A 121896-nucleotide genomic window follows, 5' to 3' on the forward strand; every position below is an offset into this window, starting at 1 on the left:
TCATCTGAATGGGTCACTGGCATCACCTTTCAAACGTTCCCTCTGGCAAATGCCAGGTGTCATTCTGACCCGCTGTGGCTGTCAACATTTTGACACAGCTCTGAGTTCCTTGTATTTTGTTGATTTCATTAATAGTAGAATACCTATTGAGAAAACAAAAATGAAAACAAAGCAAGTAATGGAGCAAAATCTAATGTGTGCGACGACTGATGAGTGTCCCAGGAGCTGTTGAGGCTTTACCACATTCCACACAATGCCAGGGGCCACCACATCTCTCATAAGAGGAGGGTGTCTTCCAATTCATAGGATTAATTCCTCTCACTCCTGATCAGAACCCCCATCTACCCTGAATGTCTCAGGGCACCCATGTGCCAGAGGATGGGGCTTACTGGCCTTCCCATTTTGAGATAGTAGAGTGTGGTATGGTGCCCCTTGAACACCCAATGGCCAAAGACCACCTCCTTAAAGGATCTGGCGGGCCTTAACTTATAACAGGTTCACCATGCTTTAAAGGGGCAGAAATCACTTTTATATTACATGAGGTAACAGAACACAGCAATTATGAAAGCAACAGATTTATGGATATCATAAAAATATCCAATAAATATTAATTTATTTATATAGTCTTACTGCCCTTAAACTTATGATAAGTTTTTTTCTTTCTTTTTTGCAGTGCTGGGGATCAAATCTAGGGCCTCAGACATACAAGACAAGTGCTTTACCAACAAGCTACATCCCAGACTGAACTTTAATTTGAATTATATGATTCAAAATAAAAATGATCAAAAAAAAAGACTGCAAATGACTGCAAATGCAGCTTTAACACAGTCTCCTACACACTACAAATATTCCATTATTGACACATCTTGCATTCCACAAATTCTGTGCCATTAATGGCCTTTTTTTTCATCCTTTTCTCTCTAGGTTTTCTAGCCCATGTCAAGAGCTGGGAGGGAGAGTCATTCATATTTCCACACTGTTTTCATGGAAAAAATTCTTCAGGATGTCCTGGGCACATTTTGGCTTCGTATGTTTTTCCAAGAAAATTACTAGCTGACACAATTAGCTGAGCACTATGAGTACCATCATCAAAATCCATCTGGATAATAAGAATTTTACATCTGACTGTCTTCATTAAGCTTCCTCTGAAAGAAAAAGGGAATCACCCAAGTGAGTCCTCTGTCCAAAAACATGGGCAGCCAAAGATCAGGAAGCTAAGGTAGGAGGCTCACAAGTTCCAGGCTAGCATCAGCAACTCAGCAAGACTCTATCTCAAAATTAATAATAATAAAAATTAGCACTGGGGATGTGGCTCAGAGGTAGGGCAGCCCTGAGTTCAATCCCAAACACAAGTGAAACAAAACAAAACAAAAAACATTGATCAAAACACTCCACAAAATGAAGGGAATCACAGGCCATGCAGAACCCAGCATCCAGGTGGGGTCTCCCTCCACAAGGTGAGGATGCAATCCACTGGAGAAGGAAAGGGCCACACAATGCTCAGGAGACAGATGGACATGGCTGTCTTATAACTGGGGCCAGAGGGGCATACCAGGAGGGTGAGCAATGACCATCTCATAGTACTCAGAGTTCCTTACTGGTGGTTACCACACTCTGGCATGCAACACCACATTCCCAGGGCAGGGGCAAAAGGTAATGGGCAGGTATGACATCTCACCAAATTTCCTTGAGGAATGAGTACTCAGTGTCAAACTGCTGTAGTGACAAGATCACAGATTTCAGGGCCAGGCCCTTCACTTCTACTCATAGGGCCTAGCAGTCATGGTTCATCAGCAGTCTAGAGAAGGCCAGCTCAGGAGGTGTCTTTTAAGGAGAACCAAGTATGATCCATGTCCCCACCTGGCTGCACAGTTTTCACCTATGACACTAAGGGCATCTGGACATGGGCATGCAACATAGGCACACGAGTCATCAGCTGGAATTCAAGCAAGGGCACAGAGCACCAGATCAGAACCCAGGGCCAGTGGGCACTCAGTCAGAAAGAAGCCCAACCAAGAGCAGTTTTTATATACAAGAAGTGGCTGAGGCAAGCAGGACCTCCAGGGTCAATAGATGGCAGAAAGAAGACTTGCCCTGACTAAAAGAAGCCTTTATCTCCTTCTGAGATTCCAATGTCTCTCTTCCAGCTTTGGAGCCTACCTGAGAGCCTTCTGACCCTTTAGGGCCCAGCACAATGCCATTATATCTTGTAATCTGACTTCATGCTATCAAATGGAGTTAGCCACTGGCTACTCTCCTTCCCCTCCATAGTTTTCCATTCTCTGCCATGGACCATATCCCATGGTGAAAATCCAGACATTCCCAGGCACATAGGACCTCAGCTATCCAGACCCCATTTTTTTTGGTACCAGGGAACAATGCAGGGGTTTAACCACTGAGCAATAACTCAGCACTTCTTTTTAATTTTTATTTTGAGATAGGGTCTTGCTAAGTTACTTAGGGCCTCCATAAGTTTTGAGGATGGATTTGAACTCTCAATCCTCTTGCATCAACCTCCCAAACCACTGGGATTACAGGTATGTGCCACTCCACCTGGCTCCAGACCCCTTCTCTGGACCTGTCCTTACTGACAAGCTTCATATTCCTACATCAAACCACACAGCAGACATCCAAACCTACCCAAAACAGATGTTACCACTGGCTCCCAAACCCATTGCTCTTTTTTGGGGTCTCCATGATGATTGCATAAAGCTGCAATGAGCTCAGGAAGTCTGTCCTCCACCTCCTGCCACCCCTCCGTGGAATTGATGATTAGCCTAGCCACACTTCCTGCTAACCATTTGCAGTTTGCACCATGCCAGAAGCTTCCTGACAGATCTATCCTCTCAATGTCACTCTCTTACTCCACTGTCTTTCTATCACACAGCCATTAGGGCATGTCTAAATACAGTTTCCTTCATAGCTCCTCTCTGTGAAGTCAAGACCAAGCCCAAGGCTGTCCACAAGCCCCTCCACATGTCTCTCCACCTATCCCATCTCCACAACCCAGCACTCACAGCCTGAATTTCAAACTCTGTCAGCGGTCCCTTCCTAGAGTCCTGCACAGATGCAGATTTGGACTCAACACCTGTGCCTCAAGGAGGCCTCTGCCTCTGACATCTACCCAGCCAGCCCTCATGGCAAGCCCAGGAGATGTCTTTCAAGGAGAACCAACTATGATTCATTCCCCCACCTAGCTGCACAAGTTTCACCTATGAGACTAAGGGCATCTGAATGGGAGGCATCATCATCCTTTACTCTTAGGCTGTCCAATAATGAGAAGCAGACCAATCACTTATATCCCAGGTGGGCCCAGTATTCTGGGAACTGAACGTTGTGCTCAGTGCTGCTCTCAGAATAGAGCTCTGCTGACAAACAGGTGAGAGAGGCCAAAATGGACTTATCCTCATTGGGCCTAACATGGAGGAACACATGGGTTTCCCAAACTGAACAGTGCCTTAAACAGAGTTGAGACTGGAGATAGAGGGCTCATGGATGAAAGAGAAACAGGAAAGGCTATAGGGGCAGTCACCTCTGCGAAGATGGCATGGTGCTCCAGGTCCACATTGTGAAGTTGAGCCTGGAGGAAATCTGCAAAGGAGTGGTGCTGCTGCTTGCTCCAGTATTTGTGTGACAGCGCCTGCCCCACAAATGAGCCCAGAGTGGAGGTGCTCAGCTGCACCACAGCATCTGGTGTGGCACAGTACAATAGGATCAGCTTGGCCTCCTCAGACACCCTGTGGTACATCTCCTCCATCAGGTCCCCAGGGCCCTGCCTCTTCACAGCCTGCAGTACCACGCAGGCACAGACATTGGAATGGAAGCTGATAAAGACATCAGCAGGGCTGTACTTGTGCCCAGCAAGGAATTGATGGGCCTTCACATCAGCAAACTGCTCTTCCTACTGCATGAGCTCCTGCACGATGTTCTTCTGCCACACCTGCAGCACTGAGCTGAGTTCCAGGTAGTGCTAGTTAATGAGGGGCATGGAGAACTGATCGTACACCATATTTTTCTCCTCAATGACAAGCAGGTGGAAGTCAGGGTGGACCCGACCCTTGACATGATGGGTGCCAAGCCCAAGGTCAACATACTTCTTATCCCCAAGGTAGATGTAGTACTGGTTGAGTGTATCGTACAGGCTCTCATAGAGGAGCTGCAGGTTCAGCAGCACCACCATCTTTCTTGTCTTCTTGCAGATCTTCACCTGGTTGATGTTTCTGCAGATCTGGGTGTATTCCTGATCCTGGGGAAAACTGGAACCAAAGATGATCTCGGGCTACTGGTCCTTACTGAAGAATGATTACTGCAGGATCTGCAGGGCCATGTAGTTTTTGGTCAGTATGAGCAAGTAGCAGGATTCAGCTTCTTCCAGTTCCCCAACTCTGCTTGATGAGTTCCAGGGTGCTGACTGACCTCTCCCATGCACCTGGCCTCAGGTAAACTGGCCATGAAGATGTCCAAAGCAGGGATGTCATCTTTGCCCCTGAAGTTCTGAAGGACTGCCTGTGCAATATCCTGTGGAGAAGGCTTCTTGTTAGATGCTCTGGCAGTGGCAAAGACCATCTTGATGAGGCTATAGTAGTTGTGAAGCCCAAAGAATTCCTTGTTATGCCTGCTGCACACTGTTTCATAGGCTTTGGCAAAAGGAGCGAAGTACCCTTGGACCCTGTCCTGCACCAGGCTGTCTGAAGAGCAGATCCCTCTGGCACTCTCTATGAGCTCCTTCTCACTGGGGCTGCCGTGGGACACAAAATACCCTGGTTCATCTTGGCAGGGTCAAGAGCCCAGTTGGAAATACCTATGAAGCCAACTTTTTGGTGGGGGGCAGGATCACCTTCAATGCACCCATCTTCCAGCAGTGGGTGCACAGCCTTCAGGGAAATTTTCGGGGAATCTTCTGCCAAGCCAACCTCATCCAACACCACCATAGGCACATACTGCTGCAGGTCCTTACCCTACTGAAAGTGAGCACACTTCTTGAATGTGTTCATGATTCCATGTGGGGGTTCAGTGGGGGCTACACTGGAATGACACCAGTTGGACCTGCTTCAGGCTGCGGAATAGATTGGAGTGTGAGGCCTGGCCCTGTATGGCATCTGCCATGATGGTCTTGGCAAGAGATTTGGAGCTTCCAGGCTTTCCCGCCAGGAAGAGGGGTATCTTTAGCTCAGTGCAGATGATCATCATGAAGAAGTTTTCCTTCAGAGCCAGGTTCCTGGCTATGGTTTTTCTCAGAGGCATCTCACTCAGGAAAAGATCCTGTGCATGCATGATCTCATCTAGGATGACCCTGCCGTCATCATATGGTTGTGGAAAATACCTGCAAATGGCTCTGCAGTAGGATTCCTTCTCCTTTAGGGATTCATGGTAACAGACCCCCACATCCAGCACCAGAGACCAGAAGATGGGGTCTCTTCTGAAGTTATTTTTGCTGACACTGATCTCACAGAGAAAGGTGTTCAGCTTCACCAATAGTACTTTGCTGTGGCCATGAAACCAAGTGAACACCTTCACACAGCACTCCAATCCCAGAGGCTGACAAAACTGCACTTACTTTCAGCATTGCTCATGAACCTCTGAGAGGCAGAGAGCACTTCTGTGATCACATGAGTCTCATCCTCACTGATCCTGATGTAGTCCAGCAGTATCTGCACCATCTGCTGGATGTAGAGCTTTTCAGCAGTATTGTTCAGCTGCCCTAAATTTCACACTAGAGGAATTAGCCTCAGGGACAGGGCATGGACAGGGTACACCAGCTGCCTAAGGGGAATAGAGCACAGTCTGTCTGCTGTCTTCTCTGCACTGACCCTGTATCCCAAACCACCTGACTCCAAATGGCAGATGGTCTCCTGGGAGTGCTTCCTATAAGAATTGCAGGCAGCTATGATGTATGTGCAAGCCTAAGTCCTCCTCCAGGGACTGGCCTTCCACAGTCTAGTCACACAAGACTTCCTTAATACAGCTTATGGCTTCTGTTGTGTTGGCTTTGTCAAAAAACAAGATGGTGTCTAACTGGTGTTGGTTCTTATTGGATAAGGCAGTTTTCTCAGCCTCTAAGTCTTTGGAGTGAATCATGGCTGCAGTTGTTCCTCCATGGACCTTGACTGGTTTTATGGTCTTAGCCCAGGCATTAGCATGCTGCAGATCATTAAGGAGTTTAATGAGCCTGGCTTTCCCACAGCCGGTTTCTCCCATGGTGATAACCGGGATGCCACACCAGAACCGCATTTAAATTGCCAGAATCTTGAGCATGTTGTCTATTGTAAGATCATATATTTCATCAGAGATAAGGGCCTGAGGAATTCTTAGTAGCTGGCAGAAGTCTCAAGAGTTTCTCATGTCTGAGAAGGTTATCAAAGTCAACATTGAAGGAAACCCCCTGAAGTAACAACCCCCTGTACAGTTCTTCTGTCATGGCATCTTTCCTAATTATCTCCCCATTGAGATGGTTGATAGCATCAATGCTGCCATTCTCATTGTGTCAGAGATGGTACCTATGAATGTCATGGTCTCATGGTCACCAATGAAGAACACATATGGGTGAGGCTCTGACTACCACCTCCTCCAGAGAGTGAATGGGGCAAGTTCTTCTTCATCAACCCCATCCATGGTGACTGTGTGCTTCCCTTGGCTTTGGATAGAAGTATGAAGTGTTGGTGTAGCAATGTCTCTTGCCATGACAATCATAAAGGTAACCACAAAGTTCTTGAAGCCCTGTAGTATATCTCCAGTAAAGTCTGCATTGCAGAACAAAGAGGCCTCACAGTCCTTGAGCTGAAAGTTGAGGAACAAAACAAAGTTCTGAAGCTCAGAATAGGAGGGGTTTATGACCCCACAATATATTAGAAGGTGCTGGATGCACTCTCATGAGTCTTCTTGATATTGAAATGTGTCTAGGTTTTGTTTTGATGGAATCTTTTTAAATATTGGAAAGGTCATTGGAAAGTAGCACTGCAGAACTCTCTCTCATCTATTCCAGCCTCTATGAAGCTCCTCTCAGGGCTCAGCTCCATAGCTGTCACTTCTTTGGGAGGTTTGCAGGTGACTCTGGGAAGATGTCAAAAAACTGAACTGAGGGACATGTGGATTCTGCAAAGAAGAGACATAAATAGAAGTTAGAATTTATTTTCCTGAAAGACACCCATATGTGTTAACCCTCCATGTGGTCTCCTTTGGATAGGCCTTTATGAAAACACTCACTTGAATACATGTGGCTTTCTGCAGCCTCTTGTTCACATAGGCTGGCATCTGCATTTTAGAGCATTACAGAAGCTCAACTACGGCAGCTGCATTATGAGCCAGAAAGCTATTTCCAATCCTGTGGCTTGATCTCTCCACCATGCATGAACACATGTGCAACAAAAGGCACATTTTCACAGCTGACCTATTTTTTTTCAGGTTTTCATGCAGTCTCAGCTAACAGATTTCCATAAATGAAGTCTCAATGCCATCTTCACTAGCAGTAAGGGAGACAGTGGCCATCAACAGAGGAATCTCCCACACTCAGAATGCCTGGGATTCAACCCATACATAGGACCAATCTGACATATCCAGACAAATCCAAGATACTATCAATCAACACGAGAGTATCATCATTATAGATATCATTAAGATTTAAGTCCAAGCACGCAGTTTCCCTTACATGTACTCATAGCTCCCCTAAGGTGAAAGTGGAAAACAATTAAGATGTGTCAACCCAGGCTACAGGCCACAGAATCAAAGATGTGCCATGACCACCTGCAAATGCCCTGTGTAAATACCAGCTTTGTAGACCTTTTTGGCAGTACTGAGTTTCCTTTGGGAATTTCAATGATATATAAATGGAATGGGTTCCAAAGCCACATTTTCCCACTTATATCCATTAGGTATTGTAAAATGAGGATTTTGAAAAGAAAGACCCAAGTTCCAGTCTGTTCCTAAAGACATAGAAGCATGGGTTTGAAAATACACAATTGCCAACCATTCTTCCCAAACCCCTGCACCCTCCTGTCTTCTTCCTTGAGATAAGGGTACTGACTACAGGCAAGTGAAGAAGGAAGGGACTCTTCATACAAGGAGAAGCAGATGGGGCCCCGGGAATGTGAGACTTCTGATGTAGCCATTCAGTTGCCATGTGGGCACTTACCAAAGCAGTCACATCAAATTGGGTGTATTCCAATACTGAGCATCCAAGAAAGAAAGCAGGGAGCCCAGGACCTGGCCCTCATCCACCTGAGAGTCAGTCAACTGAACAATCTTTAAAGACACCTTTTCACTGATAAATTTCTTTTTCATTTTTTCATGCAGTCACTTCACATAGAGAGATTTCTGTGTAATGTTAAAACAAGGAAATTAGATCCTAAGCCTCTGGATCCAAGAAGAACAGATTCAGATATATCAGAAGTTACTTCTCTGCCAAGAGCAGTAGCACATGCCTATAATCCCAGGAGCTTGGGATGCCAAGATAGGATGATTATACGTTCAAGGCCAGTCTCAGTAACCTAGTAAGGCCCCAAACAACTTAGTGAGACCATATCTCAAAATATAAAATGAAAAAGGCTGGGGTAGGGCACCCCTGGGGTAAATCCCCAGTTAAAAATTTTTAAAAAGTTACTTCTCCGTATAAAATTCAAAACTGATACAACAGAACATCATATTAGAGAACAATTCCACCATGAAACCAGAGTCCTGAGCTGTCACCAACCCAGCATCCTCACATTCTCCATGATGACAGTGATGGAAGTGTAATAAAGTAAAAGCATAGGCATTTTCCTTGGGGGAGGAGAGAGCCGGTTGTGTCTGGAAAGGGCACAGTGATTCTCACAGGTTGAAGTCAACAGAATGGAATTCACCACCTCTTTCCAAGGAAACATAACAGTGACTAAAAGGAAGGTACAAAGGCACTCTTCTCCTGGAGCCAGAGCAGCTGTGCCTCTTCTGCTCACACCAACACTGTTATACTCGAATTCAGGACCCCCCCAAAACCACCAGAGACCAAGATCTATGTAAACAGCAAAGAGGTGTTTATTGTGAGCTAGCTCGGTCCTCCGCACGTACACAGCAACTGGTGACACTGAAAGGCCCCGAGCCCAGGGATTGCAGCAGTTTTATACATTCTTTGGAGAAGGCAGGGACCCCCACATACATCATAGCATCTCTTAGCAAATCATCACACACCTCGAGAAAATCAAATAACAACTCTAAAACAGGATTAGCACATTCACTGGTGGGAACAAGTTGGGTAGGGGTGATTGGTTACTACAAAAGGGGGATTCATTTGAACTCATTGGTTTAAGCCAAGAGGGGTGTTCATGCTGAATTACATGGTTTCCCAACACCATAAACTACTGGGAGGGTCATCTGGTACCCCGGGTATTTCCCTGTCTCATGCTGATTGGTGGCTGCTAGGAGGTTACTATGGGTCTCCACCTAGCTGACTGAGTCAGGGACACCTGGCACAGCAGATCTCTCCTGTTATTTGTAGACAAGCCACTTAGCAGGGTGGGAATGTGCCTAGGAGCACTCTGTGGGTCTTTCCAAAAACAAAGGTCATGTCCCTTGTTTGGATGGGCTTTACTCTGAGATAGAGGCTAGTTTTTCAACACAACCTGGAAAAGGTCAAAGGAGGTTATGCAGGAAAAAAATGTGTAGAGAAGTCCACACGAGGAGAGGAGCAGGGCTCCCAGGAATTGCAACCTGGGTGGAAAAAATCTAGGGGATGCACTGATTGCAGGGAGTCAGACCCTCCTGAGACTCACTTTCCCACCTGCAGAGGGGTGTCATCTGAGGTGTCCACTGCTACAGAAGCAAGGGTCACTGGGAAGCCCTGAGAAACTGCCTGCCCACCCCAGGGCTCTCATTACTTCTGCTCTCTCCAAGGCCACGATCCCCACACACATCTGGTCTCTGAACACAACTGCCACTAACAAGGTCTGTACTGGGACCCGGTAGTGATATGCCAAGTAGGCCTGGATGGCATGGAGGGGTGCTTGGGGGATGAGGTGGACTTTGTGCTGGCTGAAAGCTGAGGGCAGGGAACAGCACTCCTGTGATGTCACATACCACCACCAGCTGGTAGTTCTCCCAGGGACACTGTGTGCACAGGCTATGGAAGAGGGCCTTTGCCTGGCAGGCCACCTTGTAGCTAAGCTAGTCTGTGAACAGCAGGCTGTAGACCTTTTGCCCCCGGGAAACTGGGGCCAGGCCATGGTGCAAGAGCAGGGCCACCTCCTCAAACATGGTCCCTGGGGTACAGAGTAGCACCTCATTGAATGTGGGCAAGGGATGGCCTGGGGCCTGCATGTAGATGGCCAGGGCGGCCAACAGCACCTCAGAGTGGCCACACATGACCAGGTTGGGCTGGCCAGCCTGCAGGCTCTCAAGGAGAGACTGCTCCACAGGAGGCCAACCCATCCTGGCCAGGTGAGCCAGACAATAGCCAAGGGCCTCCAGGTCCAGGTAGCCAGGTACTCATGCTTTCCAGGGACTGTTCCATGATAGCTTGGTCACCAGGCTGATCTTAGAGGATTGCAATGGTGGTAATTCTTCCATCACTGTCCTCACACAGTGTCTGGCGGCCTCCTTGAACCCCTCGATGGCCCTTATGATGTCAGCTTGGGCGTAGTTGTCTTTGATGAAGGACAGAATCATGAGGGCAGCTTTGCTGGGACTCTGCTTCCTGAGCTCAGTGGTCAGGTGGACCAGCTGCTCAGCCATGTAGAAGTTGAGGTAGAATTGCTCCCTGTAATTCCTGCTAACTAGCTCCTTCCAGTCTTCCAGGAAGTGCTCCATCTGCCTACAGAGGGCTTCCAGCAGCTGGGTGACATCCCCACTCTCTGTCAGCTGGCTTACCAACTCCAAGTGGAAGTTCATACAGATGGAGAAGCCATTCCTGGGGCAGCAGTAGACCTTGGCAGTCCAGGTTTGGAACAGCAAGTTTCTCACAGAATATAGGTTCAGGAAGGCTTGCAAAAGCCACTGCACAGGCAGAATAACTGGGGGAAACAGAGGCATGAGGCAGATGTCACAGTAAGCTACTGCAGGGGGACATACCAATCTAGACACACACGAGTTCTACTTCAAGTGGCTTGGGTTCACTCCTCCCATAGGGTCACTAGGAAACATGATCAGCCTAGGGAGAGAGCAGCCACCTTCTGGAAGAGATCAGGTGGCAGATAAGAATGCAGACTGTGGGCTGGGCTGTGCTCAGTGGTAGAGCACTTGCTTATTATGTGCTAGGCCCTGGCTTTCTATCCAGCACTGGAGAAAAAATGTCAATTGTAAAGTGCAAATAAACTGTAAGAAAAGAACCTTTACACGAGAGAGAGACTATTATATAAATCAATAACCTGTGTCAACAATTACTTCAGGTTTTTTCAGTACTGGGGATTGAATCCAGGGTAGTCTACCACTGAGCTATGTCTCCAGCCCTTTTTATTTTGAGACAAGATCTCACTAAGTTGCTGAGGCTGGCCTTTAACTTACAATCCTCCTGTGTCAACCTCCTGAGTTGCTGGAGTTACATGCATTGTGCCACCACACCTGGCTTGGTTACTTTAGTTTTGATGAAGAATGCCCATTATAATCTTGAGATGTCTGATTTTACCAATTTACAGAGCAAATGAAGCCATTCATACTTCTTCTTAAGGACTATCTACCTGATCACCTCCTGTTAAATGCAGTGGATTAACCAACAGTAGTGACAGATCATTCTGATGCTGTTAAGGAGGAGCTTATGCCTCCAGGGGCTGTCCCATTTCAGATGTGGCTCCAGGCAAGGTGAACCCTGCAGACCCACGAGCTACACTCTCTGGAGCCACTCTGTCCACCAGAGGCCAACCCCGGCCTGTTTCCTTTTGCAGGCAGCGGGGCAGTGAACATGCCCAGCCTGAGGCAACAGGGGCACCTGCTCACCTCAGAAAATCTCTTCACTTCCATACTCTTGTGGTCTTTCTTGCCAGACATCAGCATCAGCTTGTTTAAAAAATCCTTCAGGTCTTCCAATGTATAGGAGTGATCTGGCTCCAGGCCACTGTGACCCCCAGGGAGGATCAGGTGCAGGATGGCATCTGGGGAGATCTAGGATGCAAAACATGTTTAGAAGCAATTTTCTGGTGGCTGAAACCCTGACTCTGCAGCAGGCCAGTGCGCGCCACCAACACCATACCTAGAATCTGGGAGGGCTCACCTTCTGGTTGCCTGTGGATGCCCTGATCTCATAGATGCTTCTGCTGTTGATTGCTGAGGCCAGGGACAGGGAAGAGAGCTTGATGGACCCATGGCTTTCCTTCACTGTCTTCAGCCAATCCAAGTTTCTGGCAGAATCTCACTGTTGGGACAAAAGCAGAGAACATGGACCAAAGTTTGAATGACTGTCTTCCTTCCTGTCCTCCTCATGCCTGTGCTCTTGCTGGGCAAACTCCAGCCACTCTCCTCCAGGGCTCCAGGCATAACTTTTTGCCCATTTCCTGAGGTTGCCTCAGGTATCGCTTCCTGGTACCCCAGGACACTGACCACTCACTGTGGCTGCAAAGGTGCCAGGTTCCTAGCTGACACTTGGAGTGCACATGGCCTGTACTTATGGATGATTGGTTAGATGACTACAGGCTGTGCCCTCTGGTGGCAGGCCACCATCCTCCTGGGTTCCCAGAACAAAGGCCCTCTGAGGACAAATGCCTGACTGAACAGGATCCCTAAGTTCTTAATGTCCTGCCATGGTCCCTGAGTATGACCAAAAAAAATTAGAAAAATTTTAAGAGAATGTGAGCTTCTAGCAGGCAAACTGCAAACTGCTCTCTCTGTTCATCTCCCTACCCTTCAACCACATGAAGGACCAGCTATCCCAAGGCTGGTGCAGGCCTCTGGACATCTCTGCTCTTTGGGTGAGTTACGTAGTGAAGATTAACTCAGACTCTGGTACAGACATTTTACTTAAATGTTTATATTTTTCTGATAAAAAATTAATCAATATCAATTGTTAAAAGTACCTAAAAGTAATAAAATAAAAGACAATTACTACCATTCAGAGAAAACCACTGTACACCCTCTTTTAAAATTCCTACTGTGCTGTTTTCACACTTGCCTTGCAGGGTGGAGACTGCTCTTGATATGCAGTTCCATAGCTCTCTTCCAACCCAAGACAAAGATAGCATTTCCATTCATGAAGAAAAGCTGGTTTTCAACATCAGTTTAAATGGCTGCCTGTGTGGCCTCAAAGCACAGAAGTTCCCAGGGTTGCAAGATCACCATGTCTTGGAACAAGGAACAAGACTCACTTGCTTACTGGGAAGGTGAGGCTCTTTTTGCAGAGCCTTCCAGAGTTCTTTCAGCAGTTCCATGAACTCGCCGAAGCTTGCCTTCTTGTCCAGCTTATACAGCAGGGATGCATAGCCCTGCACAGCATCATAGAAGCAGATCACCCAGTCCACACCAATGTCATTTTCTTCAGCCAAGATGAAGGCAAGGTCCACAAACACCTGGAGCTCGATGATGCCTGGCACAGAAAGGGGACTTGCAGAGGACCACTCCAGGATGTTGCACAACTCATACCTGGGGCATGATCCTTAGTGAGGCCATCAATAGACACTAAGTAAATATCTAGTGTCTACTCCCACTTCCTGCCTTCAGTTAGGACTCCAGGATACCTTGTTTTTTGCAGGATATGATGATGCCACTGACCAACATCTAACCTTTACCAAATAATTCCCAGGCACTGTACTAGGCTCGTGTGTACCTTATTTCCTTTAATTCACAAACATCATCACTTAAACAAAAACAGGTTCAGTTGGTAAATAATATGTGTATAATTAATTATTTTTTAAAAAATGAGATAATTCTTCTGAGTTAATTACCAAACAAAGATTATACATCAAAGCAGACTCAGGAGTACAAGCAGCACAGATCTGGATGAGAGCTGCAGCCAGCACAGCCTCAGTGCTAGCAGCAGGTATCCTGCCAGGCCTCTGTGCTGCATCAGTGCTGCTCCTGCTCCATCTGTTTGGCCTTTCTTACCTCCCCTCCCCCACCCTCTATCTAATCTATACAACCACATAGGCTGCCCAGCCCTAGACTGGGAGAGAAATGCACAGATTCTGCAAGCTTGCTGCAGCAACATTCCGCTGTGTTCAAGAGCTTGCCTAGTCTTCTAGAAGAATGAGTTGGAAGGCAGAAAAGGATTCAAGATACTGAAGAAAATGATGCCAGCATCCAAAGATGGAGAGAGTAGCAAAGAAAAGAGTCTCTAAATAAAATACAAGGAGCAGATGACAGTGACTTCAGCCTTCCTGCCACACAGAAGGAGGTGGACCAGACAATAGCAATTCCAGCCCACTCCACGATAGGAGGAGAGTGACCATGCTATGGCCCCATCTACTGATCCATGGGGTGGCTTTCCCCTGGCTTCCATTTAGTGACAACAGTCAGGACCAACAAGACCATCTTCCAGGTTCCTACAGGCAAGGTATTGGTAATATGCAGGGTCACTACATGATTATAAGTTGGAAACTATGATACCTCAAATCCACACTGCTAGAGAGGAAGACACATGGATGACATGAAGAAACAAGGGAGAAAAGTGCTTGAAATACACCAAGCTGATACAATAATAGATTCCATTGACCTTCCATTCCAAACGTACATAATTAAAATGATCAGCAGAACAAATAATGAATTAAAAGAGCAAATACAGGCAACAATTGACCATTCCACCAAAGAGACATGAGAGGAAATAAAGGTAACAAAAGGTTACTTCAAGAAAAACATAGACTGTGAAAAAAACAAACAAACAGAAATCCTTGAAATGAAGGAAACAATAAACCAAATACAAAAATTAATAGAAAGCACCAACAGTAGACTAGATACTTGGAAAACAGAACCTTAGGCAATGAAGACAAAATATATAATCTTGAAAATAAAGTTGACAACACAGTGAAGATGGTGAGAAACTATAAACAGAACCTTCACAAATTATGGGAAAAACATGAAAAGACCAAATATAAGAATTACTGGGATAGGGGAACGCACTGAGATACAAACCAAATGAATGCACAATCTCTTCAATGAAGTAATAATAGGAAATCTCCCAAGCATGAAGAATGAATTGTAAAATTAAAAACAAAAGGCTTTTAGGAAAGCAAATATACAAAATTACAACAAATCCACAACAAAGCACATTATAATGTGAAAATGCCTAGCATATAGAAAAAGGATAGAATTTTAAAACCACAAGATTAAATTTTCAGATTACATATAGGGAGAGACCAATTCGGATCTTAGTAGATTTCTCAGCTGAGACCTTCAAATCTAGGAGATCCTGGAACAATATATATCAAGCTCTGAAAGAAAAAGGATGCCAACCAAGAAGCTTGTACCCACCAAAATTAAGCCTCAGATTTGATGACAGAATAAAAATCTTCCATGATAAAAATTAAAAGAATTTACAATGAAAAAGCCTGCACTACAGAATATTCTTGACAAAATGTTCCATGAGGAGGAAATAAAAAATAACAATGAAAATCAGTAAAAGGAGGAACAACACTAAAGGAAAATCCACTCAAAGGAGAAATCAAGTCAAGTTAAAAACCAAAAATAAACCAAAATGACTGGGAATACAAACAATGTCTCAATAATAATCCTGAGTGTGAATGGTCTAAACTCATCATTCAAAAGATGTAGATTTACAGATTGGATTTTAAAAAAATCCAAAAATATGCTGCTCTCAAGAGACTCATCTCATAGCAAAAGACATTCACATACTGAAGGTGAAAGTGAAAAGATGGGGGAAAAACATACCACTCACATAGGCCATGTAAACAAGCAGGAGTTTCTATCTACTAATGGATAAAATGGACATCAAACCAAAGTTAGTAAGAAGAGGTAAAGAAGGACATTTGATATAGCTTAAGGGAATCATACATCAACAAAACATAACAATCATAAATATCTATGCCCCAAACAATGGAGATTCTATGTATATCAAAAAAACCCTTCTCAATTTCAAGAAGAAATTGATCACAACACAATCATACTGCATGACTTTAGCACACCTGTCTCACCAACAAAAACTAAACAAAGAAACTATAGAACTCATTAATATAATTAATGATTTATATGTAACAGACATATATCGAGTATTTCATCTATCATCAAGTAAATACATATTCTTCTCAGGATCACATGGATCCTTCTCTAAAATAGACCATATGTTAGGCCACAAAGCAACTCTTAGCAAATACAAAAAATAGAGATACTACCCTGTATTCTATCATAGCATAAGGAAATGAAAGTAGAAATCAATGATAAAATAAAAAATAAAAGCTTCTCCAATACCTGGAGACTAAATAATATGATATTAGAAGAGAAATGGGTAGCAGAAGACATCAAGGAGCATTTAAAAGAATTCTTAGAGGTAAATGAGAATATTAACACATCATATCAAAATCTCTGGAACACTATGAAGCCAGTGCTAAGAGGAAAGTTGCAGTAAGCTCATTCATTAAAAGAATAAAAAGTCAACAAATAAATGACCTCACATTACATCTCAAGCCATTAAAAAACAAGAACGAATCAACACCAAAAGTAGTAGAAGACATGAAATAATTAAAATCAGAGTGGAAAACAATAAAATTAAAACAAAAGAGACAATTCAGAGAGTTGACAAAATATTTATATTTTTTTGAAAATATAAATAAAATTAATAAACCCTTAGCCAGGCTAACAAAGAGAAGGAGTAAGAAAATTCAAATTACTAAAATTCATGATGAAAAAGGAAATATCTTGATGGATATTACTAAAATACAGAAGATTATTAGAAACTGTTTTGAAATTTATACTCCAATAAAATAGAAGATCTCGATGACATCAATAAATTTCTAGAAACATATGATCTATTCTATCTGAATCAGGAGGAGTGACACAATTTAAATCAATTTCAATCAAGGAAATAAAAGACATCATCAAAAGCCTACCAACAAAGAAAAGCCCAGGACCAGATGAATTTTCAGTCGAGTTCTACAATACTTTCTAAGAAGAACTAATACTAGTACTCTTCAAATTATTCAGAAAGAGACGAAACCCTTCCAAACTCATTCTATGAGGCTATCATCACCCTAATACCAAAACCAGACAAAGACACATTAAGGAAAGAAAACTTCAGACCAATATCCCTAATGAACAGACACAAAAATTCTCAATAAAATCCTGCCCAATCACATACAAAAACATACTAAAAAGAGTACACCACGATCAAATGGGGTTCACCCCAGGGATGTAAGGTTGGTTCAACATTATGGAATCAGTAAATGTAATACATCACATCAATAGACTTAAAGACAAGAATCATATGATCATCTCAATAGATGCAGAAAAAGCATTTGACAAAATACAACACACCTTCATGTTCAAAACACTAGAATATTGGGAATATTAGGATTAGACCTCAACATTGTAAAAGCTATGTATGTTAATCCCAAGGCCAGCATCATTTTAAATGAAAAAAAAATTCAAAGCATTACCTCTAAATACTGGAACAGGACAGGGATGCCCTCTTTTACCACTTCTATTCAACATAGTCCTCAAAATTCTAGCCAGAACAATCAGAAAAACAGGAAATTAAAGGGATATGCACAAGAAAAGAAGAACGTAAACTATCACTAGTTGCTGACAACATGATTCTATATATACAAGATCCAAAAATTCCACCAGAAAACTTCTTGAGCTAATAAATTAATTCAGCAAAGTATCAGGATATAAAATCAATACCCATAAATCAAATGCATTTCTATACATAAGTGATTAATCCACTTAAAGAGAAATTAGAAAAACTACCCCATTCAAAATAGCCTCAAAAATATAAAATATTTGGGAATTGACCTAACAAGAGAGGTGAAAGACCTGAAAACTACAGATCACTAAAGAAGGAAATTGGAAAAAACCTTAGAAGATGGATAGATTTCCCATGCTCTTGGATAGGCAGAGTTAATATTATCAAAAGGGCATACTTATCAAATAGTTACACAGTTTTAATGAAATTTCTATTAAAACCCCAATAAAATTCTTCATAGAACTAAAAAAAATCATAAAATTCATTTGAAAAAATAAGAGACCCAGAATAGCCAAAGCAATCCTTAACAAGAAAAGTGAAACAGGGGGCATCACTATACCAGACCTTAAACTATACTGCAGAACAATAATAACAAAAACAGTTTAGTATTGGCATTCAAAATAGATATGTAGACCAATGGTATAGAATAGAAGATACAGAGACCAACCCACATAAATACAGGTTTTTCATACTAGAAAAAGGTGCCAAAAACATACACTGGAGAAATGTAGCCTCTTCAACAAATGATGCTGGGAAAGCTGGAAATCTTCTGTAGCAAATGAAATTAAACTTCTGTTTCTTACCATGCACAAAACTCAACTCATAGTGGATAAAGAACCTAGAAATTATACCAGAGACATTGTACCTAACAGAATAAAAAGTAGGTCCAAATCTTCATCATGTCAGATTAGGCCCCAAATTTCTTAACAAGACTCTTAAGGTTTGAGAAATAAAATCAAGAATCAATGAATGAAATGGACTCAAGCTCAAAAGCTTGTTCTCAGCAAAAGAAACAATCAGTGAGCTATGGGAGCAAAATTTTCCCACACATGTCAGATAGAGTGCTAATTTCCAGGATATAGAAAGAATTAAAAAACCTCAACAACAAAAAAAGAAAAAAAAAAACCTAAACAACCCAGTCAATAAATGGGGTAAGGAACTGAACAGACACTTCTCAGAAGAAGATATACAATAAATCAACAAATATATATATATATGTATATATATATATATATATATATATATATATATATATATATATATATATATATATCTGTTCAACATCTTTAGTAATTAGAAAAATGCAAATCAAAAGTACTCTAAGATTTCATCTTACCCCAATCAGAATGACAGCTATCAAGAATACAAGCAATAATGAGTGATGGTGAGGATGTGGGGAAAAAGTACACTCATACATTGCTGGTGGGACTGCAAATTGGTGTGTCAACTTTGAAAAGCAGTAAGGAGATTTCTTTGAAAATTTGGAATGTAACCACCATTTGACCCAGCTATTCTATTCCTCAATCTATACCAAAGGACTTAGAATCAGCATAGTATAGTGACATATCCACACAAATGTTTATAGCAGCTGAAGTCACAATAGCTAAACTGTGGAACCAACCTAGAGGTCAATCAAAAGATGAGTGAATAAAGAAGCTGTGGTATACATGGATACACACACACACACACACACACACACACACACATACACATACACATACACAATGGAATATTACTCAACATTAAATGAGAGTAAAATTGTAACATTTGTAGGTAAATGGATGGAGTTTAAGAATATAATGCTAAGCAAAGTAAGCCAATCCCAAAACCTAAAGGTGAAATGTTTTCTCCCTTTAGTGGATTCTGATCTATGATGGGGGGAGGATGGGAAGAATGAAGGATCTTTGGATTGGGCAAAGGGGAGATTGGGTAGGGGTTATGAGGGTAGAAAAGATGGTGGAATGAGATGGACATCATTACCCTAGGTACATATGTGATTGCACAAATAATGCGTCTCTACACAATGTACAACCAGAGAATTGAAATGTTGTGCTCCAGTTGTGTATGATAAATTGAAATGAATTCTGCCATCATGTACAACTAAGTAGAATAAATAAAAAATAAATATAATAATAAAAAAGAAATTACTCAGTCCATCAAAAAAGATATAATCCATGCTTATACAATTACATCAAAGTGAATTCTACTGTCATTTGTAACTAAAAAGAACCAAAAAAATGCAATCTCAAAAAATTCAGCATATCACCGTGATTCAACCACATCAATGTTTATAGCAGCTCAATTCACAATAGATAAGCAATGGAGCTAACTTCAGTGCCTTAGGACAAAGGAATAAAGAAAATGTGGTAAATGTACACAATGGACTGTTACAATTACTCAGTTATAATTAAAAAATATTTTATGGTTCTTTTTTGGTTAATGGATGGAAATGGAGATTATCATAAGTTAAATAAGCCACAGCCCAAAAGTTAAAGGTTGAATGTTATGTCTGACATGTGGATACTAATTCAAAATTAGGGGGTAATTAAAAATAATCAAAGTAAGATCAGAAGAGTAGATTAAATTGAATGAATATAAGGGGGGGAGGGAAGGGATAGGAAAAGTCAGTGTAATGAATGCAACTTAACTTTCCTATATACCTGTATGAATATACCATGAATGTACCACACTGAATCTCACCATCCTGCATATCCACATAATACTAATTTTAAAAAACTCTTAAGTAAATAGCAAAATGATCAGTAGAGTAGAGGGAAAGGAACAGGGAGTGGAAGGAAATTAAGGTAAAGAAAAATACTGGGGACTGAATTAGAACAAATTATTTTCCATGCTTTTATAATTATGCCAGCATATTCTGTTTCTATGTATAACTAAAAAGAACCAATAAAAAAGAAATATTTTATTTCTTTTATTTTTTTATTTCTTTATTTCTAAATAAATAAAATATAAAATAGAGCTGGGGATGTGGCTCGGTGTTTAAGTGCACTTGAGTTCAGAGTTCAGAGGGTTTTGGTATCAATACCTGTTACAAAAAAGAAGGAGAAGGATAAGGAGAAGGAGAAGGAAAAGGAAAAAAAAGAGAAAAAGGTGTGCCTTCAAATTAAATATATGTGAGAGCTGAAATGAAGAGTTCAATTCCCAGGCTGCACAAGAAGTTTGAGGAGAAGGCTCAGAAAGCAGAGCCTAAACAGGAGAGATGTTATGAGAATCAGACAACCATTTCAGGAGGCCTAGCAGCTGCTGATGTGAACCCATCAAGAAGGAAACCACAATAAACCAATTCATAAGAACTCCCTAGAGCTCAAAGACTAGATCTCCAGCTGACAGAGATCTGCCATGCCCAGTCCTGGAGATGGAAAACAGATCAGCAGTCAAGTACAGTTGAGAAGAATGGACCCATGAGCAGAGCCCTTCCAGAGAACCCTGAGCCAGGGTGACATGCAAACTCCTGGCACCCTCTCTTCAGGGATGTGGCCTGAAAGCCAGCCAGTCCTCTTCCCTTGGCAACTCTGTGCAAACAGCCACTTTCTCTACTCCTCTCCTCCATCACCACACAAAAGAACCACCCCCTTTGGGGTCTCAAGGCCTCTGGTGACCTGACCCTCCCTCAGCCCCTCTTTGCACTCCAGAGGTATCTGCCAGGGACCACATGTAACTCCAGTTCAGGCGCCTCTTTAGAGAGGCCTCTCCTGAGCCCCTGAGGGCTGCACAGCTTGTGCTTTTACAGAACCCACAAAACCTGGGTGTGTCAATTCCTGGCCCCCTTGAGGCTCACAGAACCACCCTGGGGCCTCCATCTGGGCAAACTGATGAGGTGACCAAGCGGATGCCATTCCTGCAGTAAGGAACCAACCAGAGTGGAAGAGATGACCCATTCAGACAGCAGGAAGAGCATGGTCCTCAGCCACAGTAAGCGCCAAGATGGAGAAACACAAGGAGCTCAGGAGACATACCAACAACAAGGCTCCAGGCAGAGTAACTAGAACACAGGGCACAGGGGAGAGCAGGTCAGGAGAGCACTGATGGGTCCCAAGAGAAACCCAAACAAAGGCCCTTGCACAATGTCATTGAACAGCACAGCACCTTCCAGGACAATCTGGATGCCTCAGTGGGGCATGCATTTCCCTTTTGCTAGGCCTCAGGCATTCCACCAACTCCAAAAGTGGCCCTAGTCCCATACTGACCCATCCTGGTATCATCCAGGGCTGTACAGAGGTGGTCAATAAATGAACTGCAGGAACAACCCTGAGGCTGAACAAGCAGCAGGGCCCTGAACTGTGCTCTGATCCTCATGGCAGCCGCCCAGATGACCACCCGACCCAACAAGAGGCTCCCACATGTCCTAGCATGTTTCTGTTTTGGTCAATTTTAGTACTGCAAATTTTGTTTTTATAGCCCAAGGAGAGCATTTGAGACCACAGATCTGGGACCCCAACCAACAAATGAGGACATTTCCTTCTGCAGAAAAGTAAACCCTAAATAACTGACAAAGTTCCAAAGCACCATCTATTGGAAACTGGCACCAACCTGGGATGAATAAAATAGTACCACCTGGAGAAAGCAGACACCTTATCAACAATCATTCTTAATGCCTATACTCCCAGTCTCTCAGAAGGCCAAGGCAGGAGGATCCTAAGTTCAAAGCTAGCCTCAGAAACTTAGTATGGCTCTAAGCAACTCAATAAGACCTTGTCTCTAAATCAAATACAAAAAAAAAAAATGGCTGGGAAGGTGGCCAGTGGTTAAGCACCCCAGGGTTCAACCCTGACATAAAAACATAGAGTTTATGGGTGGTATTTTAAAGAATAAAGGCTCAAAGGAATAAGGTGAAAACATAGACTTAACCATCTCTACTCCTATGTCACAGTTCTGAAGTGGAAAAAGTTTAAAAAGAGAGTCACCTCAAAATGCCACTCTGCATCACTCACAGCAGAAACTCAGTACCCACAGTGGAGAAGCTCCAGAGCAACATAGAGCCCTCCCCTCAGCAGCAGGAATGCTTCCCTAAACACAGCTGAGAGAAACGAGTGTGAAGGCCAAGGGCAATGAATCTTCCGAGGCAGAAATCAAGTCAGGTTCCCTCTGGGGCACAAGGGCGAGGATGACTGCAGGCTGAGGGGCACAGGGGCCTGAGCAGTGCAGCAGGATGCGGGCTCTGCTGCCATGTTGTGTTGTCACATGAAGAGAAAGGTTCTGGTGGGGAAGATGAGGCATAGATATGTGCTTTTTTAGGGGGAAACAGGCCCTAGTTTTCTGTGAACAATATAATTAAGGACAGGGAATGGGTCATGTTTTTCATGAGGCTAAGAGTGAAGTGTGTAGTCTGTACAAAACAGAACCCAGCATCTAGGAGGTGCCAAATAAATACATGACAGCTGACTTGACCACTCTGTCTCATCCAGGCTTCCCCAAATACCCCAAGTTCCCTTCCAAATCAGGCTGCGTGGAATCTCAGACCTCTCCTGGGTATAACATTTGGTCCATAAATCCCACTCACCACTGGAGGTCTAAGTCCAATGATTCTGCCAATGACCTCAGCAGATGAGGCAGGGATCTCATAAAACCTCAGGTGTTTGGTGATCCTGCAGACAGCTTCATGGAGCTTCAAGCCCACAGTCAAGAGGACTCTCATGAGGTCTTCTGAAGAATCTTACCACCACCAGGAGTCCAGAGAGATCATTGAAGTCATTGAGAAATGAGAAAACAATACCAATTATCAATTACCAGTCCCTTCTCCTTTTTAAGTTGTACAAGTATACCTGTACTCACAGCTCCTCAGGAGGCTGAGGCAGGAGAATGGCCCAATTCAAGGTTAGCCTCAGCAAATTAGCAAGACCTTATCTCAAAATAAGAAACAAAAAGGGCTGGAGTGTGATTCAATGGTAGAGAGCCTCTGGGTTCAATCCCCAGTACTGCAAATAAATTAATTATTTAAAATAAAATAAATGATCACAAGTAAGGCATTTACTTTATCTCCTCCAGGCTATCATTACAATAAGCCTTAAAGCTGTGACTGTGATAAGAAGGGAACACAGTCCTTTTGACTTAGCTCAGCAGTTGGAACTCTATAAAAACCAAGTTAAAATATGCTCAAATACATTCCCTTATTCAAAAAAATAGTAAAGAGTGGCTGTTTCTAATAATTTAAACATAACTTAAGAAAAAAAATCATAGAGATACAGGAGGGAGGGAGGGAGGGTGCTAGAAGAAGAGTGTGCACTGTGTATGGAATTCTTTCCACCTGGTGTGAATGGGTATTACATTTACTAACTGACAGCCTGGTGATACAAGAAAGAACCCTGCAAAGTCACAATGACTTGTCATGCAGGGAGACCCTGTGCTGTGCCCCATGTCCAGACATCCCAGGGGCTCAGAGGAAGGAGACCAGCAGTGCTGAGAGGCTCCATGGACACCTGAGCCCTTGGTGCACATTCCTGTTCTGTGTCTCCTGTGCTGTTTCTCCAGGTAGCAAATGTCATGCACAGGTGCGGGAGTAAATGATTCTGCAAGGCAACCTTTGATTTTTGTTTTAAACTCACCCAACTTACAAAAACCATAGAAGCAAACATTTTAAAAAATGAAGGACACATACATTTTCATTCTGAAAATGATCATTTAAAAATAAGTGAAAACACAAAGGCCAAAATGTTGGGTGGGAATTAAGCAAAATCTCAGCACCCAAGAGCTATGATTGGGTTTTTTGTTTGTTTGTTTTTAGTCCTGGAGACTGCACCCAGGCCTTGCACATGCTAGGCAAGCGCTCAACCCCTGAGCTGCATCCAAAGCCCGATTCATTTCCTTTAAGAAAAAGAAGAAATTAAAACCTGGATGTCTGGATTCACAACTGCAGAGTACACTGGGGCACTTGCTGGTGTGCCACCTTCCCCCTTTGACAGGAGGTGGCTCACACAACATAGGAGCCTTGTAGCAATTGGCTGCTCTATTTACATGTCCTTATAGATGTTCACGAGGTAAATGAGCATTTTGAAAACCTTCCCAACATGCTAAGGCAAGGAAGAAAAAAGGAAATATGAAAGTTTCAACCAGGAAACAGATCTTCATGCTTAGAAGAGAGTAGGGCACGGGGATTTGTCTTGTTCTCCCTGCCCATTAGACTTCAAGGGCTCAAGGGCCAATCTTCATTTTCCACTGGTAAAATTTGTACCATTTTCATTTTTTTTTGGTTGGCATTCTTTTTATTGTCTTTTGTTTTTGGGGGGCTGGGGATCAATCCCAGGGCTTTGCCACTGAGCTGCATCCCAGTCCGTATACTATTTTCTTTACCCCAAAAAGCATAAAGGGAAAAACACCAACTATGACACATGTGATGTTCACAGAGCTTTCTAAGACTCATAATTAACAAGCGGCGATGTTCCTTTGTGCTCTGTATACTAAACCAGAATCAACTCTGGGAAGTCAATCTTTAACACTAAGAAATAATGACTTATTTCAGCAATTCTTAGCACTTCCCCCAATCTGTATTTCAGGACAGAAGACCCACAAGCATTCAATGTTCAGCATGTTACCTGCTTTTGCTAAGCAAGGACCTGACAATCTACTTCCAACCACAAACCTCCAAGACATCTTCTGAATCTTCGAGATCTTCTGAAGCCATTGCAACCTGTTGTGAGCCCCTAGAAAACAGTCCAGGACCCAAGCAGGCATGAGACTCAAGTATTCTGTGGAGTTTTCCATATAGGGAACGAGGCTTCCCAGAGGCAGCAAACTTAACCAGTATGGAAAGACATACTCATCCACACACAGCAACTACTTCCTGCTCTCCATAAAGTCAAGAAACTGGTTCTTGAAGGAAGAAACTGGGACAGAGACCAGGGCAGCAGTGAGAGCACTGAATAGACTCAAGACAAGAAAAAGCAAGGCTGGGAAGGTCCAGAATTCTGAGATTTTAAAGTAGATATCAATGCATCGTGGAAACAGACATACGGAGTGAATCAAATGAAAACTGAACAAAATAGCCAAATGCATGGCACACCTGTGATCCCAGCAACTCAGAAGGCTGAGACAGGGGGATCAAAAGTTCAAGGCCACCCTCAGCAATTTAGTGAGGCCCTGTCTCAAACAAACAAACAAAAAAAAAAAAAACAAAAAACAAATAAAATCATTAAAAATGGACTAAGGATATGGCTCCATGTTTGAGCACCCCTGGTTTCAATCCCTGACACTAAAAAAAGTGAGTTAAAAAATATTTCTATTTGGCTTTCATTTCAAAAGGTTTCAAAACTAGATGAGAGATGGGAACAATTGAGCTCACTACCTTTATGCTAATGATGACACTGACTCCCAGTGGATGGAGTGGGCAAGGGGACAGGTTATTCCACACATGGAAATTATCTGTGTGTGAATAAAGTGATGTTTTCATGTTTAATTCAGGTTTATTTTAAGTTTTGTACTTAAATTGGATTTAAAAAGTTTTTTTATGGTGTTGGGGAAACAACCCAGGGCCTCGCCCATGCCAGGCAGACCTCTGTCACTGAGCACAGCCCAGCTCCCTTCGATTTTTTTTTATGTATTTGTGCTTTCCAAGTCTTCTCTGAAGAATCTTTCCTCACTCCAAGATGACCTTATTTAGAAGCATGCTGTTAACACAATCAAGGCATGTAAGGAGTTTTCATAGAGCCTTCTGCTCAGCTGTGGTTAGGGACCTGCACTCTTGGACAGCAGCACCTTCAGGGTACTGAGAGTGGTTCAGCTCAGAATTCAGCCTGTCTTGTTGCATGTGCTCACGGGCACACCTAAGAAGGGTATGTGTCCTGGCATGCAGGGTGCCAGAGCCCCTGGGTGCCATCTGGGCCTCCAGCTTTCTTCCCAACATCTGTACCATATTCATTCTCCTGCCAATTGTTTTACAGTCACTGAAGAGGAGGCACAGAGTTCCACAGAGCTATAGATCTGGATCTGCTGGCTCCTTCTCTCAGGCTCTTGTGTGGGATTGGATTGGATTCTCTACCCTGGGGTTTAGTCCTTCTTGGTCCCTTTGTTCTCTAGTCCTCTGTGACTCTTGCTCTGACTTTTTTTCTTTTTGGTGGTGCTGGGGATGGAACCCATTGCCTCGGCCAAGCTAAGTAAGTTCTCTATCACTAAGCCCCAGCCCCAGCCCTGGCCTTATTCTGGCTTTTTAAATTGGTGGAATGCATATTGCTTAGTATTTAGTTTGGAGTTTTGCATCTGGGAGTCCCATTTCTCCTGCGGAAGCACAGTTCTCAGTGGGAGCAGTGGTGTTCAAGCCCACCCTCTATCCCACCCAAGGGGCCCTAGCAATAGCTGGATACACTTGTGCCTTTAAGACCTGGGGTGGGGGCAAGACATTGTCTCTGTACCCTTGCCCACCCAAGACATCCAATCCAGGAGGCCTGAGCTTCCCACCTATGGGACACTGCAATGCCTTCACAATCAGAGAGCAGAGAGTGTGGAAGTCCTCTGCTTTTCCTGGCCAGTTCTATGGCCTGGGCTTTATGGCTAGCAGAAGGAGAAGCTTGCTCCAGCCCTACCAAATGCACTCATCACCCACCACTTCAGCTAAAAGGCAAGGTCATAGATCAGAAACTGAGATTTGTAATACTCGGGGCTGAGTCTTGGGATATACAGAGTTGCTAAGTGTCACACAAATGAGTAAACACACATTAATATAGTCATAAGAGGAAAACTGCATAGCACTTTGGCCATGTTAGTGATCCCAGTTGTTTCAGAGATAGGAAGATCATGAGTTAAGCCCAGGCCAGGCAACTTAGCAAGACCCATCTCAAAAATTAAATATTTTTTCCTTGGTGGGGAGTGGTTCTGGGGATTGAACTCAGGGGCACTCATCTACTGAGCCACATCCCTAGTCCTATTTTTATTATATTATAGTTAGGGTCTCACTGAGTTGCCTGGTGCCTTGTTTTTGCTGAGGCTGGCTTTGAACTCTGGCGTCAACCTCTGAGTACCTGGGATTACAGGCATGTGCAACCATGCCCAGCTTCAAAAATTAAAAATTTAAAGAACTGGTGATGTAGCTTCATGGCAAAGTGCTGACATATCATTCCAATATGCATTTACATTAATGCAGCTTTACAACTTACTCATTTAGCAATTCTTCCTGAAACAAAGAGAAGGAGGTTCCCTTGAAGGCAGCTCAGATGTTCTCACACTGGCTCACAGAGTCCTTTCTTGGAGGGGCCAGCTGCATATAGTAGTTCAGGGAGGATGCCAAGCCAGCCGAAGACCCTTGCAACAATGCATCTTTGGCACTGTTTGTCAAGTACACTTGCCATCTGGAAGGAAACCAAGACCTACTGTGAGCTATGGATTGCTGTGTCCAAACTGCCTTTTGGCCTGATGTCCCAGGAGGGAAGGAACAGCCACTTGCACCCAGCAGAGGGAGCATAATACACACCTGGACTGAGTCCAGACCAGGAGGCACAAGGTGGCAAGGGGGACAAGTTCCTGGCCCCCAACCCTTTGCACCAGGATACCATAAATGCCAACAGACACCCACTGGAGTCATTTCCACCCACACCACACAGCTGAGGTATTGAGGTGCTTGGTTTCTGACCAAGGAATTCACATAGGGCCTAGGGTTTGAACCAGGCAGTCTGGTGATGGTGGACCTAAACACAAAACAAATGTTTTTTTGTTTTTAAACTAGAATTAAACCCAGAAACCTTATACCACTAAGCTATATCTCCAACCTTTTTTTATTTTGAGATAGGGCCTCCCAAAATTGCTGAAGCTCAAACTTATAATCTTCCTGCCTCAATCTCCTGAGTCGCTGGAATTATAGGCATGTATCACCATGCCCAGCTACAAAGTCACATTCAAAAGGAATGGCACATGATGTGTGTTCCATGGGCACAGAAATTGATGCTTCTTTCTTCTCTCACACCCTTACACAGCTGTTGGTAGACACCACTGTCTCTCTTTCATACAGGGCACAGCAACTACCTGTGTCTTTAAACATAGGAAACCTACAGGTGCTAAGAGTTCAGGAGAGGCCACCTGATGTTACCCAAGCTCAAACCAAACAGAAGCAGAAGAGACCATGATTCTCCAAGCACAGCAGCTCAGAAGAGGACTCCCCTACCACATTAAAGGCCATGGCTGAAACAGCAGGGGCAGTGTGCTTCCACCAGCACAGGTGGGCCAGCAAGAACAGCATCCCTGTGGGTTCTGCAGCTGACCTAGGTGACACCTGCAGGCAGGCCTGGGCCCCAGTGCTAAGGCATGCTGAGTGTGAAGAGGAAGGTCCTCTCAGGAGCACTTCTATCATGTACTTTATATTATTCATTTATTTTTCCAGATGGGGTTCCACTAAGTTGCCCAGGCTGGCCTTAAGCTCTTGAGCTCAAGCAACTCTCCTGCCTCAGCCTCCCAAGTAGCTGGGATGACAGTGCTGCTGTGGTGCCTGGTCCTGTGAAGATTTTTGAAGTCAGCATATTCAGGAGAACACAGAATTTAACAACACTAGCAATGACATACGTGCCAGCAAAGTGACAGGAGCAAGTGGTGACATGACTGTGGTTTTATTTTTCCCCAGTGTGCACTCAGCCTTTCTCTGACTAGCACTTATCTCTATAATCAGATAAAAATCATGATAAATGCCTACAAAATCTCTGACAAAACAAAACAAAACCAAAAAACATGGGATACCTCTCAGATGTTACCAGGATATGGTGGGGGTCGCTGTGCAGGGCATCTGGTGAGCAGGAACTGGGGCAGAGAATGGAGCACCGTGAGGTCAGGTCACACTCCAGTAAGCAGAGTTTGGTATCTTCCCCAAGGAAGAGACTGATCAGACCCATTCTCAATCTGCTTCACATAGGGCAGCCATCACGCAGGACGTCCCCACATTTTTCTTCTAGAAATGGTCTTATCTGCTTTTTAAAATACTCCCACAAGTGTTTCTTCACCAGAGGCAGGGGGAAAAGAAGAGGCATGACCATGGAGTGCATGCCCTGGAGGCTGGAAGGCCCCTTGGGCAGGGGATCAATGTCCTGAGGACAGAGAGCTCTGGGGAGGGCCCCATCTGCCCTACCTCCCCACCTTCCCAGCACATGGGCTTTTGGAGCAGCAGGAGCACATGGATGCTCATTCCCAAAACGTGTAGTGAGGGGGTCTGGGAGGCCCCAGGATGCTCAAGATACCTCAATGTCAATCTGAGAGAGAGTGCCAGCTCTGTCTCCAAGTTACAGTGTGGCTGAAGGGGAAAGGATGGGCTCCACCTTTTCTTTCAACTCTGCTTAAGCCCAGAAAGAATGCAAGATTGGTGCTGGGAATGAGGCTTATGGGTGCAATAAGGAGGAGAGATAAGGAGAGAATTTCCAAGAGGTGGTGCAGAAACGAAGGGATGGAAAGGCCCTCCTGACCCCTCTACACCTGCCCTACTTGGTCACAGGGTCTCTATATGCCTCTAATAGGTCAGGGGACCCTGACCACCCACACCAGAGCTACTGATGATTGGGAGAAAACTGATACCTCTTCCTCTCTGAGGCCCAGGCTATGCCAGGGCTGTGCTTTCCCTGCATAAATCATAGGCACCTGGACAACAGAGTAAAACTGCTGGAACTGGGTAAAGAAGTTCCTCAGGTTGATGGGGTTCCAGGTCTGGGGATGTTGAAGATGTGGCTCAGCATGATGTTGGCTGCCATCTTCTTCCCCTTCACCACCTCCTTCTTTATGTTATTAGTGAAGAGGTTGTGGAATTTTCCAGTGTTCCAGGAGGCCTCATGCAAATTGTGTCATTATAATGATGCCAGTCTATGGGTTATAGCAAGAAAAATGTCACACTTAAGATTTCAAATCCCACCAGCCCAAGGCACCACTCCAGAAGACAGAAATACAGTGGAGCAGCAGCCAGGCACAGTGGCACATGTTTATAATGCCAGTGATGCTAATGCAGGAGAGTCACAGGATGGAAGTCAACCTTAGCAACTTAGAGACCCCTTCTAAAAAATAATTAGAAACAGGGGAGTACAGTCAGGATGAAAGGAAGGAAGGAAAACAAGAGGACTCTGGTAAACTGAGGTGACCAGAACTCACTGCATCAGCTACCATAAGCAGGTTATGCCTCTACTGAGAGAAATCCTAGACAATCCACAGTGATGAGCTTCAAACCAAGTCTCTGCTTAGCCATGCAGTTCAGCAAGCCTGGTAAAAGCTTTCAACATTACCACATGTAGGTTAAATATTTTATACCAAAACTCCATCCCTCATTAGCAACTGAGTCCTGTTCTGATAAATGAGCAGGGTACATAGTGGAACACCCACCTCAAAGAGAATGGTGAAGATTACACAGCAGACACAGAGCCTCTAGCAGGTGCCCAGTATAGGGCAAGGGCTGAATTTATGGCTACTCTGAGGACAAACTGTAAGAGACACAATTATAGACCAAGAAAACCCAGTGACATTAATTGTAAAATAATTAGAAAAAAAAGTGGTTAGCCAAGCACCATGGTTGAATGCCTGTACTCCAGGCAATTTAGGAGGCTGAAACATGGGGATCCAAAATTTGCAGGCAGCCTTGGTAACTTAGGAAAACATGACCCAAAATTTAAAAAATGAATAAAAGAGCTAGGGATCTGGCTCAGAGGTAGATCAGAGGTAGAGCACTTATCTAGCATGAACAAGGCCCTAGGTTCCATCTACAGCACTGTCAAGAAAAGAAAGCAAATTTAAAAAGAGAGAAAACCTATACAAGGGCTGAGAGCTGGGCATGATGGTACATGCCTGTAATCCTAGAACTCCAGAGGTTGAAGCAGGAAAACTACAAGTTGGAGATTAGACTCATCAACTTAGGAGGCCTTAAGCTACTGCACACTACTGCCACATTGGTAGGCCCTGCCATCCCAGCTTTACCTTGTCCTTGCCTACACTGTCCCTGCCAGGTGACAGTTGGCCAGGGTTCATGTGCTGATTGGAACCTGGCCTCCTCAGAGCTTCTCCCTCACCCCACTGTAGCCCCTCCCTTTGTGGGAATTTTCAGAGCAGAAGTTTCATCTCTCCTTGTGGAATCATCTGATGAAGTCCAGTTTTGCCTCAAAGCTGAAGTCCTCGAAGTACACTATTGTTATTAAAAATTACGTGTACAGGGGCTGTGGTTGTGGCTCAGCCATAGAGTGCTTACCTAGCATGTGCAAGGCCATGGATTTTATCCTCAGTACCACATAAAAATAAATAAATAAAATAAAGATGATATTGTGCCCAAACAAAAAAACAATATATATATATATATATATATATATATATATATATATATATATATATATGTATGTATGTATTTTAAATTACGTGTACAGCCATGTATCATGGTGTACATAAAGCCACTCTAGAGGATGAGACAGGAGGGCTTCTTTTCTAGTTGGAGCCCAGATACTTGAGGACAGCTCAGAAAACATATTTTTAAAATCCTGGGTCCTGGAGGTCGCTCAGGACAGGGCTAGGTGCTCAGGCAGGCCAGGACTGCCAATATCTTCAGAGAGGGTCACCGAGGAAGAGCTGCTGAGGGACTGAAGAGGTGCAGAGAGTTCTTTCCAAAGATTCAACAGATTGAATGTAGAAGCCACCCAAGTGCCACTAGCAAAATGTGATGAGGACAAATAACAGAGGCCCATAGGGAGGCTCTCCACACATTATCCTGCTTCTGGTCACCACCTGGCCCCCTCCAGGAAGGGCCAGCCAGCAGCTCCCTGTTCCTTGCTTTGTCCCAGAGTCTGTCCCGGTAGTCGGGCCCACCCTGCCCACATCCCCAGACCTTTCTGTGGCTCCATCCTCATTCCTTCCCATTTCCTCTCACATGAGTCAAACCACAGCAGGGGCAGCGTGCAGCAGAGAACCCATGCAGACCAGGCAGTCTACTCCGCACGGCAGCACCCAGGCCAGGACACAGGCACCACAGGAGAGGCCCTTTACCTCTGGATCACAGGAGTGAGGACTTGACACACAGGCAGTGGTTCACATGCCCCCCTGCCTTCTGTGGCTGCTTGTACATGTACTCAAACTCCACAGTGCATTTGGAGCCTTGGTTGCAGGGAAGAACGGACTTGTAAGGAACGGCTCTATACAGGCTCTGCCTTGGAATGACAATGCTGTCCTCAGTGAGAGACCCATACTCATGTAAGTCCCTGCAAACCAACAGACACTGGCCAGTGATCTAGAAGTCTTATTTCAGAAGATTTTTTTTTTCTCAAACACACCAAGAACACAGACCCAATAATGGACACTGACCAAAATGGCATGTCTAGAACAGGACAGGTCTTACTTTCTAGTTAGAACAGAAAAAAGAGCCATGGTGAAGGGAGACAAAGAATGCATGCTGGGAGTGTTAAACACACTCACCCAGGGAACAGGGTCACCCCAAGGACTCACTGATCACCTCTAACAAACACCAGAGGGACTGGGGGCCCCAGGACTCACTCAGTGTAGTACATCTCACAAGCATCACTCCACTCAGGCTGTCCAAGCTCTTCTCCTCCCCTGATGAACACAGTGTAGAGCTTGGGGTACAAGGTGACATGTGTGGGGATGATGGTGTGGAAGTACATGGTGATCCCCTCCTCGGGGTTCAGCCAGCTGGAAGAGGGAAGGAAGCACTTCAGTCACTAACTGCTCCTGGCCCAGCCCCCCCTCCTCTTTCTCCACTGGTCATTTTCACCCCTGGCCACTGCCCACCATGAGTGGCCAAGAAGAGGAAAAGAGAGTGTGAAGCCCCAGCCTGGCTAGCCCACCTCCCCTGCTGACCCCACAGCTGAACTGTCCCAGGGGCCCTCAATAGGTGCAGACAGCATCCCTGGGCCCTGGGCCTGGGCAGGGCAGCCTGGTACCTTGAGGGGAAGGCCTGACTGCTGGCCTTCTGGTTCTTCTGCTCCTTCCCCTTTGTCACAACAGCTGTGTCATTTTTGTCACTCCCTTCTGGCTTTCTCAGGTCTTTGGGCTCTGAGCTGTTTTCACCTGGTTTTTCTCCAGGAACAGCCAACCTGTCCTTGGTCTCACCCTCCTGAAACAAGCAACAAGCCCCAGCCTGAAAGGCTGCCCCTCAGCTATGAATCTTACAGCAGCCCAGATGGACTGTCCAGTCCTTCCAGTTCACTCACATGGCTTCTGAGGACCTTCCCCAATCTTGACTGGGCCCTCTTCCCTGTCTCACTTCTGGGCACACTAGTTTCTTCCACTGAGAACAGGCTGCCACAAGATACCCCCAGGCCTTAGCACACCAATCCTTTCATCTGAATGTGTCCCCAAAGACCCCAATGCTCAACCCTAACTCCATCTAGCCTCTGCTTCCCCAGAACCTCCCTGGAAGCCTAACCCAGCCTCCTTGGCTGAGGGACCACCTTCCCTCATGGCACCAACCATCTCATTCCTGGGGACCCTCCTGGTGCCAACCATGCTCTTTTTCCCAGCTCACTTCCTGTTGCCTGGCTTGGCCTCAGTCTTCCCCCATCAAGAATGAGAGCTCCTTAAAGGAAGGCTTTGTCTCCTGTGCACTGTCCCTAGCTCTCCACAAACATGCCACAGAATCAGACTGAAGATGGGCTAGTGACTGACTGCAGGAGAAGGAGCTGGGAAGGCCAAGCAGTGTAGCCCAGGCCAGCCTGGAGAGAAACTTGTACCTAGCACTGTTCCTTGGAAGCAGGGAGACTTGCTGGCAGCCCATTTGCTGACTGAACATTATCTTTCATTTGTTTCCCAGCCATGTTAACTGGAATATCTGGTTCAGCTGTAGCATAAACTCCCTAGACTCATGGGGTCTAAGCCACAGAGAAAAATGGAAGCGCTGCTCTGCCCCAAAGGCTTAAGATCAGCATTGGCCTAAATGCTGAGTGTGGGGTTAACTGTCCATCCCCACCTCTCCAGCTGCCCTCCCAGAAAGGGAAGCAACCTCTCACACACATGGCACACCAAAGGTGCTAGGGCAAGTCCCATGCCCCTGACCACCACTCACCCCAGAGGCTGGGACTTCCAGGTGCTGCCTGGCCCTCTGTGCTTCTTTCTGAGGCTCAGAATCCCCTTTGGACTCAGGCAGTGGGAGCCCCTGGGCAGAATCTTTGCAGGTAGATGTTGGTGGCCCAGACACCTCCTGAGAGAGGCTCGTGTCCCCAGAGGGCATGGAGGTGTGAAGATCTTTTTCTTCCATGTGTTCCTGTGGTGCTGGCCTGCTCTGAGCCATATCTCCTGTGGCTGCACCCCTGCACTGGCCAGCTGGACCAGCCTGCTGGGCTTTGCTTTGGTCCAGGGCTGTATCCTGGGACCAGGGCTGTGAAGGTGAATTTGGACACTGGGGAATGGAAGGCAATGGGGCCAAGATACCTTGCTCTGAGGAAGCAGTAGTGTCCTGAGTCTTTCTCCATTTCTTCCTTTTGTTCTAAACAGGAGAGATATACCAATTTTACTTCTTAGGTTTACTAAAACTTGCTTCACATTTCCCTCCCATTTTTTTTGTCCCAACTCTCTGGTACAGCAGGCTTAGCTCTGGTGAACCACTTACATTTGTCACTCTGCCACTTCTTTATCATGGGTGGACCTGAATTAAGCAACCAAGAGTGGGGTTGGGGGAACCAAGGAGCAAGAGGCCAGGCAGAGCATTGCAAAAAGGGGCTGGGGGTGTCACTGCAAGATTGTTCTTGGACATTACAAAACTCATGGACTGTCCATGTGATACCCTTTGTGTTATGTGTCACAAGCAGAAAAACTAGAATTAAGAAGAGGAGGAGACTGCAGAGTGTGGAGGAGAAGTGAGGCTGCTCCTGGGCTCTGGAAGTCTTGGGCAGCTCCCAGCCAAAGCTGGCACCTTGGAAACCAGGAATACAGCTTGTGAGGAACAGGCTTCTGGGATCCTGGCCCCAATGGCTATGATGCTCTAGAGGAGGAGTCTGTGGGCCACTGAAAGCAAGTTGTTGATATATCCTGAGTCCTGGCCGTATGTGGGGAGACCCTGCCACGCCAGACAGCTGGGGGTGAACCTGCACTTGCCCTAGACCCCCACTCCTTGAGTTATGCCATCAAGAAAAGGGAAGAACTTGGGTAGATCTGTGCCTAGGGGGTACAGCCTTCTTGTGAGTCAGTATGCAGCTTCCCCAAGAATCTTAGCTGACCTTCCTGCAGAACTTCCAAGATGCCCACAAAGTCAATCCCTCCAGGCACCCTGAGCACTCCTAGCCTGAGTCATGCTCATGGCTGGGCTCCTGAGAGTCAGCGCCCAGTGTGTGCAGTAGAAAGACAGGGCTTAAGAGACTTTTTTATTTTATGGTTCTGAGCATAGGACCCAGGACTTTTCACAAGAAAAATAATTTAAGACAGAAACTTCTCCATCTTCCAAGGGCAACCAAATCACCCAAGATACTGTTAACATGGGCAGTGACTCAACAGTCTGGGTGGGTCCCAGGGTACTCATTTCCACAGGCTCTCTGGAGGCACGTGCTGCCTGCTCAGGCCCAGTCATGAACATGAGATAGTGCAGCAACTGGTGGTCCTCTCCATGGCACCCCAGGGTCACCAGGAAACCTCTGAGACTGCTGGATAGGTCTGGGGTCTCCTGACCTTAATGGTGTCCATAAGCATTCTGATGGCTCCAAGTAATTGCTGAAAAATACCACGTCAAAACAGTGTAGGCTCTGGGAGGGACACACTCCCTAAGCCCTTCCCAGAGACCCTGAAATGTCAGTGCTTAATCCAAGTGGTGTTGCCTCCACACTGAGCCACTGAGTGATGTGGGTCTCTGTGAGGCACAAGGACCATGAGGGCATAAGGGCAAAACAGGGTCCGATCCCACGATGCTGGACACATTATGAGACATGCCAAGGACAAATCCAGCCAGGAGGGCATGGTGGGAAGTCAGAGGCCACCCTGACTCATAGGCTTTCTAGAGACGGTGGCAAGTGGCTGAGTCTGAAAGATGCAGAAGCTCTAACTCAGCCTGCTCTCCTTGGCAAGGACTCACAGGTCTTTGGGCACAAAGACCCTGCCAACCAAGGCCTCCTGCTTACCCAAAATTAAAGCCAAAATCCAGCACACACAGACCCCATGAGGCTCAGGCTGCGCTCTGCCCTCACCCAGTGTAAGTAGCAGCTCTGGAGTGAGTGAAGCCTGGGCACAGGGAGTGACTCCAGTAGCACCTGGGGACAGCACTGAGTGCAGAACTGATATATATATATATATATATATATATATATATATATATATATATATATATATATATATATGTGTGTGTGTGTGTGTGTGTGTGTGTGTGTGTGTGTGTGTGTGTGTATGTGTGTGTGTGAGAGAGAGAGAGAGAGAGTGTGTGTGTGTGTGTGTGTGCGTGTGTGTGTGTGTATATATATATATAAAATGAAAAAATGGCTGGGATGTGATTTAGAAGTAAAAACACCTCTGGGTTTAATTCCTGGTACCAAAAAATAAAAACAAATAAATAAAAAATTTTAAAAATCAATGATTGGAACTAGCCCCTAAGTATAGATGGGCCAACTGCCAAAGGAGTTGGTCAGGGAGCCAAGGGATGGGATGCTGAACCTACTTTTTGCAGGTGTCATGGCTGCTGTGCTGCACTGAGCCCTGGAGAGCATCCTACTGCCCTGGATTTTCAGCTGCCTCCACCCACAGACTGTAGCACAGCCACACCCAGCCTCACCACACGCCACACTAGCCAGGAGATCCAGTGGACTTATTAAGCCACCAGGTGCCCTAATTTCCTCATCTGTTAAATGGAGCAGATGTCCCTACATAACATGGTCACCATAAGGATGACCTGCAGTGAAAAAGCATGTCTAAAGTCATGGAAAGCTCTCTAGCTCAGCAGGGGACTGAGGCTATGTCATCATGCACAAAGGGTCTTCAGGGCCACCTGCTGACAATGCAGGGTGGCACAGGGTGGGTGTGGGACCCATGTGGTCAACGCCCCACCTCTCCATTGTACTGGGAAAGGTCCCTGCAGCTCGCTGTTCTCACCATGCACCCTGAAAGGATAGTGGCATCAGCTCTGCTCCAGCATCAGGGTCAGCCCTTGTGGGCTCCTTCAACCACTGATTTACACCTCACGGCCACAGCAAATGGAGGGCCAGGCTGGAGAGTCTGTTAGAACCAATGGGGCTTTGGGGGAAAGCTTTCCCTCTTTCTTCTTCTTCTTCTTCTTTTTGTTCTGAATAGTTATACATGATAGCAGAATGCATTTTAATTCATTATACACAAAAGGAGCACAACTTTTCCTTTCTCCAGTTGTACACTATGCAGCGTCACACCACATGCACAGTCATACATGTACCTAGGGTAATGATGTTATTCTCATTCCACCATCATTCCTTCCCCTATTGCCCTCTTCTCCCCTCCCTCCTCTTTGCCCAAAGTTCCTCCATTCTCCCCCTGCACCCCACTCTCATTATAGATCAGCATCCACTTATCAGAAAGAAAATTTAGTCTTTGTTTTTTTGTGATTTGCTGACTTAGCTTACATGATATTCTCCAACTCCATCTATTTTCCTGCAAATACCTAATTTTATTCTCTTTTAATGCTGAGTAATATTCCAGTGTGTATATGTACCACCATTTCTTTCTCCATTTATATGTTGAAGGGCATCAAGTTTGGTTCCACAGTTTAGCTATTGTGAATTGAGCTTCTATGAACATTGATGTAGCTGTGTCACTATAGTATGCTGATTTTAAGTCCTTTGGATATAGACCAAGGAGTGGGATAACTGGGTCATTTTCCTCTGTCCTGAAGGAGGATCCTTTGTTCCCTGGATGAAGCAATGAGGCAGGGAGCTGGAGATTCCATGTGACCAAGGGATGGGATGGTCTGTAGCACAAGAGACAGTCGCCAGGAGGGAAAGGAGGCAGTGCAGACTGGTAGAGCCACACCTGCTCTTCAGGGCTACCAGCCAGGTGCCTAGAATGATCTCGCCTACAGCCTTAGGATTGATCAGTGATATGAGCAATAAATTCCACTTAACCAATCTGAGTTGAATTTTTGGTAATTTGCAAACAAAAGTTTTCTGATGGTTCAAATAATCAAACCTCAGATTCAGTTATTTTTTCCTTACAGAAGTGAAAACTAAGTATAGGTAACCAATGTCCCAATTTCCAGGATGAAATGGATGCCAGGGTCTTGTAGATACCTGAAGGTCACCACATGGCACAGAGGATCCTCCAGGCCCATCAGAGCACACACCTTGCTTCAACCTTAGAACAGCTGCTAGCTGCCCTCTAGGAGGTGTGTGGTCAGCAGGGAGGCACTCAGCAGCAGGATTTGAGAGCGCAGGCACCCTGGGGTGGGGCTTGAAGGTGCCCTGATGAGGGTCTGGCTATACCCTCCATGACACAGTGGTGAAGAGACTGCAGGAAATGCAAGAATGGCCCAGGGAAGACCCTTGGAAAGACCCCAGTCAGTTCCTTGAGGACAACTGCCAGGGAAGGGTTAGTGACAGGTCAGTGACAGCCCCCTGTGGACCCATACCCTTTTGGCTATACCTGGGCAGCAGCAGGCCACTCATTTCCCATATAAGCACAGCCCAAATCCCTGATGGACAGAACTGCAGTGACTCAGGTGGACCACAAAAGTTGGCCCTGGAGGAAGGTCCATACCAGGATTCCAAACTCACCAGGGCACAGCCCAACTCATGTGGGAAACAATGTGTGACCATGGTACTCAGGATGATCCACAGCCCTCTGTGAGTGACAGCTCCCCCTGCAGGGTGAAGCAGCTCTGCTTTCCTCCTGTGCATAGCACCTTTATTACACAAGCAAGCTTCTCTTCTTGTGTTATAGTGAACCTGGAACACACCCAACCAATGCTCTGGAAAATTACAGGGCAGGATCTGAAACCCAAGGAACAGACATCAAGCTCTGTAGGGCACCCACCATACCACTGGTGTCTCAAGCACAGCTTGCTGATGGGCAAATGCCCAAATTGGACACCACCTGGCTGGTAAGTAGAACTCTGGGTGGCCTATGGATGACAACGGAGAAACTTTCACAAGAAATAGAAGCTAGGAGTGATGGTGGGCAGGTAGGATGTGCAGCACAGAACAGAAAGATGGCACCCCCAAAATTACCTGCCACAAGTGCCAAAACCTGAGTGGGTGCTGCTGCCTCACAAACAGCTCAGTTCCCAGCTCAGTTTTCTCAGTGGAGATGTGAGGGTTACCAGCTATTCCAGGGCTGGCGGGAGGCTCTGCAGCCAGAAACACTAACTACCTGCTCATCATCCACAGTGAAGGTGTCCAAGACGTCGCACAGAGCAGCCTAATCCATTCTCCTCTGGCTGAGAAGGTGCTGGGCAGCTGCCTGCTCACCAGGTATGTCCTCTATGGTAACTACAGAAGGTTCAGAGGCCACTCCCTGTTGAGACATGACACCTTCAGACAGCACAGGGTCACCCACATACCCTGGAGCCCTGCCTCAGCCAGGCCCAATCAGGGAAACCTCATGGAGCAGGGAAAACACAACACAGAGCCCAAGGCAGCTGAGACCAACAGGAAGAAGGATGCAGGCGGGCAGGCTACAAGTGTCCACCAGGTAGGCAAATCAGGTCATAGTTCCCTGGGGCCTCCACCTGAACACCTGGGCCTCTGCTTCCAACATATTCAGCTGCAGAGGCTTCAGAGGTCAGTCAAGACACCCAAGGCTCATCCAAGAATAGCCTCTAGAGCCTCCAGAGGCCAGGTGTGCCTCCACCAGGCAGCCTCTGTCAAATCATGCCAGCAAAAGGCTGAGGAAAGAAAGCCACTGAAGGCCAAGGGCCACTTGGAGCATCCACCTGACCCACTCAGGCCCCTGCTAGGTTGCTTCCCTTGTTGCCATTATGCTCTAGGCCCTAACACACTAGACTGAAAATCAAAATGTAGTAACCCATACTATACTCAAACAAAAATTAAGCTGATATAGGATCTTTGTAGGAATCAGGATAGAAATAAGACAAAACTTGAATTCCCAAAGAGTCCATTTCAATGGCATGACAAGTTTTTTTTTTTTTTTTTTTTTTTTTTAAGATGGACACAACACAATGCCTTTATTTATTTATTTATTTATTTTATGTGGTGCTGAGAATCGAACCCGGGTCCTGCCGGGTGCAAAGCGGGCGCTCTACCTCTGAGACACAATTCTAGCCCCACATGACAAGTTTTAATCCTTATCTTTTTTGTGCAATCAAAAATTTAATAAGAGGGATATGGATGTTGCTTTGTGGAACAGTGCTTGCCTGGCATGCATGAAACCGTGGGTTCAATCCCTGCTTAAAAAAGAAAAATTACTAGCAAACATACTATTTTTTTAAATGTGTACTGTAGATGGATCCCAGCAGTGCTTTACCACTGAGCCACATCCCCAGCTCTTTTTATTTATAATTTATTTATTTATTTATTTATTTATTAAAATAAATGACACAGGCTTTGTGCCACCTGAGTCTTTTTTTTTAATATTTATTGTTTAGTTTTTTGGCGGACACAACATCTTGTTTGTATGTGGTGCTGAGGATTGAACCCGGGCTGCACCCATGCCAGGGGAGTGCGCTACCGCTTGAGCCACATCCCCAGTCCTCTTTTTATTTTTTATTTTGAGACAGGGTCTCACTAACTTGCCCAGGCTGGCCTTGAACCTGCTATCCTCCTGCCTCAGCCTCCCAAATTGCTGGGATTATAGGCTTGTGACACTGTGCCAGACCAGCAAACTACTCTTTTTACTATTTTTTACTATTTACTTATTTTAACTAGATTAACTTCTTGCTTCATGAAGCCCCATAGGATGGAAGAAAACTAAATCCAGTATTTAAAATGTTTCACTTGATTCTAGATGTAAAGATAATTTGAAATTAAAAAGAATTTCTGAAAAATCAGTCTGTTTAGAATCATAAAAAATTGAACACATGTATATGGAACACATTTAAATGAGCATGTAAATAATTAAATTATTATTAAGTTTAATTTTTTTTTTCTTTTGGGTACTAGGAATTGAACTCAGGGGCACTCGACCACTGAGCCACATCCCCAGTCCTGTTTTGTATTTTATTAGAGACAGGGTCTTACTGAGTTGTTTAGTGCTAAATTGCTGAGGCTGGCTTTGAACTTGCGTTCTTCCAGAATACTAGGCAAGCATTCTAGAACTGAGCCACACCCCGGGTCCACCTCCCTGTCTGTACCTGTGTTTTGGAGACTGTAATTGGCCCTCTCCCAGCCCATTTCTTGAGGAGAATTCCCATTTTAAGCTGCCCTCCTTTGTGAATGGTGGTCAGAGGATAGGGGAAAATTTTTTATTTCTCATTTATTTCTGGATTTCTCTTTTTCTTTCTTTTTTTGGTGATTCTGGGGGTTGAATCCAGCACCTTCAGCATGCTAGGCAGGCGCTCTACCGCTGAGCTGCACCCCATTCCCCATGGTACCTTGGTTTATAAAAGAATGAAATTTCGGTATTGCCAAATGTGTTTATCTTCTTTATGTTTTTCTTTTTGTGGTTTTTAAAAGGTGGCTTTGCTGGTATGAGGTTGTGACTCAGTGGTACAGCGCTTGCCTAGCTCATGTGAGGCTCTGGGTTCCATCCTCAGCACCACATGAAAGAAATAAAGGGGAATTGGGGTTGTGGCTCAGGGGTAGAGCACTCGCCTAGCATGTGCAAGGCCCGGGTTCAATTCTCAGCACCATATAAAAATAAAAAAATTAAAAATAAAGGTATTTTATTTAAAAAAAGAAAAAGAAATACAGGTATTGTGTGTCCAATTACAGTAACAATAAATGCTAAAAAAAGGTGGCTTTGCTAATCCAAAGTTATAAACAGATTGTTATATTTTATCTAATACATTTATAATTTTAGTCTGTTTAGGTTTCTAATGCATAGAGAACTTCCTGATGTACACAGTAGGAAGAAATTCCATCTAAATTCATTTTTTCTCAAATGAATCCCCCAACACCATTTATTAAATGGTTCATTTCTCCACTCACGAAGAGCTTCCTCTATCTTACACTAATTCCTATATATGTGCAGGGTTGTCTCTGGCTTCTGGTCTATTCCAGTTTGGTACTTGTTCCTAACCTACAGCAGCTCTCATTTACCATTGCTTTATAAATATTTACATATGGAATATAGCTCCTTCGTTGTTTCAAATTTTTTTTTTTTCAGAATTGTCCTGATTGTGCTTTTTCCCTTTCATGTGAAGCAGCTCGTCAAATTCTATGCAAAATGATCTTGGGGTTTTGGCTGAGAGTACGCTGAAATCACACATTAATTTTGGGAGAGCTGGCATTGAATATTACATTGGAATTTTCCGCCCACCGGCAGGGTGCTCAAGGGTATTCTCTGACGGTCTTTGGTAAAGTTTGTCAGTTTTCTCTTCTGAGGTTTTCCAAGTTCTGGTTGGGCTCTTCAGTGGACCAAACTCTTTACAAGTTTAAAGTCTGTCCTAACCCCCTGCTCCCACACCCTTTCAGAGGCCTCTGCAGGCCCTTCTGCTTACACAATTGTTACAGATTGCTTACTTTTTCCAGCTGTTCCCAAGTTACAACCTGTGTGTTTCCACATGTGTCGGGTGAAGTCTGAAGGGCCAGGCTGGGGTTTCAAGTCCTGCTTGGGGGGGAGAACAAGGTTGGGTGAGGATCTAGGAAGATGGGAACGGCAAGGGGCGCTGGGACCCCAGCCGGGGGAGGAAGGAGCCTGTCCTTAGTCCCTGGGAGGTGGCCTGTCTGGAGGGAGGGCATCTGAAGGCCCAGGGCTGGGGGAAGGGTGGCTAAAAGCTCCCTTCTTGGCAAAAGGGTGGGCAGCAGCCAGCTCCTCCATCCTGTGCCTTCATGTGTGTGTGTGTGTGTGTGTGTGTGTGTGTGTGTGTGTGTGTGTACGCGCATGCGTGTTCTGCACACGTGGCATCCCTGGGGCATTCTGTTTCTAGCGGCTTCTCATGTTTTCCAAGAGAGTGGCCTGGGCTCAGAACCCAACTCAGCCACTTCCTGCCCTGCAACCCAGTGTCCCCGAATGACACCTCCTCTGAGCATCAGGGCTGAGAAATTCTCTGTCCCACAGACTGTGAGCTCCAGGGGAGGTGGGTGAGAACTCTTGCACATGGCTGCACTCCAACAGGCACGTGACTCATGGCAAGTCTAAACAGAATTCATGCATCCATCCTGCTGGGGAGGGGTGTGCCCTCTGTGCAGAGAACATTCCAGCCTGAAGGATAAAAGGGACCCAGAGCCTCAGTGGGAAAGGGCTTGGCCTGTTTGGGCTCCAGAAAGAAGCTGGAGGCCTGGGGTGTGGCTCAGTGGGGCGCTTGCAGCCTGAGGCCTGGTTAATCCCGGCACTGCCCCAGACAAAACAAACAGGACACAACAGGGTCAAACACAAGAGGTAGGAGCCAGTGACAGAGAGGGACCTGCTCTTTTAACAGGCTGCTCTCCTGAGGACAAGAGGTGGAGGGGAGGGGGCTCTCCCAGCTGCCCTGGAGAGAGACACTGGGGCCTATGGGCCTCGCAGGCCCCTTTGCACCTCATGGGGACAATCTGAGCTCAAAGCATATCACTCTCTCTGGCATCCTCACTGTCGCCCATACCTGATGGTTACCAAGACAGAAGAAGAGAGTACATTGTAGGTCTTATAGCCAGAGAAACAGAGAAATGACCTACTCCTTTTAAAGACAGGTAGAGTCAGGTCGGGCTTGGTGACCCACACCTGTAACCCCAGAGACTTGGGGGGCCAACACCTCAATTGTCGTGTAGGCCACCGTGTTTGTGGTACCTAGTTACAACAGTCCTAGTAAACTAATACCTTCTGGAAGGAGAGGAAAGCCTGTGTGAGCCCCCCCCCCCATGCAGACCTGAAGCTTCCTAGAGGAAGTGATGGTGAATGGGGCACTGAAGGATGGTAGAAGTTCACCAGGTGGGGAAGTCATAACATTCCAGGCAGCAGGAAGAACACATGTAAAAGCCAGCGGAGGCTGTTTTTTGGACCTCTTTGAATTTCCTGCCTGCCCTGCCCAAGCATCTGAGATCCAGAAACTCTTTTGCTCTGAGATAATGGAAAGATGACGTTGACCAGGGAGCCCCTTGGGCCCAGGCCATGAGATGCATCATTCTCACGGGTAGGGGGTGCATACAAGCCTGCCCATGAAGCCCGGCTGGCTGTGGGGGTGCTGGCTAGGTGGGTGCAGGCAGGAGGAAGCTCCAGCTGTTCCTCAGGGTCCAAAGCCTCTTCCTAGTGAGGCTAGGGTGGGCTGCTCTGGGCTGGCTGGGGCTTTCTTGTGGTTCCAAAGGATGCACAGCATCCTGGAAGGACACTCAGACACAAGTGGCTCTCGATACAAGTACTTTATTTTAATTACAATAGTGCCACACAAAACTACAGTAGCACGAAACATAATACAAAAAATAGATTCCCACCTCCAAACCCCACACCCATGTGCCCACAGAGAAGCAAGCCCGAGGCTCCCCTGGTCTTGGGAGTGCAGCCTCCCATCTCTCCTTGGCCTTGACACTGTGGAGGGGCAATGGGAGTGGGGACGCTGCCTCTGCGTGGGCCTGGACTTCTCCCCCTGCCCCGCACATCCTGACGGGGAGTGCCATCTCCATTCCCTCTGGCTAGACTCCAGCCCAAGACACTTGTGTCTGGCTGGTAGCACTGACAGTTTCCTGGACCACCCTTCCTTGGGGAAGGCAGGAGGGTGGGGCAGCGGAGGCACAGGGAGGCGCAGGGACGGAAAAGGCTCACCTCCCAGGTGGCTGGCTCTAGCTCCTTCCCTGGTTCCTTCTTTTCTTTCTTCCAAAGAGCTCCCAGGCCTTGAACTTGTTTGTGAGGAACAGGGGCCTCACCTGGAGTCCACTCACAAGCCTCCTGCTGACCCGAGCTGTCTGTGCCTCTTGGACAAGGCTTCCTCGGTAAGGGGCGTGCCATGGGGCAGGGCCTGGTCTCTCCACAGGAGATGCTGTGCGGCTGCAGTTGGGTCCACCTACCTGGTGGAGCCTGAGCATCCGCTGTTGGAAGGAGCTGTGGCCTCTTGGAAGGGGTGACCTTCTTTGTCTCTTGACTCCACGGGCCAGACTGCGCTGAGGAACCCTTCCCTTAGCCTCCTGTCTAAGGAGGGGAGCCTGTCCAGCTGCAGGGGCCGTCCTGATCTAAACCAGGGGGCCTTGATGGCTGGAGCACAGGGCGAGGGCAGCAGCATCTACCTTCTACTACCCAGGGCCACAGTCCTGCAGGCCAGAGCTCCTGGGGGCTGACGGGTGGCCCTGTGAGCATCAGGAGTGGGAGTATGGCCTTGGGTTCCAATCAGGACACTTGGGGGCTCCACTGAGGAGGCCAGGATCCGCTGGGGCAGGGGTCATTTCCTCAGCAAGGCCCAGGCCGCAGCCTCAGATAAGGCACTAGAGAACTGGTCTGGAAGCTGACCAGGCTGGGGGCTGAGGACGGAGCTCAGGGGAGGATCTGGACCCTTCTGGAGACAAGAACGGCAGTCTCTTTCCTCCTTCCCTTGGGGGAGAGGGATCCTGCAAGGCAGAGCCCAGAATGGCTGGGGTGGGGGGTTGCTACAGAGAAGCAACACGTCCCACGGGGTGACCCGAAGAGGAAGGGCTAAAAGAGAAGGTCCATGGGCAGCTGCGTGCATCTGGTGCTGGAGGGCCCTGTGCTCCAGATTCAGGGTGCTTGGGTGCCCTCAGACTATGCTGGGGACCCTGACCTGGTTTCATCTGCCATAGCCATGAGTCCCTGCTGTGAATGTGGGGCTGAGATCTTCCTTGTTGGGGTTTCCATGGTTGAACTCTGGGGGCAGGGGCAGCAAGCTGAGAGCAGCTGGCCCTGAACTGGGCCTCTGCCTGGCTCCCACATTTCCTGTCTGTGGGTGGCCATGCAGTAGTCACCACAGTCAGAGGATTTGTTTAGTGGCCTGGGGCAGGTGTGTATGTGTCCCTGCCTCAGCCCAGCCTTGCAGTGAGGGGGTAAATCAGTGGGGCTTCCTTGTCCACAGGTTATTTAGGAAAAAAAAAAAGAAAACATAATAAATATAACAATCCTTCATGCAAAAAAAAAGTGTTTTAAATGCATTTTTCCCTGAAGATTTCCAGTGTATTCCACAATGTTTAAAAAATAGTTCCCCCAAAAAATATATCTTAAAGCATTTGACACAGTGGTAATTGTGGTCTATGTGGTGCTGGATGTGGGCGAGGGGGCTGTGTCCCCTGGCCCTTGTCACTGTGGGGACCAGGCCTGGTGAGCCACCAGCCCAATACCCAAATGCCCGCTGGAGCTGGTGCACGCTGGGATGCCGGTCTGCACAGGGGAGCAACTCGGGTATGTGAAGGACCCCCACCTGGCCCAGTGCTGGCTGCAAACCCTCCAGTTCGGGGAAGGGTCCCTGGGAGGCCAAGGGGCTGGAAGGAGGGGCAGACTCGGCAGCCTCCCCTCGGGGCTCGTCCTCAGCCCCTTCCTCTCCTCCGTCTTGGCTCTCTGTGCTCTGCCCTTTACCAGACTTCACATTTGTGACGAGGGTTCATGGGTGACCCAAGGGGGCAGTGGAAGTGTTCTGAGAACTCTTTGGAATTGGAGAGGGAGCCGATGACCCTGAAGCGGGAGGGGCTGTGGGGGTCGGTGATGAGGCCTTCGTGGGAGCTCTCGGGCATAGGGACAGAGCACCAGACCTTTGAGGGAACAAGGGGGAGAAGCTGGGGTCACTGTGCAGGGGTGGAATGAGCCCTCGCCTGGTGCTCACACCCCAAGAAGTCAGGAAGGCCCGTGGGTGGGTCGGAGGGGAGGCTGGTGTGCGCCCGTGCCCCTCTCTGACGCAGGTGTCACCGAGCTGCGTCTCTTCAGCCAGAGCCGGGTCTCTGTCTGATGCCAACGTACCAGGCTGGGATTCTGCCCAAACTCTACTTTACAAATCTTGGATTTAGTCCAGATCTCATCTTTCCTGGGCAGGGCACTCTCTCGAGAAGCAGCTCTGGGAATCAACTGAAGGCCAACTCAAGTGCCGACCTGGTGGGTCTTGATTTCTTTCTCCCCCGGTTCTGGGGACCGAACCCAGGATTGCTCTCTCACTGAGCTACATCCCAACCCTTTTCATTTTCTATTTTGAGATAGGGTCTTGCCAAGTTGCTGAGGCTGACCTCGAACTTGTGATCCTCCTGTCTCAGCTTCCCAAGGAGCTGGGATTATAGGCATGCATTACCGTGTCTGGCTATGTTAAGAAGTTTCTAGAACCCCAGAACCAGGAGGGGCCTACTCCACCACATACAGGATACTAGTATTTTTTCTTGGCCCTTCCTTGAATCTCTCTAATGACAGGAAGCTCACCTCCTCACAGGGTAATGACCTGAAGATGGTCTGATGAGTCAGGGAGCTGGTGATCGGAGGGGACCTGTACCTGTTCCCCTAATGAACTCACCTGTGCAAACCCCAGGAAGAAGAGCTGGTCATTGGTGAGACCCAGCATGGGCAAGGTCTGCTCCTCCCCATTCTTCTTTACCCAATTCTGGTAAGCCTGGGAGGAGAGAAGGCCAGAGGTTGAGGGCAGCCAAGACACAGGGGCGAGGGGCTAGTGTGCAGGCCGGGGCTGGTTTCTGGGGTCTGGGCCTTGGCTCAGCCTGGAGGATCCCTCCTCTTTCTCTGCTCCCTCCCTAAAGGGGAGTGCAATTGACCCCAAGGCCTAAAACGCCATACAATGCCGATGGCTCTCCAATGTGCACTTTGGCGCCAGCCTCTTCCCTGATCTGGATATTCAACTGCCTTAGCAGGACACCCAAGGTCACATCCAACTCAGCATGGCAAAGAAGGAATAAGTCACACACACACGTACCCTCACCAAACCTGCCACCATATGATGGCACCACCACCCTCCTAGTTACTCAGGCTCAAAACCCAGAGTGCCCCCCAACTCTTCCAGCCAAGTCAAACACCCCAAATCTGACCCTCCTCACCCTTCCCCCTGTTCCACAGGGCCTCTTGCCTGGTTAATCACACAACAGCTTCCAACGGGTCGCCCTGACTCAGAGGAACCAAGGACACAAGCCTGGTCCCCTCCTCATGTGGCAAACCGTCTAGGGCGGGTGTTGGCAGACATCCTCTGTGAGGGCCGGAGTAGATGTTCCAGCTTTGGGGCTACCAGTCCCTGTTGAACTATCCTCCTCTGCGTTCAGAGTGCAAAAGTAGCCACAGGCAACCTGTGGACACAGTGTGGCCAGGTCCCCCAAACCTACAGGGACAGGCTGGGGCTGGATTTGCCCACGGGCTGCGGGCTTGCAGACCTGCCTTAAAGAAGGATTTATATCATGTCTCCTGTTTGACCCTGTAGTGGCTCCCACTTTCACCAGAATAGAACCAAGCTTCTTTCTCAGTGACAGAGGCCCTTGCTTTCTACTCCTTCCACCACCCCCTGCCCCTGGCCCTTTTTCCTTGGTGAGTTGCCAGGCTGCCTCTCGGGCTGGGACCTGTATGAGAGTCACTTGCTTTCACCTCTGGCCACCTGAGGGTGCAGGTCAGGGGCTCAGAGCCAAGCCAATGAGCTCAGATGGTAGCCACTTACTCTAGACTAGGATCAGAACCCAGAACTGGCTCTGTGCTCAGTGTCCAACTGGACTCTGCTGCCCTACCTGGCAGTGGGTTCCCCCTCAAAGGTAAGAAGGGGCCAGTTCTGCAGGTGGACCCCACCCTGGCTCTCTCCCGGGTCTCTCAGGCAGGTGGTCTCCGAGCAGAAGGCCTTGGGCACCCGCCTCAGGCTCTGCATCCACAGTCATTGCTCTCGTCCTCCCCACCCCCACCGACAGATGAGGAAACTGAGGCACATCACTCCTGCAGTTTGCCAGGCATCTCTACGCTGACCTACTGATGAGGCATCTGGACAGATGTGGACCTGGACAGGTGCACAGGGGGAGCAGACCCACCCGATAGGCCCCCTTGAGGCCCCCATTGTCTGCGATGTTCTCCCCAAGGGTGTGGCGGCTGTTCACGGGTTCCCCGTTCACGCTGTAGCTGCTATACTGCTCCACCATGCACTCCGTCTGCTGCTTGAAGGCCTCCACCGAGGAGTTCTTCCACCAGGGCCGGAGGTTCCCGTCCTTGTCATACTCCCGCCCTGTGGTCAGAGCGCAGGAGTGGCACCGTGGGACCTGTCCCTGCTATCGCTCTTCTTCCCTCCCAGTGACAAGTGGGTTCCTCTGTCTGACCCCCACCCTCCAGCCTGCACAGGGACAGGATGCCCATCAGAGGGCCAGAGGATGGGCCAGACCGAGTGGGAGAGGGTGGGGGAAAGTGGCCAGGCAGGCGGCCGAGTGGCTGTGCAAAGGCTTGAGGCGCGGGGTGGATCTCCACTGGCCAAGGGCCTCGGATCCCAAGGAATGGAGGCCAGCAAGGGGCCAGTGGAGTTGACAGAGTCAGGAGCACATGACAGGCCTGGTCTCCAGGGTCTCTGCCACTTCCTTCTTGTCCCCAAGAGGGGGCAGTTGAGGAAGACCCTGGACATTAGCTGCTGAGGAGGGTGTGACTTCCACATCTCTGATTCCCACTTTGCACCGAGCACCCAGCACCCTGCAGAAGGTGCTCGCTATAGTCTTCACACGATCCTCTCCACCCCCACCTGGATCTGTTGCACCCATTTTGCAGATAAGGAGGCTTGGAGAATGACGTAACTTGCCGAGTTGAGAGCATTTGGCAAGCGGCTGAGCCAGGGTTTAGACTCTGGTCCTTCTCTCCAAAGCTAAGTCCCAGGGAGCAGAGGCAGCGGGGCTAAGAAGCTGATGGGCTCTGTCTGGAGGGACCCCAAGGAACCTGTATGTTGATCATCAAAAGCGTGAGTCAGCTCATGGCCCACAACGACACCAATGCCACCAAAGTTTAAGGCCCTGGAGGGAGAAACGCAAAGTGAGAACAAGGCCTCTGGCTCCTGCCCTGTCATGTGGCCCTCACTTCTTGGGCCTGAGATGTAGCAGAGTCTCTCGGGGCTCTGTGGGACACAGCCCTGGAGACAATGAGAGGCTGGGCAGTCTAAGGGAGCCAGCTGTGCCCTGTGGGTGACATGCACGTGCTGGACACTCTAGAGGATCACTGTCCCCTCCCACAGACTAGCAGTTAAGCTTTAAAGCAAACGGAGCCTGGGAATGGGCCAGCATCTCTTCCCAAGCTCCACACGGTCATCCCAGGAGTCCAGCTTCTAAGACAGCGCCCTCACCCACCAACTCCCTGGCTGTGACTGCTCTAAGCCACCGTCACAGCAGTATTTCCCACATGGGGCTCTTGACTGCACAACTGTGCCATGTTCCCTGGTTGCAGGAGCTTTCGGCCCCAGAGACCCCTGGAGGGAAGGCAGGGGACGGGGGATGCTGCGCTCTGCACCCACGACGCTGCAATTCTAGGCCACCTTGCCACCGGGGCTCAGATGGCTCAGTAAGATGGCTGTCAGGGTCAGCTGCAGACACAGGGCTGGCTAAGGGGCGGGGAACCCATCAGGGCACCAGTACCAGAGATGGCCTACTTGGGCGAGGAGCGGGTGTAGAAGGGCGCCTGCAGGATCCCAACCGAAAACACGATCTCATTCTTGGTAGGCAAGTAGTAAGCATTCACCATGGGCGGGGTCATGCTCCACCTGCAAGCAACAGGTGCGAGAGAGCCCAGGAGGTGGGCGGAGTGGAACTCCAGTGGGTTCTCCTTGACCCCGGGCCCAAGTCAGCACAAGGACATCGGGCAGCACTGTTTCTGAGGGGGAAACTAGAAAACACCTGAATGTCTATAATCAGAGATGTCACCTCAGAGGGTGCCACACCAAGGCGCTCACAGACAGCAAGAGGGACCATCAGATATTGAACTGAGGTTATTTTTGAGGCTTGAAATGTGTCTAGAAACTGTTCTAAGGTGTGGTCTGTGGACAGTCCCCAAGATCCTCTGGTTTATGATGTCAAAACTATCTTCATTATAACATTGAGACACTTTGCCTCTGCCACGTGTTGAGATGTGCATCATGGTACAAAAGCAACTGTGGATGACACTGCTGCCACCTAGGCAGGGAGCCAGGCAAGTCCTAGCGGCCACCTCTCCTTCCCCAGAAGGTGCTCCAACCAAAACAAACCAGCCAGTCATTTTCATTGACAACACCCAGGAAAAAGTAGCCTAACTATTAATTCCATTAAATCTCGGCCCCCAAGTACCAGTCTTTAATATCCCGTGTGACCAATGGGGAAATACCCACGTGGTGCTTCAGGCCTCTCTCATCCTCTTCGGATGACTGACCAGCCATGGAATTTTGGACTTGGGCAACTAGGCAGACATGTTCTTGAAAATGAAAAGGGAAGCTTAGCACCTCAGGGGAAAAATTCACATTTTGTCATTTATTACCAATGATAAAAATCTGAGGTTTCAAAAAAACTAAAGTTTTAAAGAAAAATTATAATTTTGGAAAACTTGTATTGACCATCATGAATTTGATAGTACTTAAAACTTTTCTCAGGAGGTCAACTATGATGTTAACTAATGTGAAAAAAAAATTTTGGCTGCAGCATATGAGAGTGAAAAATCTGTAAATCTTAGTGGAACCACATTTTTTTTTCTTTTCTGTTTTTTTTTCATACTGGGGACTGAACCCAGGGTGTGTAACCACTGAGCCACATCCTCAGCCCTTTTTAATATAGTATTTAGAGACAGGATCTTGCTGAGTTGCTTAGGGCCTTGCTAAGTTGCTGAGGCTGGCTTTGAACTCATGATCCCTCTGACTCAGCCTCCTTAGCTGCTATGATTGCAGGCGTGTGCTACCATGCCTGGCAAAACGCTATTTTCCAAAGGACCAATGCATGAGGCCATGATTATGTAAAAAATCCAAAAAGTGCAAGACAGATCAATGATTTTAGTGTACAGGGCATGAAAAGTTCATGGATAAGTTTTCAGATTTTTTATATTGTATTTTTTTTGTGGGGGGGCAAGGAGGCTAATGGGGATTGAACTCAGGGCACATGACCACTGAGCCTCAGCCCAGCTCTATATTGTATTGTATTTAGAGACAGGGTCTCACTGAGTTGCTTAGTACCTTACTTTTGCTGAGGCTGGCTTTGAACTTTTGCCCATGCCTCCTGAGCCACTGGGATTACAGGTGTGCACCACCACGACTGGTTCAGATTTTCCACACTGCATTAATCTTTCCTTCCTTGGGGACTGAACCCAGGGGTGCTCTATCACTGGGCTTCATCCCTTGCCCTTATTTTTTACTTTGCTAAATTGCCTAGGCTGGCAATTCAGGCCTTCTGCCTCAGCCACCTGCGTAGCTTGGGTTGTAGATGAATACTGCTGTGTCTGGCTAGAAGACAAGTTTAAGTGAAAAATTTTAATCTAAAATTTAAAAAGCCAGGTAAATTGGCAGTAGTGTCTGTGCCATATTCTGAAGGCGAAGGCCCACCTACCTTCTTGTTTGTTAGGGGGACCCTGGTTGACAATGGAAAACTTGGAGGAAAAGGATGTTTGAACCTCCATTGCCCACCAGAGGGCGCCAGAGGCAAAGAGGACTCGTTCTGACTTTTGGTAAGATTTATCCTGTTTCAGGAGTGGAGGGACTAGTACCGGGCTGACTACATCTAACTTTCCTGGGGAGACCATTTTAAAAAGAAGGGTCTTTCTCCAGATTATTCTGACTTAAGATCTGGGGTAGAAGTTAGGCTATGGCCAGGTGCAGTGGTGCCCAAGTGTAATCCAGCAATTTGGGAGGTAGAGGCAGGAGGATCACATGTTCAAGGCCAACTTCAGCAACCTAGTGAGGCTCTCAGCAACTTAGTCAAACCCTGTCTCAAGATAAAAAATAAAACAGGGCTGGGAATTTAGCCCAGTGATAAAGCCCTCCTGGGTTCAATCCCCAGGAACTCCCTAACCCCGTTGCAAAAGCCCCCACAACCAAACACCACCATAACAACAACAACAATAACAACAACAACAACAACAACAAAAACGTCAGGAGGCAACCCCCACACCCACACTCACATTTTTGGCAGTGCTGGGGAGGGAACCCAGGGTCTCAAGTACTAGGCTGTACTCTACCACTGAGCTACACCCTCATCCTAGGAGAATATTTTTGAAACTGCTCCCTAAGGGACACTGATGCACAGTGGGATTTGCAGTGTGTTAATGTGCTTGGTTATCAGCGCCCATCTAGAACCTTCCCCAGCTCTCAGGGAGACAGTGGGAGAAACCACCGCTCCTGTTTGTGAGGAGTTATGGGACATTCACCCATGCGGAGGGCCTCCTCTCAGGGCCTGGCTCTCCCCAGTTCCCACACTGGATTGCTTCAATGACCCCAGAACCAGTTCCCTTCCCTTCTACTTCGAAGATAATGAAATGAAGGCTCTGAATGCAGAGCCCATGAAGCTGGGATGTGGTGCCAGGCCTTCACTCTGCCAACAGGCTGGGCACTGCGGCACAGACTGGGGCCAGGATGGGCTCTACTCTAGCTTTTTTTGCAGAGGGTTCTGGGGATTGAACTCAGAGGCACTCGACCACTGGGCCACATCCCCAGTCCTCTTTTGTATTTTATTTAGAAACAGGGTCTCACTGAGTTGCTTAGCGCCTCTCCGTTGCTGAGGCTGGCTTTGAACTTGTGATCCCCTTTCCTCAGCCTCTAGAGCTGCTGGGATTACAGACATGTGCCACCATACCCAGCGGCTTTTGGTTTCTTAATTTGAAAAGAGGGCCTCTGTGACAGTCACACCTGGCACCTGACAGTGGGTGGGGAAGGCAAGCTCAGCGGGGTGCATCCCTATGGTGGGGAACCAAGGCCTTCCTGGCCGGGCCTGGGGGACTCACTGGTCTCTGTTGGGGGCTTTCCTGAGCTGGTCAGTGGTGACCCTCCATGAGAAGTTGAAAAATCGCATGGCGTTCTCGAAGTAGAGGTCTGGAACTGCCGTGTACTGAAGAAAGAAGCAGAGACACAGGTTGGGAGCATGCCCAGAGAAAACTCAGAAACTCAGACCCCTCGAGGTGAAGGGATGGGTCCGCAGGCCCAGGGCCAGAGTGTGGGCCCGGAGCTGCAGGCTCCCGCCCCTCTGGAGGCCTCTAACCTGCTGGGCCCAGCAACAACTGTCTCCTTCAGGCGCCTGACAGTGTCACAGTGCTGCAGGATGCCCCGGCAGTGGTTCCCTTGGGCAAGAAGTATCTCCATCACTGTCCTGCAGGACTGTGACGATGGGTGTGTTCTCCGTGTGTTCTATACCCACCCTGGCCAATATGGTAGACTCTGGTGACAGGTGGCTACCGAGCATCTCAAATGTGCTACTGTAATTAAATTTTAATTAACTTAAGTTTTGATGAATTAAATAGCCCCCCATGGCTGGTAGCTAACAAATTGGACAGCACAGATTTAATGAACCACGCTGGAATCTAGCTCTGAAATGTCAGGGGACAGGTGTTATCACACCCCTATCCCTGGGCAAGGCCTCTCAGCTCCTGACAGGTACAAAGCCCTCCCCCAGGTCCACTTCAGATATTTACGGTTTACCCAAGGGCTTCGATAAAACACTGGGCCCTCAGGGGCAGGCCCCTGTCCTGTGGGCCCTGCTTGAGCTATCTCCAGGAGACTCTGGGTCTTGCATCATAATGACCCTGGGGTGTCTGAAACTGTTCTCAAGAAACATGGCTGTGGAATGAGTCTCCTATTCTCAGAAGTAATTTTAATAGTCTTAGGTTTTAAATAGAACCATGATGAGAGGTTATTATAATTTCAAAAATGCCTGAATTTCAGAAATTTCACTCATGAGAAGATAGGAAACTATCATTTGGGGCAAAATCACAACCCACTTAAAGGGGTGATGTGCCGAAGGTTCTGGCAGCAGGGAGGCAGCAATCCCCCTCTGCCTCAGTGGAATGTCACCGTGCATTTGGGATGGCTGCCTCCTCGTTCCCATCCCCATCTCAAGGTCAAAATTTGAGGTCCAAGTTTTCTCTGAGGAGGTTGAGGTACAACCCTGAAGACAGGTGGCCGCTCTGGAGCAGGAATGGGGGTGTGAGGGGCTTCACATTTCTACCCACCTCGTGGTGTTTTAGGGCCGTGATGCTGGCCAGCTGACCCCAGCCCTATGGGCTCTAGGCTCAGTCAGGGTCAGGTGGTGCTGCACCTTTTAGGATCTGCTTCTCCAAGACCTTTTTTTTAAAAAAAAAATTTTTAGTTGTAGATGGACATAATATCTTTATTTATTTATTTATTTATTTATTTATTTATTTATTTATTTATTTATTTATTTAATGTGGTTCTGAGGATCGAACCCAGGGCCTCACGTGTGTGAGGCAAGCACTCTGCCACTGAGCCAACCCCAGCCCCCCTGCCCCCTGTTTTATGTAGTGCTTGGGTTGAACCAGTTGGAGTCATGAAGCGAGGCCAGCGTTCTCCCACTGAGCTAATCCCCTGATGGCTGTCATGATGCCAGGTCAGCCTCCCTGCCTCCAGAAGCCCTGGGCGTCCCGCCCACCTTGGCCCCTCCCCAAGTGGGCACTTGGGATGGCAGGGCATAAGCCACTCACGTCGTTGAACACTTTTTCCAGTTCCTTGGGGTCCATAATGAAGTTGGGGTAGCCTATCATGTTGTAGATGGCGCCCGCCTAGATGGGAGGGACACAGAACTGAGCACCTGCGATGCTGGCCTGCTGGCCCCAGCTCTGTGGGCTCTGTGCTCAGGGTCAGGTCAAGGTGCGGGGGATCAGGCACCTCCCCACTTAGGACTTTCACATCTCTTTTTGGAAACATTCTCTCCTTGCCTAACTTATCTTTTAACAAAAAATATTTATTTTTTTTTTAGGTGGACACAATATCTTTTTTTTTTTTACTTTTATGTGGTGCTGAGGATCAAACCCAGTGCCTCACAAAGGTGAGGCGAGTGCTCTACCGCTGAGCCACCACCCCAGCCCCCAGTTAATCTTTTGGGTTTCTGATTAAATGTTGCTTCCCCAAGGGAAGCTGCTATGGTCCAAATGTGTCCCCAAAATTCAAGGGTTGGAACCTTTGGCAGGTGATGAGGTTCTGAGGCTCCGTCCCCCACCGCTGGGGAACTGGGAGCTGTGGAGGGAGCGGGCACCACAGTGGCTTGGTCCACCTCTCTTGCGCGTGCTCTCCTGCCTGTCCACCTTCAGCCAAGAGATGTGTGACACTGGGCTTCAGGCTGTCCCCCAGGCCTGCTAGACTGGTCACAAGGCAGGACAGCATCCATGCGTGCCCAGGGGACAGGCTGGCCTCTCCTAGCCCTGCTCTCTCTCTGCTGCTCTCACCCAGTGCAGAAAGCCTGGGTGCCCGAGCTTCTGGGCGGCCTTACCTTCTCCTTGGCTGACTTCTGGGTGTCCTCATCCATCCACTTCAGCATGCTCAGGCTCTCCTCAAAGGCCTACTTGATCTCCAGGATTATCTCGCTGGCCTGAGGAGACAGATGTTGCACCCTCAGCTCTGGGCACTGGCCCCCTAGATGCAACCAGTGCCCCAGGCAGGATGACACTGGACCTGAGGTCAAACTGAGCCCACGCTCAAGGCCTCAGGTTCTGCAGAGCGGGCTAAGAGGGTGGCCACGGCTGTGCTTCCAGACCATGTTCCTAACATGGACATCCCGTGAGACAAGACGGGCTTTCCGCGCACTGGTCTCTGTGGTCGAATGAGCTTGGATGTGCCTTGGGGAAGCAGAAAGGTCCGCAGCAGGACGTTTCGGAGCCTTTAGCATGGTGGAGTGCTCTTTTGGAGCCATCCAGAAGACATGGCCTCTCCCAGGCTGATGGGATCCTATTTGATGGAATAGAGCTTTAACACCCAGAGAACTTGATCTGAAGAGCACTCAGAAAGGCCACACTCAGGCGCAAATGGCAGCTGTTGAGGGTGACGATGCACGGGCAGACCCAGGGGCCAAAGATAGAAGATGGAAGAATTCTGGGGAAGGGGAAGGCAAGAGCCGTGGGGCTGGGGCCAGACAGACCTGGATTCAGATTCTGCCTCAGCAGATGTGATAAACAATTGCTGCCATTGACTGTAGCTTATTTTGGGCCAGGTGTTCTTTACGTGTAGCATCTCATTTTGTTATGGCCAGGCTGTGTGGGCAATGACCACACAGACTCCATTTTGCCCTGAGACTCCACATCATGTAAGAAACACTTCTCCCGTGGAAAAGCTCCGCCTCTGCACCCATCAGCGAGCGGTTGCCTAGCATAGCACGTTAGGCGACACAGATGGCAATTCTTATATAACGTGAAAGTGTCCCCTCTTCAGTTCCCATTTTTCTTGGACAATCTACCCTGTCAGAGGTGGACTGTCTAGATGTTAGTAGCCATTCTTTAACTTGTCCTTGACTAGGGATGTTTTGGCCCACCCTCTTTACTGCTTATGATTTTAGATCTTATGATGTTCGTTTATGGTTTGAGTCATAGCAACAGCCACTTATGCGTTAATATGGTTTTGGACTACAAAAGGTGTGCTCGAACCCTGGGAGGGGGTGGAAGGGTGTGGACTAGCAGCCTGGCCCTTGGCCTGTCTCTTGCTTTAAGATCCACTTGGTGATTTATTGCAATCTCACCTTAACAATTTAACACCCCTCTGCAGATGAAACAGCCCTACTTTCATGTCCCAGGTGAGGGGAGAACACCGCTCAAGTCACCCAGCCAAGTGACAGAGCCAGAATCTGAGCTAGGGGCTGGCTGTCTCCCCAGCACTCAGCCATGATGATCCTCTACCTGCCCGAATAATTCTGTCACCCTCAGAGTAAGAAAAATGTCACTTCCAGGTCAACATTACCTAGTGGGGTCCTTCACAGCCCCAGGAGGTGGAGATGGCTGTGGTAGCCTCGTGGGGTCACTGGGAAGATCAAATTAAATAACACAAACTGGCCTGGCCCTCAACCACGGAAGTCATTTAGTAAGTCCTACCCTGCAGCCTGAGAAGACGGCCTCTGAGTTAAAGAAGGCCCCAGGATCCTGTGGCCTGGAGCAGGAAAGGCCCAGGGCAGAGCAGAGTGTGGGCTGTCAGGCTGGCGGCAGGGTGGGGGGTGGTCCAGCAGATGCGATGCCCACTCTGTCCACAGGGGAGGTACTTACTATGTTCTTGCTGTCCTCGGCGAAGGTCACTTTGACAAACATGGGGTCCAGGGCAAAGCCCAGGTTGTTTTCCGTGTCACTCATGCAAAACTTCCAGCGAGGAAGGCAGGTCTGAAAAACACGAGCGCAGAGGGTCACTGGGCCCAGTCCTCCTTCTCCCAAGGCCTGGCTGGGAGGTGGCGCCATAGGAGGCCTGTGCTTCCCCCCAGAACTCCAGGGAGACAAACCTCTTCTGGCTACAGAAGTTACTTTAGGCCACAGACACCCCTCATGGCCACCATCTACTGTCTCCTGAGTACCAGCCTCTGTGCTTGGCACTTCACGAAGGTCTGCCACTGAGCACCCCTAGTGGGCAGCGATGGGCCACTGGACAGACAGGAAGCAGAAATTCAGTAAGGGCAGTCACTGGTCCAGTAGGTGACAGTGGGTAGGGGTGCCACAGGGATGGGAACTCTGACATGCCTGGTCCTCCATCTGGGGCTCCCGCCAACTCCACCTGGTCCTGCCTCCTGGAGGACACAAGGAATCTTGGAGGCACAGAACCTCAGGAAGCTGCCTGTCCACCTGAGCAATGGCAACCTTCCCAGAAGGCCAGGGGCCCAGCCCCATTTACAGCCTCCTAGAGAGAGAAGGCCACAGTGACATCACAAAACTTCAATGTCGGCTTTTTTTTTTTTAATGTGCTAAGGATGCCAGGCAAGTGCCTCACCACTGAACCGCATGCCCACCCCAACCCCAGCTCTTTCCTTATATTTTATTTTGAGATAGGGTCTCTCAATGCTCATTGCCCAGAATGGCCTTGAATTTGCAATCCTCCTGCCTCAGCCTCCCCAGCAGCTTGGATCACAGGTGTGTCACTTTGCCGGGCTTAAGTTGGTTCTTCCTCAGTCTCACCCACAAGCAGTGCTAGCCCACAGGACACCTCAGTATGAACCAGAAATGGTCCTTGAGCTGCAGCTCCCCAGAGCATGGGCTGATAAAGAGCACCGGGAGGGTTTCAGCCTCGCTGTCCCCCTGCCCGGCCATCCCTCCATGGACAGTGTGTATGACCAGGTGTGATGACCCTGCTTATGGAAACCAGTCCAGCTGCAGGGTCCTCTTAACCCTGAGGAACAGGCGTGACAACCAGCTTGGGGCAGCCTGCTTCACACCAGCCCTACTGTGAACAACCCAAATGCCCATCGGCAGACAGATGGATAAACAAAATGTGTTGTTTTTCTACAGCGACATACCACTTGGCAGCACGGAGGAACCAGCTACTCAGAGATGCCACAACATGACGAATTCCACAGACTCACTAAGCCAGGCGGCCAGGCAGACAGTGTAGGACTCGGCTGCCCATCTGCAGCACCTTGGGGAGACGCAGGAAGGGGCCCGAGGGCATGCCGGGTAACTGGGTCCACAGAAACCTTGTTTGTCCTGACCGGGCTGGTGGTCACACGCACGACTTCATTGTCACAAATCAACAAACTGTATCCTTCACCCACACTCTATACACATGTGTGTGCATATTGTTTTTAAGTGCTGGGGGTTGAACCCAGGGCTTCACACATGCTAGGCGGGCTTGCTTTCTTTTTTTCTTAATGGGGTGCTATGGATGGAACCCAGGGCCACCCTCACACCACACTAAACTACTCTATGTCTCAAATTTTTTTTTGAGACAGGGTCTCCCTGGAATTACCAGAGTGTGCCACCATGGCCAGGTATACTAAATACTCTATTGTATGTAAATTATGACTTAAAACATTTTTTTTCTAGTCAAGAAGGAAGGGAAGGTCATTCTAGTCTAAGTGTAGCCCCTGGATTCTGCTTAGCTGTCCCAACCTGTGTCCGTTTCAATGGCTGCTTTCTGCTCCCCTCTCCCTCCTGCCTGCAGCCCTGCCAGCCACTGGGCAGCCCACAGCTGGACACAGACTTGGCCTGGATATGCTGAGGCCAAGCACATAGTGGGTCAAAGCTAGGGAGTCTCCAACTGTGAGGCTTGGCAGAGGCTCTGACGGCTGGATCACGGGCAGATTCTTATTGTCTTCTGCCCGGTGTCTCTGGAGAAGCCCATTCACTTTACACACACGCATTTGTCCCCTGAGTGACTCCCCTGCTCGGGGACTTTGCCAGGTCTCAGGAATTTAGAGCTGAATCAACGGCGGGCCTGCCCTTGAGGACTCTGTGGAAATGCCCAGAACATCCAGCAGGAGACAGAGGTGCAGTAATGATGTCAACAGCCGTGACAGCACCGAGTGCCTGAGAGCCCAGGGTGTGCAGCCCGCACGCCTAGAATGCTCGAGGGAGACTAAGGGAGAGGAATGAGGCACAGAGAGGTTAAGTCACTGGCCCAAAGGGAGCACCCAGGGAGTAAGTGCTGCGGTGGGCTTGAGCCCAGAGAGTCTGGCTCCAGTGACTTCCCGCAAAAAGGCCACTCTGACTGCCTACGACAAAGGTTTTGGAATGAGGAGAAAACTCTTTGAAACAAGAAAGGGTCAGGCAGGTTCATCTGACGTGGGGGCCACCTCCGGGCAGAAAAGGAGGGGCCAGCAGGCCCCTGAGGAGGCTGTGCGACGTGTAGCCTCTTCACCGTAACCCGAGGAGCACCAGCAGGGAGTGGAGAGGGGTCCCTCCTCCCCACCAAGATCTGCGGATTGTAGGCAGGTAGCACGAGGACAGCCGGCCAGGCATGCAGTAGAAGCTTCCGCCTTTGGAACCGACTTTACGGGCTGAGGAAACGGAGCCCAGGGATCACCTTTTCACAGATGGGAAGACCGAGTCCCTGCCCCATTTAAGTGACCCGCCCAAGGCTGTGTGGTAAGAAGCAGAACCTCCCATTCAAATCTCTGCCCAGCCTCCCCTGCTCTGCAGCCGGGGCACTCCCAGCCATTCTCTGATCCTTAGGTACATGAGGGCAGGTCAGCCCTGGCACCTCCCAGGCAGGCAGGGCTCCTGGGCACAGACCCATCCCACCCATCTTGGTATTCCCACACTGGGCTTGAGGCCTGGCCCACGGTGACAGTGCAGGAGTAACTGTTTGTTGGATGTGTAAGTGAGATGGGGAGGCCTCATTCTTGGCATCAGAATTCTTGGCATCAGCTTCCCAGGCGAGAGGGAGGGAGGGAGGCCTGGAAGCCTCTTACAAAAGGAGACGCAGAGGTTTGGGGGCACTTAAAATGGGTGGAGCCTACTGGATCTGGGGCCTGGGACTCCTGCTCCCTGAGAGAACCTGGATCTGGACTGGGTTCCCCTGACCACAAACAGGGAGGATAAGAATCAGGGAACCCTCGTGAGCAGGTGTTTGATGTGTTTGATGCTTCTGGGGAAGAAGTCCCCACCTTTAGAGTCACAGTTACATAAGGAGAGCACTGACATCTCCACGGGGAAGCAGCTGGAGGGACAGAACAGAAACTACCTTCTCTGCAAACCAGCTGAGTTGCTAAGACTCCTCTTTGTGCTTTGGCTTGGCATAACCACCTCCTTCCAGAAGCCTCTGCCCACCCTGGGGGCCTAAGTCCCCATCAGTGTTCCCATGACCCCAGATGGACCCTCAGTGGCCTCTTCATTCTCCTCCTAGACTCAACCCTCGTAAGTGCCACAGCCCTGAGGGTACAGTGGTCTTACCAGCCCCAGGGCAGAGCACACAGTAGGTGCTCAGCATGAACCCAGGAATCACTGTCGCCGCTCACCTTCTTGGTCCCATACATGACTTCCATAACTTCTTGTCGGCGTCCTGAAAGCGCTGGTCAAGGAAGGAGCTCGTTTTCCGCACCAGTTCCAGATCATGTAGTTGTTCAGCAGGCTGGGGAACAGGACGCTGGCTCAGAAATGCCCGGGGCTCCCAAACAGCCTCACCCCGGCCTCCTTCCTAGCCTACCTGGGGCTCGGTTGGCGGCTGCCTTCCAAGCACATGGAATGTAACTCTCCGAGGAACGCCTGGTGCTCCGCCTAGAACCCCCCAGTGTCCGGTGCAATCACTTGCATACCAGCAGTGCTCAATACATGCTGCTGCTTAGCTGCTTTGTGTCTGAAGCTGTGAAGCCGCTGTCTAGAGACTTGCCTGGTGGTGTATGCTACAGTTGGGAGGAGGCTGCCATTCCCTGCTGAAGGCCAGACAAGAAGTAGAGGCCTTAAAGCAGCAGGGGCAGGAAAGGAAGCTCTGGCCAGCCAGGTTTCATGAAGACAATTCCCATGTTCCACCCACAGGGCACAGGGAACCTATCTGTGGCTGACCAACTGACCATGCTGAGTCAAGTTTGCAAAGATGTTACCTTAGTACAAAGATGTTCACTATATTCAACATCTAGCCTCAACCGGAATCACCCTGAAAGTCTGACTACGGGGGAGGGTATGGCAAAGATTGCATGTACAGTTGATGGAATACTATGCAACTATAAAAATGATCCTCACAGAGGGTTTGGGATGGCACTGGAAAATATTCATAATGAAAGTCAAGGCAAGGCTTGGAGCGGTGGTGCATGTCTGTAATCCCAGTGGCTCTGGAGGCTAAGGCAGGAGGACAATGAGTTCAAAGCCAGCCTCAGCAACAGCAAGGCCCTAAGCAACTCAGTGAGACCCTGTCTCTAAATAAAATACAAAAAGTTTGGGGATATGGCTCGGTGGTTAAGTGCCCCTGGGTTCAATCTTCAGTACTCCTCCTACTAAAATAAAAATGAAAAGTCAAGGGAAAAGTAGATTATCCATCTAGTCACATTAAGGAGAAAGAAGAACTATAGTTTGGAATCCTCTCTTCCCTCACACCTTCTCTCCCTGATATGCACACACACACAAACACCCCCCAAAATGACCAAGAGTAGTATTTTGAATAATTTTACATTTTTCCTATTTTCTGTATTTTTCAACATTTCTATAAGCCTTTGAAATAAAAAAATAAAATAAAATAAAAATCCCATAAGTATTAATCAAAAAAGTGGTATTGGCAGCATCCCGTTCCATGCTAGGAACGTGTTAAAACATGAATCATTTTGTGTGATTCTCACGAATCCCCTGCTTGGTAAATGCTATCTGCATCTCCATCTTATGGGTGACAGTATGACCCCGACAAAGGACAAGGGACATGCCCACAGCTACACAGCTGGCTGAGGGCAGCAGGATTTGAAGCTGCCCAGGGGACCAGCAACCTCTGCTGCCTCTCGGGGAAGCCCACCAGGGTGCGGCGCCCTGTGTCCGGTCGCCCTGCCCCTCCTGCCCCTCCTGCCCAGCAGGGCTGCTGGCCTCACCATTTGTCCATGGAGTTGATGAGGGCAGAGACCTGCTCCAGGTAGTCCTTGTCATAGACCACGATGGGCTCTGACGCGTTGATCTCCACGGGGTGGAAGATGGCGTTGAGGAAGGGCAGCCAATTGATGGCCGGTGCCAAGGTCTGCAAGGGAAGGGGACAGCGTGCAGCTGGAGGGTGGATTCTCCTCAGCCCCGTCTTCGGGTGTCCCTCAGAAGGCATCATTGTGCCTCTGCCCTGGGACCACGGTGCAGATGGAGCTCCAGGATGAGGCTGGCTGGCTGGTGAGTGCTGCTGAGGACTACGTCCCCAGGAGCCAGAGGCAAACCACATCTGAAGCGGAACCAGGGTGGGATGAGAGGCTGCAGCAGCAGCAGGCACAGCAGCCACCACCATCACCATGCCCTTCCCATGCAGCATGTGCCACTGCCCAACTGACCAAGCAGTGGCCATAATTATCCCCATTTACAGAGAAAGACATGGAGCCTCAGACCCCTAACTATTAAGAATCAGGAGATGGGCTAGGTAGCTTTCCTGGTGTAGCTTTCTTGCTTATGAGCTGTGCAACCTTTAATAAATTAATGTGCCCATCTGTGCCTCAGCACCTCATGTGAAAAACAGGGATCATCATGACAATGAGTCCCGTATATCTGGTAACTGTGAGGGTCACACACAGAAGCCAGCACTGTCCAACTCAACAAGGGTGTGAAGAGAGAAGGGAAAGCATATGGAAATGGTAGGAGACCTTCAATAATACACAAAATTATAAGAGGTTATGAGGGGCAAGGGGGAGGGGAAAAAAGGGAGAGAATTGAACAACAGCAGAGGAGGTAGAGAGGGAAGATGGGAGGGAAGGGGGGAGGGGGGATAGTAGGGGATAGGAAAGGTAGCAGAATACAGCAGTCACTAATATGCCATTATGTAAAAATGTGAGTATGTAACAGATGTGATTCTGCAATTTGTATTTGGGGTAAAAATGGGAGTTCAAAACTCAATTGAGTCAAATGTATGAAAGATGATATATCATGAGCTCTGTAATGTTTTGAACAATCAATAAAAAAGGAAAATATGAAAAAAAAAACAAGGGTGTCAGCAGCAGCAGTCTGCTGCAGAGGATCCAACATTCAGGAGGGCCAGTGTTGTGGGGTAAACTGTAGTCCACAGGTGAGGCTGCCGAGGGGGGAGCTGGGACAGCAAAGTCGGTGATGACTGCAGCAAAAAGGGAGAAGCCTGCAGCTCAGCCCTGCACACACCAAGCCCGCGGCTCTTTGTGCTTGTTTGTTTTGGGGAGTTATTGGGGTCTGAACTCAGGGCCACTTTACCACTGAACCACACCCCCAGCCCTTTTTATTTTGAGGCAGCTAAGTTGCTTGGGGCCTTACTAAGTTGCTGAGGCTGGCCTTGAACTCTTGATCCTCCTGCCTCATCTTCCCAAGCCTCTGGGATTATAGTAGGCATGCACCATCATGCCCAGCGGCAGCTCTGTTTTTTTTTTTTTTTAAGTATTTTTTTTTGGTGGACATGATGCCTTTATTTTTATTTATTTATCTTTATGTGATGCTGAGGATTGAATCCAGTGCCTCACCCCGTTAGGAGAGCGCTCCACCACTGAACCACAACCTCAGCCCCAGCAGCTCTGTTTTAAGGACCTAATATGAGAACCTGTACCCAGGGCTTTCCAAAGAGACACTTGGCTTTTCATAACTATCAGCTCCCAACAGATCTCACTTTCCCTTTGGCACCCCAAGGTGCCCTGCTCAGAGGTGTGTCCCCCAACACCTCCACATCACGGCCAGCATCTCCTGCATCAGCAGCCTCCAGCTATGCGAGCTATCCCTCTTGAGGTGGCAGATTTTTGTTATGAAGTCCTACAATATTTTAAAAATAAATTGTGGTAAAATATGCTGCACATTTGTAATCCCAGAAACCCAGGAGGCTGAGGCAGGAGGATCTCAAATTAAGGCCAGCCTCAGCAACCTAGTGGGACCCTGTCTCAAAATGAAAAATAAAAAGGGCTGGGGATGTGGCTCACCCAGCTGCAGATGACTTTTGCAAGACTTGAACTCTGTGCTTTCCACTTCCCACCCCCACCTGTCTCTGTGAGTCCGACGCTGGCCCGAGCGGCCCAGCTTAAGTGCAAACACATAGAGATTCGGGCTTCAATGCTGGTGTGTGTCCCTTGGTGTCAGTTCCTCAAGCAGAGCTGCGTAATGTGTCTGCTCTGTCCCTGTATTCCCCACACATTCAGTTATTTTTAGTGTGCAGTTTTACAGAACATGAGGCTTTGGGCTGCATATCTCGTCTTTTAGCAAAGACACCTCTACATGTCAATCACTTGGATGGGCATCTGACTTAGCCAGCAAATCCAGAAATTACGATCATCGCTTAAGACCTTCCAAAAGTGGCCCTGGGCCTGGCAGATTTCAAACTCCATTCTCTATTCTCTTGAAAGGGCAAAATGTAAGACAAATACGGGAAGTGAGAAATGCATTCCCTTCATACAGGAAAACCGTACCCATAAAGCCACCTAAGATCCACTCCCGCCTGCTGGGACAGGCAGTCAGTCACAAGACCCCCAATTCACAGAGGCTGAGTTTGCTGATCAGGGAAGGTGACTTTCCTGAGGTTATATGGTTTACTGTGGGGGTTAAATAAAACTCAGGGCACTCGTCTCTGGGTGTATTTGGCGGGGTGCTGGGGATTGAACTCAGGGCCTTGAGCAGGCTAAGCACAGGCTTTACCACTGGGCTCCACCCCAAGGCCATTGTTCCTGGGTTTATTTTTTTATATTTTTTAATTTTTTTTGGTTGTAGATGGACATAATACCTTCCCCTATTTATATGTGATGCTGAGACTTGAACCCAGTTCCTCACACGTGCAAGGCAAGTGCTCTACCACTGAGCCACAACCCCAGCCCCTGCTCCTGGGTTTAAGTGGACATCTAATCCATTGGGGAACAAACATCTCAAAGGACAGATGAGGCTGGGGACGGGGCGGGGGCAGCTCCCAAAGGCGGTATTGTGCTGGTACAAGTCATCGACCAGTTCTCAGTAGGGGGCTGACTGGTGTCATCCCTGGGTGAATGTTCCCACCAACACCGATGGCAAACCCTCACGAGGCTGGGAAGAGAAGAGCACAGTGGGCCCCGAGCCGGCAGGCACCAGCACAGCCCTGCGACATGAGCTGAGTTGACATGAGCTGGTGACATTGAGCTGGGCGTGAGGAGTCCTAGATCAGAGTCCCCAGCAGGAACCAGGGGCACTGTCTATCCTTTCCCTAAGATGGGGTCAGTGACCCTGCCCCCAGAGCTGACTGCCGCAGGCCTCTCAGCCTGGCCTCCCCCGTGGCCCGGAGCCTCCCCTCTCCCTGGCAGGAGACCCTCAGGCCAATCTCTACATTTCTGTGGCCACAGAATTCAGAGGTGTCTGATGAGACCTTCAAACTGGATCCCACAATCAGGGTCACCTGAATGCATGGCCTGGTGGCAAAGACCCTGGGAAAGTGGGTTAGTTTACCGAATGTCACCAGTTACAGGGCTCACGAGAGCTTTATGAACTGAGGTGGCGGATCCCTGGTGCAGGGTGAGGCATCAGGTGTGGAAAACCCTACTACTCATCACAAACCTGCTCATTCCGGGAGAGCAGAGTCCTGACAGGGCAATTCTCACAACTCGGAGATAAAGAGCCTTATGCTGACAGCAGGACGTCCACATTTCAGTGTCTTGCTTTAGTGAACTCCTGAGACGCAGGTGCCGAGATCCATCTCCATGGATGTGGAAGTTTTGTTTGTTTGTTTGGTTGGTTGGTGCTGGGGAATTAAACTCAGGGTGCTCGACCACTGAGCCACACCCCCAGCCCTATTTTGTATTTTCTTTAGAGACAGGGTCTCACTGAGTTGCTTAGCACCTTGCTTTTTGCTGAGGCTGGCTTTGAACTCACTATCCTCCTGCCTCAGCCTCCCCAGCCACTGGGATTACAGGTGCGCCTGGCTAATGCAGCAGTTTTAATGGACTAGGACAGTCTGCCCTGACTCAAATCCCCTAGAGGCAGGCCCGAGAGCTGCTTCCCACACCCAGAGCCTAGGAGGACCGCTGCGCACCAACCAACTCAGGCCTGAGGAGTGGGAAAGATGAGGGTGCTTTTTGGCTTCATTTTTACAGGAGAAATGGCAGAGGATAGGGCCGAGGCCCAAACAGCCTGCGGGACGGGAGGTCCTAGAAAAGAATGAGAAGGCCCCCCTCCACCCCTAGAGCAGCAGAAGGTGGTCCGACTCATGGCTCTGAATCCGAACTCCACTTGGGGCTAGCCTGGAACACCATTCTGTTCCAGCAGGTCTAGCCTTGAACCACACGTAAGCCTAGAGTCCCTCTCCTCGATTCATCTTGAGTAGGAGAAGAAAACAAATCTCCAGCTACCAGAGAAGAAGACACTCTGTCCCAGGGTGGAATGATTCAAGTTAATTTAGTGATAGGGACCTGAGAAATATCACCGATCACAAAAGCACAGCACTACTGATATTTACTTCTGGGATGCTACTTTTCCACGGCGCATGCCAGTTTACAAAACAAAATCTCATCTTCTGCGTCATGTTATGTCCTCATAACCCGAGGGCAGGCCAGTCAGGTTTTGGGGGCATCCAGGACTTCTCTAAATGTTAGCCTGTGTGTTTTTTTCATGCACACATGCCCATTTTTCCTGGGTGACAGTCTGTAGTTTTTGAGTTGTTCTCAAAAGACTCCATGACTTAAGAGTTAAGAGCCACTATCCCTGGTGAAGGCAGGGGTGGTGTCTCATTTGTCTCTGTTCCCGCACAGAACAGGTGTGAGCAGATGAGCAAGGGCTTTTTACCTGGAAGGAAACCAAGGCTCAGGGTGGGCTCCTCACCTGCCAAGGCCACACGGCTCAAGGTGTGACCCTCTGACTCCAGGCCCCCTGCAGGCACTGTGTGATCTTCAGCCCCTGCTGAAGTTATGACCTTTCCTTTCTTCCATGAAACAAGAGAGTGAAAGCAATGGGGAGAGGCTGCCCCGGGGCAGAATCTGCTGGCCATGCCAGATTGATGTCCATTCTCTGAGCACCATGTCAGAGCCGTGAGGCGAGTGCTCAGGCCAGGCCCCCTGCAGCTGGGGGCGAACTGCATCTCCCTCCACCTCCCGGCCTCAGAGTGGAAAAACAGTGCCAGATGGTGCCCAACACAGGCTGCCGATCTCCATAACAAACCGCGCGAACCACTCACCCTGCCACCAACCTCCCTGGAGACCCGAGGGGCAGCTGTGCCACCAGAAGGCTGGGCTTTCTTGCCTCAGCCCAGGTCTTTGCATGGGCTGCACCTGTGCCTGGGAGACCCCACCCCCCGCAGCCCTCAGGATAAAGTGCATCTCAAAGTCCAGGATCTGCTGCATCGGGGTCCAGGTGGTGCCCTAACCCCCGGGCCCAGCAGCCTCCCAGATGGACCATGTAGTGCAGGTATCCAGTCAGCCAGGGACTCAACACTCCCAAACTGCTGCCCATTAGGCCAGGGTGGAGCAGGGATGGCTGTAGCCCTGTGCCTGGGGCCAGAGGGACACACACTTCACCCAGGAAAACCAATGGAAGCACGACTTCCAGAATGAAGCCCACGAGGCCCTGCACACACCAAGGTCCCTGCAGGGCAGGTGTACACTCAGCTTCCCCAGCCCTTCCCCACTGGGCCTCAGTCCCTGCTTCTCTCGCCCATAGCACTAGGAAGGGAGACTGGGATTGTTTCTTAGTGTCCCCACCAGACCAGAAGCACAGGAAAGCGGGGCCCAAGTGGCCCCTGATACATCTGTCAGATGGAGGAGGAAAAAAGGGAAGGAATTTCCTCCTCGAAAGAAGAGGGAAAGGATGGGAGAGAAGCTGGAAGAAGACCGACCGGCAGTGGAACCCACCGCAGGTGCAGGGTCTGCCCCAGCAGAACAGCAAGGGCCACCAGGCGCTCCTGCCTGAGGGCAAGGAACAGGGAGATCTGTGGGACCACTCTGCTCATTCCTCGGAGACCTCCAGGGCCCAGGACAAGCGGGTCAGCAACAGCACATGGGCCAGAAAGAAGGAAGCAGTAGGAAGTCCACCCCAGGCCCTGGAGGCCTGAGCAGCCACCAGGGGGAAGCCTCGGCAAGGCTGACCTACGGAGGAGACAGCAGGTCTCCGTTGAGTCACACCAGTTTCACAGAAAGTACAGGTCTGACTCCCAGTTACACCTCTGGATATCGCCTAGGGACATGGTCAAAAGCTGAGCCAAGCCTGAGTCCCAGGGCCAGCAGCCCTGCCCTCAGGAGCCTCCGGGCCCTGACCATGTCTCTTCATCTCCTGTTCAGCAAAGGGAGAAGCAACGTCGGAATCCACACCCCACCTTTACTCAGTGCTCGGTGCTGGATGACTGGGAGCTGCTAGGGAAATGCTGTCACACGAAGCAGCCCGGCGAGGGAAGAAGCCTAGCTCTGGAGTCCCTTTGCACTCTGTGGCCACCAGCAGGTAATCTTACTTGTCTGAGCCCCAGTCTATCTGTAACCTGGGCATAAACACCTCCTTCCAAGGGTGGCTTTAAGGTCATGATGAAGTGGGTATGACCCCTCCCCTGAAGAGCCCTGTCCGACTCTGTGTACTCCAGTGGCCCTGCCCCTGCAGTAGCTGGCGCACAGGGTACCTGCAGCTCGGCGGCCGTCACTTTGTGGTAAATGAGCTCCTCGTCCCGACGCTTCTCCTGGGGGATGGTGATATTGGCCAGCGCTGTCTGAAAGTCCAGGATCTGCTGCATCTGGGGCCAGATGGTGTCCTCATCTCCCCAGCCCAACAGCTTCCCCAGCTGGACCATGTAGTTCAGGTATCCCGGCAGCACCTGTGGAACCCAGCACCCCAAAACTGTCTGTCAGTGGTTGCCACCTGCCGCCCAGTGGGCCAGGTGAGGCCGGCCCAGCTGCGGCCCTGTGCACGGGGCCCAGGAAACATGCTGGAAAACAGCTCTGGAGAGGATTCTGGCGCTGTGTGTATTCACTGGTGTCCGTGGCGCTCCTGGTAAAGCCCACCGCCTCTGGGCACACATAGGTCCCTGAGGCTGGCCCCTGCTGCTCTGGCCCTGCCTTCACGGGTCGTCCTCAGCCATCTTCCTGTTCTGGAAATGCACCTTTTCTGAACCACCCTCTGCCACCACATCCCTAGAGCTGAATCAAGTCCTTTCTCGGCTCCCTCTGCCCTGATCACAATGTATACAGTTGGCATCTAGTTGGGTGGTCAGTTAAGTAATGTCTCCCTCTCCTACTGGACCTCGAGCCCCGTGGATAGGCGAGTGAACCTCAGGTGGGCCAGGCAGGGGAAGGGAGAGCTGTGAGGGGTTGGAGGTGATCTGGTTGTGGCTCTGGATCTCCCCACTTACTGGCTGTGTGACTTTGAACAGGTCACTTCTGTCTCTGAGACTTATTTCTTCCTCTGTATAGGGCAAGGTAAAATGAATATCCATTTGACAGATAAAGCAAATGATGTTCAGAGAGGCTGAGTGAATTTGGGGTGACTGGGAGCGTTAGAGGTGAGGTATATAAAAGGTCTGAGACCCTCAGATGGTGGGGGCTGCTACTGCACCTCTCTACAATGGGGACAAATGACACCTAACCCCTGCTCTTTGTGCCCACAGTGCCTGCATATGAACTAGCGAGCCTGGGGGCATCCCTCCCTTGACTGGGCTGCCTGTTGCCCATCAGGAAAGTGATACCCCTGTGTTCCCCCAGCTTCTAAGACCTGCCCAGGTATGCTGTGGGGGACATGGTGGGAGAACCACTGCAAAGTCCCACTCACCTTCTCGTTTTCAGTCTTGTTCAGGTAGTAATCTCTGGAGGGCAAGCCCAGGCCAGACTGGTCCACCTAAAGAGGGAGGCAGAGTGAGAGGAAGGCCCTGCTGCAGGCTTGTGTGTCTCCTGCGGCCTCTGCCTGCCCCAGGACTTCTCACACCAGGCACTGAGGACCAGCTCAGGTCCGAGCAGGAGCACAAGCCGGTAGCCGAAGTCACAGATGGGATCACTCAGTGATAAGACAGACACGTTCCTGTACACCTGTGGGGTCAGCTGCAGAGACCTGGGCCCTTCTGAGGGCTGGACAGAGCCTCCTTCCTCTTCAAACACCCCTTGGTCTCAGCAATGCACTCTACTTCTCTCAACCCTTCCCAAGTGACGAGGAGCCAACACAGGTGGCTTAACCTTAACCCAAGTTACTTAACCTTTCTGATCCCCAGGTCCCTCGCCCAGAAAGTTAGGGAGATAACACCTAACCTTCGGAGCTAGAATGAGGATTCAAGAGGACAGTGTCAGTACAGGGTTTTTGAGAGTGGGGCAGGCAGAGGAGGGTCACTTCCTGATGGCTACCATTGGAACCTTCTGGCCACACCTTGACTCAACCTGGGTAGCTGCTATTATAGTTCATTAGGATGAAAAGGAAAGTGTACCTCAGTGAGGTTGATGCTTGTAAAGGTCACACAGTGAGTGAGTGGCGCAGTTGGGCTGAGAACTAAGCCTTTATGACCCCTAATCGGCTCTCCTGGGTGTGCTGATCCTCAGCCTTGGGCAGGCTCTGGTGGGAGAGATGGACCAAAAGCATTCCAAGCAGCACCACAGAGCCAGAGGCTAAGTGAGGGGACAAAGAGGTGGCTACAGCTGTGCCCAGGAGTTGATATCACTTGTCATTTCTGTGGCCCATGATGAGCTGCCCACCGAGATGGCTAGTCTGCCCTCTCATAGTCTCTTGCCTGTAAAAATCTCACTGCTTGGGGCTGCCAGAAATAATCCCGGCTTAGAAACCAGAGCCTGCTGCCACGGCCCAGGGCAGGTCTCCCTCCACCCGAGGAGGCCACACCCTTTGCTTCCCTGGCCCAGGCCTGCTCACCTGGATCACATTGCTATTGGAGTTCTTAGAGTCTGCACTGACATAGACGGAGAAGAAGGGTGAGGTTCGGTAGTGGGCAGTGACCACCTGCAGGGTGTCCTGGAAGTTGTCCTTGGCCCAGGGACTTGTGATATTCCAGCCTCCAAGCTGGGAGAAGGCAGAGCAGATAGGGAGGGGAAGGTGGTAAGGAGCCTGTGTGCAAATTCTGGTTCTGCAGCTGACTTGCTCTGTGACCCTGGAGCAGTCATCTGACCTCTGGGAGCGTCCAGAGCAAATGAAAGGGCTTCTGACCTGTGACCTGGAGACCCACGGAGGGAGCAAAGACTCAACCTTAACAAATGAGCTGGGAATCCCAGAGACTTTGCCCCCTGTGCTGTTCATTTGTTGGACAATCAATCACACGAACGTGATTACTATTAAGACATAAATCCAATTGTGACTACGGGAAATAAGGCTCTGTATTTTGAAAAAGGCTGATAAGCTAGGGTCTACCTTGGTCTCTCTCCAAGTTGGGACTTAAAAGAAATTCTCTTTAGTCCTCCAGGATTGGCACACACTGGCACATGGGGCCTGTGCCAGAGAGGAGGGACTGGGAGAGTCCCCATGCCTGCAGCAATACCTTCCCCGAACTGAGATAGGATGGCGAGCCCTTGAGCAAGCAAAGGGTGGCCAGAAAAGCCGCAGCCATCTCTGTCTGTGCCAGGCAGCCTGGCCGGAGGGAAGATTTCTCCTGGGCTCAGGAGCAAGGCGAGGCCTCCAGCCAGCAGGTCTGGCTCTGTTGCTGGCCTAAGACTCCCTGTTGGTTTCTCTGGAATAACACACACCTCTCGCACACTCAACCCACCTCCTGAGGAAAGGGAAGTGGCAATCCAGAGGAAGAGATTCCCAGTGAATATCGTCCCCAAGGCCCACGCAGATGCACTGAGACACTTAGATGTCCTCAACAGATGCTGACACACAACCCCACACATTACAACAGACAGTCCCCCCACGCACAGACGTGCATGCACACGCAGTGGCAGACAGACTGGCTGCGTGTTCCAGCTGGGTGCGGAGGCTGGAGGTGTGGGCTGGCTGAGCACCAGTGGGCCTGAGAGCTGCAGCCAGAGGGGCTGGCAGGAGGCGCGGCAGGAGGGAGGCCAGAGTGTGTCCCAGGGACTCACCTTCTCAATCAGCTCCATCAGGGACTAGGCCCTGAGCTCCTCGATCCTGGTTTCATTCATACATGCGCGGTAGTATACTTGGGCCTTCCTTTCTGCCTCACTCAAGCTGGCTGTGGAATTTTCTAGAAGGATAAGAGATAGCAGATATTGAATAAGCCCCCATTTACCTGCTGGGGATCCCCAGGCAAGTTCCTTTTGGAGCCTCGGTGCTCCCCACTGTGAAGCCGTCAGGGCAGCTGCTGTCAGGGAGCAGCCAGCCCCAGCGGGTATGAGTGCCCCCATCCTAGTTGGGTGCAGATCAGGAGGGCATGCCCTGTCTCTGCCCATCTGCTGATCAGGCCTGAGGACCTGTCCCTGGCATGGCAGCCCGGGCCCACCCAGCAAGACAGTCTGCATCCCTGCCAGCCAACGTGTGGCAGGAACTCCCCTGCCTGGTGCTGGGACAGAGCCATGTCTCGGCTTCAGATCACAGCTCACTTTCCTTGTGAGAAACACTGGGGCTGAGTGAAGCCTGAAAGGCCTCATTCACTGTGAATTGACTTTCTGCTTCCTCCTCGGGGGGCCAGGCGTAGTCAACAGACCTGCAGACGACTCCAAGGGCTGTTTTCCCCGTCCCTCCCCAACTCAGGCCAGCAGCACCTCATCCTCTTTGGTTCCCAGACCCCCACCCACCCACCCACCCACCCGCAGACTCCCTTCCTATCCCCCCTGTCCTTAGCCCCTGGTCCAGAGCCGCCTGCTGAAGGCCACCCTCCTGTGTGAACACAGCACGGAAGGTCCCCATCTGTACCTGACGAGTTTGAGTACTCAGGTCCCCAGGACCTACTATGTGCTGGGGCTTCTGGGTCTGCATGTTTGTCTCAGAGCTCCACTCCAGACCACGTAAGATTCCTGGCCCCTGCGTCCATCTGTCCAGCTTGCTCCCACCCTGGGCTGGCCACTTGTCCTTCTCTCAGATTAGTTGCTCTCTGACTTTAAACCTCTTCCTTTGCTTTCTCCCAAGATCTCTCCAAACCCACCTCCTCCATAGGCACCTTTCTCGCGGGCCTCTATCGACCCATCCATCCATGGGACGCAGAGCAAAGGGTTGCTCTGTGCCAGGTACTGTGGGTACTCTGGGGCCAGACAACAATGTCCTCAACCCCAGGAGGCTTCGGCATGGGACCCTGCTAAAACCCCACTTGCTTCCATACTTTCTCAGTCTATTTTTTTTACCCAGAACCTCTCCTATGTTGCTCCTTCCAGAACATTCTCAGCACTCTGGGCACAAAATTAAGACCTGCTCTCTATCCCCAAAGAGCTTATAGTCTAGCGGGGACATAGATGTGCCAAGGAAGGAACACAGCACACAAAAGTGCTTTAACACTGCAGAGGCTCTGGAACACAGAGAAGCACCCCCCTCTGCCTGGGTGTGGGGGGGCCTCCAGAGGAGGTTCTATTGGAGCTGGGTCTCAAAGAGAAACAAAGGCGGTCTCCAGGTAGAAACAGGGCAAAGGGCACTGGGTGGAGGGAGTGGACAGCGTGGGGCCAAGGAAGGAAGCAGGAAGGGCTTGCTGCTAGAAGGAAAGTGTGTGGCATTCGCTGGGTGCCAAGGGCACGAGTCACTTCCTGGCCAGTCTTTAATCAGCTTCTCCAGTTCTCAACCCAGAAGACTCCCCATCCCTCCATTCTGGCATAAATAGCACCATGGTTATCACTGGTCAGAGGGCATCAAGCCCAGTCTAGCTGAGATCTGGGAGGTAGCCCCGGAAAGGCCACTCAGCGGGCTGGACTGAAGACAGGTCAGAGCCAAGAGAAGGCCCTGAATGAGAGATGGAGGTTAGGGGCTTGAACAAGGAGGGGCAAGCCTTGCCCTGGAGACCAAGGGCTGCTGCTGGGCTCTGGAGACACCTGTGTGAGGCTTCCTGGGGACAAAGGAGGGAAAGGGAGCCAAGCTAGGGTTGCTGCCACACCTCCGACTCAGGAAGCAGAGCATGGGGCGGCAGAGGGGAGTCCCTCACCCCAGTGGCCTCAGCTCTGTGGCAATGCTTTTCCCTTCCCAGCAGCTAGGCTCTTGGAAGGACAAGCAGGAGAACTGTCATCATTTGCCAGGCCCAGAAGCTGCACCTCACCATCCACATCTGGCTCCAGTCATGACCCTGAATGCCAGGGCCACTGTTAGGGGAGGTGCTCTGTGCACAGCTAGAGGGCCTGGCATCTCCCTCCTCCAGAGCCCAAGGCCACCCAGATAAGAGGCCCACGGAAGGCTCACCAGGAACAGCCTGGCTGTGCTAATCACAGCACATTATGAGTTCCAGCTTGAGGCTGCCTGTCCCTTCCTTCCCTAGCACTTGGAGGTCAACGACACTGCCTTCAAGCATGGCCTCCCTCTCTCCTTTGTTGAGAGGTTCCCCAACCAAGCTCAAAGTTCCTCCAGCAACCTGGGATCCTACTCACTGGCTTTCCCACAGCTGTGGGTTTTTGGTGGCCACCAGGCTGGGTGTGGAGATGCACGGATCTGTCCGAGGAAGCTGGCAGCCCAGTAGTGAACAGATGGCAACTAAAGTCACAAGAGTGTTTGATTCCACACAGGGGAGTATGAAGAGAAGGTGCCGGAAGCCATGAGAGGATGGTGGGAGAGGCCTGGGAAAGTGGCCAGAGGAAGCCCTGCTTGGGCAGGAGGAGGCTGACATGGAGCGGGAGTGGGGCTGTCTCGCCCCACATTGTGTCTTAGTCATCCCTGTGTCCCCAAAACCTGAACAGGCACAAAGTAGGCCTTCAGCAACATGTGCTCAAAGAAGGGAGCTCGGCGTCTGTGTTTAACAAGGCAGGATGTCACCTCAGGGGAGGAGGGTGATGGGGCTGGTGCCTCCCAGGAGTTGCATGGAGAGGAAATGCAGGTGTGTGCTGTGCTGCGCCCCCTCCAGGGGCACCACGCCTGGACCCCGCTTCAGCTCTGGCTGGGGCAGGAGCCCTGGTGGATCCTCTTCCCACCTCTGCTTCCTGGGGCCCCCGGATTCTCCCACCCCTCTCCTTCCTCACTCAAGAGCTCCAGGGATAAGTGCTGAAGCAAGATGGCCAGGTGAAGGCCACTGGAGTAGATCAGGTGGGCCAAGATGGGGGCGTGGGCCAGCAGAGGAGGGGTGAGAGTGTCAGGAACGGTGCCAGGCTTCCTCAGCCTGGGCAAGCAACTGCCTTTACCAGAATGTGGAGCCCGGGAACCAGTGGTAAGTGAAGAGCGTCGGTCTGAAGTTCAGGTTCAGACACCTGGGGATCTCTACCACACCCCCGAGTGGACCTCTGCCCTGGGCCTCAGCCACTGACTCGTGCGACCTCCAGTAAGTTACCCAACCTCTCACCTATTAATTGGGTGTGGTACTAGTAAGAGCCGCAGTGGGAACTGTTAGGATGAGATGTACACACACGGCCACACCCACACAGGGGTGGCTGGTCCCCAGAGAGGCTTAAGTGGCCTGGGTTCAAATTCCAGGAAGCCCAAGCCACTGTGGGCTCTGCCCTCCCAGGCAGGCACCTCCCCTCCCCTCCCTGGGCCTAACCTTCTCCCTGTCTCCCAAATGTGAGGATGATGCTGAATCCCCATGGGCTGTCCACGAGATCTCGGTGCAGGGCCTGGCCTGCAGCAGGCACCAGGAATGGCAACAACACATGGTATCCTTATGTTTTTTTTCCCTGCAGAACAAGGCGCCTTCTTTATCAGCTCCCGCTTTCCCTGAGACTTTGGGGAAGTTTCTGGAACTCAGGGCCCCAAGAAGGAAGTATCCAGGCAGTTGGAAACTCTGTGGTCTGGTCTCAGGCTGCCAAACTTTCTATGCCCTTGGGACCCCAGAGTAGCCCTGTCCCCAGAATGTGCCCCGCATGGAGCCAGCATTTCAGAGACACAGCCTGTCACAGAGGGCAGGAGGATGAAACAGCAAATGCGGGAAACCTAAAAACAAAACCATGAGTGATGACACAGGGTGACCTGATTCGTTGCCAGATCAGTGACGTGGACACATCTCATGCTGCTGGAATAGCGTACATGTGTAGATTGGTGTTTGGGATAGAAGGAAGGAGGCTGAGAACTTTCCTTATGATCCCGGTATTGCTTGAATTGTTACAAGCTTGCATTACGTTTTTTTGTTATGCAAATATATATATATATATATATATATATATGATATTGTAGATATTGTAGAGTAAACCTGGCAGTACGAGCTCAGGCCCTAAGAAGCCCTTGGAAGACTCAACAGAGGCAGTGGGTCGAAGGAGTCTTGAAGGGCCGGGTGGGGGCACTCTAGAGACTGGATCCAAGCACAGTGGGAAAGCCTCAGGCAAGGGCCAGGCTAAGGAGTGAGGGGCCTGTCTGTTGGCTTCCACGATGATGTGAGGTCACACTTTTTTTTTTTTTGGGTACCTGGGACTGAACCCAGGGTCGCTTAACCACTGAGCCTCATCCCCAGCCCTTTTTATTTTTCATTTTGAGACAGGATCTCACTAAGTGGCTTAGGGCCTCGCTAAAGTGCTGAGGCTGGCCTCGAACTTGTGATCCTCCTGCTTTGGCTTCCCAAGTGGCTGGGATTACAGGCCTGTGCCCCTGTAACTGGTGAGGCCACACTCTTGTCTCCCCTAAGTCCACAAGGTAGTGCTTGTATGTCTCTTGGGGGAGAGGCAAGAGTGCAGTGAGGCGCCTGTGTTCTGAACAGCTGAGGTCGCACCCTCCAGCCAGCAGGCTGCAAGGAGGACACACCACAGTGGCCCCGGGCCTAGTTCAGCCCACCTGCTCCAGGTCTCTGGATTTCCTGAGGGGCCTGGGGTGAATTCACCCATGAAAGAAACACACGGCTTGCCCAAGCTCACTTGGCACATGGATGGTAGTTGCTGTCCTCTGGACCAGTGGACGCTATCCTTGCCGGCACTGCAAATATCTTTTCCTCTGTCCATCTAGAAAGAAGTCTGCTCCGGGTGACCTCAGAGGAGCCTGAGCACTCTCTTTTGTTCCAGTGTCCACTCAGGTAACAAGGCCCCAGGTATCGAGGCCCACAGGTGAGGGGCTGTTCTAGACTAATCCCCAGGAGTAACCCTGATGGGGACGGGACCCCAGGATGTGCCTTCCAAGCCTCTGGTCAGTGTGATGCGAAGGTGATCCCAGTACTGAGTCATGCCTAGGCCAGGGCTTGGCTGGCCTGCAAAGCTTGGTCAAGCAGCCACTGCAGATGGGAACCGTGAGGCCGGAGGCTCTGCTCAGCCAAACTCTTGAGCAGCATCACTCAGGGCTTGTCGGTGGGGAATCTGACTTCAGGAGAGCCAGGAGACAAAGGACAGAAATTTTGAGGCCCCATAGCTGATCCCAGCTCTACCTTTTCCTGGGAAATACACTTCTTTTGTCTTTGTGAGTCTCGTCTGTAAAATGGGAATATACTGGTGCCTACTTGAATGTACCATGGGAATAAAATGAAGTAACCCAAGGCCTTGGTGGCGGGGACGTGCCTGTACTGCCTGCTCTGGAGCCAGGTCCGCGTCAGTGCTTCCCTGAGAAATAAAATAAGCAGAGATTCTTTCCCTTAGAGCATCCTGATTAACCACATGAGCTAGACGCCACTTCACAGGTGGAGAGCTGAGGCCTGAGAGGCTGGTGGCCCTCTGCAGTCACACAGCTTGTCAGGATGAAGTCCGGTTGGAACCCACCCCACCAAGAAGGGCGCCTATGCCCTGCTGAGCCCCCGGTGGGTGCCAGGCCCTGTGCGTGGCCCTCTGAACCACACGTGCCAGTCAGTGTCACAGCAGCCTCACTCCCGGTGGCACTGGCTCCTCCATTTCACAGAGACTGGAGCTACAGTGGAGAGAAGCAGGTCACTTGGCAACGGCCAAGATCGCAGGCCAAGGCCACCAGACTTGGCAGCTCTCTGGTCTGCCTCCTGATACCATCAGCCCCTGGCCCTGGGGTCAAGGGTTTGATGGCCTGGTGCCGGCTGTTCTGTGCCCAGCTCAGAGCAGCTTTCCATGTACAACGGGACTCTCAGGGACACGGTGATGTAAGGCTACAGCCCAGGCCTGGAGGCCACTCCTCATGAGCCCTGCCACCGTACAGGGAACAGGACAGGATGGATCCAATCTTGGCACAGGTCTAAGGTCCTCCCAGTAAGAATCAGCTCCAGGCCAGTGGGAGGCCAGCGCCCTTGACCACAAAGCAAAAGGAGTGGTTCTGGGCCTAATTGCCCATCTTTCTTCCTCCCCCCCTCGATGCTATCTGCCCCCCAGAGCACCAGCCCCACTCCATTCTGGAATGAAGGTATGTTCTTGGCAAAATTATTTCACATTTCTGAGCCTCAGTTTCCTCATCTGTAAAATGGGAACGATAATCCCTAAGTTCCAGGATGTTAATGAGAATTAAAGGGGCAGTAAATATAAACAGCCTAAAACATAACAGACACTCAAAAACTGCCAGTGTCCTTCCCACTCTCCTTCAGCCCTCAGTGTTCTGTGCTCCCTTCAACACAGTGACAAGGGAGCTATGTCTGTCCCTTATACCTGAGGAGAGGGCATGGGACAGGGGAAAGGGCACAGGACCAGGAATCAGGCCAACTATGAGCCTATCTTGAGGACCTCTCTGAACCTCAGTTTTTTCATCTATCAAATGAGGTGAACGATACCTCCCCAGCTTCCACCCTACAGGATAAAATGGGATGACAGTTCAAAAGCGTTCTGTGAACTGTACAGTCCTGTGTGGGGATTAACGTGAGGAATGAGAGTACTACCACCGCAAAGAGCAACCACCACATGCAGACTGAGGAGAGCTCTTTACTCATATTTTCCCATTAAATTTTATAACCTGGAGAAGCGCAGTTGCCAGTGTGTCAATGAAAAATCAGGCTCTGGGACTGGCCCAGACCCCACAGTGAGAGTCGGCACTGAACCCAGCCCACCTCGATACGTGTCTGGACCACCCACTGCTTCGTTATGGTCCTGCCAAGGCCCCAGCTGTGTCACTGGGCTCTGGGGAAGGGACTGTCCTGAGTTGTAGCCTTGAAACCACAGACATATTTGCCACTTGAGCTTCCAGATCTGAAACAAAAGGCGGCACCCCCTTTGGAAGACACCTTTGGTGGCCTCAGATGGCCCGGGGCCATCTCAGGCTGAGACTTGGCCATCTTGGCCTGCAGATTCCTTCACTCCACGTTCAAGTACCACCCTGCTCCATCCCTGGGGGGCCAGCAGGAGGCTGTCGCTGCACTGGGTGCTGAGGGGCATCCCACCCAGGAAATGCCCGGGTCAAGGAGAAAGGACAGGCAGGTTTTACCTGGTGGCAGCTGTGCCCCAGCACGAGGCACGAGTGAGTCAAGGACTCCTTCACCTGTGTACATGTTCCCACCTTCACCAAGAGCCCCAGCTGCCTTGATTTCATAATTGTCAAATTAGAATCATTTCTGTCTTGTAAGGAGATGACTGTCCTTTTGAGAAGATTTGTCCCCTCTCAGGTAGCTTCTTCATTTTACCTACCTTGGGTGTCTTGAGTGGTTTTCAAAAAGTTAATGAGCATTTGTCAAAGCCAAGGTCTGTCCAGCATGGCTGCATGGATTGTTTTTTTCATAATCTGGCCCTTCCCAGCATTTAGGGTCCCAGGACAGGGGATAGCAGGGGGCAGCAGTAAAAGGTCCCTACTGCCAAGGGGTTTGAGTCAGGAGTGGGGTGCAGCCTGGCGCTGCAACTCCCTCTGGGTTCCATGGGGCTGATGGGAATTCAACAACATGAACCAGAAATCCAGCTGCACACAAGGCAGGTGGGGAATTGGAATCTGAGGATGAAACCATCAACCCCAAAGTCAAAAGTACTTTGGAGAGTCTGTGAGGCCACGGAAGACCCTGCCTACGTGGACAACTTAACTCTCCGATAAGCTGTTAGAACTTCCGTTGGGCCTTAAAGTCTGATGTGGTATGTCCAGCCTTGACTCCATTTGCTCACAGCTTTCAAAACTCAGTCAATGCTAGCCAAGGACGATGCTGCATCCTGAAGCCACAAAATAAAATGACCACAGCTATCAGCTCCTGTGTGCCTGGTATATGTCACAGACGAGCTGACGCATCACAGTGTGTTCTGTAGTGCTCAAAGCCCTGCATGATTGTAATCTCAACTACTTTGGAGGCTGAGGCAGGAGGATTGCAAATTTGAAGCCACCCTGGCCAATTTTGCAAGTACCCTGTTTCAAAACTTTGACAAAGCACCTGCCTAACATATGCAAGGGTCTGAGTTTGATTCCCAGCACCTCAAACAAACCGACTCTACAGTTTGGATGTTATTAATGCTGTTACACAAAGAAACTGAGACTAGAGACGAATAACTCACACAGCAGGGCCCCACAGCGAGTGACAGGGCAAAGCCCCTCCTGTGACCAGGCCTGGCTGGCAGGTGCAGTAGGTGGCGTCCCCTGCAGCCCATTCCTTAGTGTCCCCATTGGTGCTTACCCAGCAGGTACTTGATGATGGCTTGACTGTGTTCCCAGAGGTTGCTGAAGGTCCCCCAGCGTGAGTGGCCATCAGGCACGGTGTTGGCCTTTATCCACCCCCACAGGAATAGATGAAGAAGTCCTGGCAGGGGTCCACCGTGGGGTCCATGGAGTTCAAGATGGAGCTGGTCACTGAGACGCAGGCCTCGCTCAGGCACACTGGGGGTGTTCCTGGAGGGGTAAGGGAAAAAAGTCAGTGATGGGCAGGGAGGAGGGTTCGGGAGGGCAGCGCAGGTAGCCTAGGGCCCCAGCACACAAGCTCCACCCTTGCCCTGACCGAACAGACTAGGAACTGGATGGTCACTAGACCCCGAACAAGAAAGGATTCAGCAGCTTCATTATCTTCTGGTTTGTGAAATAAGACTTCTGCCCGTTGCCTAAAGTCCCTTCTGTGGCTTAAAAGAACCCAGAGCCCAGGTGCTTTTTTCTCTTTCTAGGGATTGAATCCAGGGGCTCTTCACCACTTTGAGACAGTTTTGCTAAACTGAGGGTGACTTCAAATGTCCTATTCTTTTACCTCAGCCTCCGACGTAATCTGGGATTACAGGAGGGCACCAGCACACCCAGGGGTGCTTTTCCCTTAATCAACCCTTCCTCCACAAAGATTCTCTAACTTCTTATTATTCCCTGATGCTTAACACACTTATCCACTCATTCACGCACTCAGCTACTCCACAAAATCAATACTGAGGCCCTTTGCTGAGTACAGAGTGTGTGCGAGGTGGAGAGACAGGAGGTAGTCCTTCCCTTTTCTGTTGGGGACACACATGTTACATAAGCAAAGTCAAAACACACCAGGAGAAACTGCCACTTATTTACAAAACTAAACTGAATGTTGACTAGGAGCCAACTGGGTGATGTGGATATATGGTACCAGGACTCAGGGACAGGGAAAGGACTGGGAGAAGCCATTCCCTCACCAGGCAGGAGAGCTGCTTGTCCCAATTGAGGGGGGGTTGGTGGCTGAACAACCCTAAACCAAAACAATAAATAAATAAACAGAAACAACCTGAGAGGCTGGTTTGCCAAAGGTGTGAGCAAGGGCCAGACCCTGCCTCAAGGCTGTCTGATGAGCTCTTGCAAAGGACCAATCTGGCAGGTACCCAGAGGCTCATGGCCTGCCCACAGGAGCCACCCAGGCCACAGGGGGGACTGCTTCCTGAACAGGCTGGGCACCAGGACCACCACCCACGTTCACGGTCTTTCAAACCTTGCTCAGCGTCAGATGCGGGTGGGATATCCCTGAGGAAACTGAGGCTCTGAGAGAGCGACCAGATCAAGGTCATCCAGCCTCACAGGAGAGCTGAGAGCCAATGCTGGCCTGTTCTGGCCCAGCAGCCCCAAGGCCATGTTTTCCTGCTGTCCGTCTCCTCTTTGGTGGCCATAGCAGAGGCTGAAGTGGCCTGATTGGCAGGATTGGTTCCTTCAACACACAGGGAGGCAGTGAGGCTGGGTAGCTTTGGAGACTGGTAGATCTGGGTTCAAATCTGGTGCAGAGACCTCCTGTACAACCCTGGGTTGGGGGCGCAGCTTGGCAGTATGCATCTGCCACCGAAGGCCCTGGGTCAACCCCCAGCACTGCCAACGAAAACCAAAAACAAAACCTCTGAGCCTCAGTTTTTCCAGGGTCCATTTCACAGTGACGACAGGAAGACCTCACATGATCCCATCACACAGGGTACATCAGACAGGTCTGAGCTTCCAGGCTGATCTTTAGAGAGGAGGAAAGACTGCAGCCTTCAGCTCACTCAGAAACAATACCAGCAGGGCTGAGGGTCTTGAGCAGGTCCCCCGGGGGCTTATCCACCTCAGCTGACAAAACCCAAGTCCTTCAGGTGGATGAAGGGCTCAGAGGAGTCACACCACAGCAAGAAAATCAGGGTGACTTAATTTTGAGATTAGGCAGTAATTAAAAATTACTGAGCTACTGTGCGTGAACCCAGAGCTCTTCTACGGCAGGACCGAAGCTGCCATTTTCAATATTTCCAGATGAGCTCCGTCATGAGTTTCAGAGTTGCATGTCCCAGTCCCCAGCCACAGTGACGACAGGATTATTTATGGGGGAAGGCAGAAGAGAACTTGTGTGTGGCTTGACAAGGCCTATTCACTATTATGATAAAACTTCATATTTGGGAAAGAAAAAGAATACCTATTGTTGTTACAACCAAACCACAGGAAGTAAAGCTTGGCACGATCCTGGCTGGTGGAAAGACCCAGAAGGCAGACTGCTGAGGGGCTCAGGGTTGAAGACAAAAGCAGAAACCAGCACCTAGAGTCGGACCTGCAGGTGGTATCCTCAGCTGGCGCCTCCTCTGCAGACACTGCCCTGGGTTCCTGGCTGGGCCCGGGCAGTGACCTTTAGGTTATCTAACTATTCTAGGGTTTGACGATCTTTAAACAAATAGTCTTGGCCAAGCAGGTCTTAATGTATATTTGGTTAGTTAATTAATGGTTTCCCACCCTGTTCATCCAAGGCTTCCGTTCCTTAGGGAAACCTTTCCAGACCCTCTTCCCCTCTGGGTCCCTAACTGCCTGGGTGTTTGCCATCTCAGCGTGGGCTGTGCTGGGTCACGACCATATCTCCCTGTCCACCTCCTGCACTAGAAATGAGCTTGAGGGTGGATTAGGTATCTCCCTTGCTCCTCTATGTCCCCTTCTTGTCACTGTGCTTGGCATCCGGCAGCTCTTCAATACACATATGTGGAATGAACAAGTGACTGAATGAAAGTGCCTTGCCCAGTGCCTGTCACCACCTGCAGCAGGGCTCATATTTCTTCCCTTTAGGATGTGTGGTCAGCTGAGAAGCAGGAACCAGACCCACATCGAAAGCGTTCATCTGGATAGTGCTATCAAAGATGGTTTGAAATATACTGATGACTTCACTGGCCAGACATCACTCACCGGTGGGTCTTATAGAATCACCAGAGGATCTGCTTTGACTGGCCTGATGTTTGTGCATCCGTGGCCAATGTCAGCACCTACTGCTGTGTAACGAGTTTACTGTCAACATCCGAGGTGGCCACTGCTTTCTCAGGTGGCCCAGGGTCACTGATCCTCTGCCCGGCTCATTCCTCTCCTGGGTCTAGGCCAGGGAAAATCTGTCTGAGGCCCTGAGAGCCAGGAACACAAGGCAGAAGCAGGATTCTTCAGTGTGGGCCCCACTTGGCAGAATTGTTTTGGGTTTGATCACTAGGAGCTGACCCTGGGGATTCCCTTTGGGTTCCTGGTGAAGAAACTTTCTGTACAGAAACTCCTAAGGATGGTCGCAGGCAACACTGGCTGCTGAATCTGCCCCACTCCCCGTGTCCTGGGCCATGAGCTGAGCAACGGGGCTGGCCAGGCTCCACACTGACTGGCCAGTTGTTCTGGACTGACTTCGGTGAGGACAAGGTAAGGTGGCAGCTTCAGGGTGAGGAAGATCTGCATGTGCCCTGTTGACAGAGAGTTGCATGCACACACTCGCAACTCACACCTGCACAGTCAGGTACACACACTCAGCAGAGAAAGGCTTAATCCTCCTACTCTGTGGTTCACTCCAACTTCCAGTTCCTAGGCCAACATGATGAAGATTTGGGCCTACTTTTTCTTCCAGTAGGTGCAGGATCTCTAAGAAAATTTCATCTATTTGATTTACTGTTTGCACAGTTAAGTTATGCAGGCACGATTCCAGGCACATATGGTTAGAAGTCTGGAGATTAGTAATTAATGAATCAAACAGGCATTAAGCACCTGTTGGGCCAGGCACATTTGGTAAAAAGCCAATAAACCATTAAATAGTTAAATAATCAAGTGATTATTTCTTAAGTATTACACAGGCCCTTAGCTCAGTGCCTGACACAGAGTAAGAACCTGTCACGTTTGTGGAATGAATGAATGATATGGGTCCCATACAAGAGGGATGCAGGGGTGACTCAGATGAAGTCTCTGCCCTCTCCTCAGGCCCCCAAGGGCCCTCCTCACCCCAGCCCAATACGGCTACCTTCACAGGTCAGCAACTTCACAGTGGCAAAGGCTCAATACAGCCATGAACTCTCTGATGGGGTGAGTGACCAAGTTGGTGGATGGAACCCCTGGGGCTGCTCACCAGGTGGACTAGCAGAAAGCAGGATATGGGGGTACAGGAGAGTGGGCCCTTGGCCTTGGTTGTAACCTGAATCCACCCTGTTGGGTTGTGTAATGGCTGAGCAATGAGGCACTGACTGGATCTACGCAGCTAGACATGAGATCCAGCCTCGAACTCCTGACCGCAGGACCTGAGAGGCCCCATGGCATCACCATGTGGGATGGAACAGACATACCCACTTACAGAGCGGTGCAAAGGCCTTGGGTCACAGAGCTGAGCTCCTCTGGGGTCCTGGTGTGCTCCGGAGTGCATCCTGATTACAAAGCCGGTGGGCAGGGCCTGGGCCCCAGAGCCCTCAGGAGCCAGCAGCCTGTGCACACTTCTCCACTCCACCTGACACTAGACCCCCACTGGCTGTGTAAGCTTGGCCAAGTTACTTGGTCTATGCCCATTTCCTCATACGGAAAAGGACCCAAAGCAACCACACCTTGCAGGGGTGCTCTGAGGAGGACAGGAGGTGACAGACTTAAATGACAGACGTTTGGCCCACAAGTGGTGTACAGTAAACAGAAGCCTTTGTTACTAGTCTGTTGGGACTGAGGATAGCAGGCAGTGGCAGCCTGTCTAACTGTCCCACGTCCTAACAACAGCAGTGCCCAGAACCGAGCTGAGAAAGTCCTCTCAGGCACCAGGTACTTCCTCAGAGCCATCTCCAAATTGGGCACTGCTTACCCATTTAAAGTAGAGAAGACGAAGGCTCTGGGAAGTGACGTGGCTTGTCCAACTGAGAACTTGCTGGTCCTTCTGGTTCCAAGACTTTCATACCATCCATGCCGCCCACCTCCCTGGGCTGAGATATGAGATACAGGACACATGAAGAGGTGTGATGGAGACTCAGACCCAACTGAAGTCCCACCTCTACAGGTGAGGACATTGAGAGACACACATATATCTATGCACATACAGCTACTTTTTGAAAATGATATGAATTAATACTTACATGAAAGTTTAGGAAAGATTTTAACCATCATGGAACTTATTTGGTTTGTATAGTTTTCATGGCAGGGGGTAGGAACCATCCAATCAGGCACATTTAAAGCTTCAACTCAGACACCACATCTATTCACATTCCAAAACACAGGACATGGACTCTGCCCATTCAGAGAAACAGAAAGCCACATGTCTAAGGGCTGGATGCACAATAATCCCACAGGGGAGACAGTGGATAGTTGGGAATAGGAATACAACTTACCAGAGTTGGCTACCCATGACACTCTGTCTGTTTACCTTCAAGACCACAGCTGTGGGCCATGCCTGTGGACTTCCAAGCTAAGGAGATTACCACGGTACCTCGACCAGGAAGGATAACTCTTGACCTCTGGAGTCTTTACTGGTGAGATTCGGGCAGGTTTATTTCCATCTAATTTCACAACATCCTGAAAATTCAAATTTGTTTATATATATATACACACACACACACACAAATATAGACAATATATAAAAGGTGGTCTCATTTAGTGTTCACCACAGTGCTAAAGGACAGCTCATACTGTCCTCACTATGAATCACCATGCATCAGGGGCCTTTCAGATGCACTCAGGTTGTTCAGGGCTCTGATGTTGAAGATTGTTTTACATGCCATTTTTGAGCATTTTGGCTTAACGTTGCAACTGTACCTCAGCAACACAGATACATGTGCAACAGGTATGTTCATTTTCACACCTAAGACCCAGGCTTTGTGAAGTTAGGATATGAGATGGCTTTGTGTTCTTACCAACCCAGTGGAAGAGGAAGTCAGAGAGAGTTCTTAGGGTTTCAGTATAGGCTGAATCATGAGAATATTTTGGCTTCATGTAATTATATTATTGGTAACTGACTGCTTATGTAGAAATTTGTCAGAAAAGTTCAGCACTAGTAAACTCAAAAGCTTCAGGGGCTGGCTAAGTGGATCACATAAAACCTTTCCTGCTGGACAGAGAACCAAAAGTGAAATCATTGTGACTAATTTGAAAACATATTCAATTAGAGAGGAAAATGAAAGCTGGGTATGAAGGCACATGCTCGTTATCATAGCTATTCAGGAGGGTAATGCAAGAGGATTGTGAGTTTGAGGCCAGTACTGGCAACTTAAAATAAAATAAAATTAAATTAAAAGGGATGGGGATGTGGCTTATTAGGAAGAGTGCTTGCCTAACATGCCCAAGACCTTGGGTTCAATCCCAGTACTGCAGACAAACAAAAAATGAAAACAAGAACTGTTCTGTCAAATAAGACACACAGGCAAGTTTCAGTGCAGAGCTATCTACATCTCTGACCTGTGTCCTCAAAGATTTATTTGAGAATATTTCAGTGTGTGCCCTTCAGTATAGAAAAGGAGCATTGATTCTCAGAGGTCACTGTGCCAGGGTGCTGTAAAGTACTTCTAGTTTTACTTAAATGTACATTCTTCTTAGTATATCATTTAAGGCTCTTGAGCTCTCTGGGTTTTACAATCATTATATAAATTTGATGCCTAAGATATATAATTACATCAAAGTCAAATGTGGTGTTTCCTTTTTTGGGAGAAAGAAAACCCAAATTTCTTTCAACTCAGTGGAGGGCACTGACCTAATTCTAACCTTAGCCCAAAGGTCCAAGTTCATGTATGCAAGAAGAGTTCTGTACACATTTTCCCTATGGCCACATCTTTTACTCAAGCTCCATATCTGACTCACCAGATGCTGCCAGCTGGTATCCTATTGTAACACAGTAAACGCAGTATAACATAGTGGACAGCAAAGGTAACCTCTTCACAAACCTGTGCTTGTTTGGGTTGGGGTTGAAGATGCTAAGATCTACCAAAACATGATTTGGTCACTTATTGTTATTGTGTTGCTATTGTCCGAGGACATTTCTCTCTCTATGTGGAGAAATGAAACAATTAATATAAGCATCATTATTGTATGACCAGAGCAATGAATGAAAAAGGGATTGAGCTAGATTTCGTTCGGACAGTTAATACTGACTCACTAGAAAACATTGAACAGGTTTCCTAAACTTTCTGTGTCTTCGTTTGCCTACGTTTTAAATGTCCTCTCTTGACCTCAGGTTATATCAATCAGGTCCTAATTTTTCAATTCCTCCACAGACCCCTCACTGGGACATCTAACAGTATGTTTTGAGTGCTTCCTCAGGCCAGAAACTGTTCCAGGAACAATCAAATACATCCTGAAGGTGACTTTATGGTCTTCCCTCCCTCACACCAGCTTCTCTCTCTTAGAAATCCTCAGTGGTGGCATAAACATCCATATCCCAGGGCAGAAGCCTGTGGGAGCCCACCTCAGCCTCTCTCTCTCTCCCTCAGCCCTCTGGTCAATGATGACCAAACCCTTTCAAGTGCATTGTCACTATCTTTTTTTCTCTCAGCACTAGAGAGTAACATCATGCTTTTATCAATAAAAAAAACTGAATGATACTTCTGGAAAATTAATGGCCGATATCCATAGCATACTGTTCATATCTGGGAGGTAGATTATATTGTCAACTATACTGGCACTTGTTTTGAATGGCTGAATTTTTATATATCAATAGTAAGCTAAAACAGATCTAATACAAATTGATATAAGGTCTGATAAAATAAAATACAAATCAGTTAAAGTTAACACCATGAAATTAAAGAATTCTTGTTTATATGAGAATAATAGGCTGAAAGCTTTGGCAAGACTCAATAAAAATCAATCATTAAATAGTAAATGCTGTTTCATTTGGTGTTACAGATTCAGGGAAATCATAAAAAGACAGTGATCCCTGACAAGGGATAACACAAGGTAAGCCTTAAAATTGGACCAGTTCTATACACGCCAGGCAGCATAGTAAGCAGGGAAATCTAAGCAGAGCTAGGACATAATAGTGTGGAGAAGGAGCTGGGACTTCAGCAAGGCCAAGGTGATTATATGATATAAGGTGCAGGATCAAAAGGGACAACTAAACAGAAAGAGAAGGTTCTAAAAATCAGCAAAAGAACCCTATGGTCTCTTTAGCTGAGTAGTAGAGAGTATATATGTGAAGAAACCACCCTAGGATGGAGAAAGAATAGAAGGACCAGAAAAAATGAGCATGGGGGCAAAAACACATGGGTAGAAAGTTTGTGTTCTGATAGGCCAGGGTGGGAACATCTTATAATTCACAGGAGACAGAATAGAGTACAAAATTTATTATCTAAATGCTGGAGAGAAAATTAGCTTTAGACTAAATGCTCTTCCAGTCCACTTAACAAACCTTAAAAGTAGGTATGAAAAGATTAAACATAACTGTGTCCAAGAAAAAAAGTACAAGTAATATTTGTAATAATATAAAACTATCTGAAACAGAAAGAAAAACCCAACATGTCAGGCATTCAATAAAAAAATACAAGTCCTGAAAGGAAAGAGAAAAATGAAAAAAAGTACCTACATGTTCAAGAAGCTACAGAAAACCATAATATGTTAAGAAAAGACAATAAGAAAGAAAAGGAAGATCACAAACATAACAAAGAATACCATAACAGAACAGTGTAAAAGCAACCAGTAGTAGAAACATCTAAAAGTAACCAAAGTAAAAAGAAATTAACTACAAAGGATGCAAGAAAAGAATGACAGGAGACTTCCTTTTAAAGGTGGCATTAAGGCAATACAGAAACAGTGAATCTTTTACTTTAAAGAATAAAAACACAAAAAAGAACTTCAAAATTTAACCTAGATTTCCATACCAAGAGGCAAAATATTCATACATGAAGGTAGTGTAACAGAAGAATGAAAATTCTTCTTCACTCCTTGCAGGGGGCGTATACAAGGTGGAGGTTGTTGCCAGGTGTGGTGGCACACTCCTGTAATCCAAGTGATTCTGAAGACTGAGGCCAGAGGATCAAAAGTTCAAAGCCAGCTTTAGCAACTAAGCAAGACCCTTTTTCAAAATAAATATCAAAAAGAGCTCAGGGTCAGGGATGATGGGGTTGTGGCAAAGTGGATGAACGCTTGCCTTGCATGTGTGAGGCACTGGGTTCGATCCTTAGCACCACATAAAAATAAATAAAAATATTGTGTCCAACTACAAGTAAATATATATATATATTTTAAAAACAACAACAACAACAACAACAACAACAACAACAAAACCCAATACCAACTCCACTCCCAACTTTGGTCCTCTGGAAATCAGTTAAGAAAAAAAAAGGCAAAAACATTTACTTATAAAAAGTTAGTGAACTTAGGATAAGAAGAATGGATGCCTATGGCATTCTGGCATGAAACTGATTTCTTTAAAAATCCTAAGATAGAATAGATTGCCAAGGTTGAGCATGCCTATGAACACCATCAGCTTTGATGCTCAGGGAGCTGATTTGTTGGAATCCAAGTACTAAATACTCATAAGCACAGAAGAAGGCAACTTAAAAGAATACATTCTATAAGAAAATAAGTGGGAGGAAAAGCTAAAGCTCTGTGCTCCCCCCCCCACCAGTAGAAAAACAAAAAACAAAACAGCAAAGTATGGCCCATACTCGGGATCTGAAACACTGTAGGACTCTGTGGGCCCACATGTCAAATACCAAGAATCTTCTCTTTTGATCATAATAAGGATTGATGAGACATAGGTCTCAAGAAAGCTAGGCAAACTGGGTGTGGTGGCACATGCCTGTAATCCTAAAAGCTCAGGAGACCGAGACCCTAAGTAATATAGTGAGACCCTGTCTCACAATTAAAAAAAATAAGTAAAAAGGGCTGCGGATAGAACTAAGTAGTAAAGTGAACCCTATGTTCAATCCCCAGTACCAAAAGCAGAATGCTAGGTAAGCACTCTACCACTAAGCTAATATGCCCAGCTTTACTAAAGACAATTTAAAGTGGCTCTAACAAATATAACCAAAGAATTAAAGGAAAGTTATCTGAAGAATTAAATGAAACATTATGAAAATAAATTAACAATAAATCATGAAAAAAGAAATGCATCAAAAATAAACAACTGCAAAGGAGAAGGATGCCCATTCTCTCATCACATTTGCAACATAGTACTAGAAATCCTAGCCAGAGCAATTAGGTAAGAAAAAGAAATAAAGGGCATACAAAGTGGAAAGCCATCATCAAATTGTCACTGTTTGCAAATGACCTGATCTTATATATTTAAAAAACAAAAACAAAAAACATCCAGACTCTCTGCTAGAAAACAATTACAAGTAGTAAATTAACTCATCAAGTTGAAGGAGACAAAATCAACCTTAAAACACACACACACACACACACACACACACACACACACACACACCTTCAGCAGCACTGTTATACATCAACAGTATCAAAATTACCTGAAATAAGAGTCAAGACAGCAATCCATACACCAAAGTACAAATGACATTTTTCACAGAACTTAAAAAAAAAAAATACTAAAATTTACATGGGTTCACAAAATACCCCCAATAGCCAAAGCAACCTTGGGAAAAAACAAAAATACAGGAGGCATTTTAATACCTCACTTCAAAATATACTACAAAACTGCTGGGCATGGTGACAGATGCCTTTAATCCCAGTGACTTGGGAGGTGAAGGCAGGAGGACTGCAAGTTCAAGGCCAGCCTCAGCAATATAGCAAGACCCTATCTCAAACTTTAAATAAACAAACAAACAATAAAAGGGGATGGAGATGTGGCTCAGTGGTTACCTATTGCACTTGGGATCAATCCCCAGTACCCCTCTTCCCCCAAATACTACAAAGTAATGAAAACATCCTGGGATTGGCAAAAAAGAGACATAAAGACCAATGGAACAAAACATATTAGAAGTAAGCACAAGCATATATAGCCAACTGACTTTAGAGAAAGATTTGAAAAACACACATGGGAGAATGAATCGTGTTTTAAATAAATGATGCTGGGGAAATTGGGTATCCACATGCAGAAGAATAAAATGAGACCTCATTTCAAAAATCAACTGTACATAGACTAAAGATTTATGTAAGATCTGAAATTCTGAAACCACTAAAAGAAAACAGGAAAAATCCTTCAGGATACTACTATGGCCAAGGATATTTTTAAGAAGCACACACACACACATACACACACACACACACACACACACACACACACACAGACACACACACACACACACACACACACACAAACAAAGCAAAACAAAACAAAAAACAACAGAAATAGTATAGGAAACAAAAGCAAAAAAAAAAGGTATCATATTAAACTACTAAATGTCTGTACAGCAAAAGAAGCAATAAAGAGTGAAGGTCTTAAAGAATGGAAACTTATACCTCTGAATAAGTTTAACACTGACCATGTTTTTTTACCTGGTTTATTCCACTTAAAATGCCCTTGAGCCAAAACCCAATGAAATTCAAATCCAGAAGGCCTAATAAGAAATCTCTCCATCTCAATTAGTTTAGTAAAAAATAATTTAAAAATAGTTTTTTATTTCACAGATATTATTTTTATATTGATTTGCTAGGTTTCTCCCTATTATTTAATATTGTATTCATTAACACAATTATATATATAAATATATATATATTTAATGAATTAAATGGATTTACTCATTCCTCTTTCTCCCTTGTTCACTTTATATTATCTCCCTCTTTTTCTTTTTGTGTTTTCTACTCCTGTCTCTCCACTGCCATTTCCTTTCCCTCTTTCCTCATCATGACCCCACAGTTTAATAGCAATGTACTTTCTTTAATACCTAATTTCTTAACTTATGCTAGAGAATTACTCCACTTTCCACTTTTAGATAAAAGAGATTGAGAAGAACATGTTCAGAATATTTTTTGAAGGTTTATTAGTATATGGCTTTGTTCTGAATTGATTACAGCTGATTGTATCTCCTCTCAAAACAGTGTGAGGGACTGAATATAAAATCAATGTTGGGTGTGAGTTTTGACATAGACATATTCCCAACTCAGGGCACACAATTAAGAGAAACAGCTCACTAAAAAGTTCCTTACATAACACTGGAAGAGATAATCATCCTAGCAGATGTGAAAATATCAACCCAGAAATACAAAAAATGTGAGGAAACAAGGTAATAAGATAGTTTTCAAAATTCACACCTCTCCAATAACTGATTTCATAGACACTGAAGTCAAGAAAATGTCAGATGAAGAATTCAACAAGTTTTTGGACGGGGGTTGTAGCTCAGTGGTAGAGCGCTCCTCTAGCAAGTGTCAGGCACTGGATTTGATTCTGAGCACTGCATAAAAATAAGCAAATAAAATAAAGGTATTGTCCATCAAAAACTACAAATATTTTTTAAAAATTCAAAAATTGGTTAAAATGATCACTGAAGTAAAAGAACATCTATCAAATAAACTAAAGGAAGAAAGGTAGGCTATAAAAGAGCATTTGAATTTAAAGATACAGATTCATAAAAAGCACCAAACAGAAATCTTGGAAATAAAAATCTCAATCAAATAAAAAAGTCATTTGAAATTCTTACTAATAGATTAGGTGATGTAGAAAACAAAGTTTTAGGCCTTGAAGAGAAAATATTAATGAGAATACTTTACATGAGCAGAGTATCTAAGAAATATGGGACATTAAAAGACCTAACAAGGCTCATAGAACAAGAGAGATACATGACACTGATATACCAAAAATACAGACTAAGAAAAGAATTTTTAAATGCTACAAGACAGAAATGCCAAGGACATGTATAAAGGAAAACCAGTCACAATGACAGCAAATCTCTCAGCAAAAACTCTAAAGGCCAGGAAGGCTTGGAACAAATTGTTTCAAGCCCTGAAAGAATGTAATTATAAACCTAGATTGCTATTTCCAGTAATTATGTGACAGAACCTAAGAAGAAATAAAAAATTTATGTGATAAGAATAAACAAAAGAAATCATGACCACTAAGCAAATACTATAGAAAAATAGAAAATTCTACACACAGAAGATGATAGAAGTTTTAATAAGGAGATCTCGGAAAGGAATAAATCTCATTAGAAGAGTATATTAGTCATTCACAGACTGAAAATGAAAAGATGGAAAATTATATTTAATGCAGATGGAGCCTGAAAGAAGCAGGGGTGGTAACTCTCACATCAGAAAGAAGCAAATTTTAATCCAAAAAAAAAAGTGGCTAAAAAGATCACTGGTAGAGAAAAAAGTCCAACAAGAAAAAATAAAGATTGAAAATATTATCCCCCAAATACCTATGCACTGAATGAGACAAAATAAACAATATTTGACAGTAAGACTCAGATTAAATTCCAATACAACAATCATGGTAACTTCAATATAATTCTCCAATAGATACATCATAAAGACACTACACAAATAAAACCTACTATAGATCAAATGGACTTAGGGACATCTACAGAATATTTCATCCAACAACAGCTGAATATGCTATCTTTTCAGATGCTCATGAAATGTTCTCCAAGGTAAACCCTATTTTAGGACACAAAACAAGTCTTTGAAAACATTTTTCAAAAACTAAAATAATTCTTTGCATCATATCAGATCATAACAAAATAAATTCATTGGCCAAGAAAACTACAGAAACTATATAAATACATGGAGACTGAATAATGCAATACTGAATGATGAGCACAGGACAGGCATGTTAGGTCACAAAATAAGTCTCAGCAAATTTGAAAAAAATGAAGCCAAAGCATGTATCTTCCTCTGAAAACAATGAAATATAACTAGAAAAACAGTAAGAATTTTAGACATTGACTATAGAAATATATGCATATTAGAAAATATTCTCTTCATTAACCAATAGGGAAATTTAAAAATTTCTTGCAAACATATAAAAATAATGTTCTAAAACTTATGACAATATGGTAAAAGCAGAACAAATAGGTAATTTTTATAGTAGCAAGTACTTACATTAGAAAAATAAGATTTCACAAAAACAAATTAAGGATGTAAATTAAAGAACTAGAAAAGAATTAACCAAACCCCAAGTTAGTAGAAGAAAAAAAAATAACAAAGATTGAGCAAAAATAAATAAAATAGAGCCTTAAAAAATACAAAAGATTAATAAAAAAGGGATTTTTTAAAAGATAAACAAAACTGACTAATCTTTACTATATAGACTAACTAAACAACAATAGGAACAACAAAAAAGAAACAGAAGACCCAAGTAAATAACATCAGGAAATACAAATGCAAAGAATCATTAAGGATTATGATGTATAACTATACAGGAATAAATTGAAAAACCTAGAAGAAAAGTATAAATTTCTGGATACATATGACCTAACAAAGTTGAATCACAATGACAAAAATCAGAAGTGATCAATAACCAGTAATACAAAAATTTACCAAAGAAGAAATACCTAGGATGAGATGGCTTCATGCCTGAATTCTGCCAAATATTTAAAGAAGGAATAATGCCGGTTCTCCTCTAAATACTTTAAAGAAATGAAAAGGAGGAAACCCCTGAAAACTTACTCTGTTAAGATAGCATTACCCTGATAAATAAACCAGGCAAAAACAAACAATAGCAAAAACAGACTATAGCCAGGCGCAGTGGTGTATATCTGTAATCCGAGTGGCCCAGGAGGCTGAGGCATTAAGCAACTCAGTGAGACCCTGTGTCTAAATAAAATACGAAATAGGGCTGGGGATGTGGCTCTGTGATCAACTGCTGCGAATTCTCTCTCTGATCCCTGCCCCCCCTGCTCTCCCCCCAAAACTCAGATCATTACAGATCAATATCCCTGATGAACAAATATGCAATAATTCTCAAAACTATGTTAGCAAATCAAACACAAAAGTACATTAAAAATATCCTGTGCCATGATCAAATTAAATTTATCCCAGGGATACAAGGAGGTTCAAAATAATAAACTTAGCACAGTAATACATTAATAGAAGAAAGGACAAAATCATCTAATTATGTCAGTGGATAGAAAAACTATATTCAATAAGATTCAATGTCCCTTTGTGATAAAAACTCTCAAAAAATTAGATAAAGAAGAAATATACTTTGAGATAATGAAGCCCACATGTGACAAAATTGTAACCAATACTCTGAATAGGTAAAAGCTGACATCATTACCTCTAAGATGAAGGAAAAGATAATGATGTCTATTGTCACTGTTCTCATTCAACACAATATTGGAAATCTTAGGCAGAGGAATAAAGCAAGAGAAAGAAATAAAGGGCACCCAAATAGGAAAGAAGAAAGTAAATTATTTTTGTTTATAGAGGACATGATTTGATATATAGAAAAAACTGAAGATTCTTCTGAACTGTTAAAAAGAATACATTTCATTAAGGTTGTAGGATATAACAATTAGCAAAAATCAGTAGCTTTTTTATTTAAATATGCCAAAAACAAAATTGCTAAAAAACTAATCAATAAAATAGTCCCATTTGCAATACCTACAAACTTAAGTGAAAAGAAGGAAAAATAAAATACCTAGGAATAAGTTTAAACAAATGACTAATCTCTACAACAAACATAACAAAATGCTGATGAAATAAATTGAAGAGGACAAAAGTAAATAGAAAGACACTTCCTGTTCATGGAGTAAAAAAATCTTTATTATTAAAATATCCACAGTACTCAAATCAATCTACAAATTCAATATTATTCCTAACAAAGCAAATATGTTTTCTCAGAACATAACTAAAAGTTTTATGCAATCACAAAAGGTGCCAAATAGCCAAAGCAGTCCTGAGCAAAAAAAAGCTGAAGGTATTATAATACCTGACTTCAAAAGATACTACAAAGATATAGTAACCAAAACAACATGGTGTTAACATAGAGTACAAAAGAATTGAGTTCCTAGAGATAAATCCACAAATAACAGTGGACAGTTTGGGCTAAGGTACCCATAGTGTGCATTGAGGAATGGAAAGTTTCTTCCTTGAACTGTTCCAGAAAAACTGGATATATACTGGATATCCACAAGATGAAAACTAGATCCCCATCTTTCACCATATAAAAAAAAACTACAAAAAAATGATAAAAAATTAAATGCAAGACCCGTATCTATACAACTACTAGATGAAAATATAGAGAAATGTTTCAGTACATTGGTCTGGGAAAAGATATTTTTTGCTATCAATTCACAAACACAGGAAACAAAATATGTGATAAATTGGATTATCATAAACTAAAACTTCTTCATGATACTGAAACCCATCAAAATAATGAAGACATAACTGACAGAATAGAGAAAATATCTGCAAGCCATGTATCTGACAAGGGACTAATATTTAGAATATACCAGTTAATCAAAAACTCAAGACAAAAACAATCCAGTTTTCAAAAGACTGAAAGACACAGACTTTTTCACAAAGACAGTAAAAAAATGGCCAATAAAGGATCAACCTAGGCACCTACTGACAAAAGAATAGATAACGAAAATGTGATATGTAGATACAATGAAATATTATTCAGTCATCAAAAGGATGAAAGCTTGTCCATTGTGAGACGAGAGATGAAGAAGAAGACATTATGTTAAGTGAAGCAAGTCAGGCTCAGAAAGAATATGTTCTTCGACATATATAGAACAAAAGTTGGATCTCAAAGAACTGGAGAAGAAAATGGTGGTTACCAGAGCCTGAGTAGGACATGGGGAAAAGAAGACAGAGAGTGAATTATTAACAGGTAGAAGGGTACAGCTGGACAGGAAAAATAACTCCTAATGTTTTACAACACAACAGCCTAACTATAGTTCACAACAATTAACTGAAAATATTTCAAAATAGGTAGTAGAGAAAATTTCAAATATTCCTACCACAAAGAAATAATAAATGCCTTAAGTGACAGAGAAGCTAATTACCCTGACATTATCTACATTTGTGCACATGTATTAAGTGTCAGATTATACTCCATAAGTTTGTATAATTACGATGCATCAATTAGAAGTAAAGATACTTTTAAAGAAAAGAATGAAGAGATAACAGGAGCAAAAAGTAAAACTCTCTTTATTCAAAAATGACCATATCTCACATGTAGAAAAGTTCTAAACAACCTAAAAAAAAAAAAAAACAGAATAAAACAAATCTCACCACACCCTGACCAAAACTGCTAGGATAAAATTACTTTGTACAAATTTTAAAAACTGTATTTTTGTGTAATAGCAGGGAACAATCTAACACAAAATAATAAAATCGCAGTTACAAGATAAAATATGAAAACGATTAGAAAAGAATTGATTCATTACAATTCATATGAAAACTTCAGAAGCTATTGTGTAAAATAGGACAAGTTTATCCCCAAATTTGTATTCTGCAAAGGACCTATAATACTCAAAACAACTTTGAAAAGGAAGAACAAAGTAGAAATACTATATTACCTAATTTAAAAATATTACTCAAGGGCTGTGGCTGTGGTTCTGTGGTAGAGTATTTGCCTAGCACATGTGAGGCCCTGGGTTCTATCCTTAACATCACATAAAAAATAAATGAATAAAATAAAGCTATAGAAAAAAAAGTTACTTCATTTAAAAAAAATCTTATTCAAATGCTACTCAAAGAAGGTAGCATGGGGGTAAGGACAAATAGCTCAGAATGCAAACCAATCTACAAGTTCAGTGTTGTTATCTTTATACCTAAAGTAGTCAGATACATCCATTAAAATAAAGAGAGATTAATATATTTTGAAGATGCAAAACTTCTTGGGCAAATTCTAGCAAATCACATTCAATAATATTAAAAAATAAAAAAAAAAAACTACAACATAACTGTGGGTTTTGACCCATGAATAAATGTAAACATATGAAAGTCAAACAACTCAGTTCATCACATTAACAATGTTCAAAAAGAATATTACACAATGATCTCCAGATGCAGAAAAGCAACTCATAAAATCCAATGTACATTCTGAATTAAAACTTTCTGAAGAACAGAAACAAACAAACTTTGTCAGTCTAATAGATGGCATCTATGAAAACCTTACAGTAAACAATACATTTAATGGTGAAAGACTAATTTTTTTAGACAAAAAAGCCAGACTAATGAGAAATATATATTGCATAATTCTATTGCTGCAAAAGTCTAAAAGAGAACCATGAATCAAATAGCAGAACAGGATGATGCAAGGGTAAAGTGCTGAGAAAGTAGGTAGGGAGGAACTACAAAGTGCCAAGAAAAATCTTCTAAGGTTGATGGACTTATTATTTATCTTGTGGCTTTTCAGGTACATAATATGTCAAAACTCATTCAATTATACAATTAAATGTGCAGTTTTACCTCAACTATACATTCACAAAGAACAAAAGACTACATGACTGCATGCCACATACATGTAAGCTCTTTTTTTGTTGTTTCAAATAAATGGGTCAGTATTGGATTATATGCAAGGTTTATGCAAAAAAGAGGATATAAAGATCTAACCAGAGAATCCATACTAAAACTAAGGCCTTGGTCCTGTTTCAAAAGATATTTATATACTTTTGAGTTAAAATGTTTAAATTCTGCTAAAATCTCAAAGTTATATATAAACACACACCTACACACAAAATTTCTTATGTTAAACTACTGCTTTATATGAATTTATCAACTACAGTTTCAAATCCATCTGAAAACAGTGCTTCTATTGGAGTGTATCTACCTATACATATACTGCATCTAAGTAACAGAAATATAGGTACACATACAATCTATTAATTTATGTCAAATATGCTTTTATAATGTAGTATTTTCAAAGTTTTATGACTTCACAGAAAGACAAAATAAACTCATTCGTAATGTAGTATGACAAAAAATATTTCACTAACAATTCCTTTCTTATTCTTGTCCTTTTTCTTCTTAACAGACATGTTTAAAAAAGATTAGTCATTAATTTGATCATTAAACAAGACAGTAAGTAACACAGATCAAGAAGTAAAGCATTTAATTTTTTTCAAATGTGAAAAACATATCTTATTAAGGCTACATTAATTTAATAATCACATAAATATTCTATTAGTACAAATGCCAAGTCCATAGGCTGCCTCCAACAGTAGACAGTCTGAGTTTGGAAGAATGTGGCAGTAATAAGTGCATATTCTCCACATGTCATTTACATAGCATTTACAGCCACAGTTGTTTTCCAGAAAACAAAAGTAATAATTAGTAGAGTATTATGGCTTTACAGTTAGTCTGTTACAAATAAGCAATAATTATCTAAGGTAAAGACTTTCTAAATGACTTTAAAAATCCCTTACCGGTATCTATGAACAAATATGCCCTTAAAAATAGAGTTCATCATATTTTCGATTTCGTCCTGGTTTTCTTGTAGCTGGTGGGGGGAGAAAAGACAGTAAAAAACGTAAATTGAAAAACTGGCTATTTTATTTGGAATGAACATTTCCAAATGTTTTAAAATCCTGGTTATTATCTATCCTTTCTCTCATTATGCAATAGATGTTTGAAATAACCAGTATACTTGCATTACTTCTACAGCTTTATCACCTTAAATCTCTTGCTGTCTCTATCTAGACACGGATTAGCTAGGAATGGTAGTGAATATCTGTAATTTAAAGGACTCAGGAGCCTGAGGCAGGAGGAATTCAAGTTTGAAGCCAGTTACAGCAGCTTAGCAAGATCCTCCGCAACTTGGTGAGACCCTGTCTAAAAATAAAAAAAAATAAGAACAACTGGGGATTGAAAAAGAACTCAGTAGTGCCTCTAGGTTCAATCCCCATTTATTAAAGAGAAAAGAAACAAGAAGAAAAAATAGATATATACTACATAGTGACTAACAAGGTAAAGTGATCAGGCTCCTATCTCCAAAGTATCATCTGCTAAAAGATGGGAGCCATTACAGCATGTTAGCATAATGATAAGACTTATCTAATCCCAGGGGACAAATTGAAGTCAGAAAAGAGAGAGAGAACAATCTGAAAAACAATGTTCTAAAGTGAACGGGGATTAGATTCATTATACAAATATAAGGACTGGCCTTAGAGGGCATTGTAGTAAGAGAAAAGACAGAACGTATAGATATTACAACTATTGTAGCCAGACAGGTAGGTTTAATCCTTGAATAATCCTCTTCTGATTGTTTCCATTAAAGAACAAGATAATCAACTAAGTGTGAAGACAAGACAGGAGGTTTTATAGTTTTGAGGTAAGGCATAACCTTGTAAGGAAGTGCAAATAACTCTAGAATGAAATATCATAGGGTTTACTAGGCAGCATTAAAAAGGTTCCATTGACAGATTAACAGAAAATCCAGCCATTATAGTTAGGTTTCCTCCCCAGTCACTTTCAGGTACTCTGATGCAAGTGTGGTGCATATGGTGATACAGGGTTTTCTAGGGAGTATGACGAAGGGAGACAGAGGCAAGAAATTGAGGGTATAAAGAAGGATGTGATTATAATAAATAATGAAAGGAAAAAAGAGATAGATATTGTGTGAAGAATAATAAAAATACTGGGATGGAACTGCAAATTGGTGCAACCACTATGGAAAGTGGTATGGAGATTCCTCAGAAAACTTGGAAAGGAGCCACCATTTGACCCAGCTATCCCACTCCTCCGTTTATACCCAAAGGACTTAAAATCAACATATTATAGTAATGCAGCCACTCTATGTATAAAGAAGCTCAATTCTCAATAGCTAAACTATGGAACCAACCTAGGTGTCCTTCAATAGATGAATGGATTAAAAAAGGGGTATATATACCCAATGGGATATTACTCAGCTTTAAAGAAGAATGAAATTATGACATTTGCTAGTAAATAGATGGAGTTGGAGAAAATCATGCTAAGTGAAATAAGCCAATCCGAAAAAACCACAGGCCAAATGTTTTCTCTAATATAAAGATGCTAATTCACAATAAAAGAAGAATGTTACCTTAGAATAGGTAGAGGGAATCGAAAAAAGGGGAGGAAAGGGGATTTAGGGATAGGAAAGATAATGGAATGAAACAGTCATTATTACTTTATGTATGTATGTGACTGCATGATCAATATGATTCTATAACATGAACACTCAGAAAAATGAAAAAATTATATCCCATCTATAGATATCAAAGTGCATAAATGCATTCTACTATCATGTATAACTAATTAAAACAAATAAAAAATTTAAAAAAATACTGTGTAAAAGTATTTCAGGACCAAACAGAAGAAAAACAGTAGATGAGTAGGAAAACAGAAAAAAAAAAACACTACACTGCCCTGGCTGGTCTAAAACTCATAGGTTCAAGTGATCTTCCAAAGTGGGGAGGGGACTATAGGCACATGTTACTATATCTAGTGTCTAAAAATGTTTGATAATGGGACACATTAGATTATTAAGAGAGGGTTGATAATACTTAATTTTGCATAAGCCTTACTATAAAAAGCTTAGGTTAAAAGGGGGCTATGATAAACTTCATCATTTTCAAATGATAAAGATTTAACTAATTGGGACTGGGGTTGTGGCTCAGGGTAGAGCACTTGCCTAGCATCCATGAGGCACTGGGATGTACCCACATAAAAACAAACAAAAAAAAAAAACAAAGAAATAAGCAAGCAAATAAAAGTATCCTATCCATCTACAACTAAAAAACTATTTAAAAAAAAAGATTTAACTAATCCCTTTATCCCTTTAAATTTGAAGCAAAATAGGAAGGAGAAAAGATTTTTCATCTTCAAAGAATCCAGAAAATACCTGCAGTCTCAAATCACAAATATATGAATAGCAAGGAGACGAGGAGGGAACATTCAAATCAAAGAAAGAGGTAGAAAAATCATGACAGCTATTATCTGTGAAACAAAAAGCCATTTTGCTCTGTAAAATGCAGAAACAGACTGCATCTGTTCCACAGAAGATGGAAAGTGATATAGTCTGTAAAATATGCAATTAAATTCCCATGTCCTCACCAAACCTAGGCAGCCTGGCAATTTTTCTACCACATACTTATTTTGGAAGTCCAGACATTTATTTCTTGAGGAAAATAAACCAGAGATTTGGAATCATCGTATATATACATAATACATATGCATACATACACACACACACACATATGTGATTCACATTAACAATTATATGTGATGTGCAGAATGTCAAGCACTTCCTCACCCTACCCAACTCCAAAATGTCAAGACAGCCATTATACATGCTTCTGCAAAGAAGCTGATCTTTTACAGGAGAAAAAAAATTACCAAAGCCAACATCTGAGGACCTATAATGAAAACATTAGTTTACCACTAGACAACCCCACAATGATACCCACCAATCTGGAAAAAACATACACCAGAGTATAGCACCGTAAAATTTCAGAATACTAGGAACAAGTAGCAAAATGTAAAAGTTTCTAAAGACAAGAAACAGGGTCATTACTTGGCAGAGCAGCTCAAGACTGTTATCCCAGTGACTGGAAGACTGAGACAGGAGGATTCCAAGTTTGAGTCCAGCCTCAGCAACTTAGTGAGATGCTGTCTCAAAATAAAAAAATTAAAAGGGTTAAGGAGGTGGCTTAGTGGTTAAGTGCCCCCCCCACCGAGTTCAATAGGGAGGGAGGGAGGGAGGGAAGGAAGGAAGGGAGGAAGGAAGGAAGGGAGGAATGGAGGGAGGGAGGGAAGGAGAGAGGCTTGAAATATTTTAATTAATTATTTATTTGTAAAGTTGTTGATGAACCTTTATCTTATTTATTTATATGTGGTGCTGAGAACCGAACCTAGTGCCTCACACATGCTAGGCAAGCATTCTCTCACTTAGCCACAATCCTAGCCCTTGAAATCTTAATAGCGAAGAACTTCTCAGGAGCAATACTGGAAGATAGAGACAAATTCTGAAGAAAATAATTTGTAATATTTAAATCTAAATTGCAGTCAACTATTAAATAAGAGGCCAAATCCATATTTTGTAAACATGCAAAATCTCAAATATTTACTTCCCTGATATCCTTTTATTCATAAATGTATCAGATAATATCCTATACCAGAAAAGGAGACTAAATTAAGGGGAAAAATATAATAGGGGATCTAAAAGATAAAGGATCCAAACAACAGGAAAAACAGAAAATTTATATAAATTGAGGGACAGTACAATTGTAGCAAATAAGGTTATGATTTAAAAAATTAAAAGCACATTAAAATTCTTGTTAAATAAATTTAACACTTATTTTATTTCCTTGATTCTATTTAACTTAATTTTGACCATAATTTTAAGTTTGTAAGAGTTCTGATTCTTCACGTTGTTTTAACTACATGCCAGTACTGAGAAAGGATCACTGGTATTGATACCATACAGATGAAGCACAGATGTTAAGCTGCTTGTCCAAAGTCACTAAGTTAATAAATACAAGATACAAAATGTTTGTAAAGTGATTTTTAAAAACAAGGTTTATTTTAAGAAACTGGTTTCTAAAATAAAGCCGATTTTCAGAACTGTTAAAAAAAACAAAAGGAATGTAAAAACCAACAAAAAGAAAAAATTTTAAATTACTCTAGACTCAAAAAAGATATTAAAATTTTAAAGTCATACTTTTCTTTTACAGATATAATTATATGATGTGGAGGTATTTGTGGTTTTGGCCAACTGTATATTAACCCCAAAATACTACAAGGTAATGATTAACAAATATTAGAAACTTGAATTAAAGTTTTATACCTGTAGCATGGGTGAGAAAGATGAATGATAAAGTAAAATAACAGAAGGGATAAAAGTACAAGGCAATGAAAACTTGTACTTTTTAAGAAACACTTAAAAATGAGTAGGAAAATTTAAATATAAAGACAAAAATTAAAAGAGAAATTATTTATACTCTATGGTCTCTTTTTTTTGATGATGACAGATTGTACTAAACTTTTCAAATCCTAACCATAAAAAACAGAAATAATCTGTCTGTTTAAGAATTATAAAATACTTAGTGAATTTAATAAATAGAATATGGGTTCTGAGAATCAATAGGTAAGTAAAATGAAAATGCATCATATTAATATTCCTTAACAGCAATTTTTCTAAATTCACTAACTTGTCTTTTTTCCCTGATTTCCCCATTAGCCATGTCTATTATTACTATAAGTAGGTATTCAAACATTCTGTATGAACACAGACAAATACTATTAGCCCTCTTGTCATTATAGAGTAAGAGCAGCAACTTACTAAATTCCAGACACCATTCCAAACTCTCTTAATCTCTTTTAGAAAGAAGTAACTGTCATTATCTTTCCCACTTTGCATTTGAAGAAAATGAGACCAGGTAGGTTAAGATTATCCAACTAGTAAAAGGCACAGAGAAATGGGAATCCAGAAAGTTTGGCTCCAAAACCCATTCTATCAATCACTAATATATGGTTTCAGCAACTAAAAGCCAAAGAAAAGAAATGTCAATATTCTAAAGCAAAATGATTTTCACCCTACTATTAATAAATAAAGCAATTTCACATACATAATGTCTTTCTTCACAGAAAAAGTTTAGAGATGCTAAGAAATGTTAATAAATAATAAACCATATGCAAATATAAAATCAACCACAAGTTAACATAATAGTGTCAAACAATAAAGTATAAAGAAATATTTAATCCTTCAAGAGTTTTATCTTGAAATTTATCTTGAAACCATTTATCAAGACTGCCCTTATATAATGATCTTGACCACATTTTAAAATTTTTCCCAAACTCAATTTGGAAAAAATTAAAACAGAATCAATTACTTCATTATTAATACAGATACTTAATTCTTTATTCTCCTTTGTTCAAATAAGCATCTTCACCTTAAAAGTGAGAGGTAGCCAGCCAGTATTAGATTAATACTATCTGCAACATCATTAGAAAATTACATAGGTGAGAAAATAATGAAAAATAAAGTTAAACCAATGTTGCTCATTCTGAAAACTGCCATCTAACAAAAATTTGAAGTGAACAAGTTCTGAAGTATTGGCATACAGTTTAAAAGCAGTTGCTTAAAAATGAGATAACTATAATTCTGAAAAAGATTCTTGGAAGAAACCATTATTTTCATAATTCCAAACAAAGTGCTAAATCAAAGAAAGTCCTATTTATTCATGACCATGTTTAAAAAAAAAAAAAAACTTTCTCCTAAAGTATAAAAACTTCATCAAATTGGGGGAAAATGTTCCCAGTCTCAGACTATAAATCCACCAGAATTAGTGTAAGAAAATGTTTCTTAGATAAGTTAAATCCATAAACTGTTCTAATATGTCCAACTGAGAGCTATTATAAGGGTACTTAGTTCTGAGGATTAAGAGTTAATAAAAACTGTACTGCAATGTGAGCCTTCTTTATTTAACGGGTCAAGCAAATAAAACACTATACTTTAAATTTTCAATTAATAGAAAAGAAAAATAAGGAAAGTAGGAAATAAAATGTAACTGTTAACAGCCTGTTTCAATTTAATAATAAAAGTACTCCAAAAAGAGTTTACCTCCAATGAAAAGTTAGAATACTTATAAACTGGGATAACAGACCTGAAGAACTACAGAATATTGAAAACTTTTAACAAAAATGTAGTATAGAGTTTAACTCAATGCATAAACACTGATAATAGGGACACATTAGTTAATTCATAATAAGAAAGTGGGATATTTGGAAAACAGATTAAAAGTACTACTGATAAGATCACTCTAGTAACTTATGAAGCTATGGAACTCATCACATCTGTACCCTACAAAATAACTAACCTGATTCTCTCTCTTCTCAGCTAAGATATAAGCAATGTCAAGGAGCATTTTATTCCAAAGCCGATAATCATATCTGGCCATAACTGCCTTGTAACTGTCCATGCACATAGTCTTTGAAGCAGAGGATTAAATGTTCCTGCCCATTTTATCTAGTCCCTAAGACTTGTCCTGCAAAGTGAATAAAAATGATTATCTTTTAATCTATGCCTCAATACATACCACAAAAAAAGAGGACAAAGATGAGAACAAAACATCCTTGACAATATGGATAATTATTGTCCAACTTAGAATTAAGTTCTCAGCAAGCCCTCTGTGCTTTGTTGAAAGAAAGGTGATTGATATGTCTCACACATTTTATTCAACTGAGCTTCAGAAGATATGATGATTAATATAGACATATGGGAATTAAAGTACTATTTTGAAACAAATTTAGAGAATGACTGAAAAATAGGTTCTAAGTTTTAAAAAATCAGTATAAACAATGTTGATAACTTCCACTTTTCAATATTTGATTTTGAAAAACAATTTCAAATGCAAATAATCTACATGATGAAATTTTTAAGAGTTTGGGTGAAAACAAAAAGGCATTCATAAAACAATTTTAAGAGCTATCATGAACACAAGTAAATAATGGGAAAAGAGACAACAAAGAACTCGAAGGAAGCTACTCAACTTAAACAGAAGAAAAGCCATAATGAAAATATACAAAATTAGCAGATATAAGCAACCAAAGGGATAGTGAAAATGAGTCAACAGAAAGAAGAACTAAAATGAATCATCATAATAAATGTAGTTAAAATACAGAAATACATCATTTACATGGCATCGAAGGACAAATGCAAATGAATTAAAGTGTGTTGTTCAAAGAATTAAGACAACATGCTATTTTTGGTTCCAGAACTGAAGACAGGGAATTGTGCCTAACCATGCCCTCTACCACTGAAATATATATCCCTAGTCCCAAGTCAATATTTTAAAAGTGAAAATATCCTGCATATTTCTATAATACAATACTCTTTCTCTTTTCCCTTTTTTACCCCTCAGTACTAGGGACTAGAACCCAAGAGTTCTTTATCACTGAGCTACATACTCATCCTTTTTATTTTGAGACAGGGTCTTATTTAAGTGTCTGGGCTGGCCTTGAAATTTCCATCCTCCTGCTTCAGGCCGGCCAAGTCACTGGGATTAGAGGCATGCACCAAGGTGCCCAACTTCTGTTCTTAAATAGAGTTGTGTGGCACAAAGTTTTCTGGATTCAAGAGAGGTAGTCTACTGCTAAAGAAGAGCCCCAGATTGCTCTGAAACATAAGATCTATAAACTAACCTTTCTGTCTTTTTTGTGAATTGCCATTTCAAAACACTACCAGCAGAACAGTATCTAAGGTTAATCTTCAATTTGTTGCTTCTCCTTCTCTCCTGACTTTAAGAAAATAGATAATAACTTCTTTTTGAAGGCAAGTGCATTAATTTTTTATGACAGCAACTTTGGCTTTTTAGAAGCAATTTCTACCTTATGTTTAAGTTGTATATATTTCAAATCACTGAAGTCTTTATGCATCTGACAACCAGGTAATTGGGCATTACTGTACACAGAGAGAAGTAAGATAAAAAGAAAATAGAAAACAAAAAAAAAAAGAAAAAGCAGACATATGCAGAAGATATTAAAGGCCATGAAATTAGAGAGCAATGTGTAGTATCACACAACTTACTGAATAAACATTTTAATTATATTTTAAAAAATATATAACTACGTAAAAAACATTTCTCTTCCTAATAATGAAGAGGAGGATATTCTCAAAACAGAATAAACTGTGTTTGCTTTATGTTCAGTACAGAAATATTTAACAATAAATGATATTTCTATTTTACCTTTTATATAAAGATAAAACTAGGTAAAACATCTCCCTCTCCTCTTAACAATGAGAAAAAAGACAATGGTAAAAGAAAATAAATTGTTTCATATTTGTTTGGCATAAAACTGTAGAACACTAATCATAGCTGTATAGAACAAAAAATAAATAAATAAAAAGAAAATTGGAAAAAATGAATGGGATATCTCAAATAACTCCAGATAATATTATCATACTGGAATTGGGTAATAGGTCAAGCCAGAAAACAACACAATATTTAATCAGGCATTTGTAGCATATTGTTCCCAAATCACCAGGATCAACATCATTTAGAAACTTGTTAAATCCTGAGGGTGAGGCCCAATAATCTGTTTCTACATGTCTTTAGATGATTCTTATGCATGCTGAGGTTTGAGAAACAATGTTTTAAATAAATGAAATACTAAAATTTAAATGCAAGATGAAATGTATGTAGTTAACCTAAATCTGGTTTGTCATGGTAAAAATTAAGATGGAAGATACACAAAGTTACTGCTACAAAAAGATGTAAGTTGGGAATATTGAAATATGTTTATATATACACATGTGCTCTCACATGCACATTCCATACATGAATGAAAAGGAACAGTCATTTTAGGTAAGCACAGTTAAAGTAGTAGAGGCAAAACAGACAATTACTCAATTAATAAAATTATCTTTTGGGAAAACAAAAAAATGAATATACTTGGCTGACAAGTTAATAATAATTCTAAATGAAGAAAGCAAAGGTAAAAACTTATCAGTTTTTCATATTATCTGAATGAACTGATATTAGTATCTGAATGAAGCTGAGGTAGGAGGATCACAAATTCAAGGCCAACCTGGGCAACTTAGGGAGACCCTGTCCAAAAATTTAAAATGAACAGGTCAGGGGTATAGCTCAGTAGAGTATTTGCCTAGCATGTGTGAGGCCCTGGGTTTAGTCCCCACCTACCACCACCATCAAAAAAATCCATTGTGTTATTACAGTGATAATATTTTGCTAAGTATTTTTTAGCTTCTCTCCTCCCCCTCAGCCCTTTACCCCTCATCTCATGCAGGCAGGGCCTCTTGAGGCATGTGCTATACCACGGAGCTATATTCCCAGCCTAGCACTTTAAAAAAAATTTTAAAATTATCCAAGAGCATAAATAGTCAACTTTCTAAGTATGTGGAAACCTAACACTTTCTTTATTTTGCCCTCACACAAATTGAACTGGTGTTTGTAAATAATTACGTAGTCCTCAGGGTCTAAATTATAAGGCCATACTTGACTTTTTTTTAACCTGAGTCCCATCATATCCTAATTCATTCAGATCCCTTGTTTTTTTTCTGCAGCCATCTTCATCAAACCCTTCACTCCCCATCTCTTCCCATTGCCTTACACCACTATTGTAATAGTCACCTAAACAGTTCAGATCCTTCATTTTCCTCCTTTTAAAAAAAAGCAATATTATATACTTACACAAAAGGTCTCTGTAGTTTCTTATGGATTATAAACTATCATCTAAAATATGTAATGTCATTCAAGGAATGCCTTGATGTTTTTTCCAGTTTATCTCTGTTTTGTCTCAAATTCTTCATACCAGCTGATTTGGTCTGATCAATCATAAATGTAAACAAAAGGCAGATTCATTCATCCTTTAGCTATTTGGTAAAGTAATAGAGATTCCATAACATGATAAATTCATTGCAGGATTACATATTTCCCAGAAGCCTCTGCTTTTAAGAATTTCTTAAGATTTCAAATCCCTTGGCAAAGATTTTCAAACATGGCTTTTTTCATTAACAAGTCATAGATATGCTTGAAATATCAAAAAGAAGGATATGCCTTTTAAAATACATGCCATTAGACCTTTATTTCAACTCAGTCTCTTGGCCCACCTCATCCAAAGTTGACATTTAAAATTACAAACAGAAAAATGCATTCCATATTCTATGAAATTGGTAGACATTGAAGAAGAGTTTCTATGGTTTATTTTAAAAAGACTTTTTATATACTATTGTCTTAAATTGCCTTTGATATTTTCCTTGCATATATACCAAATCAAAATGTGTCTAACAATGTATTCGATCTAATTAACCAATAACATGAGGAACTTTGTTTTATAACACAAAGAACTAGTTTGTGACTCTATAGAGAGTATGATTCCTTGAAATTTTAGCTAAACTTTTGCCTTTTTCCTCTCTAGATAATGTTAGCTCACAAAACAATTCAGTTCTGCTTAAAATTCAACTTTTTAAAAATAGTCTTTAGTTGTTAATAGACATTTATTTTATTCATTTATTTATATGTGGTGATAAGAATCGAACCCAGTGCCTCACACATGTCAGGCAAGCACTCTGCTACTGAGCCACAATCCCAGCCCAAGATTCAGTCAACTTTGATGATGATAATGGTTATGTTCTTTCACATGAAGGCATTTTAAAGAAATATTTTTATGAATTATTCTTCCTTTCCACTACTTTTTTGCAGATCTAGTTCCAGATGCAGCTACTGAATATTTAGACCAAAGAAACGTGTTCTGTCATCTGACCCTACTTCCTTATCCCTTCACTTTTCTTACTTTCACAAACCCTGTGTTTTAGGGATCATGACAACTTCCTCATTTTTATTTCGCAAATGAAGTATTCTTACTTAAAATTTTTTCACTTGGTTACAGGAAATTTGATGTTGCTTATATTTTAAAAATCAGAAATTATTTTCCTTTTTCTACTCTTGCAATTAAGATGTGATGCCAGTTGGTGGCAGTAATATGCCATGGTGTCCTACTATCAGTCCATAATTGGGTTAAATCATGAATTTTTTTCCTTTTTTTTTTTTTAACTCAGAACATAATTCCTTCCAAAAATGACAAATCAATTCTGCCCCAAAGTTTATAATAAGATGTATCCAAATTACCTTTCCTTTTAGAGTCAATAACATGGTTGTAGACAAAGTTCTATCCCTAAATGTAGAGGACCAGAACTACTCAGATATTTAAAAAAAGAAGAAAGAAAAAGAGAAAGAAAAAAGAAATAAATCCATAGGCATAAGACTGGAACTAACATGGGAAGAAACTAACGGTTTCTACACATTATTTAAGATAGAGATTAAAGAATCAGTAGAACAACAATTTGCTTAGTCCAAGTTTCTTGGTGTCCTTGGAATTTTCACCTCATTTCAAAAGGCCTAGCCCACTTTTGGAAATCATCCTTGATCAAATAAATGACTAAGACATTGTTTCCATACACACAGAGAAACCAATCTAACAGACAGCTTAGCACAGCCCTGTCACAAAATAAAAATTAAAAAGGGCTAGGGATGTAGCTCAGAGGTAGATTGCTCCTGGGTTCAACCCCCAGTATCACAGAAAAAAAGAAACATTAAGTTTGGTTGGTCAGTATAACTAAGTTTGAATCTACTTTCATTCAGTAGTCCCAAGGCATTGTCTAGTACTCAGTGAAACTGAATGAAAGTATGGATTGATTTTTGTTGTTGTTTGCTTGCTTGCAGTGCTGGGTGTGGAACTCAGGGCCTCATACACAAGTACTCTACCTAGCCCTGGATTAAAAAGTGTTAACAAACAATAAAATAAATCTGTTACTGTGTACCGTATGATAAATGAGAGGATGAACAATTACAACAAAAGCATTCCAACAACCCTCTCTGAGCTTGACAGCAGGAATGTTCAACCTGTTTTCCTGGATTTAATAGATGATTAGTTTCTTAATTCCTCATCATTATCAGATGTTTACCCTTCCACCCAATGTAAATCATCTCTGGGTAAAATATTTTATGGAAACCTATCTAAATGATTTTCCTATGATCTTTCATTGCATATATTTTATAACCAGGTTTATTTTGTAAAAAGAACTTTTATTATAAATATCACATGCATATGAATGACCTATTGAAACAATAAAAAGTTACTTGCTGTTATGGTTTAGATGTTAGGTGTCCCCCAAAAGCTCAAACCTGTGAGACAGTGCAAGAAGGCTTAGAGGTGAAATGATTGGATTATGAGAGCCTTCATCTTGATTGTGGTAATGGTTTAACAGGTATACATACATGAGGAATGGAATTGACCATCTACGGACTGAGACCTCTGAAACTGTACGTCCCCAAATAAACTTTTCCTCCTCTAATTGTTCTTGTTGGGTCTTTTAGTCACAGCAGAAAAAAAAAAGATGACTAAAATACTTGCCCATATCTTTACTCTTGTTCTTAATTCTCCCCAGAGGCAGCCACTGTTATCTGTTTCCAAAAGCTTTTAGGCTTTCTCTTTAATCTTAGTGTTCCTAGGAAAGAAAATATAATAACAAGTTATCAGGATCAGAATTGCAGACCTTTCCTTCTAAATCAATGTAAACAATCAATAAATAAAATTAAATATAAATACCTTCTGTCAATGACACTTAGGTAGATGTATATTGAGTAGCTATTGCCATTTATGACAGACATTTGTTATTTTGTTTTTAGTGCAATTTTATCAATATAGGATTAACACAATAAATTACATATAATTAAAGTTTATAATTTGATGAGCTGTAACATGTATGTATACCCATTAAACTATTACCACAATCAAGATGACAAATATATCATCTCTAAAAGTTGCCTCATTGGCCTTTGTAAACCATTTCTCTTCCTTTATTCATCTCAGGCAACCACTCATCCACTGTCTGTCCACTGATCTGCTTTCTGTTATTATAGGTTAATTGAATTTTCTAGAATTTAAAAAAAAATGGATTAGTAAGTACAACATGCATTAGATCTGGTTTGGTTTTGCTTTTTTGTATTGTTTCTCTACTCAATAAATTATTTTGAGTTTCATCCATGTTGTATTCATTCCTTTCAAGTACTGCTATGGTACTCCTTTGTATGATCATACTACAGTTTGTCAGTGTACCTACTGATGGATGTTTATATTCCAGCTTTGTCTTATAGTAAAGCTGCTGCAAACACTTAGACATTGTGATTATGCATCACCTGATCTGGTCTTGAGGTAAACTAAAATAGCTGTCTACAAAGCTAGGGCCTTCAGAAGCCGGAGAGGTAACATACAAAAGTGGAAAGAGGGACAGACATAATAAAAGCAACAATTTAAGCTCTGTGATGAACGGTGAACTGGCACTAGGCCACCACACTGAGAGGGGTGGACACTAAGATCTCAAAGAGGAGAGCTCACACCCGTCTAAAGCCAGGAGCTGCTTCTCAGAGCCAGCTGATAGTCACCACCCTAGCCAGTGTTGCCAGACCTTTTTTTTTTTTTTTTTAATCACCCAAAGAGCTGTCACAAATCCAGATTTCATGTGAAGTTTCTCAGGGTGTTTTGTTTTGTGTTTGTATTTAAGATAATATAATTTTCCTCCATTCCCAAGTATGGAAACAAATGAAAAATAAGATTTTAAAAAATCTGACAGATAGAAATAAAAATATTGGCTTGTATAAAAATCCTGATATTGGGCTGGGGTTGTTGCTCAGTGGTAGAGTACTTGCCTAGCATGTGTGAGGCACTGAGTTCGATTCCCAGCCCACATAAAAATAAACAAATAAAATAAAGGTATTGTGTCCATCAATGAATAAAAAAATATTAAAAAAAAATCCTCTCAGTGGTAGAGCGCTCGCCTCACATGTGGAAGCCACTAGGTTCAATCCTCAGCACCACATACAAATAAAATAAAGGGGGCTAGGGTTGTGGCTCAGTGGCAGAGTGCTCACCTAGCATGCATGAGGCACTGGGCTCAATGCTCAGAACCTCATAAATGTAAAATAGAGATATTGTGTCCACCTAAAACTAAAAAATATTTTAAAATCCTGATATTTACTTAATTGGGTATTAAATATAAGCAGCATTCCTTGATTTATTCTTTCTGCTTTTGATGATGTTTGAAATTTTTATAATAAATAAAATTTATAAAAAATTACATTGCATAAAGCCAATTAAACAAAGAGGTAAGGTTTGGCAAATGTACTTGTTACCCACAACCAGATATATCACCCAGTCAAAAGCAGAACTGGACAACTTCATAGATTTTGGGTCTGCCACATAAAACAGAAAATTTGTTAAATCCTACAGACAAGAGGGGGAAAAAACAGAGAGAAACAAAGTGAGACTGAAACAAAAAGCCCAGAATGGGCTTAGTGTTTTAAATTTGGTTCCTCCTTCTGATCTCAACTGTTAGTGAAATTATTCCTACTTCCCTAGAAAGTAAGGGATTAAGCTCTTACCATTTTTTTTTCCTCATGGGAGTGGAAGTTTTCTCCCTGATATGAAAACAAAAACAATAAGAGATTTAAATGTTTCATGAACATGGTGATATGCTACCACCATCCCCCTTCGAGTAAGGATTTGTCCCAGCTATTGAGCCTGCTGTTGACCGAGTCTTTGGTGCCTTTAGAAGTGTTGAATTTGCAGACTGTCACCTTTGCTAAGGTCCTCTCCCAGCCTGGTCCACATATCGATTGGGGATCAAAGTGGAAATATAAGAGACTGGCCAACTTGCCCAACTTGGGACAACTATAATAGTCATTTTGAACCTCCAAAACTCCCTATGGTATCTGCACAATCTCTCTCCCCAATCCTTTTTTCTTTCCCACTCTTCTACAAGTGTTTAATCCAAAGGGCACTCTCCAAATACCCTACCTGTTCATGTCTTGTCGTCACCTTCCCAGGAAACCCAACCTATAACTGTTGAGGGCAAGAATAAGGTCTGAAGGAGCAAGCAATAAGATGGGGTTTTGCATATGAGCATTAGATGCCTACCTGACATTGAGGGCTCCTATCACAAGTTACAGTCTAAGTCTTAAAATTTTTATGGATGGTTAATGGGATTGGTACACCAGTGGAATGGTACATATAGGGAAAATGAAAATTATAAGAACAATGGAATTGGGTATTTCTCTGGACTAAAAATGTGATTGTACTGGGATATAGGGCTTTTAGGAGATAATTCAGGTTAAATTAGATTGTAGCAGTGAGCCCTAATATAATGGGATTCATGGCCATACAGAAAGAGGAAGAGAGCTGTGTCTCTTTGTGAACACACCGAGGAAAGAATGTGAGAGAACAAAGCAAGAAGATGGTGGTCTGCAAGCCAGGAAAAGAGCCTTAACCAGGAACCAAATGAGCCAGCACCCTGATTTTGCATTTCTCAGACCCTGAAACTGTGAAAAATTTCGCTTTGTTAAGCAATCTGTCTAAGGCATTTTTTAAAAATATTTATTTTTTAGTTGTAGTTGGACACAATACCTTTATTTTATTTATTTATTTTTATGTGGTGCTGAGGATTGAACCCAGGGTCTAGCATGCGTAAGGTGAGCGCTCTGCCATTGAGCTCCAACCCCAGCCCTGTCTATGGCATTTAGAAAAATATATTCTTTTAGTTTTAAATGGATACAATATCTTTTTTAAAAATGTATTTATTTTTAAGTGGTGCTGAGGATTGAACCCAGTGCCTCACATGCATGAGGCAAGCACTGTACCACTGAGCCCCAGCCCCAGCCCCTGTCAATGGCATTTTATTGTAATAGCTCATGGTGATTAAGATTATTGTTTAGCTGGGTGAATGGACTGGAAATAAGTTAATGAAAAGCTGAGAGTGATTAATATCCAACCGAAAGCTCAAAGTGACTACTTAGTACCTCACAAAAAAGAAGAGAAAAAAAATCTCCTGAAGTAGGAGTCCATAATAAGCCAAAGAATGAATTCAGTCAGAGTGAGCTAAACTCCAGTCAAGACAGGTATATTAAGCTAAGAGCAGAGTCTTAGTTGAGAAAGAATGGGGCTTGACAATCAGATGAGGACATTTCCAGAAATGGTCCCCCATTACTCAGAGATGATTCAGACATGTCTCTTCATTAAAATAATAAGTGTCTCCTCTTTGCCCTCAAGATTTGTTCACAGGTTCTCTCTTTCCGTAGGCCTTAACTAGTGTTAAGTCTCAATATGCTGGATATTGTCATTCAGGAAAGGACCTATATCCCAAAAGATCTTTAATACCCAGCCAGCATAAACTGGAAAAAAAAGTATAGAATTAAATTTTGAGAGTGCTTAATGATAATGAAAGGAACATCAGATTGGATAAGGGAGAAGTATATTCGGAAACAGCCTCCCAGTACTAAGGATCTAAAACCATATCAAGACCTCCAACAGTTAGTGTGAATGGGTTCCAGAAGCATGAAAAAATTGATGACCCATATCAAATGAGGCTAAAATGTCACCATTGCCATGACAGAGAGTAGAAGAATAAATTTAAAGGATCAGGAATTTTATTATGCTGAAGAATATTTACTTTATAAAGATGGAAACCCCACCAGATGACTATTTTACATAAGGCCATTATTTACACCATATTTCAAGGCCATTAGAAATGCACCGTTATGCTGGACTGGGGACATAGTTTAGTGGTAGAGTGCTTGCCTAACATGCATGAGGCCTTGAGTTCAGTTCCCAGCACTATGGTTAAAAAAAAAAAAAAGAAAAAGAAAAAGATGTGCTATTGTTGGGGCACCAGTATCTCTAAGATGATGACTAGTGACTCCCTGTAGGCCAGAACTGATGGTAAAAGAAGCCATGGAAGAATGAGTTTCACTGATAGCAATAGGGATAACAGGGTCCTAAAGTGATCAAGGCCACGTAGTGGTTATTAACTGTCAGAAGTCAAGTTGGACAATTATTATAAAGTCCCAGGTGCAGTGAGGAAAAAGAGAACCACAGAAAATAATATGAAGATAATTAATATGATGATCCTGAGGGAAAAATAAATGGACAGTTAATGAGGATACTACTCATTTTGTACCATTTGATAAATTCTAGGATTTATAACCAGGAGAGTGAAGCAGTCTCCTCAATTAAAATAATGATTCCTTGACAAGTTTCCAAACATGAATCTGTTTTTAGATCTAAAACCATGAACTCAAAGAAAGACAGGTTCCCATGAAGATGGACTTGAAATACCATGATGAATGTGCATAGTATCAATTTCCTCAGTATTTCCCCAAAGATTGTTTCAGAACCTCTTTTAGACCTAAAGCCATTTACTCAGATAACTGTCCACTGGGAACATGGGATTACCTAAACACTTCAAGGACCATAAGTCCTAGAATCTGAATTGACATTCTTACTTAGAGATCAAAAGAATAATCATGGTCCCTCTGTTAGAGTACGTACATATGGGAACAGTATATAACACCAAGGTCTGAATGTTTGTGCCCCACTCCCAATTCCTATGATGAAACTCAATCCCTACTGTGATAGTTTCAAGAGGTGGGGCCTCTGAGAGGTCATCAGATCATTAGTATATATCTTAAGGTATTGGAATTACAGATAATTTTTATTTTCTTTATATTTTTGTGCTCATTCCAAATTTTCTATAGTAAACATACACTGTTAGAATCACAGAAAACATGTTTTAAAACTAAACAATACTATTATATATCTTGATGCAGTTATTTCTAGAAACTGAATAGAATTGCAAACATCATTGTTAACTTATTTCCAAAGCTGAAAAACAGTTGCATCTAATATTTTAAAACATACAATATAAAGAGATGACATTAAAATACTAACATTGATATTTTAACTGATGAAAGATCTATTGAAATAATTGCAACTGGGCACAGTGGTGTATGCCCATAATCCCAGCTACTAGGGAGGTTGACCAAGGAGAATTGCAAGTTAGAGGGCAGCCTGGGTAATTTATCTGCTTTGGAGTTGAGCCCAATCTCTCTCCACCACTGCAAAATCTCATTGCTTGCCTGGCGCAGTAGCACATGCCTGTAATCCCAATGACTGGGGAGGCTGAGGCAGGAGAATCTTGAGTTCAAAACCAGCCTCAGCAAAAGCGAGGCACTAAGCAATTCAGTGAGACCCTGTCTCGAAATAAAATACAAAATAGGGCTGGGGATGTGGCTCAGTGGTAGAGTGCCCTGGAATTCAATCCCCAATACCCCCCACCCCCCAAAAAAATCTCATGGCTTGTTACCAATCACAATGATCCTGAATGAAGTATTCGCTATCATGCTTTGATGAGTATTTATTGAATTTTTTTCCTTGAACAGGATCTATCAGGATCTTGTCCTTAAAGATCCAGATCACTCTGTAGCCCCTTACCTGTGTGTACTTACATCTCTTCTTTAAGCTCATATAGCCTGAAGGAGTATCTCCTGCCAATCTTTCTTTTTCTAGAAAAAATAAAAACTCTTTTTACTGATAACTTTTCATTCGTGAACTGTTAAAGACAAAATCAATTCCTTAGAAAATCTTAGAATACTGGAAGTGAAAAGAGCTTAGAGAAAATCAAGTTTAAATGTGCTGCTTTAAAGTTGAGAAACTGGTAGTTCCAGGGGAGGTTAATTGGTTTGTTCAAGGTCACACAGTGACCTAGCAGCAGAGCTAACAATAGAACTTAGGCTTTTCATCCTTAGTCAGGAACCTGTGCCCAACACCACCTGCTGTGTGGGCAGACTGCCAGTCTGCCTGTCTCCATCTCTTAAAGATCATTAAAGTGGTTCATAAACTACCTTGTGGCTGCAGCGGAGTTCACTCTAATTTTTATCACATTGATTATTATTACATATAATATTAAATAACCAGCATGAGCAATTACCTCTTTAGTTTTACAATGAGAATTTTTTGAAGGTTAACTGAGAGAGAAAATTGTAATGCATTTAGGAAATTTGGTGGCAGGCTAGTTGGGTGAAGAGGGACTGGGGGTGTAGCTCAATGGTACAGTACTGGACGAGCATGTGCAGGCCCCAGGTTTGATCCCCAGCACTACAGAGAGAAAGAGGGGGGCGGTAATGAAGTGAAGGGGCAGAAGAGCAAAAGCAGGAAGCCAGAGTGAACTATTTATACCCCAGTATTTCCAAAGAGCCTAGACCTGATGATTCTGTCCTCATGGAAAGATAGCCCCTGCTATAATTTGGATCTCAAATATCTCCCCAAAGCCCATATTTTAGAGGATCAGTACTCAGTTTGGAGCCCTTGGAAGACAATAGAAACCTTAAGAGGTGGAATCTTGTGGGAGGTTTTTCAGTCACTGGAGGCATGACCTTGAAGGAGATAGTGGTATTCAGCTCCTGCCTCTTCATTTCTTTCATCTGCTGCCATGAGGTAAATGTTTTTGCTCTACAATGTGCTCCCACCATGATATACTGCTCACCACAGACTCAAAAAGCAATGGGGTCTATTGGCCATGAACTGAAACTTCTAAAACAGTGTCAGAATAAACCTCTCCTCTTTTTAACTTTCTCATCTCAAGTATTTTATTATAGTAACAGAAAGCAGGCTATAATTCAATACCCCCCTGCTTGCCTTATGTTTGTATTTTCATTATCAAATATGAGTGGACTTCCAGGAGCAAATTTGGATGCACCAAGTGCAGGTGCTAGGAAGTCACTTAAAATAAAACTTCCCAGAGAAAATGATCTCAATAGAAAGGTATAGACTAAGAGAAAGAGTTGCCAGGAATAAATTATTTCTGATTGTATTTTTTATTTTTTAGTGTTGTATTCAATGAATGCTTGTTGATCAGCATGTCAAATCCTATCTTATCTGCTACATATCAGAAGCCAACCAACACTCATTCCTCTTTTTCTTGGTAATGGTTTCTCATATTTATTCCCATGATCCATGTGCTTCAGGAAAACCTGATGCTCCCCTCTTCTGATTTAGAGACCGAATATTAATATGAGGTACAGTGTTTCTGTTAAGCAAATAAACACTATCCCAGTCACCATAATGACTGGATCAGGGAAGCACAGGTTCACCTAGACTGAATTCAGGACGTTAACATTTGGGGCCAGAGAAGTGCTTTGCTCTTCTTTCCTTCATGTGAACAAAGAAGCACATGGGCCCAGCAGCTTCTGCCAGTCATCTTGGAAGGGCCAAGAATAGAACAAACAATAAGGAAGTAGAATTGAGAAATAAAGAAACTGGGTCCTGATTCCATGATTTTAGCAAGTGTATAAGGCCTGACTTAGAATTCTAGGCTATTCAGTTACCCAAGTAATTATATTCCCTTATTGCCCAAATCAATCTATTTCACTTAGTTTAAAAGAATATATCAACATGCTCTTTTAAAAAAATTAAATACATATATATATATATATATATATTTAATATATATA

General features: G+C 45.0%; 1 long non-coding RNA gene and 3 pseudogenes across 2 annotated transcripts; 1 reads left to right on the forward strand and 3 right to left on the reverse strand.

Moving 5' to 3' along the window:
- Positions 1–2602: 2602 nt before the first annotated feature.
- LOC144373538 (E3 ubiquitin-protein ligase RNF213 pseudogene) lies at positions 2603–7257 on the reverse strand (annotated as a pseudogene).
- A 1946-nt stretch (positions 7258–9203) lies between these two features.
- LOC144373539 (E3 ubiquitin-protein ligase RNF213 pseudogene) lies at positions 9204–10995 on the reverse strand (annotated as a pseudogene).
- Positions 10996–44850: 33855 nt separating this feature from the next.
- Positions 44851–116031, reverse strand: LOC144373551 (endothelin-converting enzyme 1-like; annotated as a pseudogene). The gene is made up of 20 exons (XR_013433179.1): positions 115996–116031; positions 113969–114062; positions 101503–101576; positions 87111–87814; positions 82275–82486; positions 73837–73958; positions 72674–72820; positions 71594–71659; positions 70452–70643; positions 63790–63932; positions 62239–62351; positions 58568–58678; positions 56812–56910; positions 56027–56104; positions 54317–54420; positions 51015–51125; positions 50312–50385; positions 49429–49619; positions 47934–48029; positions 44851–47190 (listed from the first exon to the last, which is right to left on the reverse strand). The product of XR_013433179.1 is annotated as an endothelin-converting enzyme 1-like (transcript).
- On the forward strand, positions 70075–70492 carry LOC144373552 (uncharacterized). Its single transcript, XR_013433180.1, has 2 exons — positions 70075–70279; positions 70416–70492. It is a non-coding gene; the product is annotated as an uncharacterized LOC144373552 (long non-coding RNA).
- Positions 116032–121896: the final 5865 nt, after the last annotated feature.

Source organism: Ictidomys tridecemlineatus, unplaced genomic scaffold, assembly GCF_052094955.1.
Source record: "Ictidomys tridecemlineatus isolate mIctTri1 unplaced genomic scaffold, mIctTri1.hap1 Scaffold_42, whole genome shotgun sequence".
Classification (NCBI taxonomy): domain Eukaryota; kingdom Metazoa; phylum Chordata; class Mammalia; order Rodentia; family Sciuridae; genus Ictidomys; species Ictidomys tridecemlineatus.